This window comes from Carassius auratus, unplaced genomic scaffold (assembly GCF_003368295.1).
Source record: "Carassius auratus strain Wakin unplaced genomic scaffold, ASM336829v1 scaf_tig00215076, whole genome shotgun sequence".
Classification (NCBI taxonomy): domain Eukaryota; kingdom Metazoa; phylum Chordata; class Actinopteri; order Cypriniformes; family Cyprinidae; genus Carassius; species Carassius auratus.
In genome coordinates, this window is record NW_020527925.1 from 129,879 (window position 1) to 259,663 (window position 129,785).

The window sequence follows — 129,785 nt, forward strand, 5'->3', positions numbered from 1 at the left end:
AAACTGATTTCATCTCACTTTCTGTGCCAAGCCACAAGCCAAGACGGTGTCACAAAGATTATATAATGTGAATTCGTAAAATTACTGACCAGTAACCCCTTTCCCATGTAACAAGACCTGTGATTCAGTGTTGAATATTCAGCATAAATTCATTTCAAAGCATTTTGGTCCAGGAGCATTCTGAGCTGCCTTTGTTTTGATCCACATTCGCCCTCTAGTGGAGAAACCATGGAGAAACACATGTGAGGAGAGCTTCAACCAATCAGCGCGCAGATCAACAGACCCTTCCACCCAATCAGCGCTCACACCAACAGGAGCTGCCACAATGAAGGCGAGCATGAATCCCGTGGGTGTATGAAAGCATGCCAACGGCAAATCATCAAGCGCAAAATTGCCCAAAATCATGATGCACGCTTTCTGAACGGACAATTAACCGTTACACGTGTGAAATCGACAGAATGGCTTCGTGGTCGGAGAAAATGCTACAACTCCTGCGTCGAATGAATAACTTTCATCTACCAGGTGGGGAAATATTAAGAGAATCATATGACACAGAACAATCCATATGCATGTGATCCAGCAGGAATTCTCATGTCATATATAGGTCAATGAAATCCTACTGGATCTGTTAAAATACATTCAAATTAAATTCATGCTGATAAAGGATCTTCTACCATGAAAACATTTTCAGTTTGTGAAACAAAATATTTGTAACGATTAAAGACGACTACTTGATGTCCATAACTCAAAAATGTAATTTGTAAAAAAAAAAATTAAATAATAAGTTATGTACACTATTCTGCATTCAAGGAGCAAGGAAAACATTTTCTTACTTTATTTTTGTCGTTTACAATTGAATAATATCATTATATAATATACAATGTACCATTCAAATACAAGTGCATTCATTCATTTGCATTGATTTATTCCAGGTTCTAGTTTAGAGAGCTGTCTACGTTTTGAGGTGGCTGGAGAACAGGTTGGATGGATTTCCCCAAAAGTAGCATCAGTTCTTGGTCGTTTTCCTGCTGTCTTCAGACCATATGGGAGCGCTATAACCTTCTGCTCCGGGCTGGACACTTTTGAGAGCAGATCGGTGGCTGTGGATGAGGTCCTGCAGGAGCTGAGGAGAGAGGCATCATTCACCTGTCTCATAGGCTGGAGAGATGAGGTGAGACATCTCTGGTACATGCTAGATAAGTACGCATCTTCCTTCTTATTCTTGGGCAGTTGTTTAGAATTTTTATTTTTCCTTTTAATTTTAGTTAAAGTTTAGTCATTGTGTGGTTTTGTCATTTTTAGTAGTTTTTATTTTATAAATGTCTATACAGTTTTTATTAATTTTTATTTCAGTTAAATTAAAAAAAGTTAATTGAATCATCAAGTTAAATTATTATAATAATTTTTTTACATTTTATTTGATTTCAGTTAACAGATATTATATGTCAGGTAACAATTTAGTTTTAGTTTCAGATTTAGTTCATCTTAAATTCAAGCTCAATGTCAACAAGTGCCTCAATTCAAATTATTGTTTTATTTGATTTTTTCGAATTCATTTCATTGACAGAATTAGCAAAGCAGTTGCTCATTTGTGCGTAAAATAATATTAATGCATATTGTGATTGTCTGTTTATCCTTGCATTATAATAAACATTTAATTGGATTTAAGTTGCTGTATACAGATATGCAGTTCTTGCCTTTATAAATCCTGATTTGTTCTTCACTTTTGATGTAGGATGAATTTTATTTTCAGCAATATGCTGTGATGCCCAGGTATTGCGACCCTCCGTTGATGTATATGGAGAGAGCAGCTACAAGTATGTTAATAAAATATTAATTTCATGCTTCTACTGTCACAGCCAGTGACACTTACAGCTGTTTATAAATAATGGTCAAACGCAGGTCTGTTTGGAGTGAAACGGTACGGCGTCCATGTCAATGGCTACACACGGGATTCAAGTGGCAACCTTAATATGTGGCTAGCACGACGATCTCTGACCAAACAGACGTATCCAGGAAGACTGGACAACATGGTAATTTATTAATAAACAAATTAATCAGCTCATTACAAGACGAGCCGGACCAAGCTTACACCACAGGTTGAGTCAACAGTATGATGAATCACTCTGTTACTTCTAACACATAGATCTATGACTCCTTCACACTACACACTCATTTGACTTAACCAGTCATATCTCATCAACACTTCAGTGCTGGACCTCAAGGATCCCTCCAATTAAGGTAGTGCTACATTGGTTGCACTTTATTTTACAGTACGTGTACTAACATGTACTTATACTGTACTTACAGTGTATTTATCTAAGAAAGTTCTGGTAATACATGGTAACTACATGGGGTAGGGTTAGGTTTAGGGGTAGGTTCAGGGTTGGTAACTAGTTATTACATAGTTATTGTAATTACCATAATAAGTACATAGTATTTACATGAGGAACAGGACTGTAAAATAAAGTGCTACCGCTACATCTGTACTTTTGTTGCCGTTAAATAACACATATTTTATACATACTTAAATAGTACATTCTTGTACACACTTTTTGTACCGTATATTGCCTTTGTGGGGGGGGGGGTTGTAAGTCTGTTGCCTATGGAATTTATGTTTGCACTGTTTTTAATTTTTGCACTATTGTTCACAAGTTTAGGGTACAGGGTAACTAAGTGTGCAAAAATTAAAAACAGTGCATTAACATAAATTGTAAGTACACTAGCAAAAAGATAACCACAAAGCTATTTTGATGTAATGGGGTGTTTAATGGATTGGATTTATCACTCAGGCAGCTGGAGGACTGGCAGCAGGCTGTAGTGTAAGGCATACCATGGTTAAAGAGTGTGAAGAGGAGGCCTGTATCCCTCCAGGCCTGGCAGAGCAAGCGCGTCCTGTGGGAACTGTGAGGTGCTTAAATCCTTTATTTTATTTTTTATTTCTATTCCACTATTTAGGTTAGGTCGCTACAGATCATTTAGAACTATTACAAAGAACAAAAGCAATTGGTAACTGCCGATTTTTTTTATTAAAAAATGCATGGCAGAGTTTTCCCTTTTTAAAAACCTTTCCAAGATACCAGGGTAGATATAAACTCTCTCAACTCCCCTGCACAAGAGACTGATTTGTACAGCAGAAATGCCAGAAATAGCTTCCAGCTGGCAGGTTTCCAGAGAAATATTCTGTGCGCACAAATGAAGATGACCAGAATTCAGGTTTCACGCAGGCTTAGAACACGTCAGTGTTGATCAAAGACATGAAATCCTGTCACATGCACCATTTCTGCCTGGAAACTGTTCACTATGTTTAGCTGAATTAAAAGGCATTCTGCAATCTTGAATCTCCAGTTCATGCCTCCCTCTGTTTCTTTTCTCTGTAGCTACACCTACGAGGATGACGAAGGAATATTTCCTGAGTGTCAGTTTGTTTTTGATTTAGAGCTGCCTCTCAATTTTCAGCCTCACATTGGAGACGGAGAAGTGCAAGCGTTTTACTACTATCCAATAGAGAAGGTGAAGGCATCCCATTGATTTTAGGTTGGAATGCCACGTGATGTATTTTATTTAAAAACATTTTTGACATAAAATTTATTTTGAACATGAAAACGTACTTTGACATGCAAAAAAGCTATAGCATGAAGTGGTTACTTTTATGTCAGGCAGCTTTCTAAAATATAGGTGCAGTTTCCTAGACTAAGGGGTGGCACATCTTAACCCCATTCTCCTATGCGTCACATGTTGATTTCAGGTGAAAGATCTCCTGGTCAGTGAGGAGTTCAAGCCGAACTGTGCCATGGTGGTTCTGGACTTCCTCATCAGACATGCCATCATTGAGCCCGACTCAGGTTTGTTACACACCAGATCACCTGGTAGAATTTGAGATAAGAATTTGACAGCATGTAATTTTAAATGAAAAGTTTAACATGAGAAAGGCTGTGACTTTTGTCGTTCTCTCATTTCAGAACCCTACTATCATGAATTTGTGGCTGGATTGCACAGATCACTGTAAAAACTGACTGATGGTGTTAAAGCCTGTGTCAACCTGCAACAGTTTGGTATTTTTGTTATCTACCTCTGCTTTTAACTCCTAACATTGTCAGCATGTGTACTTGTTTACTGAAGACCACATTTATACGGTGGCCAAGAAAGCTCAACACGCTGCAACTTAAGAAAACACATGCAAACTGAAAAAACACCAGCAAATGAAGAAAACCTCTTCATTAGTTTGACAACACGTGTTGCAAATCATCACAACACATGCATATAACAAAATGCGCCGCAAATCATCACAACACATGCATATAACGAAACGCTGCAAATCATCACAACACATGCATATAACGAAACGCGCTGCAAATCCTCACAACACATGCATATAACGAAACGCGCTGCAAATCCTCACCGCACATGCACATTAAGAAACAATTAATGAAGCATTGCAAATTTATTTTCATTAACCTTGAAATTATATTTAGCTGAGGAAATTAAAGTAAGCCATCTTAAGTAACGTTTTACATTTAATCATGTAATTATTCAACTTATTTAGGCTAATAATATCCAAAAGATAAAGGAATCATGCAATCAGGGTGTTTATAAAAAACAACAACTCCACTGACCAGTAGCCACTGCACAATAAACAAATCCCAGCTGGGTCCGACAATTTTTTGGTGTCTCCTTGAAACATTTCCAATGTGGTCAGTGGTATTTGAAGCATTTCTTAATTTGCATGAGTTGTGAAGAAATTGTAGCTTGTTTCTTTATATGCATGCGTTGTGATGGATTTGTAGCGTGTTTCTTTATATGCATGTGTTGTGATGGATTTGCAGCGCGTTTCGTTATATGCATGTGTTGTGATGATTTGCAACACTTTTGTTGTCAAATTGATGATGTTTTTTTTTTTGCTGTTTTTTTTTTTTTCAATTTGCATGTTTTCTTAAATTGCAGCGCTTTGAGCTATCTCGGCCACCGTACATTTAGCCGGTGAAGACATTTTACGCAAACATAACCCGGAGAAGAGACAAAATAAAGACCCAAGCAAAGTTACCCTATAAGAATTTATTTTTTCAATACATTTCAAATGAGTGTGGAAATCCAAAGATGCACTGGTATACAAAAGATAATTGATGCATCAAAGGCTCTTTTTTCTTTTCTTACAATGAAATGCAGAACCTCTTCGAAGAAATTACTTGCATTTAATAATATGGCATTAAACAGCTCTCTCAAAATCACATTTTGGCTACTTTTTTCCTTCTTTATTTCTTTTAAAACTTTAAATTCTAAGATGCTAGAATTGGTAAAATATGCAAAAACGATAATAGTATAAGCCAGTAGAATTTCACACAAAAAAAGAAGAACGTACAGTACAGGAGAAAAAGAAAATGGAGTTTCTCATTTATACAGTGAGATAAACAACAACTATGTTACTGTCACCTTTTATAAAACGTATATATATATTGCCAAAATGAAAGTGTCTGACAGTCAACATACAAAGTTGTGTGGTTCTGCTTCGAGCTCCACAAAGACCGATTAACCCAAAGTCTTTCTTTTATTTTTAATTACAATACATGAGCAAGCACATAAAATACTCACAAAAAAGCTGAATTAGTATGATCATTGCTTAATGCATCTTACTTTGAATTTTATAGGCAAATGGCAAAAAAAGTATAAGATATATTTAAATCTTATTGGAATAAAGATTTATAAGGCTACCGCTATTTCAGCTATTTTAAACCAGTGACTAAACTGCCAATTTTACAACAGGACAGGAGGAAACAAAGGAACCGCTTGTGTTAACCGACAGTATTAGCATGTTAATGTAGCAAAAAAACATCATTAAACAGAAAATCGTAGAATGAAGGACATGCATGAATCTTTTACATAAGACGGCACTGGGTTCCTGGGAGGTTTATAAAGGGGATCATTGGAGTATTATGTTGTGTGGCCAATGTCGCGATCCAAAAAAAACAACTCCCTGCGTGACATATCGCATACATGATGTAGGGTACGAACTAATGCCTTTTACACCCTGAATAATGCACTTAGTGCTAAAAAAGGAATCTTTTTAGACCAAGTCGTTTGTTTCTGTTCTTGCTAACAGTGCTGATCTTCTAAGCAGAAGATGTGGTAAAGAATACATTGCATATAATCCCACCCCAAAAGCAATCAGTGATTTTGAGCAACTGTAAAACCACATTGGTCTCTACCCTACATATAGACTATCCTTACGCTGTGATCAGTCTGAAGGCTTAAGGTCAACAAATCTTGATTTGAAAGAGGACTGATGGCTATTCAAATGTTTAAGTCCCTTTTTGCCGGTGCAGTTGTCCCTACTATCTTCTGTAGTTTCCTTTGGCCTGGATTGAAAATGACCCTCCCTGACCCCAGAGTACTTAATTAACACTAGGGGCGTTTCTTTCCTCTATTTCTGAACTTTTTTATAGCTCTTTCATTTTCCTTGGCCTAGTTTGGGTACCCCCTTTCCCTCCCTCGTTCTTTTCTTTTTCTCTCTCATTCTCTATAGCAAAGTGCAGGGATTCTTCTTGCCACGTTTTTTGGCTTGGAGCGCCGCCCTTGTGGCCATTTCGAACACTTCTCTCACGCCCTCCTTAGTTTTAGCTGAACACTCAAGGTAGCCGAAGGCATTGATGCGATTAGCCATGTCTCGCCCTTCTTCTGGTTTAACTGGTTCCTGTTCAAGGAAGAAAGCATAGACAGGGCATTAGTAAACTACAACATAACATGGCAATAACAGCAATTTTTATGTTTTTTCTATAGAACTTGTTTTTATGTTATGTTCATAAAAATAGTGACTCTTTTATAAAAAAATAAAGTGTTCGCTCACACACCTGTTTCATCTTCTGCAGCTCCCGTCGAGTGTGATCATCATTCCGTAAATCTTTTTTATTACCCACCAGAATTATTGGAACATTTGGACAGAAATGCTTTACCTCCGGCGTCCATTTTTCTGGGATATTCTCTGTGTGAATAGAGTATGGTTTTCAGTACAGTGACTACAGGAATGTATAAAACATTGAAATATATATTATTTATATTAAAGACTGGCCACTGCGGAAACCGATTATCTCACCCAAACTGTCAGGACTGTCTATGGAAAAGCACATGAGGATGACATCCGTGTCTGGGTAGGACAGGGGCCTCAGCCTGTCGTAGTCCTCTTGTCCAGCTGTATCCCATAGAGCCAGTTCCACCTGCCAACAAAATTATTACAAATTGTAAAAAGTGTTTAAACAAATTAACATGCATTTCTAAGCATTTAACAATACTTGAGCTGCATGAACACAAAGTTAGAGAATATTTGAGAATGATCCAATGTTCACTTGTTCAGTGTCACAATTGAAATAATGAAGAATTCATACAAATATTAGGGGTGCAACGGATCGTAGATGATCCATTATCCGCACAGTTCAGGCAGCACAGTTTGGCAGGCATGTGATTCGCAGATTAACTGTTAAAATTAATAAAGTGAAAGTTTATCATATGCACAATTTGTCTTGCCAGTTTACACATTCAAGCAATTTTAACTCATGCACTGTTTTCTGTGCACTCAACCGCTGCACAACCCCTAACCCTTCACATACACACAAAGTTGTTAAAATACCTGTTTCTGCAAGTATTCTAGCAAACACAGTCACTTATGTTAAGTGAACGTAAACAGCTGAGGTCCGTGCATTAGTTCTTAAAGTGACAGTAGCCAATAAATACCAGTTTCTTTCTGCTAATCAAATAACACCACAGCTCTAACAAAGATGAATCTGTATATAACTTGTGCAGTGAGCACTATTGTGTTATTTTACACTTAATTATTACATTTCTGCACCTGAATTCTACTGCTACTGACTTTATTTGTAACTATGTTTTCATCTATGCTTGTAATTTGTCCAAACATAATGAGCAGCACAACTGTTTTTAATATCACTGATAATAAATGTTGAAGCAGTAAATCAGCATATTAGAATGATTTCTGAAGGATCATGTGACTCTGAAGACTGGAGTAATGATGCTGTAACTTAAGCTTTGCCACCACAGGAATAAATTATAATTATATATTAAAATACAAATACAAAATAGCAAATGTTATTTTTAAATTTCAATACTATTTTACATTACCGTTTTTACAGATTATTTTTTAATCAAATAAATGCAGTCTTTTCCCGACATTTAAAAATCTCACAGACCCCAGGCTTTTGAAAACCAGTACATATTTGTGTATTTTAAAAATACTTCTATAATGTATTTATTTAAATAAGTTTATTTTGATGTATTTATATAAATAAATGTATTTCAATAAATTTATATAAATATACAGTGGGCGAAATATTTATTTGATCCCCTGCTGATTTTGTGAGTTTGCCCCATTACAAAGAAATTAAGTGTCTGTAATTTTTAGGTAGGTTTATTTGAATGGAATACAGAATATCAACCAGACAATCCAGAAAAAACACATTATATAAAGGTTAGAAACTGATTTGCATTTCAGTGAGTGAAATAAGTATTTGGTCCCCAAGCAAAAATTTAGATTTAGTACTTGGTGCAGAAACCAAGATGGCAAGCACAGAGGTAAGATGTTTTTTTTTTGTAGTTGGTCACCTGGTGCACACATGCCTTAGCAGAAAAACAGCCCCAAAGCAGAATGTTTCCACCTCTGTGCTTAACTGTAGGGGTGGTGTTCTTGGGGTCATAGGCTATGTTCCCAATTGCAGGGCTTAATACTCAATCAATACCGATTTTTTGAAAAAATTAGATTTTTTTGCAAGGCCGTTCACATTTCCAATTAATTGCGACCTTTTGTGATCTCCTGTGTGAACGTGAAATGACCAAGAAGTGACCTGCATGCGCAGAAGAGTACTCAACGGTGAACGACGTCACTCGTTGTTTGTGGAAGTAACTAACGTTAGCTAACGTTAAACATGGATCTCAACAACAGTGTAGTCAACAGCGGAGCTCTTTTTGCAATATTAAAGTTTTTTTCCCAGCGAAGCCAGCACAATTACAATCTTCTCGTTTTAAGAAGAAAATTTAAAAGGAGGAGGAGAGCAAGGTTTTTGTGGCCATGGCGTTTTGTGGAGCAGTGTTAGCAACGTCGGTACAGAGAAACGTGTGAGAGCTGACGGAGTCGCAGACAGGAGTGGTGGGATACTGATGTGAGTGGCTCTTCTCGTTCCTGCCTACTTCAACGCAGATTTATGACGTTTTTAGCGTATCAATGACGTGCGCGTCGGATACATGTGGCCTGGCCGTTCAGATGGAGGTCGCATTTATTGGATTCAGGACCACATACCCAAGTGGCCTGGGCCACATTTGAAAAGATCGGATCGGTGTCGTTCAGACTGTCATGAAAAGATCAGATACAGGTCGCATAGGGGCAAAAAAATCTGAATTGGGTCGTTTCAGCCTGCAGTGTGAACGTAGCCTTAGTCAGCATTTCTCTCCCTCCAAACACAAGATGTTGGAATGGAAGCTACAGACTGTGTGGACAGGTGTCTTATACACCTAACGAGCTGACATTAGGAGTAAACTTTAAAAAGTAACAGGACTAATCTGGGTTTCACATGGGCACATAACCAATCTGTGGGATCAAATACTTATTTCACTGAAATGCAAATCAATTTCTAACCGTTATAGAATGTTTTTTTCTGGATTTTTGGTTGATATTCTTTCTCTATCTAAATTACAGACCCTTCATTTCTTTGTAAGTGGGCAAACTTTCAAAATCAGCATGGGATCAAATAAATATTTCCCCCACTGTACATATATTATTAACTGTAGTTAATCATCTCACAGTTGGACATGTCTTCCAACAACAGCAAAAATACAATCAATCACTTAGCGTTGACCCAAAATATTACATTACAAATGAACTCTGCATAAAAATATACAATTATAATAGAGGAAGAACACTATTAAGAAGTTTGTGAACAATCTGAGGAAGTTACTCGTTTCAAAAGTTCAACATGCTACAGAAGAGACACATGTAAGCTGTAACAGATGAGTGATGGTGGTTTGATGTTAAGAGACATTCTTACCTGTTTGCCATCCACCTCAATATCAGCAACATAGTTCTCGAACACTGTGGGTACGTAGACCTCAGGAAACTGGTCTTTACTGAAAACGATGAGTAAACATGTCTTTCCACATGCTCCATCCCCAACAATTACAAGCTTCTTACGAATTGCAGCCATCTGTCACACAAAATGCAAAGATCAGCCCACAATTATAGGAGGCAGGTGGAAATTGTTCCCCAAACCATTTTTATTACAAAATAAAACCTTTCTTTCTATCTTTTTTTTTAAATAGATAAATTGTTAATGTATGTCTGCCCTCTTCTACTGTTTTGTATGGAAAACAATAACTAGCTATAACTTTATTGTCATGAGTCTGAAGTATCATTGTTTGAACAGACTTCTAAAGTAAGTGTGGAAAAAAAAGGATTCCAATTATATGATTCCTTGTAACTGACTTGATCTCAACTTCTCAAAAACAGTATTAAATCAAAGATAATAAGAATGTCTTATCTAAGAATGTATGTCTTTTTTTGTCATAAACCAAGCAAGTGTGAGTTTGAACTGGGTTTACAAGGAACATGTGCACCATTTAAAGCACCCTGTGTTGCATACAAACCCACTATATAAATATTTCACATTTTTTGTTTTCTTAATATGATTACAAACATTTTAATCCTTGACTGTTATATTACTACAATATTTTTATTACTTTAATGGCACTTATGAAATATCCATGTTTTTAAATACCAATTACATTTAAAAAATGAATAAATAATATAAAGTTGCATTTATTTATTAATTAATAAATCACTTAAAAAAACAGCTTCTTGATTGCTTTGATTTAGAAACAAATAATTAATCTCAGACTTTTTCTGTCTTATATTTCAAAATAAAACAAGTGAGCTTGTTAGGGATATTTTCACGTTTACATTCATATTTCAGCCATTTTAATGATCTTGTGGATTCTTGTGTCATTATAGCACTGCAGCATCCACCCCTCCTCACACAGACACACCTCCCAGCTGCTGTCACAACACACCGCACCCTACTCGATTCACCGATCAGCCCCGACAAAACACATGCATTTAGACTCACTGTGAAACGGATAACTGCAGTCAGGTCAAAATAATCTCGCACAATTAACCTTTTATGCTTTGACACAGAGTCAACCATTGATTCAACTACACTGGAGGCGTATTGAGGGATAAAATAACAGTTTAAAGGGCTGAGAGTTATATTACAGAATAAACTAGAGATATCAAGTCTGCGCCAGCCCCTCAACCCCTCGCCAATCTCTGGTTTACTCCCTGTATGCTAACTGGGACGCCTCATCTCTCGCCATCACAAGTGTAAAAGTAGCACCGTTTGGCTTAGATTCTACTGGATCCACAAGTCATTTCTAGTATTAAACCTTCCAGACGTGTTATAGTCTCGATCATCGGACATTAATGCGTTTATGAACTCACGCTCGGCATCTTGTTGTTCGTCCGTTTCCGTCATCATCATCATCATCACACTTAGCCTTTTAGCACTAAGCTAGCCGCATATAAAAAGCATCTTTTATCTCATTGGAGTGTTTTTAAAAACGGCTAATCTGCGGTATTTGCTCTAGAACGTATAGTAACTCAATGAACATATCGATTGTAAATACCAGAGTGTTTTTGTGTGAGTATTTACCGTTTTTGTTACAGATGTCCTCGCTTTCTTTATCTTTTCCTGTACGACCCCAAGGCCCCGCCCCTCAGTGCCACGCCGCTAAGACACGCCCATTCCCGACCGTTTTCACCAATCAAAGACAGAGACGCCGGGATGACGCCCGAAAGCAGAAGAAAGGCAACATATTTTTTGAATGACTGCTTAGCTGAATCAGACTTTCTTATCAAATCTTTTTATTTCACGAATAATATTATATACACCAGAGTCCTAAAACTGTGTAAGACGGGGTTCAATTTACATCCTCTATTTGCCAATATTTCCCCGTTTGATATATACAGTATGATATATATATATATATATATATATATATATATATATATATATATATATATATATATATATACTGTATTCACACACACACACACACACACACACACACACACACACATATATATATATATATATAATATTACTTGTTTTATTTTACTTTTATTTGTAATTAATAGATTTTACTTTTGGATGAGTGTGTTTTTTTTTGTTTCTGTATGTTACCCCCCCCCCACCCCCCGTTTTTATAACTGAAGTTTTGTGTAGATGCACTTTAATGTTCCACTGACAGTGTACAGTATTTCTGTTTCTTCAATAAAAATATTGAATGACTGATATGTGGCTTCTTCATAAAAACACAATGCATTAAATGTTGTCCAGTTTCTGTTTTTTAAGAAATAATTTGCCATATTAGTTTCTTGTGAAAATAGTCTAAAGACACTGATGTATATATATATATATATATATATATATATATATATATATATATACACACCCATAAACCAGACGATTTGTGATCATTTATCTTCTGCACTAGTCCACATCCAGTTTCCTTGTTTTGAGGTTTTTCATATTAAAATGCAGAACTAAAGTGTCCATGACATTTTGAAAAAACTAATTCCCTTTCAATTTTGCATTGTCACAATCCTGTTTAAAACATTATTTTCTTAAAATTATAGCCAAGGTAAGGTATATAACATTTTAAAAAATATTTTAGTTTCTATGCCCACTATTATATCACAAAACAAACCAACAATTTTCAGTTGTTATACAACATATACATACTTTGGCCCTGTCTGTAATACTTATCCTTACATGCTGTTAATAGCACTATCATTAAAATAAAAAAAGGTTACATAAATTGATATGTATAAACACTAAACTTTATTTTTACACCCATTTGTTTGCCAACAAAAAGCTAATTCTACAGGTTCATGCTTTTTCAATTATTAGTTAAAAATACCACGAACCACTATATTATAACTTTTTTTTATTATAATATAGTTGAATGGAGACAAATGTACTATTAAACAAAAATGAACAGCATAATTATTGACAAAATGTTGTCTACTCCTCTCCAGAGGAGGGGAGAACAATTGTGCTGGGATCGTAATAATTTTCAGTCATGAGGGGAAGACCCTCGGATTCCCTCTGTTTGATCAACCTTTCAGCTTCCCGACGAGCCCACTGCCTCATACTAGAGGAGAAAAACAAGAGAGAGACAATGGACATTATGATAAAAAAAAAAAAGACAAACCGTTATACCTTTAGATTAAATAAAACAACGGAAAATGCACACTTGAAGACCAATGCATCTAATCAAACCATTAATTAGCCAATTAATGTAGATCAAGATAGAAATAGCATGAAATTGCAATGCTATATAAGCCTCCACATTGCACTATTTAATAGCTATATGCTTTTTCCAAGTTTAACAAAAGGAGACTCTTATCTTAAAATTAAGATAAACCTTTACACATTTTTTTTGGGACTTCATGTTGTGCCTAGTTCCACGGTTCATGGTTCACTCATGACATATAAAAACATATGTACTATGGGTATTAGACTCTTGATTGGTCAATCACTGCACTCTGTGCAAAATTTACTATCAGTTTGTTCATGCACTTACCCATGATCTGGTAAATAGTGGATGAATGTCCCTCCAATAACGATGGCCACTGAAATGCCAAAGAAAAATGCCAACCTCATGTTCCATTCATCCACAAAAGAGTCGTGATGATGGAAGCCATGGAAGTCTGGATTCTGAAAAGAAAAAAGATAAACATTTGCCATTTATAAACCTAATGTTACATGTAAAGCCAAGTTAACAGCGATATTACAGCGCTATCATAGCAGCAACACTTTAACAACTTAAATTAATAGAACAGAATACACTAGAATAGAACAGAAATTTATAGCAGGCACAGCTTGTGCATTATGCAATTCAACGCATATAACAAGAAAAACACAATATAGGATTAGGATCATACAGTGCACAATGTAAACATGATTGTTTACACTGTGCCCTGTATTATCCTAATCCTATATTGTAGAGCACGTCAGATTTGATACAGTTTAGACTAAGAAATTAAGAAGCCTTGCAGTATTCAGTCCACGTTTGCCAATTACCCACTAATAATTACTGCAACTTACATGAATCACTCACATGTTTTTATGGTTCTCTTACCTTCTCAAACGGGCTGACCTCTGCGTGTCCATGACTGTCCTGAGCAGCGGGAGACACGGGCTGCAGATCAGACGCCACCGCCGCGCTAGACGCGCTAGATTTCGGCGTCTGTGACACACAGCGGCTCCCGAGCGCCGCGCTCACACGAACCCGGGACAGGGTGGGCCAGACTCGGCTCAGGCGTGAAGCCATTTTCCCCGATTTCTCCGTACCAGTAGCTGCTTCGAGACAGCCACTGTTCCAGGTTATTTTTTTCCGGGTTAAAATGAGGTTCTAGACGTTTTTCAGTGAACCTTACCGCCACTCAGTGCCCCGGATGTCTCATAACGCAGAAAATGTTGGTTGTAGGAACCATTGCTAAACAGCAGGTGTCTCTGTTTCAATTACTTGTTTACAATTCTAATCTGGACCTGTAGAATCAGTCTGAAAAACAACAGTGCTTTGTTTGGCAGTGAACTATTGTTGCTATATTCCACATCTTATATTAATATAATTTCTGTGTATAATTATTTATACCATTAAACCCATGTGTGCAGTATTAATTTAAGTCATTTTTTAAATCTCACTTGACATTTATGTCTTATATTATCTGTATAACAACACTGCACATGTACTTTACACTTTTTCTATATAAGCTTTTCTTATTTAATTCGGTTTGATTTTTGTAGATTGATATTATGAGTACCAGAAGTTTATATGTCAAATTTCCTGTATATGTAAGCACCCCAATATGTGCATAAAACTCTAACAGGCTGTGCACTTTATGGAATATGTACTTTGGGAATAGCTAATACACTATGGTTTTGTTAGCATTGGTTTGGTAAATTTATCTGTGAGGTACACTTGTGTGCCATTTGGTTGTCTTCATTGGGTTTTTTATCTGACTGCAGAAGCAGGAAGTTCAAAAACCACAGATGCTTCAGCTCTTAAACATGTTCCTCCCTCATGAGATATCCAATTCACATGCATGAACATTTGCGAATCTCTTTTTCTAACATTTCAAAATATGCACAAACTCATTCTGTTAGAAAAGATTAGTCAATCAGATCTTTTTTTAAATCACCACAAAAAAGATCAACATCTTCAACATCTTGAAAAATGCTTAATATTTATTCAGTGTACATTTTAGTCTACGTAAGGCTTTGAGTAACTTAGGAGTCAATCAGATATTTAACAACTACAGTACAATACTTTTCAAACAATGTGATGAAGTGTACAAAAACATTACTATTTAACAAGCTATTAACAAACAATGACAACATTAGAAATTATCATTTTTTAACGGCATGAGGTCTTTGCAACTTGTAAAAACGACTTTCCTTCATTCAAATCAGTCTTAACATTGAGAAAGAGAGAATTTCTTTTTCTTCTGAGGTCGTTAAGGTATTTCCATGTCTCCATTTGTAGACAAACGCTTGTCAGATGCACACCCTCCTCTGCTTTCCATGTTTTCTTTGCTTTCCTCATCCTGCTCATCTGATTTCTGCTTCAAACGCAGTCCTGGATCCTTCTGCGAAGGGATGCGAAAGCTGGAAAAAGATCCACCTCCTGAGGCCCGTTTTTCTAGAAAATGACAAATGCAAAGCGAGAAAATACAGGGAAGTTAGAGGGGCTTTTTTGATCGTAAAATCAACAAAGTAAGGGTGAATTATCTTAAAGCAGCTGTCTTAAGAGTAGATAATGCAGATAACCTCATTTCCTTAACACTCGGAAATAGGTTCAAAAGATGTCACTGGGGCTGTACCTTTTCAAAAGGTACACTTTTGTACATTTTAGGTACTAATATGTACACTTTAGGTACTAATATGTACTTTTAAGATGCCAATGTGAACTCGTTAGGTACAAAGGTGTACCTTTTGAAAGGGTACTGCCCCAGTGACAGCTTTTGTACCTTTTATTTTGAGTGAAACCACAGTGAGAACGAGTGGTGCAGACCTAGATTTCATGCCATTTAACCTCCTACTCAACATATGCTGAAATGCCAAGTTAAACCAAAGACCTTGGTTCTATATATAACATTTTAAATGAATCTTCTCATTATCAGACAAATGCAAACCATGACGCATATAAAAGCTGATGAGGTTATAGTCATGTTAAAGATAAACAGTGTGAACTGGATTGTGTTAACCGAGTTAATATGCATACCTCCTGGTCCAATAGGATGCATTAATCTGTTCATCTGAACGTTCCAGTGTTTAACATTTGTGCTGGCCTGACGCAGCTTCCTCTGAGCAGCCTGTCATAAAACAACAATACAGATTTAATCAGTTCTCAATCAATCAATCATAGTAAACTAGATAAGCTGATGATTTGATTGTCATTTAAAAAAAAATTCTAACAAATCTCTTATGCTTACTAAAATTAGCTAAAAAAAGAAATATTGTGAAATATCATTACAATTTACTCATGAAATTATTCCTTTTATGGCAAAGCTGAATTTTAATAATCTAATATTTAGTGCACAAGAAACATTTCTTGTTATTAGTGGCAAAAACAATCATGCTGCTCTATATTCTGTGAATTTTGTTCATGATTTTTTGATGAACATAAATTATTTATTTGTAATAGATTACAAAAAAAAGTCTTTACTGTCACATTTGATCAATTAAATGCATCCTTGCTGAATAGAAGTATTTCAAAAGTATTTTCTTAAAAAAAAAAAAAAAAAACTTGATATGTTCATGTAGGTTTTGCATTATAAATGACAACTAAATAAAAAAAAAATGTTTAGATCAAAACACCATATAAAAACTCACCACCACATCCTGGTCCACTCGGTGCCGATTGGCCCGGACCTCCTCCAGCTGCTTCTGTGCTTCATCCAGAGCTCGAGACTTGCTTTCCATTTCCTGTTTGAGCTCTTGTTTCTCACGCTGGGCACGCTGGATATATTCCTCCTGCTCCTCACGGAGAGACATGAGGGCCTTCATCTTCTCCTCTTCCTCAGCCAGTAGCCTGTAACAATGAGGCAGCAAGCGATCAAGCACAACAGGTTAAAATAGCACTGTACCTTCAAATAATGCACGTTTTATTAGCATAGTAATTGGAGTAAAATGTTTATTTGAAAAAGAACATGAATTTCCATGATTTATGTAATCCAGCAATATTTAAGAATGATCCAGAGCACACATTTGTAAAATCCGAACTCTGCATGTTCAGTGTGGTTTCCGATTCAATGTGCACTCAACTGTATATTCATATTTAAACAGTTTTATTGTTTACAATGGCATTTTTCATGCGTATATTGTATGGTAAATAAATTTTATTTTAAGAAGTAGAGTTGCATTGTATTTACTGAACTAAAAACAGAATTTATTTGTATATACTCATTATTCATTATTATGTATATATTCATTTCTCTGGACAAACTTTTATGTTAAAAGAGCCTCTTCTGTCTGTTACTTCCTCTGGTAACTTCCTCTTGATTAATTCCTGAATAACCCCATGCAATTTTACAGGGGAGAGCTTTTAAAACATTATATTTCCTCAATGAATAGTACTAATGAGTATTAGCACCTTGTATTGGGAGACAAAACGCAGCACATTTAATAGAAAATGCAAAGAGGGAACCAAACAGTCTGTAGATGTGTTTGTGTGCTGCTGCTCACCGAGCCTGTGCGTAGCGGAAGGCCTCTTCATCCTGCCTGGCTTTGATTTCCTGTTGTAACGCCTCCTCTAGTCGCTGCTGCATGGCCTCCAGTTCTTTAATTCGTGTTCTCTGTCTCTCCGCCTCGGCCTCTTTCAGCGCCATCTCAGCCTGCATGCTCGCCCGCGCCTGCACACAACCAAACAGTGCTCAAATAATCCTCTCATTGACTTCATGATGATGATCCATCTATTAGAAATGAGTTCAGAATCATTTTAAATTCCAATTTAGTTTCTGAATTTTAACTGAATTTAAATTAAATGCAAGAAAGCAGAAATATGCTGAACCAATATTCAAATAAAAAGAATTCAAAACAAATGACATGAAAAAGCCTTTGTAGATAGTTAAAAAAAAAGTTAACATTTTTAAAAAGACGGTTAGATAGATAGATAGATAGATAGATAGATAGATAGATAGATAGATAAATAGATAGACAGACAGACAGATAGACAGATAGATAACCTCTTCCGCCTCTTTGAGCTGAATCTCCAGGGCCTGTTGGAGCTGTTCATGCTGCTGTCGTCTGCGCTGTTCGTCCTGCTCCAGCAGTGTCTGCGCCTGCCTCTGCGCCTCCTTCAGCAGCTCCAGTTCTGCCATCTTCCGCTCCCTCTCCTCCTGCAGGGCCCGGAAGCGCTGAAGCTCCTGCTCCTTCGCCTCCCTCCTCTTCTCTCTCTGTTCCCGCTGCTCACGCCGTTTCAGCTTTAGGTCCTTATGAAGAGAAGTTTTACCCTCCACATACAGCCGGATGGCTGTCTGGATAGCTGGTGGGGAAAAAAAGGAATACTATAAATGCAAATGCATTGTGTACTTTTGTAAAATAAAATTTAATACGGGAGTTAAGAGTCTTCTAAGATGTGTTAGCATTTTGCTACGAAGCTGCGAAGCTTAGTTTTGTGGGTGGTTTCTAGGTGATTGCTTACTGGCTCAAAAAAAAACAAAAAAAAAACGGGGGCCTCTCTGATAATTTTAGTCGAAAATTTATGGGATTTTTTTCACCGGTTTTATCATCCCCCAGGTGTAAGTGACCTAGGTAAGTTCAAGAGTTCCCCTGTGCAGTTTCATTTTAGAAAGTCTCACGAAACACCCAGTGGGTAAAAAGTCAACCTTCGAAATGTCACAGGTTTCCACTAACAAAGCTGCTTCCAAACCACAGTGACAGTGACGCATTATTTAAAAAAAAACAATACATTGAAAAGGTTACACAATAACAATGGCCAACTGTAAAATGTAAAGTGGCCTGATGAACAAGGTGTCTCTTGAAGAAAGGGAAACTAGACAGGGAAATAGGTTTCTTCAAACCCTCCTCACAATTTACACAGCCACATCTGAGGTGAAAAACAGAATACCTGAGGATTTATCAAAAAGCCAAATCATTTTGCATGCAGACCTGTAGTCCACTCCTGCCTCTGTTTGGTGTCAGACGCACTGAGTTCGTAGGTCTTGGAGAGCGTCTTCAGACAGAACATACACCTCTTTCCATCTCTGTCAGGAAGTACCTTATACAGCAGATAAACCTTTCAAACATTGCTCTGTTCATCATGATGTGAGGAAACATAAATCTACTGACGACTCACTAACCAAATAATAATGCTGACATGTTCCTGTGTCTCATATGTATTCATGAGGTGGCACTCATACTAAGCCACTACTGAATTATACCAGCTTTACTTCTACTAACAACACATGCAAACCACAGACACTTGTACCCTACCTCTACACAGCAGTTTCCATCAAGCTGAATGTTGCCTTTGCGGTCTTTGCGGTCCTCGCTAGTGAAGTAAATTAAAGTGCTGGGTCTCAGGGTGAACCACCGCTCTGTCCAGTTTCTCCTCAACTGACCTTTCTTCCACAGATATCCCTGGTGTCAAGAAGCAAGGAGTTTTATTATTATTTTTATTATTATTTAATATAGCATACATACAAAGAGCATTTACTGAAAAAAGTTTCTGGTATCTCAATGTATACGCATACGTCACATTAAAACTTTATCATGTTTATAAAGGTTTTTCCCAAGAAATGGTGGCATTTATGTGTCTCACTGAAATAATACTGATATTTTTAAAAGGATAAGGAACTTAATTACATTATTTCATAGATTTACTTTTGTTTAGCGCGTAATGCCAAAGCACTTTAAAAATGCAACCTTTATTTTTTTTTTTATTATTATTTTTATTTTAAATGTTTTTCACTGGAATTGTCCAAATTTACCGTTTATCATAATAATAATCATCATAACATTGTTACAAAACAAACAAATTTCAAATAAATGCTGTTATTTAGAACTTTTGACAATAATTATAAAAAGAAACGTTTCTTAAGCAGCAAATCAGCATGATTTCTGAAGGATCACGTGACACGGAAGACAAAAAAAAAAAAAAATCACCTCTGTAACTACAAATATATTCAAATAAAATAAACTGTTATTTTAAATTTCAATAATATTTCAAAATATTATTTTAAATGCATATTTTGTGAGTAAAAAGACTTTCAAAAACAAAATAAATCTGATTGACCCCAATTATTATTTATTTTTAATATAAATATAATACAGTACTTAAAATAAATAGGTTTGGAATGATACATAATTTTTTGGTATTTTGTAAAGCTGTTATGACACCTTTAGGCTTGGAGTAATTGTTTAAGAATCAATCGTAAAGAAAATCTTATGATTTAAAGGACAAATGGGCCAATGTCCTGAGAATGACACTACACAATAACAGACATGATTATTAAATAAATACTGATATAAATAGACAGCCAATACCTCTTTCAACACATCACCCACTATTTCTCGGTACACCTCCTCTATTGCCATACTGATGGTTTCTTTGGCAATGCCCCTCGTTAGTTTCCCAGAATTCATCATCTCCAGAAATGCCCACACAGTGAAGCCATTCTGCTGAACAGAATCTTGGGAAATGAAGTCTTCTAGTTCCACACAATTCATTTCAACACTCATGGCCATGCATAACTTCTTCATTAAATATTCAACCTGTGAAAAAAAAAGCAATAATATTCTCATGTGAGATTGTGTGAAGACAACCATTTGACAACATTTACATGTTTATTTTAGTACTACAACTAATATAATTGTTTTTTAGCTATAAAGATTTCATAGCACCAAGATTAAGGTTTCTAACCCATTTTTTTCTTTTTCTTCTGTGAAACTGTCACAGATTACATTTTACCAATAGTTGCAAAGTGGGGCACAGGAAAGCAACAAGGTGCAAGACAAGAAACAGCACAGGGGCATTGGGGAAACACACACATCCAGCAAAGACACATAAAAGAGAGAATTTTTTTAAACCATGTAAATACAGTTGCCAAAAATTATATCTAAAAGTTTATAAATCTATAAACTGTTTGTAAAGGCTCAACTGCACTATTTTTTTCAGTCAAATCAGCTCTGACATCTTCCCAGTGACTGCTACATCACACTTGTTTTCTGACTAGAGCTATTTAAAGATAGCAAACAACTGCTAGTATGAAGAACTGCTGCATGCATGCAAGTATATGCACGGATGCTAGTGTTGTTCCATTTACAATTAAAAGCAGACAGGGTGCTGACGAAAAAGACATAGGTCACTAGCAGATTTGGCCCTATGATTATGTCAGAAACTGAAAAACCTGCAGGGCTTTTGATGATAAACAGTTTCGGTTGAAGATGCAAAACAGAAAAATGCAAAGAGCATATAGCCAATGATGGGCCTGTGGTTAGCAGCAGGTTTACGGTGTGTGACGTGATTTACACTCAAGTTATCAGCATTGAAAGATTTAGGAGGCGGATAAAGGTACAAAACATATTCTAGTTTTAATATGAGTAGTATAAAAACCCTAAAATTGATTTTAGGGGTATTTGAGAATCCCACTTAAAATGTGTGAATGTCAATACATTAAACAAAATTTGAATCTAACTTTTAACCAAATGTATGAAGCTACTTCTCCTCAGAATAACCACGTGTGAAGTCGATCACATTATAAACGAGAACCAATAGCATCTGCAAGATGACAGCCAGAAAGTGCTCAAATATTTTTGTCTTTACTTCTAACCATATATCTACCGTTTATCATTTGAAACCTAGCTAACCTTTAGGACAAATGGGACTTGGTTCGCAGTTTAATTAAATAAAATGTATTTATACAAGAGTGGCTTAAGTGTCAAAGAATATTTGGAGACACTTTTTAAAAGTGTGGATGCTAATATCGTTATCGTTCTAGGTGTGAACGGTCCTTAAGGCTTCTAAAAAAATGCATCTAAATAACAAATAATGCATGAATCTCACCTCATCAGGGATCATCACCAGAGGATATCTGTCCTCTGAGAGAAATATGAACAGGCACCAGAGCCGGAAGGCGTCTTTTCCAGGTAAAACGCTCTTTCCCTCTGGTCGGTAGTTTTTCTTGGCAGTAAGAGTCCAGCAGAGCTCATCCACATTTTCTTTGACAAACGTGCCTTCCACCACCTTACAGAGAGGAGACAAACACTCGGTCAGAAGCTGACTGCAAGAAATGCTAGAATGACATTAATGATAAATGTTAATGTTGAAAAACAACAATGCTTTTTTCCATTACTAAATCAGTTTTACAGAAGGAAACGAATAGGTTTAAAATGATATACACTCAGTTTTGTCAGAATATACTGATGTGCTGACCAGCAGATTTACATGCACAAAAAACAAATTGTCTTACACAGGATGATATAAAAAGCATTTTTCTCAAAGCATACTAAGGTGTATTCGAATGTAGAAAGGCTGTGTACCTTGTCCAGGATGTATTTGTTGAGGTAGGGCATGTATCCCTGGCTGGACACTGGACCGTCGTCGTCATCTCTGAAGTGTTCCTCTAGAGCCGCTGGGTCGTGTGGGATACCCAGAACTGTGTAAAGATTATGAGACAAGACCTGCAGAGCAATAGCACAGATCCTAATCATCATATGCTAATACTCAGATATACACACAAATTGTTACACTGGAATTTATTGGTTCCGTTAGTATTCCATTAAGGAAATGTTCACCCCAAAATAAAAAATAAAAATTGCTGAAATATTACTCACCCTCGGGGCCACCCAAGATTTAGAGGAGTTTGTTTCTTCATCTGAATAGATTCAGAGAAATTTAGCATTACATCACTTGCTCATCAATGGATCCTCTGCAGTGAATGGGTGCCGTCAGAATGAGAATCCAAACAGCTGATCATCACAATAATCCACAAGCAATTCCACACAACTCCAGGCCATCAATGAATGTCTTGTGAAGTGAAAAGTTGTTTGTTAGAAACAAACGTATCATTTGAGACGTTTTAACTTAAACAGTCGTTTCTGGCCAAAATAGGAGTCCATAATCCATAATAACGCTTCCTCCAGTGAAGAAGTCCATCTCCTGTTGTACTCTGACATCGAAATACACTGACATATTTCTTTAGAACTGCTTTGGTCTATCTTTGCTTGTAAACAGAGCTTGGTCTGTGCATATTTAACCTTTCACTAGAGTAAACAATATTTTGGATAAAGGACTATTTTTGCTTTTTTTTTTAGTTGGTAGCAATGGTTTGAAGTTAAAAGCTTCTTAATAATGCGTGTTTCTTACAAAGACTCATCTTTTTTTTTTACTATGAAAAATATAAGTGGATTATTTATGGATTAAGATGTTTTATCAGCTCTTGGGTGACTGACGGCACCCATTCCCTGCAGACGATCCATTGGTGAGCAAGCGATGCCATGCTACATTCCTCCGAATCTGTTCTGATGAAGAACAGGATGTCATCTCTGATTTCCTGAGGGTGAGTGAATTTCCAGCAAATTTTAATTTCAGGATGAACCATTCCTTTAAGTTTTCCAGAATTTTGCTGTTCAGAGCAGGCTTGAAATGAGATTTTCAAAAGCATAAATATTTCATGCATCATTACAACCTTGAAATGAGGCAGACCACGTTTGCTCTATTTATAGACATTCATTTCAGCATTCTCTGCTCACACAGAGATTTGATTTAACCCACAAGAATGGAATCAAAATTAATATTTACTATAATATATTTAAAAGCATTAATAAGAACTACTAGAGCCAACAACACCAGACAACATTTTGAAACAAAGAATTTGCTGATAGACTCCCACAACAGTTACAGCAGGGCTACATTGCATTACTTCTCTAACGTTGCTTAGGTACTTCTCTAAACGTTTCCTTGAAAATGACAGAGCTGACAATGTGGCCTGGAGATGAGTGTATCGAACCATGATGTTACAAAGAGTGTGTTCCCACCACACACATCTGGTGACCACCGTTCCCAAAGCTGAAGAATTAAAGTTGAACAGTTTGAGACCATTTACAGCTTGGGACTCCAAATGCCCCAGAGACAGAGATGCCCTGTTACAGCTGGTCAGCTTGAGATATGGACTGAACTTAATTCAGCAACAATCTGTACATTCATACAAATGAGCCTTAACAAAAAGAAAAGTCTTTTGTAATATAATGTGCTTTATGAATAAACAATTTAGCAAAACTACCAAAAAAAAAAAAAAAAAGAACACAACTCAGTAAGTTCAGACAAAACTTAACCTTTATATATTCAGGAAAAAAAGGGGGAAAAAAAGAAGAAAATTTGAATTCCCATTAAATAATGTGAGTCTATGAGTGAACAGGTATCTTGAATTTTATAAATGGGCAATGGTAAAAGAAAACCCCTGACCCAGAAATTCAGTGAGTTCACTACAGACCATGTGGCATAATTTGCTCACACAGGAAACATCACGCAAGCAGTTAAAGCAAGTGCACTGCATCTTTTAAGCATAACATAAGGGGGGAAAAAATAAAATAACTCATGTAATGAGCTGAAAATGATCCTTCATTCTGTACTTCAGATCAAGGAATATGTTAAGAGCATTTTAAGAGACTTGAGATCTGAGAACCATAAGGGACCCCAATTTTCAGCCTCCAACATCCGAAAGTTTTATCATAGTGCATTAATGGATTTGCAGCTCACCTTGAGTTGAGACTTGGATACCTTTCCACTCTTCTCCACATCTAGAGCGGTGAAAGCATACCAAATGCACTTGAGCAGTTCTGAGCGCAAGTCCATGACTGCAGCAATTTTACTCTCCGTTTTTCCTTTTTTCACTGCCTTCTCTTTCTCTCGCGCAGTCGTTCAAGGCCACCCACACCCACAGCAAATGTGTGCATCCTCCAACAGCCAAATAACACCCCCTACTGGGCCAACTTAATCAAAAAGAAATAAAGTACATCAAATATTTTGATTTGAAGTCAAAATAGAAGGCATCAAAGCAAAGAACGGGTATATAAAAAAGTGTTTTCTCATTCTCTTGCTTGGGCCAAGTCATGTTGGACTTATTTGAGATGTTGGAACAAACAAAAGTGGTTCGTAAGAGCCAAATCAGCCCTTGTCTGGGTCTATTTATAACGCTATGATAAAGGAAGTACCCATTTGGCCCTGTGAAGACAAGTGACTATCTCTTAAAAAAATAAAAAATTATGGTTAACATAGCCATTTTTAACTTCTGAGCTCTCAGTCTGATCATTGGCGTAAGCAAGCAAGGAAGGAAGCAAGCAATATAAAAATAAATAAAAAAATAATAAAAAAATATAATAACTTTCTGGGTGACTTTCATGAAGATATTTCCGCCCCAAAGCAACAGAAAAAAAAAAAAACATCAGCCATTGTAAACCATAGATAAATTAATGCTTATTGAGGACCATTCAAGTTTATAGCATTTTGACATTTTCTTAAGTTTAATACATTACCACACATTTACCAAAAAAAACAAAAAAAAACTAACAAAATAAAAACTACCATTTGTTGTACTGGATTTCATTTATGGTATCAGTAAAAAAAAAAAAAAGTGTATTTAAAGTAAGTGTAAAAAGACTCTTAAGGAAAAGTGCTTGAATGTCATCAAGAGTAGATGGCTCAGTGGGGTGAAATATGACCCAGATCTTTCTTTGAATGATATTTCACAGAAAATCATCTGCCTGTCCAAACATGTATTAAAAAAAAGCTGGTTTTCCCACCATGGTATCCACAGATAGATAGTAACATCAAATATCAAAAGATTGGATGAGTTGATTTTCCAAATATACAGTCTTCTGTTGAAAAAGTGAGAATTCAGCAAAAACCATGACCCCTTCATTAAGAACTGCACAACTAGGTTGTTTATTTTGTGATAACTGATACAGGATAAATGTTATACATTCTTTTTTCAAAACACTGATATTTTGTCATTTTTTTCTGTTTTAATATGTAAAAATTACACCAAACAAAAGCACAGATTTGGCGAGATCGATAGGATACATGATCTGGGTGGTTAACAAAATCATGAGCAGTGATTGACGGACAACACTGGCGATCCTCTGTTCAGTTATAAGAGACGATGAAAACGAAGAACACAAAACAGAACTAAAACAAGGACGTTACGGATAAGATGCCAGTGCGCCAGAGAAACATCATTTTTCCAAGTCATCATTCATAGCATTCATATGCACACAGAATAATCTTCCTGCTGTATATATGCAATCGCTCGAGCTCTTGAATTGAATTTACTGTACAAAAAGACATACAGATGTTATAGACATACTTTAAACCTGGTCTCTCAATACTTCAGTATAAACAAAACAAAAAAACTCTGGTTCCAGGAGCTAAAACTACAATGGACTTTCTTCTTCTTAAAAAAAAAAGAACATTCACATTTCTGAAACGTCTGGTAACTGCATCGATCATGATGGACACTAGTGTCGAGATGTGATGCTTTTCAGTGAAGCACTCCCTCTTTTGAGCAGCTGTCTGTCCTCAAACCACTCCTGTCTGTTCGCCGTGTTTCAGCCAAGCATGTTTATGCTTGGACATTTGAAAGAGTGAGCGAGAAAGAGACAAAGAGAGAAAACAGAGAGAGAGAGAGAGAGATCACAGAAATCCATCCCAAGGCTTGAGGTTGTTACGGTGAAGCGGGGGCCTTGCTGTTGTAGTGAACCTTGTACCTGTTGACATGCAAGCCTTTGACCTGCATGGATACACGGGTGGTCTTGCAGGGGATCATGTCCTCATCCTCTTCTCCCATGAGCCAGTCCTGCACGCTGCGCTCTGCGGCGGGTGACACGTGCTCGCTCAACCAGCCGCGGTGCCACTGCTCAAAGTGCTCGTGCTGGGCCTGTGCTACTCTGTGCTGGGACTACAGGGGAAGAGACGTGACCAAAATAATAAATACACTTAGTGAGTGTTTTATTAATAATAGGATGGACCTGTTAATATGATCAAAAGTGACAATAAAGACATGTAACGCTGCCAAAGATTTCTATTTCAAATAAATGCATTTCTTTTTATTTATACAAAAAAACCAAAAAAATGCAGCCTTGGTGAGCATTTGCGACTTCTTTCAACAACATTATAAAAGTGCACGAGTATATGCTTAGCATCATTTATTATTTGAATTTAGCAGTCATAGTCAAGTATTTAAAAAAATGTTTTTAGAGACTGCACTCAGAAAATGCAATGTTTTCAGATGAAATACTATAATTAAAAATGTATAGAGACAACAGAAATGTGGTTGTATTTGATCAACATACCCTCCGAGCCTTCACCAGGGCCCCTCGGCGGTACATGTAGTCTTCGGAGTTCATCACAAACACCATCTTGTGTGTGTTGAGTTTGAAACGGCAGTCCAGGTTCCCGGCTGTCTCCACACCCATCTTCCGATGCCACTCTCTCCGGCAGCGCATGGCTTCCACCTGCTTGAGCTGCCAGCCACGGAAATGCCTCAAATTCCTAAAAGGTGAGATGCACAGAGGTGCAGGACAAATGTTAATCTAGATGCAGCTGGACAGACTTAACTGACCAGTAATTAAATTTGTTAGTCTATGACCTTATATTGAGAATTATATATATATATACATATATATATATATATATATATATATATAATATATATATATATATATATATATATATATATATATATATATATATATATATATATATATATATATATATATATATATATATACACATATATATATATATACACACACACACACACACACATACATACATACACACATACATACACACACACACAACCCCTCATATTCTCAAACATTGTTTCTGGAACAATTAAGTGTGTATCTGTATGTGTGTGTATAATATATATATATATAAAAATAAAAGAGCAGGTTAAACCAGTGTAAAGAAGGTTTTTACCTAGGTAGAAACACAGGCTTGAAGAAGTATCCTTCTGTCTGAGAACACACAGACTCAGTTCCTATATACTGCTCCATATAATTAGACAGGTTCTGAAACAAGACAGAGCAAATATTATTGCATTTGAAAACAAGATGACTTTCCTGCCTCAACAAACCAGATCACCCTTTTACATTTGACAGTTTAAGATTTTCTAGGAAAAAAACTACCCATGTTTTAGAATATACATATTTTTTTTTTGTGTGGAGGCACCTGAACATCCAGTGGGTCATCGCCTTGGGCCTCCTCTGTGTCCAGCAAATCAATGGTTAAGGTCACCTGACCTTTGTTTTGAATGAACATGACCTGACAAGAGAAATATCCAAGAGGTTACAAACTAAATAAGGTTAATACAAAACAAGCATAATTCATAGGATTGATGCAACTGAGGAGGTGACTATCACATTAATTTTAGCCATATATAGAGACAGCATTAGGTCAAGCACCTTGAAGCAGTTTTCTTCAGCCATGACTCTCTCAGCCTTCCATTGGTAGCTGGCTTCCCAAGCAGCACGGACACACTGGGATGAGAGATTTCCACCAGCGGCACCCCTCTTCCTCTCGGCCAGGTACAGCTCAGTGACTTGCAGACACACTTCATCACTGACTAAGTACTGAAGCTGTTGGAGTCAATCAGAGAGAAGAGAATTTTAACAACTAGACAACAGTCTTATTTTTTGGTTGTGTTTGTGGAATAAAGGGATTCAGACTAAAGTTAAAGAAGCAAAAAAACAAAAACAGGATTCTACTTGTTCTTATGAAATATGAATGTACTATAACATTCCCTTCCCAGTCAGCTCACTCTGGCCATTTAAGAAACATGTTAACTACATTATCCATCAGATTCTAAAGGCGAAGGCTGTTCTTGATAATCCTGTTCTAACTAAATTATTTTACATTCTTGATAATCCACCACCTGTTTCCTGACAAAGGAAGGGATGCATCGCGCACATTACATACTTCAACATGATTGCAGTGTTTCAAGCCAGTAGTTTTTAGTATACCATACGAAATCTACAATGAATATTAAACCCTTTTTATTGGAATGCACTGTTTTTTTTAACATAAATAGACAAGGATTTTATTCAGAGATTGTTTTACTGATGTATTTTTTTTAAAAAAGAAAAGAAACACACTGCAAAATTGAGTATTTTGGGAGCTTTCATGCTTATGATGGGGCTGAATGATAAACTGAAATAAAACCAAAATCGTACTTTGGCTTAGTGCGATTATGAAATCACAATGACTGTGATTTAATTAAATAAATATGCAAGCCTGTTTACATATAAATGGCCATTCAATATTTGTTAACTATTCAATTAAGATAAATCAGTGAATCAGAACTGGGGCCCGTTCTTCGTACGTTGCTTATTACATCCGAGATCAAATGACACATCCAAGATGATATCATCGTGCTAATCCTGATCCGGCTAATTGGGTTCTTCGAACACACCTGTTGTGTATGATTAGTATCGCTGGATTGAGTTGTCTGAGATAATTTCGCATTCATGTGTTGGTTTAAAAGGGGATATTCCCAATTATTTAGATTCGCAATTTATAACAGTTGTGCAGTCTTTACATTTTTATTTTCAATGTAGAAATTATCTATTCATTTCGTTTTATATTTGGACAGATTTGTTACGTGACAGCATTAATGAAAGTTTCTTAAGGGTCAATATGATGTTATCTGCATCTCCTGCGCTCCATCAAGCCACTCTTATAATAGCAGCCATCACTCAAAATAATGCACTACGACTCTATTATTTGTATAGCATGTGTGTAAGACTCTAATACAATTATGAAGTAATACTTTTATGACAAATAAATATTTCAGTGAGTAAAACTGGCTGTGTCTATAGTAGGCTGTTATGGACTACACAGCATTTTTATATTATTTTTAAAAACATTTTTTTAATGATTATTATTTAAAATTATTGTCCCTGGATCAGTACGATACTCTTGTAATAAGGTAGCGGTCCTTATTAATCCTGTTTACATTAAATAAGCCTGCTCCCGAGCAGGTTTAAGCTCACGGACCTTTGCTATGACAGCAGCTTTGGAATGAGCTTAGAAGAACCAGATGATCCAAGATCACGCCAAATCGTCAACATTGAAATCCAGCTAACGGAGTTACCAACGTACGAAGAACAGGCCCTTGGTCTGCATTCAGCCCCAACAAAACGATGCAAAACGTTTTTTAAATGGAAACAGTTTTGCATTGAACACCCTGTTCTGATCACTCAAGAGTTGCAACTATGGCAGATGAGAAGGCCATTATTTGTGTTCTTTTTAAAGAATTTTCAGAGCCTGATGAAATACATAATAATAATATATATATATAATATGTGTTTAATACTGCAAAATATGCTCGATGTTAGTCATTGCCCTTTCCATCCAGAATAAAAGAGAACATCACCATCGAGTGAAGGGATTTGTGGAAACGGAGGTTCCTAATTACTGAGGTCCAACATTTGCCTCGCATTTCTGGATGAAAAGACAAACATTTCAGGTGGAGGATAATCCACTTCTTGCCTCAGAGACTGTGTTATGATGATATACTTATGACCTCACTATTTTTATTGCGAGTATTAGGCTTATCTTAACTTATCTTAGACTGCTAATCACTGCTGTGGTGCTATGATATTGTAATATTTACCATTATATAAACAGAGGAGTATAGAAAAGTTTATGAAAGTGTCGCTCCACAATACAATAGCAAACTATATAAATATGTATGGTATTTTTACGTTACATTAATCAGTGTCTAGCACACCTTCCCAAGACATTGCAATTACTAAATTATATTTAGACAGACTTAAAGAAGTTCCAGTTCTATACTTGTTTTCCTGTATTATTTCTGTTATTTTGCATTTCATGTAAATAAACATGTGCAAACAATATACTTGCTCTTGTGAACTTGTTGTGTTAATTACATTGTGCAAGCGGTCTCTTAAATACCGTGTGGTTTATATACATGTTGCTGCTGATTGTGCTGACATTTTTGACGCACCCACCAAACAAGAGAAAACTCTCTCAAACCTCGTTGCACATTGTTTCCAGGAAACACGTCATTCAAATCAGAAACTGGAGCAAACCGTTGCACACCGTTTTGAGCTTGAACTTGCCCCTGATGTTATTTACATGAAGTCTTCCAAGACTCTACGAGTAAAACCAGCTAGTCAGTAAGTGGAGAAATTGTGTAAAATTTATGGAAAGTATATAAATGCCCCAAGAATCTTAGATCTGTGTCTAGGGCAGCACAATTAATCAAATTTCTAATTGTGATTACGAATATGGATGCCACTATTACATTATCTTTTAAAGATGCGATAAAAATTTTTTTTTAAAACAATAAAAAATGCATACTTGCATTATTCTGTACCCTTAAGAGGTGTTTGCAAACTCAAACACACTGGATAAAAGACATTTGTCTAACTGATAGTTGTCACACTGTTGTGCATTATAGATATGTTAAACGCCAAACTGTCAAAAGCCGAACGAAATAGCGGTACTGGTTTGAACTGCGAGTCACACAGACTTTTTATCCGTTTGCCTAAAAAAAGAAAAACACAGTGTTTGTGTTTATTAAAGTGACCTATTCAGTTGATGTGGATTTGTAATTTAATGTCTTTAGGCTACTGTATACGTTAATACAAACACCATAGAAACTATATAGTTAGGCTCATTGTTTACCATGGTAATAGGGTACTGTACTTTTGGTTATGACTTACAAATGTATGAAAGATGAGGCTGTTACAGATTTCACAACGGCACTGTGTTTGTTAATGGAAATAAATGTACATCTGCATCCCAACTCAAGTAGTATAATAATAATAATAATAATAATTATATATATATAGCAGCTGCTACTCTGAATTCAAGCTCCTATATTAATGTGCATTTCAATGAGACAAAACTTGTAATATTATTACATGTTCAGTGCTACCAGATCAGGTGCTGGTGCCACTGCTCTCCAATGTTAGTCTGAAGCCCTGATAATATAAACTGTTCTGTAAAATGTTACTATAATTTAACATTTTATCCATTTAATTGTAAATGAAACAAGTAGCTTTGGTAAACCATTTTTTTTTTGTTGTTGTATTAGTACCAGTGTTAATTTTGACAGCAAATTCGGATTTAGTCTTAGTCTTTTGAATAACACACCATTTAGTTTTAGTCACATTTTAGTCATCTGAAATGTTTTAGTCTTAGTCTAGTTTTAGTCGACTAAATATCATAAGATAAGCATTTAAATGCTATAAATGCTTATAGCGTTACACATAAGTAGGTACAAAAATAATCAGTGATACATTTACGACCCCATAAAAATTTGGGTCGCAATGGCATTTCAAAAGGTTGCAGTGTAGTTCCCTGTGTAAACAACTTAACTGTTATGAAAACGTCCTCGAAACTGTGCGAATTTCTGCAAACTCATCTTTGTTCTCTTTTATGTGTAACTGCTGCTGCGTTTGTTTAGCTGTTGCGCTTGCATTTGCCGCGGCTTTTTAAAATGGCTCGGCTGCTTCTGCATAGATCAACCTACCCTGAAAGATTCGCTCTGATTGGATCTCTTCTCCATTCGTCCCTCCCATATATTTTCGTCTCATTTTTATTCGTTGACTAAAGTGTCAGTTATATTTCGTCACGTTTTTCGTCATCATATCTGACTTTTTATTTAGTTTTTATTTAGTTTTCGTCCGTGAAAAAGGTTAGTTGACGAATATTTTTCGTCATAGTCTTCGTCAACGAAATTAACACTGATTAGTACAAAATTATTATACCATGCATAATTTTACCTTTTTTCTTGTTTAAAGAAGAAACCAAACAAATGTATAATTGACATTTGAGCCTCAATGCTATAGAAAAGCAATAAAAGTTCAGGAAGTGTTTTCAGCCTTATATAAATATGGCATGCATCTTCAAACAATGGCATAAATATGTTCAAAATAGTCATTATTAATGATCGCAATTACAATTTCAAGGGAAAAATCGACCATTATGATTTTTGTCATAGTCGTGTAGCCCTACTCTATGTAATACAACTCATCGACCCACCTGTCTTACGATGTTCTGAACAAGCTTGTCGATGGTAAATCCGATGTAAGCATGGATGGTGAACATCTCTCTCAGGGTGTCCTCGTACTGCGTGGCATCCAGGTTTCCATCTAGTAGACTGCGTACCATGTCTAAGAATGCTGGGTAATATTCCTCTAACTCCACCTCACCTGATACAACAGACATTACTAGTACAAAAAAATTGTGCAAGCTTGCTAATTTAGTTCTAAAACTAGACTAACAAATCTGAGTGGAAAATCCAATGCAAAACTTCTGTAAGTGGAAGTGTACTTGTGCATCGTTATACTCACTGGGTTGTTTTAGACGCAGCTCCATGGCCAGGTCGTTTGCCTTTTCTCTGCGCCCCTCTCCTATGAGCAGCCGTTCCCGATTCTGCTCGGCCCTGTGTTCCAGTAACTGTCTCTCAGCCTGCCTGTAAACCCTCAGCAGCCGTGAGCACAGAGTCTGGTGCAGCCGTAGGAAGAAGTACCAGTTATTATTGACGAAGTACAGGTTGTAGACTCCATCCAGCTCCTTCTGGTGCTCAGCCTCTGGGTCCCGCAGGTCCACCGCCTCCCCTTCTGGATTCATGCCATGGGCGGCCATAGAGGTATCCATGCTCTGAGGGTAAGTGCATCGTCTTCGTCTGAAATCGCCATTCAGTTGTTGCTGGCCACCTGTTGTTGAGACTCCGCCTCCTGTGACGGCACTGTCCTCACCTTCGGCCTCCTCATCCGTGAACTCTTCTGTCTCACTAAGCTCTCCACGACGGGCGAAAAAGAGGTCGGGGACAAAGTGCTGGATGATACGCTTGATGTGGTCCTTGTCATCCTTGTGGATGGTGGGCTGCCGCTTGACATGGTAGATAATGAGGGAGGCAGCGTCCTCCAGGATCTGTTTGTCTTCGTAAGTGAAGATCATGTGGGGTTCGCTGGTCGAACCTGTGCCCGAGCCGTCACGACCTTGCTGGCCCATGCCACCCTCTTCTGTGCTCTGCTCCTGTCGCTGTAGCAGAGAAAAAACAAAAGCACTAGTTATCTGCAAGACAAATCAGACTCTGCGACCTGAGATAAGCTTTTGCACACTGTACTCCGTTTTTATTGAGTAGTAATGCAGAAAACAATGCAAGTTCTTAGTGTTCATGCTTAAGTTTATTCATACAATAAAGAAACAGATCTATGTGCTGTTCCTAACTTAACCTGTTGTTACATGGGACAGTACTCGTCCCAGTTCAACCCATCCAGAAGTAAAAACAAACAAATATTTCCAAGTGCTACTTTGGCTAAAAATAAATAAATAATTACCTGGTCTACTGCATTCTCTAAGAAACATTTCTCAAAGCAAAGTGCAAATAGGGACTTTTCAAAAATATAACGTTGTACAAATCACCCTGTGAAGATAAAGGACAAAGAATTGAGAGAAGATTTGGGGAGGAATTAAAAAAGAGATTTTATACGTAGTAGATTGGAATAATTCATGAGATGTTGTTCATTAAATTGTGTGACTGAAATAATAAATACATATACTCTTGAATTAGATATAAATAGATATAAATAAATACCTCTCTTTTTGGGAGAAAAATAAAAATGTGCAAAACAGGGCTTAATAAAACTATTCTACTGAATGATAAATGGCAACTCAAATGCTGTTATGAAGGCAATTATTAAACTTTTTGATTTTTTCAAATAAAATGCCACTGTGACCTAAATTAATGTTCACTGAACTCACTTGTCACCAGTGCTGAATTTGTAAATTGCGTAGTCCCGGAACAAAATGGGGTTACCAATCTGGCATGTGATTACGGAAATGGAAGGTAGTGGAGCATTCACGCAAACACATTGGTGGACTAGTTTAGTTAAGAGTGTGCATTAGATGCTTTTAGGGTCTGTAACACCACAAATAACCTGGAAATGCCATTCAAATTTAAAACAGCAAATTCCAGGCCTAAAAAAAAGTTTTGTAAAAGTAGTGCAATTTTATTTTACAAATCTCTGTATAATAGTTATATTTAGTCAGGTCCTAAATTTAAGTGGGTGACTGTAACTATATCGCATGGTTTAATAACTATCGCAGCTTTCAAGTAAATGAGGGAAATCCTGCATTTTTTCAACATATAATTTAGTTTTGAATAATAAAATAAATCCACACAAACTATAAATGATTAAATCAGCCAGTCAAAACCAGCTTCTATGGTTTCAGCTATTAAAATAGTCCAGTTTTATATGTAATATCAAGTGATTATACTTCGTTTCGTTTTTATAAAGCAGTGGTTCCCAACCTTTTTCAACTCGCGGCCCACACAACCAAACACATATGTTTGCGCGGCCCACTTCAAAAAAATTAACTGACCCCGCTATTGTTGGGTTAATAACTTAGTACTCAGAAGCTAGATTTTAAACTATATTTATTGAATAAACTAGACCTGTGCGATATGAAAAAAAAAAAAAAAAAAAACTATCGCGATTTTTTTGATCAATTTTGCAATTGTGCTTTTACAGTCATAAATGCATTCAGGATTAATTTGAAACATATTTCCAAAAGAAAACCAATCAGTAGGGATGCACGATATTGGATTTTGGCCGATATTCGATATGCCGATATTTTCTAAATAATTTTGGCCGATGCCGATACCGATAGATATATATATACAAATATATACTGATATATTTACAAATATATACTGATATATTTAAACTTTAATTTTACTGAAGAGAAATCCATGTATCTCTTCTGTACTGATTCTACCATAAATTTATTAATTTACAAATGTAGACAGACATTCACATCTGAAAAACAGGTCAATTATTTCACTTGGAGAATATCGGTTTGGCTCATCGGCAGAAATAGTCATATCGGCCGATACCGATAATGGTCATTTTAAGCTTTTATCGGCCGATACCGATGTTGTGCCGATATTATCGTGCATCCCTACCAATCAGAGCTTTATCAAAAAGTTGTAACATCTCTAGAACAGACATAAGTCAAAATTATCACTATAGTGAAGATGTAAAAAAAATGTATAGACTTGTGGCAAAAAAAAAAAAAAAAAAATCCTGTATACAGGGACTTTTTTTTCTTTTTGCCATGCATTGTTCATAGAGCTCATTAATTGTAGCGGTGGCTCAGGTGTTTGCAGTGTGTATACAGTATGTGTATGCGGTCAGCAGTGAGAGCGCATAAATATAACGCGAAAGCACATTAAAATAATGCACGAGTGCGAATCTATCTGTTCGCAGCAGATTTCCTTTGCTCTGTCACAAAACCGGTCGTGCTTGCTCAGATACACGCTGCTTTGCGAGGAGAGTGTGCACACTTAAAACATGTCTCCTCTCACTTAAACTGCATCCTGTTCACTAACAAATTCACTCTATGCTCATGTGTTAGACATGAATTATTTTCGCACGTTTTTATTTCTAGCCTTTTACCGCAGTGAGAACGCTCTGATCCGTCAACATTGGCTCAGAAAAAAGGCGCATCACAGACAGTGTGTGAACCTGGAGTTAGGCATATGCGCACGCTCAAATCGTGATTTTAGGACGTTTTCTTTTAATCGCACAGCCCTAGAATGGACTGGAAATGAACAGACCACAGGTTGAAAACCACTGTTATAAAGGTTCGTGGCTATGAAGCATCTGCTTTTATTTGTGTGCCGTCACAATATCAACAAATGTTGTGCTTTTGTAGAATGGGGAAAAACAACACGATGTGCTATCTGCCGTGTCGTCTTTAACAGGAGAACAAAAATGAACCAACACTCAGCGAAAACATGCCTTACAGAAATGATAAATACATCTATAGAAAGCTTTAAAGGCCCGTCTAATGGAGATGACGAGCCAGGATCGGCAATTCCCCCTGTACCCCCCCCCCGCCCGCCGTACTATTTCCCCCAGTCACATTTATGGTAGTTACTTTTGCCGGTGCTTTGTGGCAAGCTTAAGCTTACTGCGTGTATTTTACAGCAAAACTGTTCAGCTGCTGATGGCACGCACTGCTGTGGGACACGAAACACCGAAACACTCAAAATAAAAGGCAGATTAATAATTATGGAAAAAGCTCTTTCCTGGATCCTGAGTCGTCGTCGTTAGGCCATCAGAAACAGAAGAACAGCTAAACTCACCTCATCATAGATGCTCTCTATTTCATTAAGAAGACTCTTGGATCGGAGAGCCTTCATGTCGTTCTGTTTGAAGTTGACACCCTGGTGGTCCAGTGATTTCAGATATGCCTTCTCATATTGCTCTCTCCAGATTTTGTTGAAGCTCTGCTGGGCCTCCCTCCACTCCTCCTCTTTGGCTTTTAATCTAAGGCAAAAACATCAATCCATTTATTCTTCAATCAAAATGTCATTTCTGCTAGACTGAAGGACTCTTAAAACTTTAGAAACAATTGCCTGCAAAATTAGGGATGGTGTAAAAAACACATCTATTGTTTTCATTCTTGATTAACTATGCTGGTTTGATTAGCTTGTAAATACCAATGATATTCCCGCCAGAAGCAAAGAGCAGCAAATGCAGAATAAATAGGTGGTTGACACATTGTTTTTGCTGTCAAATCAAACTGTAGAGATACCCGGTTTGTCATTTAGGTGAGAGGAAAGTAACCTTTTGAGTACGACAGGAACTGCAGAGGCTGGACTCCTCTTCAACCCCTCTATGATCTCCGGAGCCTTGTCGCCATAGATACGATAGATCGCACGCCGCTGGATGACCTCAGAAGTTCCACCCAGACAGTCATCCAATCGGAAGCGCTCTTGATCCTCCGGCGAAAGGCGGGATAATTTCTTTTGCACACTTTCCAAGACTCTTATCGTTGCCAAATTCGTCTCAAGCACAACATCCAGCTACAAAGCAAAAAAATAAACAAAGAATCTACATCAACAGAGTTTCAGTTGAAACCTAAATCTCCCAATATTTCCCAAAGAGATCATCTTACCTCAAACCTCTCATCCTCACAGCGATGAAGCTGCTCTTCATATGGTGTTTTCTTGGAACTCACAAAAGTGGAATCTTCTGACCAGGAAGGAAATGAGACCCAGGTATCATTCAGCACCTAAAACAAAACAGCGAGCTTAAACCTTGCACTACCATCAGGAAGCCGTGGCAATATCAGGCTGCATTTTGTGAAGATGTCTTGTACACCAGCCACTTCTAATTTGACACAGATTAATCTTTTTTTTTTTTTACATAAAATTACTGTTTACATACAAGCGTTTCGTGACGATACCTCTGGGTTTTCTAGGCACCCTGGAAAAAGGGCTATTTGAGATAAGTGCTTCCATTCAAATTGAGCTGGGAAAAAAGAAGCAGTGTGGGGGCTCAAACACCCCGTTTTCCAAATGATTCATGGAGATTTGGGCTTCTGCTGATTTGTACCATTATCTGTGAATTGGGACCAACCCAGGATTTGTGTCATCATTAACGCTTCTCCTGACGACAACATGGCTGGCATTTGTTAAGTGGCAGATTTGCATAATTTCTCTTATATTTTTAGCATCCTTCTGAGGTGAAATATGTATTAAAGCATTAAAGAAAAGAAAAGGGGGAAAAAAAATGTCTGATGAAAAGGCAGTACCTCTTTGCATATAGCAGTTCGGCCACTGCATTTGGGCTGCTGGTAGGTCTTGGGCAGGGCTCTGTAGCTGGAACCCAGGCGTTTACAGGAGGCGTAATCCACTTCTCTGCCTCCACCCTCCATGTAGCGGTCAGAGAGGCCAGTGATGGCATGAGACAGCTCTTTATCACCCAAAAATGACTTAAACTGGGTGTACAGTTCTGGAAACTTCCTACAGATTGAGGCACCAGTGGCATATGACTCATGAGCGACATGTAAGGGCTGCGAAATACACCATATGAAAACAAACAGGATTAAATAAACATGCCCTATTTAAATCTTTCTCACCCCAAGAATGGAGTCACAAGTTGCAGGAGTTCGGCCCCTGAAACCACTTCCTGATTGAACAGAGCTATGCAGCGTAAGAAATTCTCGTACACCTCCTGACTCTTAAGCAGACGGCGAACCTAAAAAAAATAAATTAAACTGTTCAATGGCTCAGACTACGTAATAAATCCTATGGCAATGTCTGACTTGCTAGCGCTTACATTTCAAAGCAATTTTGTCAATGAAATGTACCTTGTCAAAGAATGTGAATTCCCGTAAAACTCCATGCTTTCCGACAGAGGCAAAAGATGGGTCCTTGGAACAGGAATATTTCATTTTTTTCTATGTGGATTAAAAAAAAGATAAACTGTTTAAGCAGAAGTAATCTGCATATACTAGGAGAGATTTCAATTTTCCAGGTCTTTAGGATACAGAGGCAATGGAGCATATGGGACTTGCTTTGGCAAAATGAACTCTGACCTTCAGAAGTGGGGTCATGTGGGGCAATAACATGGGTCTAGGCCTCTTCTTGCTCGGTTTATTCATTTCCTCATCCTCTACTTTCTTCAGATTGTCTTTGCCAGGCAAAGAACCTCCAGTAAACTGGAATCAAATACAAAGTTCATATATTTATTCATACATACACACACACACACACACATATAATATGCTTTTTTTACTAGTGGTTGCAGGAGACTTAAGTTCATATGTGCAAGTGAGGATAGTAAAATAAAGAAAATTGTGACATATTCTAGTTCAAAGATTTTCATTTTGTCTTCTCAATGATTAAAATCCAGGCAGTTTTCTTCTAAAAAGACAAAAACGTTTAGGTGGAGAAAAAAAAAATTCATGTGACATATTCTATCCAAAAATTCTTCATACAGTGGACTACCAGTAAAATTGATCAAATTTTGGGACCAAAAATTATTCAAACGACTTGACCTGACCGACCATGTTTTGCTTAAGTGTTATCTGACATTATCAAGATGAATTTGTACTGACACAGTTACACTCTAAGATCGTCATATTCTATTACCAAGTCCTAAACTATAGCAAATAAACTGTTATAATGTGTGAAATGTTGCAGGTGTCTGGATACATTTTTGTTCGACTGTGAGTCACTCTACTTTTCAAAGGTTTGGGGTCAGCAAGTTTTTTAATGATTTTGAAAGAAGTCTCTTAGGCACACTAAAGCTGCATTCGTTTGATTCAAATAATAAGAACAGAAGTGTAAACCCAGTTTAAGAGAAAATCCTTTCATTGCAAAAACACAATTTTTTTTTTTTTTAAGTACACAAAGATCCTTTTCTAACCAGAGATCTCTTTGCATCAGGCAAAAACTGGCCAAACTCCGCAAGCAGATCCTCTTGACCTTTGAAAAGGCTAGCCACTTTAGAGAAAACCTCATCTTCGGTCATTCCTCCAGTGCTTCGCCCTCTGCTCTCCTTCACCTCCAGCTGCTCCTTCTGCAGATGAACACAGGATGCACAAATCAATGAACATCGATAAGTTTACATGATGGGTAGGAAAACAGTCCAAGAGTCTATTTCCTTTAGTGCCAGTTGTTAGTAGCCTAGTCTCAGCCTCAGGCAGAACAACCTGCTATAATTCACAAGCTCCAATAAGATTGGCTTGCTGAAACGCAAAATATCTGCAAGCAGAAATGTATATTCCTACATAGCTTTGATTCCACATTAAACGTCTAGGTAGGGTTGCAGGTAGAGGCTAGAGGAAAAACGAAATAAAAATATGGTTTCACTATTGCTCTCACCTGGTATGTATGCAGAATTTCCAAAAAGGCCCGGTAGGTTTCTGGGTTGTCCAAAAATCGGTTTTTGATCTTATTGACGTAACTGATGGCGCTGTCAAACTCTACAGGGCTGGGCTCTGATGTCGGAGGGGATACCGAAGTGGGGGCCGGCTGTGATTGGCTCTCTCGGCTGGGCAAAGGAAGTGACAACCTGCTTGATTGTTCAGGAGGTCCAGATGATGAAGCGACGCTCTCCGGAGAGGTCACGGCTTCATTCGGAGCTGGCCCTGCTTCAGCCACTGCTGACGAAGAGGCGCTAACCACAGAGCTGCCCGTGCTCCTTCCTGGCCCTGGAGAGACCTGAGGGAAAAGAGATACCAAAGCCTTACTTTAATACACCAAGAAAGCCAACATCCCCACATAGATTCAGCACAACAGGAGAACAGGAATGCATAACTTTTACTACAGCAAAAAATAATATTAATATACTACCATTCAAAGGTAAGTTCTTTAAACCAAATGTCTTTTTTTTTTAATGGAGATGCAACATTTTATAACAATATTACATTTATTCTTGTGGATTTGATTACATTTACAATATTGCTTAAAACTTTAACTTCTGCAACAAAAAAATATATATATTTTAATGATTTTTAATGGTTAAGAAGGCTTCATTTATTTGATCAAAAATATGGCAATACTCTGAAATATTACAATTTTTATTACAAGTTTTCTATTTGAATAGATATCGAAGTGAAATTTATTCCTGTGATGCAAAACTGAATTTTCCACAACCATTATGCTTCCGAAACTCACTGTAAAACTCTGTGTAAAGTTCCTTAGAATTAAAATATCCAGAATAGTACATATGTATATATGTATTATTATTATTGTTTTATTACACCTATAAATGTTGCCTGTGACAATCAAAATGAGATGCAATCATTTTCATGAAATAATGGTGCATTTATTCTAAAACACCAAGCTAATGTCTTTGGACTGCTCCCTGACAGTATATGTGGCATGATGACGTCACCGAAGTGTGAACCTGAAGGAAGCCAGCAAGGGGGCCCATCTAGGACAGGGCCAAAGTCAACATGAAATCAATATTAACCCTATGTGCTCTCTTATTACACATTCCTGTCTTATTGTGCACGATTCATCAGTGCACATTATTCCAAATTTTAAAAAAAAAAAGGTATTTGCACTCATTAAATCACTCATTAAAATGAAATTACTTGCTCCGCCTCTTCTTTTGTCTTCTGCCAGAAAGTCCACGTGGGCTAATGGAAATGCAAAAAATAAAAAAATAAATTGCAAACAACTATTTAGGCATTGTTTTATCAAACTTGAATTCTAGTATGCAACACTTGCTTCACAGTCTATTCAATTGCCGTTAGCTAAAAATAAAGATCTACCCTAAATTGTTTCTCTCTAAATACCTTGCTTCATTCAGAAAGGTCACGCAAGTAATATTAGCTGTGAATGTGGTTCAATGATGACCTTTTCATGGTTGACGAACTGAAACAGTGAAAATGAAGAACAAAACACAGACACCAGCGCAAACAAGTAGTAAACTGATCTATTAAAAGTCCTACCTGTGAAGACGGTGGGGACTGTAGAAATGCCATTCCGTTCTTGGGAATTTCGATCCGATAACCAGGCGGTAAAAAGGCATTAAACCCCAGGACAAGGTCAGGATGCCCATGGAAGAGCTGAGAAACTCTGTTAATAACTCCTGGTGTGTCAATGCTGTGGATGGAGGTATCGGAAATACAATCACACAATGCTTTTTTGCATCAGTATTCATCACACATTTAAAGTGCACAGATACCTACATACCTTTGAGACTTAAACTCTTTCATGATATCCAGAAACTTATTGTATATTCCCGGATCATTTCCGAATCGTATTTTGACTTGGTCCAAATAAGATAAGGCATCCTCCACCTGCAATAGGAATAAATATTATTTACCTGAATTATGTTTACAAACAATATAAAGCATAATAAGCATGTATACAGTGACAGAATGCTTACCGAAAAGTACTGTGGTGGTACCATGGTACAAGGTATGGGACGGAAATAACATGTATTTACATCAGTTAAAAAAAAGGTACATTTTGACAAGTACAATGGTAAAACCATGGTATTCATGGAAGCACTATGGGGCATAACGCAAAGATACGAGGGTACTATTAAAATATGATACAAAAAAAACTATACCATAGTACTTCCACAGTACTCTTTTTAAGGTATTTTGAAGAATGCCATGGTACACATCCAAAATACCATGGTGGTATTGTGTTGTTGTTGTTTTTTGGCTCGTGAAAGAACAGAGGTGTGGGACATCAGGTCCATTTCATTGAATGACTTGGCATTTGCTTCTACTATTAAAGTAATACGTTGTCTAAGTTTTTTGAATTATGCAAGAAAAACAAAAAAAGCACTGTGCAATCTAAACCACTAACGCTACACACCTACAAAACGCAAGTAATTCGAATTTTCCTCTCTGTTCACAAGAACAAAAACCCAACGAGAAAAGAACGGACGCCTAAATAAACCTTCAAGATCAAAAGAACAGCTGCAATATCATATCCAACCACTGCGATGCAGAAAACTGAGCCCAAATCTAGCGGCTCAGGAGAAAAACAGCCGGTTTATATTCTCTTTGTGGTTTTATTAATATCCAGAGAGGGAGATAAATGCGCTCACTGACTCATTTAGCTTCGCTGCGTTAGCACTAGTGCTAGTAACAACACACAACAACCCCGTTACGATTTCACAAACAAAACGCGATTCAAATAGCTTTTTAACAGAGAAACGCTTCGGCTAAGCTTAACATACACTTTTCATTTCTTTCAAAGGTCGGGCTAAAACTAAAAGCGACACGTTTATGACAAAAGCAGCTGTTTTCTGAGCAAATCCCCCTGTCTTTCTCTTATCTATGTCGGTTATATCAAATAAAACCGTTTAATCGTTAACTAAAGGAGTGTAAAGCGTGATTTTTGGCGGAGGCACAAAAAATATCCACCGGTTTTGGTTTTAACAAAGAGCAGCGGAGAAACCCCGACCGCGTAAAGGGAAAACATTAGACTTTAATTCAGCAGATACACTTTCATCATGTTGACTGGTGATCTAGCATTGCTTTGAACACGAATCGGCGAGTTAAGCGACAAAATTAAAATCGACTTTTGCAGCTTGAAGTGATGTAAATAAGTGCGTACGATTTTCAAATCCATTTACACATACTCAAGTGTGAAAGCTTTGATATGCCCCATATGCATATGAACAGCACAGCACTTCCTAATACACAATGCGTTGTAAGAGAGAAGGAAACACATGCACTTGCTGCAATGCTTCTTACCTTTAGTTTCTGAAAGTGCTGCTGCTGGACTTGCTTTTGAACCACATAGGCCTTGTCTTGGATCTGGTTGATTTGCTTCGCAGTGCTGCTGCGAGCCTGAATTTTCGCCATGGTGCGTTTCCTTCCTTCCCCACCAACAGCCACCGTCGCCCCGTGTTTGCAGTTTGTTCTGGCGTACTAAAACCAGTTCGTATCGGGGGGCCACCCAGCTCTCTTCCCCCCACAAGTCCGGTCTACTTTACGGACGGCCACCCAGTTACTCCAGCATAGACTTCCAGCTCAAGCCAAGTGTGTTCAGACTTCTCAGTCCCTTCTAAAACTACACCATAAAGCGTACGGATCAACAGCGAGACCCCATCGATATCCACGAAGAGAACCAGGAGCAATTTAAATATATTTTTTCCAATGGCCGTATTATTTAAACAAATGATGTATGTCTCTTTAAATTCGGCGGCAGCTGTGCGCTCTTGCGCTCGATCCTAGCGTCCGGAAACGGAGGGAGTTGTGGAGAATTGAAAAGCGCATGCGCACAAACCGAAAGAGGGCGGAGCGTACGGAATCTCAGCGGCCGCAGGCAAGTATCCCAGAGTGCAGTCTGGACGATGGGGCGGGGCGACACGTTGGGGCGGAGCGACACGTGTCGCCCCGCCCACCTCAGCGGTTATTGGTTTATGATTAAGATGAGCTTATTGGTGTACAGATGAGTGACGATTTTACAGCTTATTGGTATAGAGAATTATGACGCTATTAGCAGGATTGGAATGCGGAAGTAGACACTAAGATGAATAAACTTTTAATATAAATTAAAAAGTGAATATACATGTTGTGTTTTTGCATTTATTGTTGCATTTCCACAACATCCCGTATAAATACAAAGAGTTTTGGATTACGACGAACAGAATAAAAATAAATGGCCTACTCCCTCAATGGCTGTAGTGTAGACGCTACCCTCGGCATTACTCGCTGGTTTGAAAATGACACGGCAATATTATGCGAAGTATGGTTATGTAGATAGTCATGGAGTACCTTGATTTATATATTCAAATAATATATACATACATATATATGTTTGTGTGTGTGTGTGTGTGTGTGTATATATATATATATATATATATATGTGTGTGTGTGTGTGTGTGTGTGTGTGTGTGTATGTCGTGTGTGTAACAAATTGTCACCAGTCTCTGAACGTCACCAATAATATTCTGAACATTCCCTTGGCCCCTACGAAAATTTACTATGGTTCTGCTACAGTAACTATAGTAAAACTATGGTGTTTTTATAATTACAGCTCACAGTAATTAATGTGCCAACAAGTATTTTTACTACAATAAATCCATGGTTACTTTTTGCAAGGAAGGAACTATACAGGTTCTAAAGAACTTGCCCAAAAACACTTGTTACTTTCTGTTATTTGTTTTCTGAACTGCACTACTGAAAACCTCATTAATCCTCACAATCCTGTCACAACTAAACTAAGAATCCATTATGAGCAATGCATAGCAAATCATGTTATCATCAAATATGAGAAACCTTAAAGAATGATAGACTGATGTAAATGACTGAAACCTGTTGTCATGCACGTGTTTTCCATAGCTTTTTTATTAAAACATTATACAGTGCAAAGTTTAACTTTAAATTACATCAATTAATAATCAAAACCAGTTGATCTCAGCCCATTCTCTATTTCCCTTCAATGAACTTAACACACAAATGTGTTTCATGCCGCAAAAAAAAAAAAAAAAAAAAACAGTCCTTGGAACAAAATCCTGTGTAAACAAAAGTCCAGAAGATCACCACGCCGGTCTCTTCCCTGTTCCCCTGGGGTGTTAAACTTGAAAAGGGCTCTGCACTGCAAGCATTCCCTGATGCTGTTCATCTGTCTGAACTCGTTCCGGTCAGGAGACAGGAGGACAATTCTTCCAGTTGGCCACAACTTATAGTGTAAAGACAAAATACATGAAAGATAATAATAATAATACAAAAAAGTTTAACAGCCTTCTACTACAAAATTCAATTGGAGAATGAGCATTAAACGGGGAAATCTTACTGTCTAGCCAGGCAAACTGTGCCGCTTACCGAAAAACTTCGGAGCACAACCCTAAACCATCTGCAAACCAGAGAAAGTGTCAAATATGCAGAGTCACCCGCCGACAAAATAACTTCCCTGAGGATTTCCAGTGGAAGCTGTTGAATCAAAAACATACATAGGTTTATTTATATATGTATATAAAAGTTATTAAACATTATATAAACACTGAATACAGACAACCTTGCTTTAAAACTCTCATTAAAAACTCTATAGATTGTTGTCACAACTGCATACTCATTCTTTTATAATAACACTAATAAAATGTTAATATATACAGTACTGTGCAGAAGTATTAGTGTTAGTATTTTCACATTGAAAAAAAAAACTGTTTTAAGCCAATTATTTATATCTTTTGCTGTTGTGTGTCAGTAGGATATATTAGTTTACATTTCCACACATTCATTTTGCCATTAATTGTAATAATCCAGTGAGATATTTGTATATATTTGTATGCATGATCCACATGAAGATCTTTTACATTGAATATAAATATTTCTATCTTATATGGTGAACAAAATCCACATTAGATCGCAAACAGAAGTTATTTAAAAAACTTGCTGCTGTCTGAAAATGAATTAAGCTGAAATGTTTTTAAATGTCTTTGATGCTGATGTTAACTGATAGTTACATATTAAATAATCCACAGTATTGACCAATATAGTACTTGTACATAATACCAATTTCACATCTGAACAACTATGTAGCTGTAATAACTAAAACACCTCTGCATGTACACACACATGTAATTATTAGTTCTTAATGAATGTATGTGCACAAAGAACCTGCTTTGCTGGACTCTGCCTGAAGACATGGTGAATGGTGAAGTTCCTCCCCTCAGTGGTTGAGCTCTAAAAGAACAAATGTCAAGAGGTAGGTATATTGCTAGATATAGTACAGAGTAATGTTTCATGTAGCAACATTCAAACAGCTACATACATTTGCGGAGTAAAGCTGTCCAGGAGAACATAACACCACCACCTCCTGATCATGTCATCCTGAAAAATAATAATAATAATAATATACACACAAAAATCATGCATGTCTGTTCAAATAACTTGACAAATGTGATGCCATACCTCTGTAAAATAGAACCTATGAACTAAAGCCATGTACACAGTGTACTGTTAAAATCCACAAAGAACAATAAAATGAGCAATTTATAACAATTATTAACAATAATTATTCAAATTGAACGTACCATGGATAAATAAATGATCGAACATCGCATTTCATATTATAATATATTTACACAACCACTTTTACTCACCTCAAGCAATCAACGGAATAGCGTTATTACTCTGCTGCTGTAGTTGCCACCGTTCTGTTTGTTTCAACGCAAACTGCCCCCTGCTGGCTCGGAGGAAAATGTCAAAGGCGGGGAAAACAAATATGGGCGGGGCGACACGTGTCGCTCCGCCTCGAAGTGTCGCCCCGCCCCATCGTCCAGACTGCACTCTGGGGTTACTCGCCGCAGGCATGAATGGGATTCTGCACACGTTTTTGTTGACTAGAAGAATGTTATAAAAAGTTGTTTCGCATTGATTTCAAATGTTTTATGTCTCATTGATTGTTTTGACCAGTAATTCTGATAAAACTATATGTAATGAGATAAATATTTGACAACTGTAAAGCTAGTAATGAGAAAACCATATGTTTAAAAATAAAAATAAACCTTTTAGTTAGCTATGTATCATTATAGTTTCTTGTATAAAGTATACATCTACCATATTATTCACTTGGATCTGAGGTTTGTTTATGTGGTATTGGTTTATTACAGAAGGTCAAAGTTTACCACAGTACAAAAGAGAAATTAGGCTACATGACAAATGTCATTTTGAAAAAAAGTATGGTCACAACTGAATAGTCAGCGAGTGAATGCATTAGTTACTTAAGTCAGTCTCTTGTTTTTCAATAAATAAAAATGCTGACACAAAATGAAGGTTTTAAAAATAAGCGTGGTTTATAAAACCCAGATATGACAGGATCACCAGAGTGTATACAGAAACACAAATGAGATCATCAGTGGAACCATCATAGGAATACACTCAACATTTACAAACTACTGTCAAAGAGGAAACACTGAGACATTTTCTCTCTTTTTATATCTCTAGTTAATCACAGAACCACACGTTTTTTCTATTTTTCTTTACTAACTCAAAAGTACAACCATCTATCAACTACAAACAATGTCACAGTCAAGGATTTAAAAAGGGATACAACATCAAGATAACAGATAGAAAAGATGCAGAGATATCAAGCACTTAACATCATGGGTTTAGCAAGCAATCAAGTCGACATAGTTTTCCCTCCCCATGAAGAAATTATGTTAGGGCTTGTGTATTATTCCAGTTCTGTATTTTTAAAAGTAAATAAATTAATAATAATAAAACATTTACAAACTAAAAACCCTACATTTTGAGGGTTCATCTCATAACACAACCCCTATTTAGGGTGTTAATGAGAATGTTAACATGTTCCAATCGTCTCCAAATCCTCCCCAGCCAGATCAGTTCACGATATCGACCCAAAATCACTGTCACCCAACAAGTCCTGTCAAATGGGCACAAACCCTGGGGGTGAAAGTGTTATGAGCAGAAATATATATCTACTGTAAATAAAACCGATCACGTTCCATATTCACAACTGCATCTTAAGTTACACTATTTCGACAGAATTCACATATGTAAAACTGGATTGTAACTAATCAAAATGCCCTTCATCTACCATAATACTGCTCATTTAAAAGCAAACGTTTCCAACTTGTACATAAATAATTAGTACAATAAATAAATCAACATTCTTAAACATTTTTTAAAATGTACAAAATTAAACTATTTACAGTGCAAAACAAAAGCAGCATGCAGGCAAGACAATTGGCCATGCATTACAAAAAACAAAACAAAAAGCAATGGATGGGGCAATTTTATGCTCAGCATCCACATACGGTGATATTGGTTCGGGAAGTGTATAATTTCTAAAATTTTTGTGTGAACCTTGATAGTCTTCTCAATAAAGGACTCAGTCAGTTCTGAGAGTTAAGAACTAAAAACAGCAAAGTAAGACACTTGTGTGCCAAAACAATCATCATTTTGAGAACAACAAGACTGACATTTCATTAATATTAAAGGACTATACGTTAACACAGTTACACCACATTTTCAATGAGGATAGCACGCTATATTCTTTTGCAACCACAATTCACATGTAGTTTTCCCCTTTCTTCTGTTAGATTTGTAATCCAAACTACATTTTAGCATTCTACATTCTACATATTTTTGCATCAAATGTGTTTAGGCAATAAATAAATGAATAAATAAACCTAGTCACAAACAATGCCTGCTATCTGTACATCTTTTTTTTTCATTAGCATTATCACTTTTCTTTTAAAGACTTAATAAGAAGAGAGATTGTGAAGACAGACTCATCTTTTCATTTGATTTTAGTTAGAGCTGAAAGATTGTGCTTGCAAAAATACAAGGATGCATGCTGCCGAAAGAGTCTCAAAAACTAAGAGCTGAATAAATAAGCAAAACAAACATCAGCTAAAACAGCCCTGGTGTTTTCTTTTTTGATGACAACAGTGGATATTATTTATAATAAAAGTCAATGTAAGTTAAAATGACAGTCTTCACTCTCTGCTGTCAAAACATTTTGATAAAGAGGTGAAAAACAGATGCTTTCCTGCTAAAAATGCTTTGGGATTTATATACTATGTATGAAAATGTATGAAAGACAAGTAGTTATAGCTGTCTTGCAAAAATGTACATTATAAATGTACATTATAAATCATGTACACTTTTTTTTCATTAACTTACAACTGATTAGAAATGTATTGCCACACTCATCAAGCTTACAAATAATCAAACTGCGACCATGTTGGTAAGAAAAAAGCTTACATTAAAAGATGTCTCCTCACCACACTGAAACTACTTTTTGATGCACAACATCTCATATGGTTTACCACAATAAAAAACTGATGTCACAACCATAAGAATTACAATCGACAGGCAGTGTTCGCATTTCCTCTTTGGCTAAGAGTGGTTATGGCAATGCTTAATAAGTGATACAAAAAGCCATGTAGGAAACACATTAGCTCAATTAAAATGTGTCCACTTCCATTCAGTTTGCGGTTGGGTGACAATTATTCCTGAATCTTTTCAATTTAGTGCATCATTTCAATTAAAATAGTTCACAGAATCACCTCTTTTCAGAGGACAGATTATTTTTTATTTTTTTTACCCAAATGGTATTTCAAATATTAACCAGCAATTTCAGATTTACTTATAGTAGTTTCACTGGTCAAATTATCAATGAAAGTAATAATTCTTAACATCCTCAGAGGACAGCAGGGCATAAACATTTTGCGTCAAAGCATTTAGCGTCACACACACACACACACACACACACATCTCTCTAACACAAATCATGCATGGCAAAAATATGACAGCTTTGATATCAAAGCAATGCATGTAAAACAACAACAACAACATATTTGCATAAAATATGATGAAACAATACAACTCTAAAGATGTTTTTTTGTGGATTACAAAAATTAAGCATTTCCAAAAAGTGCCACCAGGGCCGTACTCTGACGTCATGACAACTCAAAAAAAAAAAAAAATAACACCCCCGCCCCAAACAATTAAAAAAATATAACAAACATCAACTACCTAGCTGTTGTTATTTCTAAATGCGCTGCAGTTATAACAGTTATAGTGTGCAACTTGAGTCAGTGCGTTGTACGATATTATATATTTCTTTCCTATGATCTCTCCTCCCTGTAGTTCCTAGTTATTATTTTAAATTTGTAAACAGTCATATGCAGTAATAAAGATTCAAAAACCTAAACAAATGTACAAAAAAGTATCAATATAGAGGAACATAATGAAAAAGTCTAATAAAAAAGTACCTTGAGGAAAATTCCAGACTTGGCTTTTCCGTGCGTGTGTGTATATTTTGTTGTATGTGTGTGTTAGTGTTTGTACGATGTCACTGTTGTGTCCTGATATGTCTCTCGGCTGTTTTTGTGCTAACTCTGTTAACTACTCTGTCTTTGGATGCTTTTGTGAGTGTTGAAAAGAGAGAGTGTGTGAATATGTGTGTATCTGTGTGTGTTTGGGATCAGGTGTGCTGAGGCAGCTCTGGGGGGAACCAGTAGAAAGCGGAGACAGGTGGCGTGACAGCGACATCTGGGTTCAGCTGAAGGCCTCATCGTCCGTATCCTCAATGAGCACCTTAGTATCCTTCTTAGACCTGTCAGAGAAACAAAAAGTGCCACTTACTGACCTCAGATGTTTGGAGTCAGTAAGAATTTTGTTTTGCAAAAATCAAAAAACGCTGTTCTTTTAAAAATTTTGAATCTGAACTTTCAAAAAACAAAACGGATAATGGTCATTGGTTTTCACATAAATATGAAGCAGCACAATTGTTTTCAACATTAGTAATAATAAAATAATGCTTTTTTCATCACCAAAGCAGCATATTAGAATTATATACAGTAGTAGCTGTTATATAGTAGATGTTATTTACACCATAAAAGTGTTGCATTTGAAAAAATATTAAAATATAAAAAATTCTTACCCTAATCTAACCCTTAAATGTAGTTTTTTTGTGTAACCGAATGCATTTAAATTGGTTTGTTGATGTTAAAGGGATAGTTAAAAAAATAAAATTACCCATGATTTACTCATCCTCCAGCCTTCCCAGGTGTATATGACTTTCTTCTTTGAGATGAATACAATCAGAGTTTTATATAAAAAAATATCCTGGTTCTTTATAATGGCAGTGAATAGGGGTTGAGAGTTTGAAGTCCAAAAAAGTACATCCATGTGGCATTCCAGCGGATGATGTAGGACAAAGTGTAAACTCTATATGATTGATGGATGTGCTTTTTTGGGCTTCAAAATCTCGACCCCCATTCACTGCCATTACAAAACAGGGAAAAGCCAGGATATTTTTTATTATAACTCTGATTGTATTTGTCTGAAATAAGAAAGTCATATACACCCAGGATGGCATGAGGGTAAGTAAATCATGGGGTAATATTCATTTTTGGATGAATTATCCCTTTAAATAATATTTTTGAGTTAGCTTTTTTATTTATAACATTTGAAATGTTGTAATTACCATTAAGTCTTACTAGTAATTTTAATGCATTAAAATTTTTTATAGGTGTACCAAACGAAGTTGCCTACTTATAACTCTATGAAATGTGTATGATTAATACAATATAAAATAAAAAAATACAAAATAAAAACTATAAAATCTCATACTGTGAGGATAGCAGTGGTCGTCGTAAGGACAGGCTGTAGCTCCGTTTCCAGCTCCTTTTGCCCTGCCTGTTCCGGACTCCATCGTCCTGGTCCATCATCTGCTCCAGCAGCGTCTGGTCATCAGCGTTTAGAGGAGCCACTGAGATGTCCCGCACCGCTCGGAACTCACCGCAGTTATTCAAGTGCTCATTCTCAAGACGGAAGAAGTTCCACACAAAACGTCTAGAGGGAGAAAACAATTCAAAGAAAGAGAAAGGATTAGGAGAGAAATGGGCTTCGTGAGGGAACCGGAGGGGGTTTGGGAGTTCAAGAAAAGATCATCATTACTTAAATCATAAAAATGTAAAAACACAACAACAATAAAATGTAATATGTTCTTTTATTAATCTGCATGTCATGTGAGAATTAACCAACATTAGAGAACTGACAATGTGAATGTGTTGTTAAATTATTGAAATAGAAACTTAAAATCTCAGGGGTTACTTCGAGTGAATATTTTAGCTGAAAGGGATTGAGCTAATGAAAAAGCATCTCACCTAAACACTTCCAGAGGAGCTAAAATGGTAACCACGATGTCCTCGATGGAAGGAATGGCAGTCATGGAAGTCAGAGAGATCTGCAGTGTCCAGGCGAAGCGCAGGATCACATCTTCTATAATGGCACAGTAGTAGTAGGCCTAAAAGAAACAAGAAATGTCATTATGAGAACTGGAGGCAACAGATAAATATCCCTGCTGACTGTTACATTATCCATGCTAGAAAATGAGAACATCTTAAAACAACCCAAGCTGGTTTGCTGGTCTCCAAATGGTTTTGTGCACCAACTAAACCATCGTAAGAGAAGCAAACCAACTGATTAGCAGGATTATTTGGCTTGGCTCCTTGGAAGGTTTGAACCTACAACACTGTGCTATATATTATAGGTTTGACAGTCAATATGGTGCTTTAAGATTGTATGTTATTTTCTGCCATATCTTACTTTATGTGGGTAAACAATCTCCTCTCTCAAGAAGATATTCTCGCCTGCATTGCGATCAAAAAGACCCCAGTCCATCTTTAGGTCCCAGATCAGGGTGTAGAGTGAACTGACGACTGAAGACAGGATCAGCATGTAGAAAAACACCTCAGCATCGGCATGTTTCTGGTCTGGAACAGAGAAAGTGAACTTGATATTACCATTACATCCACTAGAGGGAGACTATTTACCATCCATCCAGCTACACTACACTAATACAAGACTGCTGTTTGCAGCACAACCAGTGCCATTGTATATTTGGTTATTCACTGAAAAGTCATTCAATGTCAAAATACCATGTCATATATTCATGTTTTTATATTATTAAAAACAATGGTACTATGACTAAAATGCTTTTAGTTATTTAAAGTTACAAGAACAATACAAAATGTATATTAATTGAAATCTAGTGAAGAGTTCACTTTTGGAGAAAATTTTTGGAAAGAAATAAACACTTTTATTCAGCAAGGATGCATTTAACTAATCAAAAATCTTTTGAGAATTATAAAAATTAAAAAAAAAATAATTTTTATGAACTTTCTATTTTTCAAAGGGTTCCTGCAAAAAAAATGATCACAGTTTCCACAAAAAATATTAAGCAAAAGCAACACAACAATTTTCTTTGTTGATAATACAAGATTTTTCATGCAAACTGAAATCAGCATATTAGAATGATTTCTGAAAGATCACGTGAAACTGAAGACTGGAATTATGATGCTGAAAATTCAGCTTTGCCATCACAGGAATAAAATAGTTCTTAATAGAAAACAGTTCTTTTAAACTGCAGTTTTGATCACATACATGCAGCTTGGTCTGGACCGTATGATGATATATATTGTGGTTATGGTACATTTTTGATGACATAAATTGAACCTTAAGACTATGAGTATAAGACTACCTTTCGAAAACATCAAATAGTCTTACACACCTTTTGAACAACAGTGTATATTCAGCTATTTTTACATTACTGCTCCCCAAAATTAATAGACTGCATACAGTTCTTTATATTCTTACTCCTAATTTGTTTATGTGTGTGTGTATGTGTGTGTGTGTATATATATATATATATGTATGTGTGTGTTAAGCAGAGGTGGGTAGTAACGAGTTACATTTACTTCGTTACATTTACTTGAGTAATTTTTCGGGGTAACTAATACTTTTCGGAGTATATTTAAAAATGGGTACTTTATACTCTTACTTGAGTACATTTTTTGGGAAAAATCTGTACTTTTACTTCGTTACTGTGGGCGACGCTCCTCTCGTTACTTTATCTTAATGCAATAAATGTTGTAAATGGTTCAGTTTATTCCAAACGCGCCGTCTACTTTTCTCTGGACAATGAGCGATGCCCATTCGCTAATGATTCATTCTTTTGAGTCAATTCTGTTCAAAGGCTTGATCAAACCAATTGGCAAAGAGTGAATTTGTTCATGAATCAGTTTGAAGGAGTCGTTCAGTTCCCTGAAGCAACGCGCTGAGCGTCTGAAGCGGTTCACTCAGAGTTGTAACGTTTAAGAATATCAGCAGCGTTGAAAACGTGGATATGGAACTGCACTGAATTGAAAGCAAATCTGCAAAGGCCATTATTTGCTTGCGATGGAGCTCCTTATTAGATGAACGAAACAGCTTCCAAAAGACAAAAAATAGCCGATTAAGATTTTATTAATTTTAATACAATCACACCGGTGCGAGTCAGCAAGTCATATCATCAGCTGTTAAATTCAGATCTGTGATCGCTTGCTGGCGCTGAGCCAGAGACAGACGCGTTTTTACAGCGTTGCGCATTATAACCAATCACTCACGGTTCTTTTGAATGCAATCAGGCCAATCGGAGGTGTTCCGATGAGTCATCGCTGAAATGCCGGTGCTTCCTTCACTCGCTCACTGACACCTCTTTCTGGCGAATTCTCTCGTCACAAACAACAAAGTGCAGATGTATGTACGAATCTATAATTAGATATTGATTTCACAGTGTTAACAGTTTCAGTGATTTTAATGGGAGTTTCTGAGAGTGATTGAAATCTAGACTGTCAGTGAAAATGATCTTTAATAATGTAAATGTTATTTGCTCTCTTTCTGAACAATGAAAGATTAGTAGCAATATTTATATCACATTAACTTTCAATGTTAAATTCACATTTAATATAAAGTCAGTCGTATTAAAAATATGTTATGGCATGAAACCTATATATGTTACTTAAGTAAACAGACAGGGTTTTATAATAAATTGGAGTAAAGGCTGATGAAATATATACATTTACACACGCACACATACATTATGTACATTTATCTATATATCTAAATAAAAATAGGCTCTGTATATATGACCCAAAGTAACTAACTACTTGAGTAGATTTTTTATCCGATACTCTTTTACTCTTACTCAAGTAACTATTCGAGACTAGTACTTTTACTTTTACTTGAGTAAATATTTCTAGAATTACTTTTACTTTTACTTGAGTAAAGTTTTTGGGTACTCTACCCACCTCTGGTGTTAAGCGTATATATCATTATAAACAAGTATAAAAAGAACTACATCTAATTTGATCAGCAACTATTTTTGCTGCAACTCAGACCAATATTACCAATATTACAAACCTTAAACATAAATAACCCTAAAGTAGCTGTATAATCTGGTAAAAGACAGAGGATGAAAGCTGAATGGGAAAGCAATTAGCAGCTAATATTGATGACTAGGCATGGGAGAACATTTATGGAACCATGGCAAAATATACCCATTTTGCACAAGGGCAATAAAGTACAAAAAAAAAATAACTATGAAGAACTGAAACATAAGAGAAAGAGTCATCCTGAAGTACAATATTAGAGCATCAGTGTAAGTTAATAGGGGGTGAGACATTTATCAGATAGTGGAACAGTGCAGATCTCAGGTCAGTGAATGGTTAAATTTCTTAGGCCTCAGACAGCAGACGGGGCTGAATCTGGAACAGGCCCATCAGTCTTAATAAAGCCTTTCACACATTGCCATTCAGGCGCCAGGAAACCAGAGGAGGACATGTTTTTGCCAGAACACATAATAGCCCTGTCCATCCTATTTCAGCCCTGAGCTACGAATGCCCATGTTGAATATGGTTTCCCTAGACTAGCCGAAAATCCAGATGTATACCCCATAAGAGAGCAATACAAGTCTAATCTATTCACACAGGCCAGACGGAGGTTGGAAAATGACCATGAAACTCTAAAAACATTTTTGGGTGCATTAAACCTTGATTAATATGAGTAGAATATATAAAATACTATGAAAAATACATTTCTATTTTAAATAAATGTTAATAAATAAAAGTTATTTTTAAATGCAATATTTCAATTATTATGGTTTTGTGATGTAGCCATTGTGAGCATAAGACTTCTTTTAAAAACAACTATCTTACAGACACCACAATTTTGAAAATTAATATACATTAAAGTACATTGGCCCATTATATTTTTGCTTGCAATAAGATATATCTGATGGATATTCAGATTTTGGTCAATTTGAGCATAACAGCATTCACCATTAACCAATAACATCCTTGTCAACTGGTAATAAACATTTCTATATTCAATGAATCAGTGAATTTTAAGTAAATATTGTTCCAGATATCCTCTCTCATTTGTCAGATATCATCATTATATTGAACTGAATGTAAATACAGCACTTGTATCAGCACCATCATCGGCCATTAAAAAAACCACATCGGTTTCCCGCCACTGGTCTGGTCACACTGAACTTTGATTTAATCTCATTAACACAGTGGCAGATTTATGTAAACATCAACCATGATGACCCAAACCCATTTCCCACAGGACCACAAATCTATCTCAACATCCCTCCGAGTCCTTGGACACAGGAGACATTTCTTTCTTTCAAAGTTGACAGCATTTTGTTGTCTTTGGTAATAGAGTACAGAATGGGAAATAGAATGGTCACTCTCTGCACCTGACCACATGATGGCTACATGACAAAAGAAAAATTTTATAAACAAATGAATTGAATAGAAATGAGCATCACTGAAATTAAATCCCAGGTATGGAAAAATAGAATTCCAAACCAATACTGACCACGTATGTTAACTGATTAATCTGTACTAAGATGTGTATTTATGCACATGGTGGGGGTTAAGACATTACAGTAGTGATGTTTAAAATCAAGCTGTGATATTTGACTACATAGTCAATCATTGCTGCATACTCCATCTGGCGCATATTCCTGGGTACATGTGGTCCACATGTAACCACCATCAGAGCAGGTAAATACTTGATCAAAGATCCAGGTCTTACACAGAGAGAGTAAAAAATAAATCCAACCATACTTCAGTAGTTCAAAGCTTCATCATTATTTTAGAAATACACTCCCACTGTTCTGTCTCGCCACAGGCAGGCAATTACAGCTCAAGCTCCTCTGGATAGTTCATTTCCGCTTTTCTTTTCTGCTCTCTCACTTCATATTTTCTCTCTCCTTTAACCATTTTTTTTAGTGTTCACATAGCATCTTCTGTTTGCATTTTGCTCCGTTTTGTTGGATGTCATTGAGTTCTTCAGCTGTGCTTAAGCTCAGATCGACATTTCTCATTAAAGTTTAAATGAAATCTTTGAGGATATCGACCCACAACCATTTCTGCAATCACTTCTACAATGAAATACAGCGCTAAAAACATGAAAGCAGGTGTAATGGGGTTATTGACAAAAGAACGGACAAAAAGAGAAAAAAGCACAATGCAAATCTTGCAGACATGATGCTAGGGAAAATCCAGAAAGACTTATAAATCATTGGGACTGTATCCACAATCTTTGAGTAGCAAATCCGGATTTTCACCATTAAAGGGTTAGTTCATCCACATAGCAAAATTATGTAATTAATAACTTACTCTCATGTTGTTTCAAACCCGTAAGACCTCCGTTTATCTTTGGAAAACAGTTTAAGATATTTTAAATTTAGTCCGAGAGCTCTCAGTCCCTCCATTGAAGCTGTGTGTATGGTATACTGTCCATGTCCAGAAAGGAAAGAAAAACATCATCAAAGTAGTCCATGTGACATCAGAGGGTCCGTTGGAATTTTTTGAAGCATCGAAAAAACATTTTGGTCCAAAAAGAGTAAAAACGACAACTTTATTCATTATTGTCTTCTCTTCCGTGTCTGTTGTGTGAGAGAGTTCAAACCAAAGCAGTCTAGATATGCGGTTCACGAACGAATCATTCAGTTCACCAAATCGAACTGAAACGTTTTAAACGGTCCACATCTCTAATACGCATTAATCCACAAATGATTTAAGCTGTTAACTTTTTTAATGTGGCTGACACTCCCTCTGAGTTCAAACAAACCAGTATCCTGGAGTAATTCATTTACTCAAACAGTACACTGACTGAACTGCTGTGAAGAGAGAACTGAAGATGAACACCGAGCCAAGACCACATAAGAAGAATCGAGGAGCTGATGATACTGCGCATGTGTGATTCAGCGTGAAGCAGACCGACACACAGAGCACCTGAACCGAACTGATTCTTTTATTGATTGATTCTGAACTGATTCTGTGCTAGTGTTACGAGCGCGGGTAAACCGAAGGCTTGAATCAAGGGCAATCATCGCAAATGACGCCATTACGTGGAGCGCAAAAGAAGCGGTGAACAGTTTTCTTCAACCGGTTTATTGAATCGAACTGTTCGAAAGAACTACTGGTGATCCGAAAACCGATGCAACCGGTTCTTGACTTGTGAATGTTGCCTTTCTGGACATGGACAGTATACCATACACACCGTTTCAATGGAGGGACTGAGAGCTCTCGGACTAAATCTAAAATATCTTATGAAATGTGTTCCAAAGATAAATGGAGGTCTTACGGGTTTGAAACAACATGAGGGTTAGTTATTAATTACATAAATTTGCTATCTGGGTGAACTAACCCTTTAAGCCACACTACACACAGGGACACATTAATGCTTTTCATGTCTACCACTGATCTCAATCTCACACCGGTTTGGCTCATGACTAATGTTAATTTAAACATTAATTATGCTCAGACATATTGCATTCCTTTGGGATTAGTTTACATGAAAACTAAAATAAATCGAATTAACAGACTCATTTATCTGGGCAGCTTACTAGAGTGAACATCAGTTTCAATCAGGGCACAAATGATGGAGGTGATTTCAGATGCATTCATATATTAAATGGGCTCTCTGCCAGGAACGTCTAGAGTGGATCCTAATGAATGCATCAAATGAGTGGCAAGGATGCCATGTTGGGTTGAATACGGCCTGTTTTAGTCACATGAGGCAGACGCTATGGGCTATGGTCCAGACATCATATATTTCACTGATACAGAGATATATCTAATACACACTGAAAACTTAAGCAAAGTGCACCCATGCTTGATATTTAAACACTGACATTTAAGGGAAATAACCAGAAATGGCCGTGTGTGCACAGTGAATATAAATAATGAAATGGATGAAACGGCTTAGCCGAGTGCTTTGAGATTGATTTGGGCTGAAGTTGTCTTTCTGAAGAGATACGGGAAGGCATGGAGGCCGACTGTTTGATAAGAGAGCGTGAGACAGACAGAGAGACACGTTTGAGCAGCAGTCTTTGCACTTCAGATGGATTTCAGTGGCAGAATAATCAGACGTTAATTGTAGATAGAGACAAGGGATGTGTCTGGAATCTTAATGGCATGCTTTTAAACGCTTTAAGAGCTCATATGAACCGAATGTAGGATAATTAATGTGACTGAATGCTAAATCTGCTGCTTGGAGACAAATTAGTTTTTATAAAGCAGGCCACTATTTTTTAAATGCATAAATGTAATTCCAACCTGTTTCTTACAAAACTCTTAATGCCTTTATGCAATGTATCTCTAACTTAGATGCTTCTTGTTTATGTTGCTATATAAACCATGACTCTAACAGACAAGGACAGGCTCAGGGTCATCTCTGCTTTTCTCAAAACATGCTTCTGTTGCCTATTCATTTGTATCTGTAGGCAAACAATGGCACACAGGTGCTCTTTGTAAAGAACATTTTTCACTTGAATCAATGTAAGATGACAACAGTAAATTCCACAAAACAGCAAAAAATACAATGTATTCATACAACAATGAAAACATAAATAAATAGTATACCACAAGTTTTTACCCAGATGCCATCAAGATGAAACTTCTAGAGCTTTTAAACTACATTCAGCAAACTTGGCACAAGCCTTCATCCTGTTCTGTTTGTCAAGCTAACTATAATGAACGTTCTGGTCACATGATCATGTTTGTAATTAACTGCAGTGTGTTTGTCTGTACCTTTATGAGTTCTGTAAAGGGCTGCAAACGTGACCACGAAGAAGGTGGTGGAGTATTTCCCAGCGTTCACCAGGTGAGGGAAGGCTCTCCTGGTGTCCCGGTAACGTCGCAGACATTGAACAAACCGCATCCAGGCAGGCAGACAGTGGATGATGGCCCGAATTCCATAAGAGTAGCTGTTACACCGTTCATCGCCTTATTTAGGAGGATACAATTATGAATGCACATTTTAATTTCCAAGAGCATACTATAATATTGCAATCCAGTAATGTTCAAACATATCCCAGCAGAAAAACATTTTTTTTATATAGGTATTTCTATCAATTTAATGATGATTATATAATAATTCAGGGATCAACAATAAGGATTTTTGTCTTGAAATTTAGCATTTAGTTTTGATAAACTGGAATATATTTGACATATATACAAAATATGCAATACGCACAAATTACAAATGTAGTAAAAATTGCAAGTTTCTGTCACTTTTTAACAAATAAATCAGTAATGAGTAATATGCTATCATTTTCCAGCAGATGGGTTTGTGAATTTAAAACTGTGACATAGATATTTTATTGATAATTACATTTAAATTAAATAATACTAATACAATTACTACTAATAATTAAAACAAAATATTTTAGAATGAACAGTGTTGAGTCCTGATGCTCACTTTCTCTTACTCCTCTTATTTCTCAGTATTCTCCTATTTTCTTTATTCCTATATTCTATATTAGACAGCCGCAGATGCTCTGAATTTCCTGGTCCATTTCACATGATAAAATCCACTGAACCTACAGAACTCCTATCTGTGTTGACACTGTCTGCAATCGTAATTCATGTGCAAGAGCAACTGGCCATTAATCACAACCAGCCATTCAGCTACCATTACATCTAATGTTGAAATTGGGATGGTTCACCATGAATGGCTCAGTCAGTCAAAACTTGAATGATTACATTTCAGGATGGCATCATTCTGAATCGATTACCATATATGGAGGGCAGTAAGCCGCTGCGATCTCCCCACTGCAGCTCCATGCTGTAGTAACAGACCAGATACTCCAGATCTGAGAGCACAATGACCAGGGAATTGAGTTGATCTGCCAGCCAGAAGTCTGCAAACTCCACTCGGTGGAACGGGGCGGTGAACACACGCAACTACAAACAGAGAAATTATGATAGCTTAAATATTTATACTGTACACAGTGCTTAGGGTAATCATTGAGGACAATAATAAACAGCAGAATTCATTGCAAGTGCTTTTTTTCTCTCAAAATGAGGTGATGTATGTATAACAGCACAATCCTGAGGCAGAGTGAACTCTGAGACAGCGAGTGAAGATCTTTAGGAGAACTCAGCTGGCTAAAGACAGCTCAGTGGGGTTTTTATTATTATTATTATCAGCTCCTAACCAATAAACTAGCTTTCACTGTGTAATGATGGGGTTAGATGTGTTTCAACATGAATCTAGCAAACTGTGAATCATGTTTGTTACATGACTTAATGAACTCATACACAGCTGCCTGTGATTGAGAGATGCACATAAATAAAGTAATAACCATTTTTAATTCTAAAAACCTTTTTAAAATAGGTTTCCTGCCATGTTGAAGTAAGTTATTTGGATAAAGATCATGACTTATTAAATCAAGTTTATTCAGGGTAAACTGCACCAGCAGCCTTGAAATGCAGAAAATATTATTTATAAAATTAATAACTGAAATATTAAAAGGCTGAAAAATTTAAACGTAAGTTAATATCTGTAACAAATAAAAAAAGTTTGATGACAAAGATTTACTTTTTATATGCAAAATACGAGCTGTAAATAGAATACCCAATTAGACAAAAAAATTAACGAGTTAAATAAATGATGTGAAGAAAAATTAAAAATATATATATTTTTATAAATAAATGAAATAAAATAATATATAAGATACAATTACATACTATACACATAGGCTACATGCTCATTTAGGCGAGTTACCTTTGTTGCCCTTGAGTCACATTGTTTTTTCCCCACATATTTTCCCGTGGCTCAACCATTCCACCCTATGTAATGAAATTGTACCTCTCTCAGCCTTCAGGCCACCGCTGACATTTCCCAGCAACATAGTTTTGCACTACACCGATCTATGCCATCATACTCTTGAGGCTCAAATGCCAGTGAATATCGATTCCCCCCCACACAAACTCTGATCAGTTATTATTACCTTATGAAACAGGTGAAAGCGTTCCACAAAAATGGTTTTAGACATAAGGTCTGAATGTGAGGTACATTTCAGTGTTACAGCTACATGTGCGATGCACAGCTTGAGTTTGACAGCATGTTTGAGCTCTGGGAAGAAAGCCACCCACTGTTTGGCCATCAGTAAGTGTTGGTTTTAATCTACAGGAAGTGTGTGTGTGTCTGCGTGTGCTACAAGGACTAAGGCTCCAGTCTAGGTCAATTAGATGTGGGGAGGGCAATGAGACAGAGGCTGGCAGCTGCTGATGGCTCCATCCTAATAATGATTGCACAGGCACAGTCTTCACATCCGCAGAGATAGAGCTACAATCTATTTTCCCTCACCTCACTGCCCTGTGCCTCACACAAAGACACATACATAATCACTCATGTACGCACACAGACCTCACTGAAACACTCTGTACACACAGTTTGTTGTCGGTAATATATTTTTTGAAAGAAATTAATATTTTACTCAGCAAGGATCATTAAACTGATAAAACTACTTGGCAGCAAAAACATTTATGAAGTCACAAAGCATCTATATTTAAAATAAATGCTGTTATATAGAACTTTCTATTTCCTTGATTCAAAACAAAAATTAAGTAGCACACCTGTTTTCAACACTGATAATAATAAGAAATGTTTCTGGAGTGCCAAATCAAAAAATATGCTTTGCCATCTCAGAAATAAATTACACTATTTTATTACATTATTTCAAATCGTAATAATATTCCACAATATCTTATTTTTTTTGGATCGGATAAATGCATCTTTGGTGAGCATAAGAGACTTATTTCACAAACATAATAAAACAAATAGAAATAGGCAGAGAAGACGAAATGGGTGAAGCTGTTTGTGCACTGAAATGAGCTAATTAGCTCTAGGCTAATTTAACTGAATTTGTTATAAATGTGTCTGAACAGGTGGCTTTGCTATAAGAGGGATTCCAGGGAAAACATGATAATTTTATTCTCTTAATCAAAACAGGATATGAGGATTGCAAATGCAGTTTATAACCCACTTTACTTGTAATTTGATACATTTCTAAGTTAAACAGGATATTTAATGAGAAAAAAATGGGACTTTTTAAATCCATCTGGAACTGATTGGATCATTAAAAAAAATAGATGTTTTAATGTATTAATATAATGGGTTGCATATCTGCATGGATCCAATTAACAGCATGTAATAGCCTGTGTCACTCATATAATGTTGGCGTAACAAAAAAAACACTTTTTTTTTTACTATTTTTCATAATTTTTTTGCAGCTATGGAAGCTCTGTGTTTATAAAACTGAATGGTTTTGTCTCTCACCAAAAGTTTGATAAGCCAGAAACGGGATTTGTAGTAGGCAGTTTTGAAGGGGTTGATGAGGAACAGCACCATGAAGCCGTAGAGGATGAGGGGGTTTGCCTGCATAGGGAGCCAAGTGTAGTCCGCAAACAGACAGGATAGGATGCTGAGACACCACAACACCCCCAAAAACCCTGCGATCTACAGCAAGACAAAAGCACAGAACATGCAGAAGCATTATTCTTCTTCCTTTCCCATTATTTTATCTGTCTGAATACAATGACCTTATACCTATAGGCTAACTCTAAAAGGTTTGGGTGAGAAAGATCTTTTAAAAAGAAATTAAAGTTTTTTTTAGCAAGGATGCAATAAAAAGATAAAAAAGAGAGTCAAGGAATTTATAACGTTTCAAATCTTTTCAACTTTCTATTCATCAAAGAATCCTGAAAATAAATATATCAGTTTTATATTAAGCTTTTAACATTGATAATAGATAGAAAGTTTTATTGAGCACCATATCATCATATTATAATGATTTCTGAAGGATTTCTGAAGGATTTTCTGAGTGATGGCTGTTAAATATTCAGTTTTGCATCACAGAAATGATTTAATATATATTAAAATAGAAAACAGTTATTTGAAAAGTGTTTGAAAAGTGTTTTATACTGGATTATGTAAACTAAATGCAGCCTTTTCAAGCACTTCTTTCAAAGACATAAAATCTAACAGGACCCAAACTTTTGAAAGGCAGTGTATATACAAGCTTCCTGTAAAGCTTCCTTCTACGTGACATGTCTCACCTCAAACAGATGTTGATGTGAAAGATTGTTTCGAGGGTTCAGCTCAAAGATCAGCACATGATTGACACCAGCCTGCCTCCAGCCATAAGTATTAATCCCCAAGAGGAAGAGAAACTGAATCAACAGGAAACCGCCTCGGTAGATGCGCACCAGTGGCCAGATGTTCTGATTACGAATGAAAAAAGCACCTGAGAGGGAAGAATCAGTCGCATAGTTGGATTATCAACAAGGTTTATATAAATTACTGCACTGCTCTAACACAAGTGTGTCGTAGATTATCAGAAGTGCTGGAATTTATACACTGGATAAAATCTATGTAACAAGATGCATATGGATGCGTAAAAAGGTAAAAACAGTACCAATAAGAACAAAGGCGACAGCCAGGACAATGAAGACCCCACAATACAGTCCCACACGAAAGGTGGTCCAGGCAGGTGCAGGCTGAGGTTGAGAAAAAGCACATTGAAATCACTGCTGGGCTTATTCTGAAGCAAGGAGTGCACCTCAAAGTAGCTTTTTTATTACAATATACACCTACACTGAAAAACTGGTTTTGCATTAGCATTTGCACTTGGGCAATTTTTATTCCCCAAACACCAATTGTTATTCCCCAAGTCATTGCAACTTAACCTTTTTAAGTTCTGTCACTATATTTACTTAGAACAATTAGCTAGCAGATGGCTTCAACTCAAATAAGTATTTTTTCTACAGCAAACCATATTTACATTTATGTTAGGCAAAGGACAGAGAACACATGCATTCTCTCCATTAAAGGTAAAACTGAGAACTAAAAGTAATGCATGAAAAGACACTGCAGATATTTTTGACATGATTTTCATGCGGGTGTTTGCTATTATGGTATTTTTCGCCTAGTATATTTTTTGCTTTCCATGTGGGATTAGCTTTAGTATTTTGTTTTTATCCCTAAAATAATCAAAGAATTTACTATGTGCACTTCATTGATTTTGGTATATAAAATACCTTTGATTCTATCAATAATACATTTGAATTAAATATTTAATACAGACACTTAACCTTCATGTTCTTTTGAAGCAGATTTTACTCTCCCAGAGTAAATTAAATAAGAAAATTAAACTCTTATTTTTCCTTAAAAAATTTTAATAGGTATAAAAAAAAGAAAGAAAAACGGTCAGAATCAGAATCTTAGCATGTGAAAATGTATTACATGTTCCCGAGACCCATCAAATCCTGAAACCCTAAAGAGAAGAACATCTTTCATGGATGGCTGAAGAATTGATCAAGTTCAATTTTCATTTTTAAAAGTTCAATGTTAAGCTATTAAAATGGGCTCTCAGACACCAGGTGGATGAGCATAACGTTACAACTGCTGCGTGCATGTGTGTGTGCGTGTCTCCGTGTACTATCCGAGTTTCTTTCTCACCTGTGCTGCTCCAAGAGGTGGAACTCTCAGCCTCTTCATGGCCTTCTGACGGTCACCTCCTTCCAACTCTGTGGTCACCAGAGCCTGGGCACACAAGGGTCAAATGTCAAACACCATTCTTTAGTTTAGTCATTTCTGCCCTGAATTCCACTTCATTCTAATGTGCTCGTTATCATTTTCAGCATCAATGGGAGTTTACACTAACACCAATACAATCACATCATGATACATGAGCAGGAATCCAGAAGTCCAGACGTGGAGCCAGGCAGTCTACCTCGGTCTCAGAGATGAGCTGTGTGATCTTCTTGCAGGTGTAGAATGGAGCCACCTCCACGTGAGCCACACGCCAATCAGCGCCACGCTGTGTGTCCAGAATCTTGTCATGTTTCTTCAGAATCTTACGGAATCCAGTGAAGTTCAGATTCTGTATGTGATTAGGGAAAATGGAATATCAAATTAAGATGTTAAATTAAGAATTTTTGTCCTTCTTCTAAAACAGGAAAGAGAAATTCTGTACTTCTTTATGTTGCGACACAGCTGCTCATTCCCTGTTATTGCTATTTAGAGTAATGGGAATAAAATAATAAGATGTTTTAGAAATAAATTCATGCAATAAAATATATTCCCAATCTGTGCACTCTGGACATGTGGTGCATCCTTGTTAAAGCAGTTCACATGTTTAATGGACACTCATCCAATGGTAAATGTAATATACTGACTATGAAACATATCTCATATCACATTAAGATCAGGGTTTCCCAACACTCAGATCAGATTCATGAGCTGATGGCAGGCTAATAATTAATTAAGTAGTAATACAAGTGTATTTTTTATTAAACAATTTAAATACATTTTTAAAGATAATTTCAATCTAACTGTATCCAAACTTTTGACTGCTAGAAAGAGAATAATAAGGGAAAAAATGTAATGTTTGTAAAGTGAAGATAAGATTAATTAGAATCCAGTTAAAAAGATCAGCATTGCGGATGACCAGCATATGTTGAGCTTTGGGTTTGGAAAGGTCAAGAAACCCAAGAGGGAGTCAGGACAACATTCACAACGGGAGACAAACAACAACAACAACAACAAAATATCAGACCTGGTAGTTTTGCAGGAGGATGAGGCTGAGGTAGAACTCGCTGAAGGCCAGCTGCAGGTCTTTGATGTTGCGATGTTTGTTGCGCTCTTTGTTGGACAAAGGAAACACCGTTTTGCGGTGACTGCGCAGCCCTGGAGCATTGCTCTCCCGCTGGGCATCCAGAGACGTCTGCAGCTCATTCTGCAAAGTTGCAAATCGGCGCTGTGCCTCAGCCAGTTTCTCTGTGAAGATCCGAAAAGAGCAGACAATATTAATAATTAAGTTATCGTTTTATTTGATTTATGGCCTTTGAGAGAACATGGAAAACAAAAGGCCTGGTTGTACACCAGGACAGAAAAAGAATATCTTAAATGTATTAAATACTATTTGACTGCATCTACTGAGAGACATAAAGCCTGCTTGGCTTACAACCCTGCAGTAAAATGCAACAGAATCCATTTTGCATGACAAATAAATCCCTCATTCTACCCATCAACTGGAAAGTAAAGCAGACAGATTTCCTGTTAGAGATGAGCCTCTTCCTGTAAGGGGGATATCTCAGACAGCATTATCCACGCTGGCCTGCGTCCCAGCGCAGTTCAGTGAACAGGACCCCGCTCACCCATCTCACTTTCAGAGGAAGGAAACAGGATAATATGTTCAGCAGACAAGTAAATACTGGGAGTCCTGCTAGCTTATAGGTGATAACCCTCAGTAAGGGACTGAGCAGAACTGGAGAACTGCCACAATTTGTTCCCAAGGCACTGATCATCCAATTTTCTCTACTAATGTGTCTTTTTCAGGGCAGTCTAATTGCACTTCCAATATTTTACTGAAGTAAACAAAAAATAAAAAAAAATGCTAAAATTTTTTTTTAATGAATTTACAAAATGTATGAATACAATATAATGAATACAATTATATACATTTTGTAATATTTATATAAATGTTAAATTATTATATATTTATATTCATAATGCTTAGAAATGTATTGCTTTTTATTTTTATTGTATATTAATCCAATATATTTATATATTATATACTATTATTTCATAGGAATAATTTTGATAATAGTATTTATTATACATTTGTTAAATGGTTTCAGGTAACTCCAAAACAGGAATAAATGTATAAATATTAAGAATAAATAAATAAGTGAAAAACATTTAAAAACAAGTGGCATATACAACAAATATGTAAAAAAAAAAAAAAAAAAAAGAAAAAAAGAAAAAGAAAAAGAAAAAGTATCTAGCTGACGAGTTTAAAAAGATGACAAGAAGAATTTGCAAACAAACAGCACAGGGAAAAAAAAGTTTAGACAGCATTAATAATGTAAATACAAAAAAAAAAAATAAAAATAAGATGACAGGACACCAGTTTAATAGAGTCCAGACAAACATTGGCTGTGAACAATGATGTGACCTTAAAAAAACAACAACAACAACAACAACAACATCATCATCATCATATATAATAGACCGCACAAGCTTGTTTTCTTTCATGTAAAGTAAATACAGTGTTAAGTCAACTATAATAGTCCGACTGTACATCTTCAGGCTGAACGTGGCTAAGATGGTGCTAAGAATTGATGAGCTTAACAGATCTCCTCCACTGGGACAAAGAGTGCATGTTGTTAATTCAGGACCACTCTGGGGGGAGGCAGGGGTCTCAGCCATAAAACACAGTCTGGGTCAACTAGACAGAATTAGCTATAGTGCACTAACAGCATCTGCGATCCTAATAAAGATTTCAATTCTAAAGGGCATTATATATGATAACGCATTGTATTTCACTACAAACTGTAGTGATCCTGTAGCTCAATTCGTAGAGCAAGCGCAAGGTTGGGGGTTCGATTCCCCGGGAACACGTGATAGGTAAAAATTGATAGTCTAAATGCAGTTGCTTTGGATAAAAGCGTCTGGTAAATGCATACATTTAATTTTTAATTTAATTTTTAATTTAAAATGGCCTGTGTATACATGGACAAAATTATCTGCAGAGTTGAATAATTGAATTAGTATTTCTAACACTGTTTCTGAGCAAATTAAACTTATTTTGTGTTTGTGGAAAAAAGATCCATGTGTTTTTCCACAAGGGAAAAATTAAAGTATGGGGTCAGAGATTTTTCCAGCTTAATGGACTTGCCAGCTTTTTTTGGCTGGACAACTCGATTAGAGTTTATTTTGGTCTGTCTGTACAACCTGCAGCAATGAGGCAGCGCATGATTTTTTGTGGCAACTGGAGTATAAAAAGACTAAACCTATATTACAAGCAGAATAAATGCTTTAATTTCATGTTAAATTATTAATATACATCAGCTTCTTTGTTTCAGAATGAATGCGGATCAATCTGTCTCAGCTCATTCTGAGATTTTGATTTAGAAGGAGAATTAGCTAATGTTATATTTTCATTCATGATGCATGCTAACAATGAATCAATATGCAAACAAAGCATTAAGCTCATGCTTCAAATACTTATTTATTATGCCATCCCCTAACCAGCCACAAGAGGCAGTAGAGCTCAGACATTCCTGCTGCCCTGAAGTCAACTCAACAACACAGATTATGTTGCAGTGTGCATACATTATCAGTCCAAACATAGTCCATTCACCTTGACGCATGTCAAAATGACTATGGCAGGCATTTCATATTACATCATGTACCCAAATAGTGCAGTACACTTAGACCTCATGCACAGGGAATCCCTTAACGGCATTTAGCTGGCCACTGCAGTTCAGGCTGCTTCCACTTGTGCTGTTTATGAGTTACAAAAAAATGCAATCGTAGCCATACAGTTAGGATTATTAAAAGTTAACTATTAATGATCATTAAAACTATCCTGTAATCCTCCAAAAAGTTATTATAAGACTGATTGAGGATGTATGCACTTTATTTTTGTGGGAAGATGTAAGTTTATATTATATACACAGTTTTGGAGCCAGTAAATGTTTTATTTTATTATTTTTATTTTTTATTAAGACATAACAATACCTGAATAGAATGTGTTGATCTTGGAGAGCTCCTTTTCACATGTCTGAAAGAACTTCTCCTCAAACTTGGCATAGTACCGTTTGACAGTGTCTTCATCTGTGACTGAAAGAGACAAAACACAAAGATGTAAATCTGTGTTCATTTCCATATTCAGCAGTGGGCACTAATGAGCTCAGATTAGAGAGTTATACGTCCTAAAACCCACATCAACATTCACAGCCTCCCCATTTTATACTGATGCTTCAAAGCCAAAAAAGCAATTACAATTGTCACAACATTACGTGTGTGTGTACGTAAAGGCATCACTCCATTTTTGTGTATTTTCTGTATTGTAGGTTTTTTAGTTTTTTCTTTTTTATGTAAGGGGTGGTTCGCCCAGGGTGCCATACAAGCTAGAACCACCCCAGGGAAAAATGCCTGAGGGATTTGGCTGTCAAAGTTCTCTCTCTATAAATAAGCCAGAGTCAGGTAAAAGCTTTTAGCATCTATTACAAGACACTAATCAGATATAACTGCTTGCATCTATTTAAGATTATACAGACTATGCATTAAATATTGCCTTAGCATAAAAAACTAGAAAAGTCACATTCATCAACAAACATGTCTGTGGGTTCTAGGATTACTAGGGATGTCACAATTCTCAATATAATACTGAATCATTCAGATAATTAATTCTCATTTTAACACACTGATGTGCCAAGCAATCAGAAATTTACTGAAAAATCCATGACAACATTTTTTTTCGAGGTATGCATTGAACCATGTGCTGGCTGTATTGTTGAATCCCTAATAGTTACATCAGTTCAGTGGATTAAATCCATCAGTATGGTTTGTTGAAAAAAAGACTATAATTGAAATTGACACCGTGGCCCAACAAAGCATTACATATACAAAAATGAGAAAATATTATATACTGTTAATTTTATTTCCATAAGAACACTGAACTTAAAATATCTCTAGCTTCCAGATTACATTTTGTGATCAAAAACTTCATTTGTAACAACATTAACAAATGGAGCTCAAATAATTGATTATGTGCAATACTTTTTCAAAGGTTTTTTTTTATGAACATACAGGATTACTTTTGAAGAATCTACATATTGACAACAAAGCGAGAGACATAATGACCCAGGATGACCTCTGACCCCTTTCCCTCTCTCTGTGTGATTTATAGCGAACAGAGAAAGAGTAATTCTCTACATCCATGGACACCTGTTCCCCGAAATGAGATTCAGCCCACATACGACTAAATGAACAGATCATTTAAATGCACCATATCTGCAGTGTTCATGATAAATCAGATTTATTTATTGTTTAGCTACATAAATCTATTATATTATTTTTTTTATCTTAATGCATGTTCCTTATCTATTTGTCTTTTTTGCCGATAATACGAAGGCTGTGTAGGCCTTATCATATAACATCCACACACCAATCAAATCCATATGGATAAAGATTCATTTTCCACTGAATTTTCTTTGCCACAAATATGTTACATTACATACATGAAATTACTCGTAAATACAATTTCATGTCACTTTTAACAACATATGACACGAAAATTGAAACAAATAGTACAGCTTGCCACTAGAAAAAACATGTATTCTCATTATGTCTGTATTGTCAAGGTAACAGAGGGTAATGGGTAATGTCTTAAGTGATGTCTTCCTGCTGTTCACCAAGAGAGCCCTAGATTTAGCCTTACAATGGCTTTATGGCTCTGTCATGACCCGGACACAAAGAAACATAACTTCAGCAAGATACTCATTTTAGAGAGAAATGAAAAAAGAAGAGGAAGAGACCAGATCAAAACACAGACTAGTTATGATGTGTATTTCAATTCTCGTGTTTTTGTATGCATACAAACACAATAAAGGTGCAGTGTGTGTTTCAGTGTCAAAGGAAATCAAAACCACTACCTTGGCATCCTAGAGCCACGCTTTATCAAGAACACAAATGTCAACCTTATAAGGCACACTGTTTCATGAAAATGCCATTATGTGCTTTTTGCTGTGAATCTTTACAGATTTTGTTAATTTATTTTTTTTAAATATTATTAACATTTCAAGATAAACACTTATTGGAATGAAGCTACAGTTAGTGCATTATTATTCATACGGCAAAAACATTGAAATACTGATATTTCGAATATGACAAAATGTGGTAGCACTTTATTTTACAGTCCTGTTCCTCATGTACATACTATGTACTTATTATAGTAATTACAATAACTATGTAATAACTAGGTACTAACCCTGAACCTACCGCATGTAGTTACCTTGTGTTACCAGAACTTTCTTAGATAAATACACTGTTAGTACACTATAAGTACATGTTAGTACACGTACTGTAAAATAAAGTGCAACCCAAAATGTTATTTAAATTGGCTAAAGTTTATATATACATATATACTGTATATAAATTAAAATGCCAGTCTTTACAGAGTTAAATCTCAGACTGATACCCAGAAAAAAATACTATGCTGTATCATATTTGTCCAGTTTTAATATTGTTTACTTTTCAATCTGATTGGTCTCAGGCATAAAACTCAGTGACTGTCAGTGTTTTAATTCAGAAAGTGAAGTACAGAGCCCTGACATCAGCACACTTTTCCTGACTAAGGAGCTTGCTATCTGTTAAATCCTGCGCATAAATCCTGCAGAGCGATCTTATAAAGCTGCAACTTACACTCTTTTGCTTATCTGGGGTTATTTCTCTCTCTCTATCTCTTTTCCTCACAAGCTCACATGAATATAACATTTCCCCTCTGGGTGCCTAGATTTTATCAGACCTGACTGTGCCCATGGTTCAGGGGATCAAACTGTGCATTGTTTTACCCAAAAAAAGCCCTGCAGGAAGAGGATCTGTCTAGACTTTCGGAATAAAAAGATAAAAAGATTTGTTATATTCTTTCCCAGTAGGATTACAATGCAAGATTGTAATTTCAATTTAGCATGCACATGACTTTCCAGCATAGACGGAGAGAGCATTGCTTGTATTGCCCAGAGTGAGCGATATCATCTCTCATTAGAGGGTTACTGGTCGCGAGCAGAGATTCCTCAAGCGACAGCTGTATGGCCGCTCATTTTACAATCCATTTAACTGCCTCAGTTTATCACCCTTGTCTTGTTGTTTGCATTGTCGTGCCGCAGCAAACATGGGTCCCATACCCTTATCTTCCCTCTACACGGAGATCTCAATCATCGCAGTTGAATTAAACTGTACGCCTGGCAGCAATAAAGAGGCACGGGAAACGCTCTGTTGTTGGAGGTTTTTACCAGGACCCATCATCCTGAGTAAATTAGAAAGGGTGATTATTCGCTCTCGTTGGCACATTCTATTAAGAGGCTGAAGTGTGTGGGTGGGATTGCAGGAGGATAGCCGAGCGGCAAAACCAGTTAAGCAGGAATGATGCATGCTGGGAAAGAGACACAAAGTGAAAACATGAAACGCAGCACATAAAAGCCTCTTGCAACCATCCGTTCACCCCCCCTGCCCCCTTGGGTTCAACCAGATCCTCTGAGATGAAGGAAAACCCTCGAAGCCGGCCCGGTCTCTCCACCAGCGCTCTCGTCCCTCAAGCCACAATTAGCCCAACCAATCAGGAAACTTCTAGAGTTGGGAGATGATTAGCAATGCACGTTAACGAGTCTGGCACACCCAGAGCAGTGTCTGTGTAAATAATGTGTACTATATAAAAGTCAAGTAAGCATGAGGGAGAAGCTCTTCAGAGGTCTCAGCCTAAATTCATTCAACAGAGAGCTGTTCAGCATAGTGAGAGTGCAAATCTTTGTTTCTGTAGGGGTGGGGGAGGTTGGGAGGGGGTTCCCGGCAGCATCCAGACCGGGGGAATGCATTAGGAAGAGGGGTGGATGACACAGATGGGATGTGAAATGGATGATAGGGTATGAAATCTGAGCAGGTCAGAGACATGACACTGCTACTAAGTCGGTTCACAAAAATGACACAATGAAATATTCAGCTGAACATGTCATTCTGACAAGATACTTTTAGCAAGTTTATGCTTGTTCTTGTTCACTTCTAGATTTAGCCAAAGTAAGAGATTTGGGTGGTTGTTCACTTAATATATACAGAAAATAAACTAAATATACTTAAAAATAAAAAATGAAACATTTGAAATTAAAACTGCATTATAATTGAAATTTTGTTAATCAAAATGTAAATTAATCAATGATAATATGTAAGGCATAAAATGTCTAATCAGTCACCAGTCATTATCTAACTTAAAAGTAAATATATTAAAATTTATGACAACAGTTGTATTTTATTAAATATTACATGCTAATAAATGAATAAAGAATGATGTACTAATGTACTAGTGATATAGCTGATGTACTTAGTTTAACTAAGACAAGGCCTAAAATATTAGCACAATTTTATTATATCAGTCAATATTCATAATTATCACAATAAATATCAAATCTATAATTCTTTCAATTTTAAAGGCAGATTTTTTTTTTTAAACTGGGATGTTTAATTATACAGTTAAGTGAGCGTTATTTACACATAATAGTATTAAAGATTGTTCTGGTTTGAAACTTGAAATAAAAAAATTACTATAGACAAAAATACAATAGATGCATCTTAAAAGGGTTTAAAAAAAAATGAATGGAAGAATCCAAGGCTGAAAATATTTTAACATTTCAAAGGTTAGTTAATTCAGAATTCAACAATTAAAAAAAAAAGAAGAGAAAGAAATAAAAGATAAAAATAAGTGTTAATATTATACCTTGGAAAAATTATTGTATTAATTCTATTTTAGAGTTTGGGAATGTTTAGTAAATCTAACAAACTTATTTTTTAGCTCTTATTTGATAGCAGCTCCAATCAAGTACATGAGCTGTCCGTGGTTCTGAAATTGTGTTCCAACTGCAGAACAATTCCAAAAAAACTTTTAAACTGCTTATTTTATTTAAACTGACTGATACTCTTCTTTAATGAGACATTTCATTTCATTCTCAAAGCACTGAGAGAAAAGTTACAATTAAAAAGACATTTGTGATTCCACAGTTTGACCTAAATCTTTCAAACTGCATCACAGGAACCCTTAAAATAATTACCTTAAATTGCACAGCTATTCCAATGGCAACTTTGTTCTCATCCTCCCGACTGTTATTCTCAGGATAATCAGATGGGAAGATCTGTTCCATGTCTTCATACTGACAGATCAACACAGGGTCATTTCATTTACTTGACAGTAAACGCTTGTAAACAAGCAAACATAATTTGGGTGATTTAGGCGACTCTAACATCTGCAGTCTGTTAGAAAGAAGCACAGGATATTCCCCTGTAATTGTGTTAGAGGTTCCTGGGGTGGAAACATCGCATTAGAATCAATCGGGAGACATCAAAGACTGGAGAGCTTATTCTTATTGACGGAACAGATTTAAAAACACATTAACATAGCATTTGAGAGGGATTAACAGGAAAAGTTTATAGGAGAATAGCACTTAGTTTAACTACGAATGCATCCCTAAAACAGGATTGTCTGCTTATCTCCACATAATAACATAACACGCTCATAAAACACACACACACACACACACACACACACACACACACACACACACACGCACACACACACACACAAAATATTCAGAGACTCAGCCACAGATCTGTTTTATTCTGAGTTCCGTTTTAAAATATCTCTGCCTTTAGCTGATGTGGGAATGAAATCTGATGTTGAGATTGGGAGTGTGCCAGCCCTGCTGAGCATCTCAGCTGTGAAGTGTTATCAGTCCAGTACACAGTCAGACCCAGACGTCTGCAAGCGATGCCTTAAAAACAGCTCCATCACAGCACTGTGAAGATTTCACTCTCTTTGACTCACAGGAAGCTAGAAAGGTCACTGAAAAAACATCCACTGAAGATTTGTCTCCTTTGTTTAACTCCGATACTTATTTTAAATGCCATGAGATTAGGTTCACAATATAAGCGGAAATGTCTGTCTGGCAAATTTATTCAATATACTGGTACAATAATGTAAGAACTGCATATGAATAAAAAACTGCTTTGGAATATTTCTGAAAAACTAAACTAATATAAAATAAAACAGAATAAAAATAACAGAATTAAATAAAAAAAACAGTATACATGCAAAAAGATTAAAATAAAATGTAACTGTATAAAATATAAATAAATATAATATTTGTTTTTATAATATATATCTGATGTTTTTTTAACTCCAAATAATAAAGTATATAGAAAAAGCCCTTTGTATGACACTTTAAATAAATGACCACCAAAGAGCATTTCTAAATCACAGTACAGAATGTTTTATTTTATTTTATCATGTTTAATTCAAATCTAAGCTTGTCCAAAAAGTTCATTTTAAATACACAGTACAATATTTTCTGGCTGTGAAGAACATAGTCATATTAAAAAAGTAAAAGGTTTCTTGAATTATATGCATTCACAGCAGAGATATTTCACTGCACTATACCTGAACCAAAATGTAATAAGCATGATACTTTTAAACTTGTTTCACCTGGTTTTCTTCAAATGCTAAGTTTGTTACATCACGCCACAGAGGTAATGTCACCTCTGAGAATGGCAGAACGGCGCTTTCAATTATCTTCAGGCAGCATGTCTGCAGGCCAAGAGGCTTATGAAACAAAAGACTTATTAATCTAGTCCCCAGCGGAGAGCTCTGTCCTCTGAATTAGCAGGGGTGCATATTTTAACATCCACAAGTGAAGCATCTCATCCCCAGTAAATGTCAGAGAATAGAGCTCTGAAAAAGTACAAGTTTAAATAAAATACCATTTAAAAGTTTGGGGTCAGTAAGTTTTTGAAAGTCTCTTGTGCTCACAAATTATTATTTCAGCATAATTATTTCTTTAGCGTCACATCAGAAATAATTTGAATACGCTGACTTGGTGCTCAAGAAACATGATCATCAATGTCATAAATATCAATGTTAAAAAAAAACAACTGCTTAATATTTTTGTGGAAAATGCATTTTTTTATAATATATATTTGTTTTAATTCTTTGATGACTTTCATGCCATTTACATCTGCTGTTACGTTTAATCAATGAAATGCACTTTAAAACCGAATAAATAGCTAATGTATATATATATTTTTTTTAATTATTATTTAAATTAAATTAATTACTAATATAAAATGTTTACAATGTTAATGCTACTGAATCTTTAAAAGCTTAGAACCTTTGTTTTAAGATACTTAAAACTAAATATCATGTTGACAAATGTTTTATGCTGATACTCAAAAATATGATTTACTATGCAGGCTTCTTTTCACCCTGGTTCTAATAACACTATAAGAGTTCATATGTTTAACAACCTTATACAAGGTACTAACATATGATCTTCATCTTACGTTTTACAACCAATTAAGGCACAGCTATTACTTTAATAAGCTTGCTAATTCAGAAATTACTCTAATGAGTAATGAGCCGATTTAAATGCTTTAAGCAGAATGAACATGAGTGGGTGGTTTAAATCATGTGACACATTACTACACTCTGTTCTGTCTCTATCCTCTTCAAACCTAAAATCACGGCTCATTATCATCTCCTCCCTTAAGCATCTTTGCAAAGACAGTTACCAGTTTATGGATACATTCCACTGCTCTTTCAGGCCCATTACCCCCCCCCCCACCACCACCACCACACACACACACACACACACACAGGTGCCCAGACAGCTCTATTACAGCTGCTGAGGAACAACAGGAGTCGGGTGGAAGCATTTTAACAGGATCACAAGACAGGATCCAGATTTTCAGCAAATATACTTCCTCTTATGCCTCTGAAAAGAATTTAGAGTGAATCAATATATTTGGTATAATGAGTTTATTGTGATGTATACTGGCATAAACATATCAGATCTGGACTAAAAGCTATAAATCACCAGTTTTGATCTTTATGAGAAAGCAAAATATTTAATTATATTTAAAATAATATAAATATTAAAAAATGTATTTATACTAAAGCAAGTTATTAGAAAATGCAGAACCATAAGTAAGGCAATGCATTGTTTCTACCACAGTAAACAAACCCTGATGACCTTCTACTTGCAATTTAGACAGCTTTGATGATTTTAATGGGAGCAATTTCATTCTGATAGGGTGTTAAGTCTGTTTCATTTTTGATCGATGTCACTACACTTCCCCATCTGCCTAATCCATCAACATCATATGCCTTGTTCAACAGTCAACAACAGATGTAATAATATTAATTTGTCTTTTATACTGTAGAATAGACATGTTTAGGTAACCTCTGTAGTCATTTGTAATAAACGAAAATAAAAAAACAAATGAAAGTACACCTTGCTCCATATTTTTGTGATTAGTTACTGAAGACAGTTGTCTCACGTCTATAGGGCACTATCACAGCTGTTAATGAGATGTCTTGCATTTCTGCCTCCACAGGCCCTCCTAAGAACAGCACAAGATACACAGCAGCTGCTCCCTGCTTTCTGAAGACTCTCGAATGTGTGTGGAAGAGAGAGAGAGAGAGAGAGAGAGAGAGAGGGAGATGTGGTTGCGTGTTTTTTAATTTGCTGTATGCCATGAACAATAATATCATCATTAAACTGCAAAGGTGGCAAAGAAGCTGTATTTTTGAAGTGGCAACAATTAACATATTACTACTGTACATATATATTATATAATTTGCATTAAGTATATATATTTACATTTATAAATAAATAAATAAATAAATAAATAATATATATATATATACAGTACAGACCAAAAGTTTGGAAACACCTTCTCATTCAAAGAGTTTTCTTTATTTTGATGACTATGCAAATTGTCGAGTCACACTGAAGGCATCAAGGGCTATTTGACCAAGAAGGAGAGTGATGGGGTGCTGTGCCAGATGATCTGGCCTCCACAGTCACCGGACCTGAACCCAGTCGAGATGGTTTAGGGGTGAGCCGGACCGCAGACAGAAGGCAAAAGGGGCAACAAGTGCTAAGCATCTCTCGGGGAACTCCTTCAAGACTGTTGGAAGACCATTTCAGGTGACTACCTCTTGAAGCTCTTCAAGAGAAGCCAAGAGTGTGCAAAGCAGTAATCAAAGCAAAAGGGGGCTACTTTGAAGAACCTACAATATGACATATTTTCAGTTGTTTCACACTTTTTTGTTATGTATATAATTCCACATGTGTTAATTCATAGTTTTGATGCCTTCAGTGTGACTCTAACATTTTTATAGTCATGAAAATAAAGAAAACTCTTTGAATGAGAAGGTGTGTCCAAACTTTTGGTCTGTACTGTATGTATGTATATATACACTTTAAATAATTATAATTTTTCAGAATTTCTCATGTATTTAAATTATTATATAATATTTATTTATTACATTATATATATTATCTTATACACTACTGTATCTATCTTTCTTTCAGAAAAAAGCAACAAGCACAAAGTTTCAATCACTCTTACTACTGTTTTTCTTAGCTTTTTAAACATTTTTCATCTGCTTCCATCTAAAATAATGACATACCATCCCTACCAAAGAGCAATTTTATGTCATCCGTGTTCGTGGGACTGACATCGCTGTTATCGACCCGTCAATAGGCTCCTGCCATTACCTTGTAGCCATTAGCAACTGCCACAAGGAGAACAGCCTTTCAGCTGCCCAGCCAATTTCTTTCACATGAGTGTGTGTGCATGCATGCGAATGAGCAGGTGTTTGCTGTGTGTGTACATGCATTCCAGCCTGTGTGTGTGGGAGTTGGAGCTGCAGCATTGCGGCTGTGTGGCACTTGTTTCTTTTGTGTGTGCAGTGTTTTTTTTTCAATTTTCCATAGGCGATGAAGCATAACTAACATTTATGTTTATAAAAGGCATATACATTTCAGATTTCTTTAAGCTAGAATATGTTGCAAGCAATCAGCAGGAAAATTAATCAATACAGCTTTGATTGGGAAGGCCACCTGCCTTTGTGCTGCCTGCCATCCACCATCTATTGATGCTGTAATCAATAATACACACAAGTATTACCGTTCACAGCACCATTACACAGCAGCGCATAATGAGATCTGACAATCTCCATCACAAAGTGTTTGATGATACCCCTGACCAGGCAACATAAATTCTTTCTACTATTTACAAATAGAAACAAATAAGAATATTATTTTCTAAACTACCATTCAGAAATTTTGAAGATTTTTAAATGGTCTCGAAAGAAGTGTTTTATGCTTACCAAGACTGCAATTATTTGATCAAACATACAATACAAAACACTACAGTAATATAATAACTGTTTTCTATTTTAACATTTTAAAACGTATGTATTCCTGTCAAAGCTGAATTCTCAGCAACCATTACTCCTGTCTTCAGTGTCGCATGATCCTTATCAATGTTGAAAAAAGATATGCTGCTCAATATTTTTCTGACACATTTTTTCAGTAATCTAAACAATTAAAAAGTTTATAAACAACATTTACTTGAAATAAAAATGATTTGTATCAATGTAAAAGTCTTTACTTGCATTTTTAATTAATGTGTCATTTTTTTATGGTGTTGAAACCCAGAAACCTTTTAGCAGATACATGTGTGTGACTCACTTACTAGCGGTCAGCTGTAAAAAGAAAGGGATTGTGGTTAGAACCTGTTGTCTGGGTTTCATTCATTGTATTGGGCTCATCTGTAATTGGTCGTGTTTTTCACACTGGTAATTACCAGAAGGCCTTTGTCTACTGTTACCATAGATACCAGGTCATGTGACAAGCTGGAAGGGTGTGAACTGCATGTATGAGGACCTGTGGGGGATATATATGTGTGTGTGTGTGTGTGCGTACTGGAGGAAAACAAGATTAATAATAATGATGCTAAAAATAATGAGTGCAGCATAGCATATTATGTGCATGATTTACATATTCATTTTTAGGAAGTACTAATTCATTTGATTTTCTAAAGTTTGAGTTGTAGAGGCACTTGATATTCGTAAGCCAAACTGCATATTTTATTTGGTTTTCCAAACAAAGCATTAGTTTTGGAAAGAGAGAAATTCTTGAAGAAATAATGAAAGTCTATGTACATTTCTTCTATTTTTTTCTGTGTAATATTGTGGTGATATAGTTTTATCTTCCCTTGGGATGTACATATATTGATCTAAGTCGAAAAACTATTTTCATGTTAAAGTCAATGACCAATAAATAGCCATTATTAAAATAATTTTATATAAAATGTAATTTATAGAAACCAATTAAAAGTAAACAAAATAAACTATTATTATTATTTTTTTACGAACATGAACAATTAAATATAATGTTACATATATGATTATGGGTCAGTGTTGGATATATTTTGGCAAATATTTATTCAGCACCCTAATCTGCCCCTGAAAAAAAAACAAAAACTGATTACTCACTTTACATATTGATCAGAAAACCTCTTTCTGCAATGTGGATCAGATATTCCGACAGTAAAAACACACTATTAGGTTGGAGTAGAAGAGGAACAGAGAGCACCTGAAACTCAGTCAACCACAGATCCCAAATCATCAGCTACATCAGTGAAGAGAAATTAACAGAGACACAGTGCCCCTCAATTACTCGTATGCCATTAATGAATAACACAGAGACACATAGAGAGAGACCCCAGTTTGCATCAACAACTTTGCATTTAATTTTGCAGTGAATGGAGAAAATCACAGCCGACTGCTCATTTAACAGCTCCTACGCAAACAAGCTCCTTTAAATATTTATTTCACTGTACTATGAAATTTTTCACAACTTAAAACTTCCTCCCAAACTTAAAAAAAGACAACTAACTGAGGGGAAAAAAGTCAGAAATACTTCCATCAGAACAACTAAAAGTAAAGCATTTTGCTATTCCTGGCTTTGTTGTGTGCATTATTTCAAATTATGCCAACATGAGTAAAAATATTATTTTTAACAAACTTGAAATGAGTGTGAAACGCACTGAAATGAGCTGCTGTTAAGATTATGAATGTAATGCTGACCTTGTGAAGGACAGCACATTTAGAACACTCTAGCAACAATCTAGAACACTCACCTAGCAACAACCCAGAAACCCTAGCAACCATATAACCTGGTGATCGCATGGCAACCATCCTAGTAACACCAATCCCAGCACAGTAAGTTGTAAACAAGCATACAATGCTAAAAAATTCAGACAATCTACAATACTCCTAAAAAGAAATCTAAATTACATTATAGAATTAGTGGCCATGTAATCTTCTCTTTTCTTTTTCTGAAAAAATAAATAAATAATAAAAAATAGAAGGTGTGAAATGGAGAAATTTAAATGATCTACACGACTTAAAACAGGCAGATCGCGGAGCTGTTCAGACTACATGACTTGCTGTTTGTCTTGAAGACATTGTGGTGTTCACATTATGCCACACTGCATGAATGATCGGCAACAGGTGGTCACACACTACATGAGCTGACAACAACTCTGTCACCCAGCGACTCTACACAGACCACGTTTTCTCATGAAAACACACGCGACATGCTAGATATCTGTTTGGCGTCTGTGACGCATCAGCGAGCCTCTTTGATGCGCCGTTGAGTAGTTCACATAAAGACTGTCCAGTCACTGATTACCCGCTGATTTTCCCCCAATCACAGCCCGACCTGTCGGCGAGCTTGTTAATGTGCAAATCTGAATTACAAATTAGTTTTTCAATCCTGTAGTGTGTGCTATGCATTATTCCATCTGTTAGTAAACCTGCATTATTAAGAGCAGTCCAAAAAGAAATTGTGAAAAACTAAATAATTACGGTTTATTTTTTTTACTAACAATATAGACAACAGGGGAAAAATTACTTAAAAAGAATATAAGCTCAACCCATAAACTAAACTCAGTCCATGCTTTTTGTCCCAAAGCAGTGCTCTACAGACATATCCAGCTAAAAACCCAGCAAACAACCCTGTTTGACTGAGAACGACAGTCAAAAACCTGTTTTATGTGATACAATGAAACCCCTTCTGATTTCAGTAATGTGTGATGTGGCCTTAGAGAATGAAAGCATTGACTGGCCCTTGGCCTACAGCTTTGGTATAATACTGATGCCATGACCTTAGGTATTGATTGCTCTACATGTAATGCCGACAAGCACACACACGCACACATTTGTTAAAGGTCTTACTCTCTGGAGTGATTTCAAATGAACAAAGACCGCAATCCTCTCCTCCACCCACTTATTGGCAGGGCATAAATGGAGATTTGGCTCATAAATCAGTAGATTGGGGTGTAGTGGGTATGTATGGGCGCGTACTGAATGGAGGCAGAGAGGCAGTAAAACCACTGTGAGTATGTGTGTGCTTTAGCTTACCCGGTGAACTGTCTATCACAGTGATTCAATTATTTTTGTTATGTCCCCACTGGACTGAGCGTAATCAGGAAGTCCTTGAGTCAATCTGACGTTAATTAGATCAATGCAGAACTAAAGAGAATGACATAGTTATACAGGGAAACAAGAGGGACAGAAATAGAAAAAAACTCTATTTATACCAAGAACAAAAAAATACAAAATTGAATCTTTCATATGCAAAAGTTTTATCACATATACTACTGTCCAGAAGTTTGAGGTTGGTAAGATTTTTTTATGTTTTTGTTTTTGAACAGTTATAACATACTAATATTCACCAATGTTGCATTTGTCTGATCAACAATAAAGTATGAAGTGACGTGACATACAGCCAAGTATGGTGACCCATACTCAGAATTCGTGCTCTGCATTTAACCCATCCAAAGTGCACACACAAACCATGAACACACACCCGGAGCAGTGGGCAGTCATTTATGCTGCGGCTCCCGGGGAGCGGTTGGGGGTTCGGTGCCTTGCTCAAGGACACCTAAGTCATGGCATTGCCGGCCCGAGACTCAAACCCACAACCCTAGGGTTAGGAGTCAAACTCTCCAGCCATTAGGCCATGACTTCCCCACAAACAGTGACATGGAGAAATATTATTACAATTTCAAATGACTGTTAAGAAAAGAAGAAATCTTTTGGAACATTATTAAAGCCTTTACTGTCAATTTGAGTCAAATTAATGCATAATAAAGGTTCACAATTCAAAAAACAAAAAAAATCTTATTTGCCATTTATAATGTAGCTACCCTTAAATGAAAACATTCTGCAAAGTTTTTATTCAAAAAAGTGCATGATAAATCAACATATTGTCTCTTGCAATCATCTAGCAACGACCCAAAACCCTCTAGCAACCACCCAGAATAACCTAGTGATGACAACCACCAACTACCAAGAACACACTAATAACAGCATAGCAATAACCACAACAGATGTTCTACATAGGCAAATACAGCTCACATTTTATTCTAAAAATTTTAAAAAACTAGTTATCAGAAATTTCTAAAAAACACAAATTAATTTGAAATCAATTAGAGATTTTATAAATCTGTAACATTTGTTTAAAAACTTAAGGTGTGAAATGGAGATGATGAATGATCTCCTCTATCTGGTCACTCGGTTCACCTGCATTAATAAGAGCAGTTAGCAGTGAACCATCCTGATGTGGGCGGCACATTTGCCATCAACACATGATATATGCAATCATGAGGTGAACTATGTTGAAAGGTCAGAAGGTCAGTTCGGTGTGCGTGTATGGCTGTAGGAGAAAATGAGCAATAAGGGAAATAAACACATCACTGCGAACAATGAGAGGTTCTGAGAAAAAGAAGCAAAAGAAACTGAGAGAAAAAGGCTAACCAGTCAGGTTCAGTGGACATACAACAAAACAAACACACACGCGAGATGCAAGTCTTCTTGGACTATAAGATGTAGAGTCCAGACACTGAGCTTCAAAACAATCGTTTAATCTACACATCTATTAATGTATCCAGTCTGTTACTTTCACGCCCCCTCCCCAATGTCTTTTAAACACACAATGAATGCACATACATATTTAAACAAAAAAATACAGACACTGTTCATGCATAAAGATTTTAAAGCTGGTTCATTGACTAAACAGAATAATTTACTGCAGGCCTACAACTCTTCCTGCAAGATCCGCAATACATTGCAAACATCTCTCTATGAAGATAACCCATGTAACATCAGAGCCTAACATTGTGACTATGTTGGAATGCACATACTAGCATACTGCATTTTATTTTCTATTTTATTTACATTTTTTACACAGCATGACAAAGTAGTTACAGCCTGAAAATGATAAAAGCAGTTATGTAGTGATATAATACATTGTTGTCCCATGACTGTCCCATGACACACACACAAACACACTACTAGTGGGTATTACAATAACAACAACAGGATTACAACTAATTACAACAACAGAAAAAAAAAAAAAAAGACAAACCCAAATTGGCTCCAATTTGGTGGCAAACCTTTATTAGCATATATTATATTAGTATGGCAAGATGACACTCCAATCATAGCCAAAGACACTTTTTGTTTATATCCCAGTCTCGTCTCCTCAAATTCACTGCAAACGTGTGTGTGAAGTGTGGAGTCAAATATCGGTTTCCACACACACCGGTGGAGTGTTTCTTGAATGTTCCTTCACTATTTAAAGTGAAATCCTTGATTCCTTGTCTGTTTTAAGAGCAGTCTTTGACCATAATGCCTTGACCAGTATTTATTAAGCTCAGTGTATCTTTCTAACCCCTCCTCCCCTTAATAAGAGCATCAATTAATCACCTTTTTGATTGACAACTAACATGATCACATTATAGAATTTATTTATTTAACCATCCATCCACCCTAACCATCCATATCAAACTAAAGCTCCCCTCCCCATGACTAAAATATCTTGCTAACAAAGCAATTTTGGATGATAATAATAAAAGATGATAGATAGTGAAACAATTTCAATGATATTAGGCCATGCGAGAAAAAAATAAATTACACCCACAACCGACAAAAAAGTAGCAAACAGTTTCTCAATTATCAGTAGAAGCGTTAGACATGTCCCAATGGATTTTCCCTTGAAAATGGATTATAATTTAAAAAGATGAAACACATTCCCACTGCCAGGTACTTTAAGAGCCAAAGCGACACTTCCTATTGCTAAACAATTTTCTTAATGTCACACAAGCTGAATACGTGAGTATTTTACTCTCCTCTGGGTCACAGATTTGGTGCTATGTGCTGCGCTGTGGACGGATCATAAGAGTTATCAGTAAGAAGCACTCTCTGCTCCTTCCAGCCGGGCATCTCAATGCTCTCCTCAGCTGGCATCAAGCCCAGCCTTTTGCATTAAATTAACACACCAAATCCCCTGCAAAACAAGAGCCAACATTAAAGTAAACTCTGCTCTGTGTGTTCTCGTTCCAAACAAGCTGGAGATTGCTTGGCAGTGCATTTCATTGCACTGTATTTCAGCATGTGCCGAGAGACTTGTGACTTGCTTTAAGTTCAACAAGAGTACCGTGTACAGATATTAATTATGCTGGAACTGATTGGCCAGGAGGGAGTGTAGAATGCATAAATTTAAATGCATAATCATGCTACAGGTGTCACATTGATTTGAGGTCATTCATGTTATGAGCACAAATGGTGTGTAAAGAGTTGCGCACCAAAGTTTAATATTGATGAATAGGGGTTTGTTAAAATTTGTTCGCATTAGTTACATTTTACAAGAGTGATTTTGAGTCCGATCAGCATTACAACACAGAAAATAGTTTTCACGTTTAGCAATTGAAAGCTAGAGAGTGACAGTGATGGCTATTTTACAAAAGCTCTTTGCTTTGGCTGGAATTTGCATAATTACAGCACTTATCAAGCCATCACGCGGAGAGTGAACGGTTTCGCCCAGAAAGGACTGTCGGCATGGCAACAGAGACAAGAGTTCAGCAGGGACGTGGTCAGTCCTTGGTGAGGGAGGTGGAGAAAGGGGCGGAGATCCCCAGATTGCTTGTTGAGGTACACGCAAAACAAAACTCTGAGGTGTGGTTGTACGACAACAGCGGTGAGTTCAAGGAAATGAAAGTCTACTGACCAACGGATGATGACATATTCAAATCTCATTCCTTTGTTGTTATTACGACAACTGAAAAAATTGGCAAATGAAATGAAGGGGAATGCTAGAGGGTAATTTTCCCTTTTTTTATTATTGGTGAACCATCTCTTTAATGCTAATAATAACTCCTCCAAGTAGTATATCCTCAAGTCCAAAATATCACAGAACAAGATATCTATTCCTGTTGAGCAGTGGCTGTGACCTCTATTTCACCCATAGTTCTTTCTGAGAAAGTATAACCATAGTTTACAGCAGACCCCTAAAGCTCAGTTTACTGTCTAAAGCCTACAGTGAGGTGAGTCATCCATCCAGACTGTGAACCAGAGAGCAGATTCTGGGCCTCTGTATCAACACACACTACCTTCATAAATGATACCCTTAAGAGACCAAAAACACCCATAAAAAAGACCATAAAGCACATAAACACACACGAGCACAAACCATAGTTCACAATGACAAACAGCACAAAGTGACTCACAATATATAATTACAGGCTGATTCAAGATGTGTGCTCCTCGTTCCTGAAAATTCAAAGCCTACGGACAAAATGTTCTGAAGGTTATAAAAGCAACAATAAAAAAATACTACTATAATATAGTGTTTGACATTTTAATCATTTCTGAATAGCTTATAGCTGTTTCTCAATCTTTAACTGGGATAAAAGAAAATAATTTAACGTTGATACTTTTGAACTTTAACAGAAAAAAGTAAATCAGCAGAAAGTCTGATGTCATTTTTGTTCATCCATTAATCTGTACATCCACCCATGAAATCATTCATCTATCAATCTAAATACAAAAGCATGCCTGCAGGTTAGAAAACGCAATGAATCTTTTGCTAGGGTTACCAACTGCCTAACCAAAGCAATTCGTTTTTTATAAATAAAAACAAAAACACACAAAAAAGATGGCATAATAATCTAATAAAATAAATTTGTATTATACTAAATCGCAGTGCAATAATAATAGGAAAGAGCTTTAATGACAATTTGGTGAGTAACTTTATGAAACGTAACAATTCTATCTGAACTTAAAGATAGTTTGTATTAAAGATAGTTTAAAACAACTCTATCTGAAAAAAAAAAAAAATCTAGTTCCTGTGCTAAAGGTCCTTCAAGCCTTGCTATGGGAGTATAAAAGTGTTGGAATCAAGATTACATGAAAAGGCTTAGTGGTCGAATGTAAATAAAAAGTGCTAGAGAGAGAGAAAAAAAAAAGAAAAGAAAGAGTCAGGTGAAGACAGGAGGTGGGTTGACTTTTTTTTTTTTTTTTAGCACTTACGATGTCGATCACTTTCAAGGCCACTTGCACAATATGTGAAACTGCTGTTACCAAGCAACACTCCTGAGTGCCTGGATACTTACAGTAGCTCTCATCCATCAGCCAATCAGCAATCAATGCCGACATCCGCAGTCCCAACAGACCCACTGACCTTTCAAAGTGTCTCTGCTGCATCCACATACGACAGCTCTACCTGTACAGAATGTTTATCTAACTAGCATCCATCTAAAAATCCCATATATATTCTCTCCATCCATCATTCCATCAGTACATCCACCTGTTAAGCCATCCATCCATCAATCAAAACACAAGAACATCTCTACAGACTAAATAAATGAACATTCACAGCTTTGTAAACATTTATTTATTTTTTTATTTTATTTAACATTTTTGTAAAAACCGTGACAAAATATTTTGTAACAATGTAAAAGTAATTTTTCAGTTTAATCAATTGTATGCATAAGATATGTAAAAAAAAAAAAAAAAAAAAAAGATTTTCTTTTTTTTTATTATATATGTAACATCATAAACAAAGGCTCAGGAATATATATTTTTATTTAGGTACATATATTTTATTTAGGTTGTTAGTTAAAATTAATTCAGAATTTTACATTTAATTTAATGCACATTCCTGTTTTAACAGTTTTTTGAGCATTTTATTGGCTTTATCAGAAAAAAAAAAGAAGAAAAAAGTATTTTTAATTAAAATGTAAAAAAAAATGCACGTGAGCCAACCAATTTTAGGCTTTATTTGCGAGTATTAGACTGAGATCATATCGCAATATATACCACAGAAAAATTAAATGTAATTTTTTCCCAATATCGTGCAGCCCTGGATGAACCTTCAAAGCTCTATTAACTCACGTTGCCTCCTAATGTTTCCACTAGCTTGCTTTAAGCAGTTCCTTATTTCCTTCTTCTTGCACGTTTTATGGTGGACTGTGTTACTTATTTATGGAACATAATTACCATTTACCGTCTGCCGCTGGTTTTGTCGACAAGGACAGCTCCCGTAAAACAATTCGGTTAAAATTACAAAAATGGCATTATCTCAGTACTTTTGTCTCAAAAGTAAATATAAATAAATCTGTGCAATCATACTTCTCTGGTGCATACTTCAGATTATTTCTTTTTTTTTAATCTCAACAAATCTTCATCATGCCACGAGGGGTGTTGTTTCAATTAGTAAACATGGGTAGAGTTCTCAGATACTCTCTCACTGACAAAAGAACAGAAACAGGCCTGTCATCCTCATCTTTTTACTTTTCGACGCTGACAGCCCTCTGCTCCGGAACTTTAGCAGAGTAAACGGTTCTTCTATGACAGCCTCTGTGATGTGAGCTTCAATGTGCGTTTGATCCTGCATGTAAAAGAGAAAAATCACAGCTCCTGAAGAAATCTAATTCTATTAATAAGCGTACCAAATCCAGAACATTAATAGAGATGATGGTTTAAACTTCAGACAGCTATTATCACTAAGAAGGCCATCAATAATGCAACACATCAGCCCAGGATAGAAGGTGAAACATAGAGACCTGTCACCTGCTGCTGGGGTTTTATGAGGAGATATGACTACCCTATACAGCTTAGAAGTAATAAACTCTACTCTAAGTGTTGTGCCAATAGCCTGACCAGAGGACATTAATCTCAACCATTGTGTCTTGGCTACAGTTCAGTGAAGAAAAATACACAAACACAACCAATAATAAGAGAGAATGATAATACACTCAGTAAAGCTGATAAACGCTAACATTGTGTAGGAAGAATGAGCATACATAGAGTATCAAGTGTATTTTAATCATGCAGCAAACTGATAAATAAATAAAGGGCTTTTTAAACCATTTAACTGATTATTAATTGGTCAAAATTAGCTGATATGATTTGCTGCATTCATGCACACTCAGAAACCGGTGACTGTGAACAAATCAGCAGAGCTTGTACGAGCTTTTGTCATCATTGAATCTTTCTCAGACGTTTCCAAATGTCGAAATTGGGTTGCGCATCTATCTATGCATGATGGTGTCCAATGCCTCCGGCGAGCGGAGCTTCTCAAAGTTGGGAATAGTCAAAAGAGAGCTGCGGTCCTCAGTGGGGAAGGAAAGGCTAAGCATGCTGGTGCTTAAGTGTCGAATGCAAATGAAAAAAAATAGGCCCTTTTTGCTCTGCAGCATCAGGCCCAATTTGGTCTTAATCGGGCCCTGAAGGCGATGTATTGCCATTGAGACTTGTCCATGATGAGTTCACAGCTGAGCGTACATTTCACTTGTTGGCTTCAGCGTCACGTTTGCATATGCCGTACTACTGGAAGTCGTGATTGGTTGACAGCAAATTTCATATTTTAAGTGGAACGATAAAATACAATTATTAACCGGTTAATGGCCATTTCAAATGTTCGATTCTGTTCGGAACTATAAAATTTGATCCCATTTCTGTTTCTGGTTCTGTTCCTGTTCAAATTTTGTTAGTTTCCGGTATCCTTTTTCTATTGTCATATATTTTAAATTGCATTCGATTATCATGCTCATGCATATTATGATTATCTCGTCGGTAAAGCCAGTCTCTGTGTGCAGCTCTGTGTACTGAAAGCCGCTCAATCTGAAAACAGGTGATGGTGATTTAATACTAATCACGGGACTGGCTTTACTGACGAGATGTGCATGATAATCGAATGCGATTAATTGCACAGCCCTAATATGACCCATTTAAAATGCTATTTAATCCTGAGTTGGCAAAGCCAAATTTGCAGCAACCATTACTCCAATCTTCAATGATACATGATTCTGCATGAATCAGTTTAGTGCTTGTAACACTTTACAAACTCCATAATCACAGGAAGAAGAAGGTGGGAACCGGCGAACATTCAAATCAATACTTTAATAACCCAATAAAAACAAAACAGCATGACAGCCCCTCGCGGATGACTGTCGCGCACAAATAAAAACCAAAAACAAAAAGCCAAGGCCTTGTGCCCTCTCGTCCTTCACTGTCGTCGCTTCTCTTTTTTTTCTTTCCAATCTCCTCTGTTGGATATATATATATATATATATAATAAATTGATACAGGTTCTGTGCTAGACTAACTTAGACTTGCATTGGCACTTGTATACTGTTGTTGTTCAATCATTGGTCTGATTGCTTCTCATTTGTAAGTGGCCTTGGATAGAAGCATCTGCTAAATGATTAAATTTAAATGTATATAGTGCGATATACTGTACAATGCAACATACATTCACATCAAATGTTAACTTAGGAGTACAGTTACACCCACAGGACACTGCACTTATTCACAATCACAAAAGTACATTACTTACATGTGCTTTAAAACATGGTTGGTTAAACATTTCATTTGTGTGCTGTTCTGGCATGCTTTCTGTGCACACACCTGAAGCGTATGCACACCAAAAAGATTGTCATACAACGCCTGATTACCGGACTGTGTTTTCTTTTGTGTTTGACTGTGCTAATACTATAAAAAACACAAAATGTTTAAATATATAAACACAGTTGGTTATGTCTTAAGTGAAATTAAATAGTTTGATGCGTGCCAGTATGTTAGATGCATGCAGCTCTTAAAGGTACAGCAGACTAATTGTACTAAACACACTGAACTCATTTTTTGGGTGAACTATCTTTTTATCCTCCAAACATTGACATATTCATAAAACATGCAAACTTTTCTCTGATGGAACAGTTTGATAATTTCATAAATATATATAAAAATGTTTTTTGGACTTGTCAGATCCAGCTAGATCCAGCATTTTGCCTATTGCCAGCTGCAGGCTGTTGATAAGGAGGGAAACCCATGGCTTTTCTTTGAGGACAGTAATAAAGTGAAGACAGACACGCTCATGCAGGCCTGCCTGAGCTCTTTGTGTGACAAACTGATAGGAGAGAATGCTGCCCACAATAATGGATTAACAGGCATGAAATGCCAACTTTAAAAACATGATTATTTTCTTTTTTGTGTGTGCAATTTTTCACCTGAATTAAGGGAACTTTTCAAAAATAGGGTGAAAATACAACCAGATACTATTTTATTAATTAAAAAAAAAAGAAGAAAGAAATTTTTTTTTTTTTTTTCAACAAATGGTTAGTAGAAACCTTCAGAACATTTTTATGGGTAACCTCAGCAGGTCAAACTAAATATTATATTACCTATTCTTATTTTATATGAGGTTATATTCCCCCCCAAAATTGGAACACGTCTCAAGACAGTTTAAAACCCTGCTTAAAATACACATTCAAGTCGGGAAAGGCCAAAACTGCAATTTTACTTGTGCAGGTATACACATTTGATGTATTCAAAACTAGTTAATTTTCATGCCATGCTTATTTAATGTTACATAGTAATAAAACAGGATATTTGTGTTAACTGTGCGAAGAAAATGCCATTATTAATGCATATCAAATCAGGCACAAACATCTCTTTTGGACTTACACTGACAGATTTCAGCTATATACAGTACAGCTGTCTCTTAACTGACTCCAAATTGAAATGCACTGACTTTGAAAGTGAAAGTGAAAGTCCTGACATTTGCCAGGTATGTTTACCCATACTCGGAATTGGTGCTCTGCTTTTAACCCATCCAAGTGCACACACAAAACAGTGAGAAGGGAACACACAGTGAACTCACACCCAAAGCAGTGGGCAGCTATAGATCCAGCACCCGGGGAGCAACTTGGGGTTCAGTGCCTTGCTCAAGGGCACTTCAGCCATGGGTATTGAGGGTGAAAGAGAGCGCTGTTCATTAACTCCCCCCAACTACAACTCCTGCCAGCACCGATAATCGAACCGGTGACCTTCTGGAAACTAGTCCGGCTCTCTAACCATTAGACCATGGCTGCACAGACTTTTGAGATTCTGAGAGCTTATACATTCATCCTGACACAATATCTAAGAATAAATCTCCCTGCTGATTTCCCCATAAATAAAATGAGCTTCCCAGTAATTATCCTCCTGTCATATCACACAGAGATGTGGAGGGTCCAGCAACAGCTTACAGGGGCGAGATATGACAGATCCTCCTTGGCACAAATCCAGCTGTGTCTTGACATCCAATAAAAGCACCATCCAATAAAAAGCACTCATTATCCAAAACAGCATCAACGTGAGGAAGGAATTCAGGGTACCAGTGAGTAGTAAGGGAAAGTTGGGCTGGTAAAATAAACTGAAGAGACGATGTGGCAGACAAATAGTTTAAATTTAAAGTCAAACACAATATTTTCAACTAAGAATAAAATAAAAATAGATTAAGGAAACTATGATGTAGCATCCAATACAGTATGATAAAGTTAACATTAGGTTACTATTATTCTATAGAGGAGAATAACCATGTTAAAAGTGAAGTGGATTGCTGTTCTGGAGCAGGAAGCTAATTTTAGTATTCTTAATCAGCATGGCTGGGTAACACTTTAGAATACTGTTTCTTACTTACTACATAACTAATTAGGAATTACTGAAGAACTAACAGGTAATTATTCATTAACACTTAACTCACTACTGTTAACTACTAAGAAAGATGTGTTAACTAATCAGTATGTAATATAATTTTATGATTGTGTTAAGTAACAGTTAGCTAATCAATAACTAATGTATTCTGTCATACCTCCTGAAGAACTACAATTAATTATCAACTAGTTAGGGTTCAAGAAAAATAACTATGAAATAACTACTTCTGAACAGTTATACGCAAAAAAACACTATAATAATCAGGCTGTGTCCCACAAATCAAGTACTTGAGTAAAAGTACAGATACCCCAATAAAATATTACTCCAGTAAAATTATAAGTAGGCCTGTTAATTTTCAAAATTACTTGAGTAAAAGGACAAGTACAAAGAACTACTACAGTAGCAACTTTGTTACTGCCCAATTATTAGCCTATAATGGAAATGAAATATGGATTTTGTTTGCTTCTAAATGTTTAACTTTTGATTATGAAATGTTTGTTAAATTAGTTAAAATGTGGGCAGTATACATGTTAAAATGGAATAAAATATGCTGTATTAAGAAATGTTCTCATCTGAAATAAACAGATGAACAAAGTTTATGATTACTTTTATAGGTTGTTCTTAGTCAAAATGATGTAGTTTATTAAGTCCTGCAAAATTATCTGATAATTAATTATTAATTACTAATGGGTTCCCTATGTTTTCACTTTAGAATACTGTTTCAGATTCTAAGTAATTCTTCAGGAATTATTTGATAATTAATTATTAATTAATAATGAGTTCCCTATGTTTTCACTTTAGAATACTGTTTCAGATTCTAATTAATTCTTCAGGAATTATTTGATAATTCTTTATTAATTACTAATCGTTTCCCTGTGTTTTCACTTTAGAATACTGTTTCAGATTCTAAGTAATTCTTGAGGAATTATCTAATAATTCAGCCTGATCTCACAATCAAAACGTACATATTTAGACGTAAATTAAAACTGTCCAATATGTATGTGCCTTTAAATATTAACAGTGTTGTTTAAGTATTATCTAGATGTAATTACAGGTTCAATACGTAACTAAATTTACATAAAAACAACCTACAGTAAGTACAGATAGAACGTTTTCTCTCACCAGTCAGTTATCCATAGAAAAATGCGTAACCCCACCCGAACCTAAACCTACCCAATTTATACAGAATGTTAAAAGAATAAAACATAATAAAATACAATTTTAGTAAAAATATAATATTAAAACGTTATTTTGAGCCACTAATGTTAATTCTACACCTACTCCTAAACCTACCAATAACCATTTCTTAAAACTACATAACGTTACTGTTATAAATAAACAAATAACAGACAAACAAACGTAACACTAATCATTTATTTTTTTGCGAAAAGATCAAAAGTGGTACCAAAAGTAGTTCAAATGATAATGAGTTCCAGTCGCAGTCCTCTCTGGAGGTAATAGTTTTTATAAGGTACAGAGCAGAATTTAATTTATTAATCCGTGAAATTATGAATCTGTCTTCTCTCCGTGAAGGCGCATTGGCGCGGTACTGATTTCAAATGTCTATCAACTGAAACACGGCATGTCGCAATCTGTGACGAATTAGGTGAGAACCAATGAGAGTTCGATATCAGTGCCGTAAACCGTGTCGTAACGTTTCTCGAGGGTGGCGCACTGGCGCTATTTTCACATTCAAATCATATAACGAGCGCGGGCTTTGACTGTGACGGTCGCTGTTGCTGAGAATGAAGATGAAGATCGATTGATAAAGGGCTGAATTTGGATATGTTCCTTGCAAACATCTGGATTCTAAAGATATGGAGTACAGCAAACAAATAAAATGGATGTGATTTGTAATTTTATGCTGTGCTTTTGTGTATCTATGGTTGTAATGCCACTCATTGGATAGGAGAAAATCGCACAGCAAAATATTGCAAAATGTTTCAGGTTCAAAATAAGTCATTCAGAATTATTTGATCATTAATAATTAATTACTAATGGGTTCCCCATGTTTTCACTTTAGAATACTGTTCCAGATTCTAAGTAATTATTGAGGAATTATCTAATAATTATTTATTAATTACTAATGGGTTCCCAACATTTCCACTTTAGAATAGGTTTAATGTTTCAGGTTCAAAATATGTCCTGCAGAATTATTTGATAATTAATTATTAATTAATAATGGGTTGCCTATGTTTTCACTTTAGAATACTGTTTCAGATTCTAAGTAATTATTCAGGAATTATCTGATAATTCTTTATTAATTACAAATTGGGTACCTGTATTTTCACTTTTCCTGGTGTGTGTGTGTGTATATATATATATATATATATATATATATATAATGTTGTATATGCTGAGGAGGCACACATACAGTACTGTATATAAAATATAAAAACTAAGGTAAGTTATCACAAGGCACTGGAGTGGGGTTCCTACTGGAAGGTGATTTCTTACAAAACACACTCACAAAACAATTTACTACATAGGCAAAACCTCTATAAAATGTATTGCATTGATTAATATTGCATTTTCATACTACTACTATTATTGCTAATATCATTTATATGAAAGGGTCACAATTCAATGTAATTGTGTAAAACTGTTCATTAGTAGTTACTTCATAGTTATTTTTCTTGAACCCTAACTAGTTGATAATTAATAGTAGTTCTTCAGGAGGTATGACAGAATACATTAGTTATTGATTAGCTAACTGTTACTTAACATAATCATAAAATTATATTACATACTGATAAATTAACACATCTTCCTTAGTAGTTAACAGTAGTGAGTTAAGTGTTAATGAATAATCACCTGTTAGTTCTTCAATAATTCCTTATAAGTTATGTAGTAAGTAAGAAACAGTATTCTAAAGTGTTACCCATGGCTGTTTTGCTTGCTGACTCTCTTTCTGGGAACTAGTGGGAATCTTGTTAACCATCTTCCATGATTCTAGGAAATCATCTCTAAAACACTTGTAGCTAAACAACTCACAGTTTTTAACTAGATGTTAGGCCATCCTTAAAAATATTTTGGTTTGCAGTAACAGTAATACAAATTAAAAAAAAGGTCGGTAGGTCGGTCTATGTTTTTTTCAAGTGTCAATGTAAAAAAAAAAAAAAAAAAAAGTACATTTTGGTGATGGTGAAATTAGCTTAAAATTAGCTTATCGTGACGTCACTTACTGGGTCTTCAACCCGTGCCTTCGGGCACATAATTGCAAACCTCATGTTGATGCTGGCTATATAGACCACACACAAATTGAAATCTTTGTCAAAAACATGTTTATTGCATGAATTTCAGGTGAGATGAAAAAAACGAGTTACTGTTATACTGTTTTACTTGCATCCACCGCTAGGTGTCATGCAACCTACAAATGAGAGACCGTTTACTTTGCTTATTTGGGTTGTGACTGTTGTGAAAAAAATCCTGTTTGATTTGAGTGACAAGTGTTCATTGAATCGATTGGCAAATAACACCAAATATAGGTAAGTCCACGGACAACAGGCAGGACGAATGTAAAGATTCAATATATTGGTAAAGACCAATATTTCTGACGATTTATTGGCGTGAAGTTACGTGCACAATAAGCAGGGTGGACTGCCATAATGCAAAACATTTTGTGCAGGCTTCAACATGGCTGTGTTTACAATTAAAAATGTCAACAACAACAACAGATCGCAACAAATCGAATCGAATATCGAATGATCATAGAATTTAAAATAAAAATCCACATTCGAATGCAAAAACGTTACATTCAAATTTGAGGTGTGCATTAAGGAAGCTGCCTTATGAGCTCTGGTATTTCACAGTCCGTGTTCCATTCCATCTCGCCGCGCGCACAGCTGTGTCTACACAAATATCAAAGGCGGACGAGCTCGACACGCAGTAGCTGTGGTCTCATCTTTCACCTCGTGTACGCGCACCGTCTGCGCGGTCTTAAAAAATGCCTGCACGCGGATGATGAAAAGGACATGCAGACAGTGTGCGGATGGCCTAAGTATATTATATATTTTAGGTTGGGTTTTTGTTCCCCATCCAACTGCATCTCATCTCATGCTATTTTGCTATTTTGACAGCCCTAGGTGATTCTAGCCCGAATCTGTATCTGTATGCATGATACTTAATACCGGCAGAATTCACATTTCTGTTGTAAAAAGAGAAACATTGTGCAGAAGTATTATGTGCGTGTGTCCGAAGCTGCAGTGCTCCAAAAAAAAAACGCTCAGAGGGTAGTTAAATCAGAAGGTAGTTAAAATCAATTTCCTATTTTCATTTTCGAAACTTGTGTTGGTTGGTCCAATCGATTTGTGCAATAGATTTTCGAACATAAAGTGACAGTCGACTCGGTCACGGTTTTAGACCAGATGGGAGAAGGGATGGGAAAAGATCTGGGCACAGTTTTTTCAGAACTTCGTGCCAAGTTAAAGCACTGTCGAGCTGTTTTAATTAATTTTTTTTTATGTATTATGGTGCCTGAACCCATATGACTTTGAACAGTTACCGCGAACATTTTGTTTACTGCAGCCGCAGCCATCATTACCAAGCGCTAACCGTTTACTCTGACAATGAATGAGAAGAGACGAAGTAAACGCACAGGCCATAGTGTGACACCCGGTAACCAATAGTGTAAACATATATGACGTCACGGCGTTTGTATATAGGCCTAGGCAATTTATATATTTACAATACTTACTTAAATATAATTAATATTATTTTATTGTTTTTGTAATAGTTGTTTGAAGAGTAAAAATAAAAATTGGTCGGTCTAAACGCAAATTTGCAATCGGCAAGTCGGTCTGACTAAAACCAAAAAAAATAATAATAATTCAGTCAGCCCTAAATTGAAAGGGTCAGTCGGGTTACGGCAAACAAGAATATTACAGGTGACCTGTAAACGGCACATGAGCAGAGATGGAAAGCTCTTGTCCCGTGTCATTCCTGTGCTTGTTTTGACACAGAACAGAGATATCCTGACGGCCTGGTGGTTTGAATCCCACTGCTAATGCCCTTAAGAGTTCCTCTTCCATCATCCTGACGCAGGGCTTTATATACGGGAATGCTTTGCTCAGTTTGATTTGATTATAAGCAATTTCCATGCTTGATTGAATAATACAACATTGACCATGCTGGTTTCATTTATTTTTTCACAGTGACACATGGTTAATGGAAATATAATTAAAAAATCTAGGATTTCAAATATTAAGCAAACCATTCAGACCTTTGCTAAATAAATTGCTAAATAATCACAACTAAGTTGTTGCTAAATTGTTCAGAGTGGTTTTTAGCACATTGCTTATGCCCACTTAAACTGTTTTTCAAATGCACTTCTATGCACATATTTAACAGGAGGAAAAATATAAAATAAGCAAATTTTATTACTATCCTTTTTCAGGAAAGTAATGAAAATGTCACTTCAGTAATATCTTTGCAAAATCCAATGGGTCTATTAATCATAACAGTTTCCCTGACTAAATTAACATTTCATTTGCATGCATATTCATTATCTTATATTTCTAATTATTTAACACCATTCATTAACATTAACATGATTTACTCTGATGGCAAGAACTTAATTTTCATAAACCGTATGAATGTCACAATAAACCAGACATAAAAAGGTCAGATCACACGATGTCATTACTTGATGACATTTCTGAAATTGTAATTATAATAATGTGTATGAGTGTATATATATATATATATATATATATATATATATATATATATATGTTTTTGAACACTAAGATTTTTTGAAAAAAAAATTGCCTTTTTTTTCTGCTCACGAAGTATGTATTTATTTGATCCAAAATACAGCAAAAGCAGTAATATTGTGAAATATTTCTACTATTTAAAATAACGGCTTTCTATTTGAATATATTTTTTAAAATTAATTTATTCCTGTAATTACAAAGCTGATTTTTTTAGCATCATTAGTCCAGTCTTCAGTACCACACGATCTTTCAGAAATCATTCTAATATTCTGATTTGCTGCTAAAAAAATATTTATTATTATTATTATTATTATTATTATTATTATGAAGAACTTTTTTTATGTTTCTTTAATGAACAGAAAGTTCAGAAGAACAGCTTTTATCTTAAAAAGAAATCTTTTGTAACATTATAAATGCCTTTATCAATCACTTTTGATCAATTTAATTTATATCTTATTACATATTACATACTTATATATATGTAATATGTAATAAGATATAAATTAAATATAAAATTTAATATATAAAATTATATTTTATTGAGTTTCCACCAAAATCAGTATTTTTTCTGGTCGGTATTAAAAAGTACATTTTTATTATATATATGATATTCGCAGAGTTATTTGGTTATGTTTTCTCCCTTTTTTCCAAACCGTGACAAGCGCCAGTTTTTTTGCAGAATGTGATATATCCGCTCAACCAATCACGCCGCACCATTCTGGTGGTGCTTTTACACTCCGCATCTTAGTTATATTCCTCTACTTTGTACTTTGTGATCAACAAACAAGGACTGCATGTGATTGTCATGTGCATTTTGTCAGCAAAGCCAGTTGTGTGATTAATAGTACTAGTAAATCTCCATCATGGGCTATTAGATGGAGCGAAATTTAATACACAGAGCCATAGATCACAGAAAAGCAGTGCTATATTGCATTCGTTAGATGAATCAAATTCGATTATGAACGTGATATTGTGTAGCTTGTCAGTGTTAGTGTTTTTATTAATGCCATTTATGTTTTTGTTAATACAGCACATAGCACTAGTCAACTAAATGTTTGCAACATGGCAAAGATGAATGCACTTTTGGAAGCTGAATGTAAGGGAAATGTCATTTTGGAATTTCTGTGGTCTAATATGATACTGTTGTTCATGTTCTTGTTCATGATGAAATTTTATTTTATTGCTGTAATTTATTTATAGCATTAACAAGATGACCCGTTAAATTCATTTTGGAAGCGATGACTGATGATGTATTTTTAGTCCAGTGCCTGTATATAAGTATTGATTATGATATAACCTGCCACAGGAGCTGCTGAAACAGTTCTACTCCACCATCATTGAATCCATCCTCTGCACTTCAGTAACTGTCTGGTTCAGCTCAGCTTCTAAATCTGATCTCAGAAGACTACAGAGGGTAGTCCGGACTGCTGAGCGAATCATCGGTTCAATCCTCCCATCTATTCAAGAACTGTACTTATCCAGAGTGAGAAAAAGGGCTGTCAAAATCACTCTGGACCCCTCACATCCAGCACACTCCCTCTTTGAACTGTTGCCATCTGGTCGACGCTACAGAGCACTGAGCACTAGAACGACCAGACACAGGACCAGTTTCTTCCCTCAGGCAATCCATCTTATGAACAGCTGATAATAACGCTGAACACACTACACTTTATATTTATATACACATACACTTATTTATCTAACACACATACTTAGTATACACTTAAATTTTGCACATAATATACATGTTCATACATAACTGCTTTTTGTAATATACATGCCTACAATTGTCGATTTGTATATTGTCATTCACTATCTACTTATTTGTATTTTTTATTCTTTTATTATGTGTTTTATGTTCTGTCGCTGTCATTCTGCCGTACTGTGGAGGTTCTGTCACGAAAACAAATTCCTCGTATGTGTAAACATACCTGGCAATAAAGCTCATTCTGATTCTGATTCTGATATAATATAATTAGTACTGACCAAGTTCAGAGGCTGTCATATGTGGATCAATTTACTTTCACATTGATTCAATGGATTTATTGCATTTTGACGGAAAAAAATGGTCATGGATTTATTGCATTTTGACGGAAAAAAATGGTCATGGATTTATTGCATTTTGGGGAAAAAAAAAATGATACAATTTTATAATAAATCTTTGAAAACCAAAACCTGGATTTTAAGATGCTATGTGAAAGTTTGAAACAGAAAATAGTGGTTTTCATCATGCCACTTTCTTGGTAAAGAAGACACATTTTACTCAAATGAATCAATATGGATTTATTGCGTTTTGGAACCAAACTCTTCATATTTTAAAAATATATATAATGTAATAAATAATAAAGGTAATGTTTATATATTAAACTATATTGTACTTGTTCTAATCAATATTATTTGAATTTAATTAGTCAAATAAATGTGTGTATATATACATACTTAAATCGTCATCAAAAAAAAAGTAATTTTGTCTAATAAAGACCTACACAAAGCAGCAGCATATGTTGCTAATGAAAGTATATTACATGAATCTTGAGTCCTCTTTCATTTCACTGACCCCGCCTCCAGTCTCTCCTTTTATCTACTTCCTCTCTCCGTCTCCATCGTTTCTTCCCCAGGGCTTACGTGGGCCATCTGTATGAAGCGTGAGAGACTCTGGTGTTGGATTACAATTAGGTTACAAAGGTAATTGGTGATTTATTAATACTCGTCTCAAATGCATTACCCGCAATTCGAGGATGTGCTAAAATAAGCGTGCATCCTCAGGCGAGAACGTAAATTGTAAATTGCAGATAATCACTGCATTCTCATTCAAAGAGATACACGGTCACTCTCTAAAAGCTTTACCAGCAGATGTTGAGGTGATCTATCTATCAATACGTACATGTATAAAACTTCTGGCTCAATGAAACCAGAGAATATTTCCTTCAAATAAATATAACTAATACCCTAAAAACTAAAAAAATATCAGGTCTGCTGAGCTGTGGGTAGTTTGCATACTGGTGCCCAAAAAACAACTACAGATCAATGCGGATTAACCAGAGCTATTCATCATAATCATAATATAAAACGTAATAAAATAAGACAATAAAAAGCTTCAAAATACACCTCGTTTACTTAATCTGATGGTTGTGTACTTTTTATTCAGTTTCCAATCCAATAAAATCAGGGTGAGAATGCTGAGATGGGCCTGCATCTCACATCTTCTCCTTTGAATGGTGTCCGGTGAATAATTTATCATTTAATATAAATCAAGCTGACCGGGAACAATAACAATCAATAATTCATATAACCATTTCCATCAGAGTGTCTGGCTTTTCAGATAACTCCTATATGACTTATATCTGAAGGCTCTTCTTTGAAGACTTTGAAGACAATACCCTGTTTACGTCACAGAGATTAAATACAATGATGATTCTTTTATGCAAATTAAATGGGAAAGCTGCTTTTATGATCTTCATGTCATGGAGTTAGTTAACAAGAAGTGCATTGTGAGTGTTCATGTGTGATGAAATGAGCTCCAGGACTCTTCCTCCTTCCTCTAATGTCAACCAAGGCCTGTCAATGTCAGCAGAGTTTCTCCAGTCTGTGCTTTGCTCTGGGCTACAGTACGACATAAAAGGATCCTAGTCAGCATGGGAATACACACACACACACACACACACACACACACAGACCCAAAGGGGCCACACTCAAATGAAATACACCTGCTTTGGAAGACAAAGGCACTAGGATAAATTTAGACTCCATAAAAAAAAAAGTACAATATTTCCTAACCTAAATGGGCTCTTGATAAAAAAGGCAAATAGGCCAAGGTGACAAACTTGCATGATGACAAACAAGAAACCAGTTACACTACAAAAGACTTTTTAAATTCTACTTTTACCCACAACAGCACGTGAATTCATAAAAGGACCCTCGTATTTTAGCACTTGCTGGACATCCTGTATAGATCTGCTCAATTTTCTCACATTGCTATGGGGGTGTTGGCACCTGTAAACTCCCTGGAGAGAAAGCCCATTAGAATATAGATTAAAGATGAATGTGTTGAAGACAGCAGATCTCTCAGCAACACAATCTGCTCCGCAGAGACACACTAGAGACCGAACAACCAATCAGACTGCAGCTATCAAAGTGCAAGTGGAGATAGCATAAAAGACTACGGATGTCCCAGGATGACCTTATAGGGATGGAAACAGTATGCATATCAAATTTACTTGCTGAAATATTGCTGAACAAACTACAGTTGCTGATTCAGATCAAATGGAAACTTAATGTATAGGTTCATATATATATATGTGTGTGTAAATATATTTATCTTTTGACAATGGCCCAATGCTCTTTTGTAACTCTACCAACTTAGCTGTGTGAACAGTAATGTTAAACTAATTTTAGTTTCCTTTTGTCTTGTGAAAACACACTACCATTCAAAATAATTAAATAAAAAAATTAACCCTTTTATCCAGTATACCCCCCCCCCCCCCCCGAAGAACACAGGCAGCACAAATGTTATCAACATTAATAACAATAAGAAATCTTTTTTTAAACAGCAAATCAGCATATTATGATTTCTGCAGGATCATGTGACACTAAAGACTGGCGTAAATAATGCTGAAAATTCAGTTTTGCAATCACTTAAATAAATTAGTTTAAAATTTGTTAAGACAGAGAAAAAGATTTAAAATTAATAAATTAATCATAATTAATAAGATTAATAATATTTCACTATTTTACTATTTACGGTATTTGTGATCAAATAAATGCAGCCTTACCAAGGATAAGAGACTTTTAAAAACAATAAAAAAAAAAAAATTCTTACTGCTCTCAAACATTTGAATGGTAGTGTATAAAACCAGAGATCATAGCGAACAAGAGTAAGACAACAAAACAAGAGGAAAACGTGCTTTTGAATGTGTGGCAGAAATTTGAGCATATGGCAGCACAGCCACCTCCTATAGTTTAATTTCAACCTCCTCCCTTAGACACTGCACCCGCATATGTACGTGTGAATATAAATGAAAGGGAATGTGTTTGACAAAACAAACATTACAGAGCCATTTATGTCTCCCATATTCCCATATGACATCAAGAGAAAGTGAATAAACTCAATAGTCTGTTTTAGAGGAAGAACTAAAATGTGTATTCCTTGGCTCATTTACGAAGGGATTTACTAAATGTCAGTGTGTCATATGATAGTGGCTAAATTTAAAATGTTTTATAATCCAAGTGACGATTCTATTCTTTGCTTTTCAAGATACTGCAATGAACCTATAGTTTTTTTTTATGCTACACATCAGGCAATGTCTTTAATCATTTACTGTCTAAACTGCAATAATAAGTATGTGCTAACTCTTTTAATAACATATCTTTCAATTTATCTTTATGGATAACATTCTGTGGCTTCTGGATATTGAAACAGCGAGTCAAATGTGCATCCATCATGTGCTGTCTTAGATGTTTAAAAGCTTAAGCGTACATTCTCAAATAAGACCTTGACTCCTGCTGTCTCCCATAACCTCCTGTCCTTCCCCCTCCTCCTGACAATCCCAACACTGTTCGGCCTAGATGTAATTCACAGATGAATAATGGATGGACTTCATCTCTCCTGGATTTGGGGTTCACTGCTCTAAGCTACTGTAGCTGAGGCAACTGCATTTAACATGAGATGTGGGCTTCTCCTACAGTCTAGGACTTCTCGATTGGCTGTCGGCCTGTGTGCTAGTTCAGGCTGTCGATGTCAGATTTCAAACGGTCCTGTTCTGAAATGTTACACTCAAGTACAGGAGGAAGAGATTTATAGTATCTTACAAAGTCTTTTCACTCACTCTGTGATTTTTCTTCTGTAAATGCCTGTCCCTCAGCAACCACTTTTTTTTTTTTTTTTTGCAAGCTTTCATTTCACTTTCATTTTTTTGCTCCTCTTGAATGTTTTTAGTATAAAAGCTCACAGCATTAGACTTAAAAGACTACATGAAATCAAAATTGACCCTATTTGCTTTCCTACATTTTTTAACTGTCCATGTTTTTATTACATATTCATTACTCAGAAGTAAATACATAGTTGTTTCAGTGGTGGAAGAAATTGCTAGTTTTATATACACAATAAAATTAGCAATAAAATACATAAAGATAAAGATCAAATAATAATACTAACCAGATCAAATAAACATGATAAATAATAAAACAAATTATGAATTTCCAACTGAATATTCCCTGAAAAATTTTACTTTTTCCCCTAAAATTTCTATAAAATAAAGTCTGATTTTCATCTAATCAAATCCTAATCAATAAAATAATGTTCTGCTCAACACCTTATGTTTATCCACCTTACAAATATCCCTAGCATAAAGGTTTTTCATAAACAGAGCAAATTTACTACATTTATAACAAACACAATTAATTTATTCATCACAGAGTTTGAGCGTGTTTGTCTCTCCACCAAGAAGGAAGTAAAAACATTCCAGCTAGTTCACAATTAACAGCGAGCTTCACATCTGAGAGGCAGCTTGTGAAGAAGTCCATCAATAATGCAGAGCACTGGGGGGTTGGCGCTGTGCTGATTCTGCAAAGCTAGTGGGCCACCTTGAACGTGGCCCCTGCCTGGCCTTGTGTCCGTGGACCAGCACAACCGGGCAACAGCGCGCTCCCAAAGCTGCCCAATCGGAATCTGTGCTAATGAGAGATGTGGCACCTTTACACGCGTGCCGAATAACAATAACAACAACAAGACGTCCTACACTTAAAATAACCCACCACATGTCTGTCAAAGCAGCAGGCTAAAACAGGATGAACAGGATGAACAAAACTAAAATACACCTCTGCAGCACAAGAGCTGGGAGAATGAAAATGCCAGTATTATTTATGCCACGGCTTTAATTAATTGGGTTACATAAACCTTGTATTCAAATGTTCTTTTAGGAATTCTATGTAGTCCAGATGGTCAGTAAGATGGCTTATTCAAACTATATTAATCAGCAAACAAAAAGCAGAATTAAAGGTAAATGTAGTCTGATCTTTTTTTAATACATGTGTATTGAAAATCATTTGTGCATCAAGTGTGCCGAATAATATAAATGGATAAAAAAAAAAAGACTATGAACCAGATGATTTGGTCCATCAAAACGTCTGTGTGAGAACTGTGTCCAGACTCCACAGACTCAAATTGAAAGTAAGAGAATGATGGCGTCCGCTGCTCTTTGATCAGAACGAGCCCCAAACACTAATTACACTGGCTGCTCTCTCAGCAGGCAACAAGCTTTTCACAGCTCCGCATTACAAGAGCCCTACTCAGCTTTAAATGAGCTGTGGGAGCATCATATACAACACACATGCATACACTACACTGTCAACAATACCCTGTTAAAGTTACGTTTTTTCACCGTTAAATTATATGGTGATGTATACTATTTCCTTGAAAAAAACATAAATTTGACAAAATTATTTTTATAGTAAAATGACATATATGATTTTTGTTTGATTTTGAGTTTCGCACATTCAAGTTCCAAATGGTCACACTCACCTCACATTAAAAATAAAGTGCTAAGGTAATTTAAAGTCAACCAATTAACAGGTTTTTACTGTAGTATTTTAAGTTTCTGTTCTGTTAAATTTACTAGCATTTTTTTACAGTGTTGAAAGATAAATTTAAATGCAGCTGTTTTGTTTGTAAAGATTTGCATGGGTGTATGCAACCTACAAATAAAAGATTCAAGGTCACCCAGTTCCCTTGTTTCTTGCTCTATACAGAGCAGGACTCTATACTAGATGCTTTCTTATGTCCCTGTGATTATTCAAACCAGGAAGATAATTTCACCTCATCTCTCTCGCTCTATTGGATTACTGGAGGTATGCCCAAGCAGCCAGCCAACCAGAAGCTTAACCTATAAAGTAGCAGAAGATGCACACAATTGCTTTTCTGCCAGTATTGATTCAGCATCATTAAACCTTGAAAGGCTGGAGGATTCAATGTGAATGGGTCCTGAATATGTCAATACAAAGATTGAAACATAAAACAAGATTTCAGATACTAATGCATTAATAGACATCCCAAATGGCTGGATATTTAAAGGATGTTCAACCAGGAAAACTATACACAGACTTCATTTCATCCATATGGAACTGATAGGACTGTGAAATGTGATCTTTATATGAAAAGTTGCTGAAATTATGTCAGTTTAAAAAAGTAATATAAACATTTAGTAATGAAAAAACACTGTGGATGGTCATGTGGTGTCAGTCATACAGCCTCATACAGTTTAAGTACATAGTTCCTAACCAAAATATGAAGCTTAGTGTACTAGACTGACACAAATTTTCAAAATTGTCAATGTGGTCATACACAACAACACTCCATAATAAAATATAATCAAGTATCATTAAATTTAGAAATTTCTACATTTATGGTTTGATATCAGGGTCAGAAACTAACTTTTCCATTAAGGGGCAAATTTTGGTCTTTCTACATTATTTTAGCCAATTTTTTACCACCACCTTAATAATTGTAAACAGGTTGTCTTTAATGTCAGACACTTGAATTTAACCAATTACTTCAATCAATCAAAAAAATTTAAACTGTTAAACTTTAAACTGGCATCTCTGATTGGCCATTGCATTCCGCTCAGCGGAAACGTGTGATTGCTCAATGCTGCAAAAAAACAAAAAAAACAACAACAACAACAACAATGCATAAAAACCAATCGGACGCAGTGTGAGTGAATCAAAATGTAATTCCATGAATAGACACTGTTCACTAATTTTCACATTTCAGTTTAATTGTGACAGCCATAATCAATTGTTTTGTGCAGGGGCAATTTTTGCCCCTTTATCTTGAATTTGTGGGGCATTTCTGTTCATTATGGTGGCGTTGATGCCACAAGCCCTCGCTAATTTCCCACCCTGTTTGCTAAGCCCCTGAATTTCATGAGAACAAATTGCACTCACTTTTGTCTATTACTGTAGTTATTGTTTGTAAATCTGAAGTAATGCTCAAATTATTTACTGTAGCTTGATCTAATATACATTGGCTGTGAAATAAGTTGCACTGTCTTTTATTGGAGCGCTGCTTTTTTATAATGGCAAGAGACGGTCAAACACACATCCATCTACTGTGTTTACATTAAAAAAAAAAAAAAAAAAAAAACAAAAAAAAAAAACAACAAGGCAGCACAGTGGAATGGAAAAATGTGTTCTATGTGAACTAGCCCCTAAGGCAGCATAAAGGTTTAATGCTCTACAATAAAACAGAGAGAGCTTTAGAGCTAAACCAAATACTTAATTACTACAATACAAATTTCTCACTATAAATTATGATAAAGGTACATTACGCACAAACTGACCTTAACTTTCAGATGCCATTTTTATTGTTTTAGCTTGAATGTGACAGAATCGAATGAACTATACAGTATCATAGACATGTCGCCTTCCTTCCTCTGTATGCTGCCTGTGGAGGAAGCCTCAATCTCATATATACATTTTTATATTACAATTTGTTGTTCTTTATAGAATTTATTTTATTTAATGTTTGTTTTTTCTTTTATATCTGTGGTGCTGCTGTGACATGTAAAATTTCTGCTATGGAGATCAATAAAAATGCATCTACATCCACATCTCACCTGGTTTGGCCATACCAAAAGCAAGCAAAAAAGAAAGCTAGCACTCATTTTTCCTTCACTGCGGTCTCGTCTTTAATTAACACTGCTGGGCTGAGACAAAAGGCCCGCAGTGCAGGTTAAAGACCACATGAGACTCCAAAACCATAAAAGTCTTAGAAAGCGCTCACGAAGGCTATTTGAATACACTCATCTCAATTAAAGCTAAACTGATGAGTTTTAAACTGGCAAGCTAAGCTGAGAGACTCGACTACAATGTTATGAATCACGTTGTGGTGGGAGTCAGATGACCTTTAAGTAACCATGGGCAAACCATTCCTGTCCCTTACAAAAAAATATGAAATAATTGTGTCCTGGCAAGCCCCTCTGGCTCAAGCTCATATTTACACATGCTAATGAGCTTTATTTGCCACAAATCTGCTCACACTTGATTATGTTAGCATACTGCTAAGCTAATGAACCATTTCTCAAATAAACCAAAAATTCAAATAAACAACTTTATTCAATCATTTTATAGTCAAACTAAATATTTTTATCAATGCTTTTTGTATAGCACTGAACTTGCATTACTTTCTGAGATTGCTTTCTTTGTGGTTACCTTTTAAGTGCATTGAAATGCTGTTTGAGTAGTTAGCATACTAGGTTTGATACAATAAGTTAGGCACAAAAAATGGGTCTTGCATAAAGGTCTACAGCAAGTTTACAGTGATCTTTCATCCTCTATCTTTCAAGGCATTTATTAAAACACTCACGTACCTCGGTCCCATTAGGGACCTCAATTGCTTATTTCCGTAGCTGAACACGTTAGCATATTGAGCCGATCTGTGTTCCTGACAGTGTATGGGAATGCTGACACTTTGAACTGGCCCTCTCTCAATATTGGGCTTTCAATATGACTATATCAGATCAGACCAGAGAGAGAGAGGGCCGTAATAACCCAATAAATTGCCTCCCTGGGGCACCGGTGTGTTCACAGAATATCAAAACTCCTCTTGTACTCTGCAGACTGTGAAGGAAAAGGGTTCCTCATAAATCTAGCTTTGGTAATTAGGGTTTCATGGGAGGTTTATTTAATAAAATCATCACTTGATCTCAACAGACTCTGACACTGCAAACCTATATCTGAAAAACTACTGTGTTAAGCCTCACAAATCATGTTAAGAGTTTTGATAGACAAGAAACTTAATAGAAAAGCCACATGACAGGTGCTTCAATAAGTCTGCTTATTCCTCTTCTCTATTCTCCATCAATCCACTTTCCCTGCAGAGGGACATCAAAGCGGTTTTGAAGAGAAGAAAAGACCGCACCACAGCTGTAGTGATACTGGAAACTGTGTGGGGCTTCAACTGAATGCTGGGAAAGCGAGAAAGCCATTGATCTTTATGGATTAATTCTTATCTTCTGGATTTAGACACTGGCATTGATTATAATACCATATACTGGCAACATTATCATTAAGATTAAGACTAGCTTAATCCTGTGGTTACATGATATCATAAAACATGAAACTCATACAGGTTTGGAACAAGTGGTCGGTGATTAAATAAATGACAGAATTTTTAATTTTCAAGTACAAGTCTACAGTTTTGTCTAGAGATGCATCATGCACTTACTAAAAAATTACTTGCAGATAAATTACTAATATATATATATATAAAAAAAAAAAAGTCATTTTAAATGCTACAAGTGAATTAAAGCATTAAAAACATCATAATGTACAGTATGAAAATATATATATTCATTTTTAATTATGATAAAGATTACATTTAACAGTAATAATAAATTATTACGATATTGGCCTATAACCAATATGGTTCAGATATATTGCAGTCCTAATTATTTACCCATTTAATAATCTTCCTCCTGGCAATAATAAAAAAAAAAGCTCTGATTGCTTTCAAAAGTAATACACACTTTCTGCAATAAGCTGCATGTTTAAATATGTGGGATGAATTAAAAGCCTAAATATAAGCTTCTGGCCATAGAAAACACAACTAATATATTAACAATTCATGTGTTTGTTACAAGCAACCTGTGGATGAAAGTAATGTTACTACATATCTATATAAAGTGCATTTGTATGCCAGCAAGAAAAACCCAATTAAAATGCAGCTCAGGCTTTTCCTCTTTTCCACCCAAAACGTTAACACAATAAATCTGTTATTCTGACAATCAGACATGCCAACTTTGCTTTCATTTCCCATCTCAACGAAAACCCTGAATTCCAAAAACAAGGTCAAAGTGGCCTGCCAGAAACACACACAATGTCTGACAGAGACATACAGAAGCACTGACTGGAAAGAACATCTCTTCTATAGTTTGGCAGGTCTTTATAAACACACACACATAGACACACACACACACATAATCTCCTGAGGGCTGTTAGTTGTTCGTTCTCTGAGAGATGGGTGCCAAACTGTGTGTGGACCTTCTTCAGGTGTCTGGCACTGTTCTGAATGATGTACTCAGTCTTGTTTCTGGCAAAACATATGCACAACTGCTCTGTCTCATAGGACACTTTAAACTATAATTCATTCTCGCATCATATCATTTCATATCATGGCAAAGCATGTTGTGTCATGCTTTGTCATGAAACTTAATGCCACATGAAACACTGATTAGAGGAATGGATTCATTAAATACTTCATCACTGAAGTCTACAACCAAAATTCACCTTGAAACATCTGCCAAGGAAATCAGCTGCATCACTTTGAGACTCAATGACTTGAAACCCAAGAACTCTGTTTACTTCTTTGCGACAGTCACTCAGATAAACCATTTCCACGTCACACACTGTCACCCTCACACCTCGGCGGACATCTGACGTCCTGTATTAATTATAGCTATGCCGAGCTACCCCACTGTCTTGTGAGAGATGTGGCAGTGCTGAAATTTCCTCTATTTATAGTAGGAGTTCATCCAAGGGTGGAAACGAGTACAGAATGGAAAAAGGTTTTGGTCAGTTGCATGCTCCGACGGGAGTTTCCTTACCTTCTATGGATGGGGCCTGGTCCTGGGCCGCATACAGCATCTCCTTGAAAGCCTGTGTCAGACAAATAGATACGGTAATGATGAGATCACTGTCTTATGTTGCAGGTCAATAGGGCAATGATGACAGAAGTCTTACATAGCCTATTAAGGCAACTTGCCACGGCAAAGAGAGTTGACTTTCAGGATATGTAGGCTAATTGAGATTACTTCAAACGTTGATATAGCATGTTATAAGAGTATTGTTATTTCTTTAAACACAAATATTAAACTCTGTAATGTGTAATCAGTTCCATTATATATGTGCACTATGCCATTAACCTTGCAGATAATAAAAATCACTGGACAATTATGCATGGTTTGTTTCCAGATACTTCAGGCTGTGAAACATATAACTTGATCCCAAAGGTTTTTGATTCTATGTCTGTAGTGCTGCCTCAGTAATTTAACTGCATTTGATCTCTGTAATTGGTTTAGTTTCATTCATTCAAGAGCAAAACGGTTTTCTTTAACTTACGGAGGCTCTGAAGATAATTCATAAATATAAAAAAGCTGATTAGTATGCTTTAAAACATCAGAATATCAGATTTTTAAAAAAGTGCAGTTATTGCAACATAAAGGACAATTAAATCAATTTTTTATATTAATAGTTATATTAAAGCTATAAATTATACATGTAAAAATAATAAAATAACCAATATATTAATATATATCTGTATCATTTGATATGTTGAAATTAATGTAAAATACATATTTACAATAATAAAACCAGTCAATTTAGCCTATCAAGCAAATTTTCATTTACCTGACAAAACACTTCTACAATGAAGGATAAGTTACAGACTCACTTCTTCATATAATAAATAAGATCTGTTGGATGTAGTCAACGTAAACATTTAGTACGCAGGGGATGAAACATTATCTGGAAATTTACTTCACAAGCTGCTGTCAGTGCAGAAAACTGCTTATTCAATATATAGCATAGATTGAAATGCATATCTAGACACAACAAAAGACAAATCACAATCAAGAACATTTATATGCTAAGCAGACATCTGTCTTTCAAGCTGAACACCAACAAATGCCAACTCAAGTGGGGCTGTACAGATGCTGTGAACCCTTCTTTTTACTATAAACGAATCTCACAGTCAAGGTCAAAGCCTGGCCAATGAGTCAACCAATGAAATGAGAGAATCGTCAAGATGGCGGCACTGCTATGACAATGATGCTGATGACACAAGATGTCATGAAGGCAAGATGTGCTCTACAGAGTATTCAAGTTATACAACCAATAACTGTAACCAGGATACATTTGCATTATACATCTGCCCAACCTCCAGAAATAAGTGTGCATGCATCGCTGTGAGATTCGGTAGATCTTTGCGTCCAGCGAGCCTGGCAGCAGATGTCTTCCCAGTGGGAGAGAGAGCGCAAGTCCCTGTGTATATGTGTTTGTGTGTGTACGTGTGTGTACGTGTGTGTCAATGCATGTGTGAACGAACAGCAGGTCTGTGAAGTCAGCCTGCAAGATCCATACGTCCCAGCCAGTAAGCAGACCTGCTGCTTTGAAGAAATATCCTGTATGCATGCTCAATGCAAGCCATATATATATGTGTGTTTATTTTTGATAAGGCAAGTTTATAGAACTATTGCTCATGGTTAGATTTAGTGATTTATTCTAAATCATTTAGGTTTAAAAATTTGGCGCACACGCATGAATTATACATAACATAATATGATAGGACTAACATTTTCCACCAGAGAACGATAAAATAGTTGCAAATTAATCTCACAGATGTACATTAAAGGAAGGATCCAAGTCCTACATAGGGATCACAAATACTTGGTGGGCTCTTCTCATTTTGCAGTTTGCAAAAGCCTAACATTTCCTTGCTATGCCTTACAGCAACTGCCTACAACAGACTAGCAACCACATAGAAAACATAAAGAACCACTCAGAATATTTAGCAACTGCACAGCAGCACCTAATAAAATGACAAGAACAACATAGAAACCATTCAGAAACTCACTAAGATCAACCCAGAACACTTTAGCATCCGCAGAGAATCACCCTATGAAGCAACCTCCCAGAAGCCCCTGGCAACCAACTACTTTTAGAACACTTAGGAAATGAAAAGCAACACCCTAGCAACCACCCACAAAACCTTGCCATTCACATGTGTTAAATATACCGGAACAGAACATCCACCACCACTCATATTTTCTCTGGTGGTGAGCCATACTGATTTTTTATAATTAAGCAGAAATCAGTGAGCTCATTGCATGAATCAGTATTGAAGTTAGTCAGATGAATCTCCTGATGTAGTCATTTCGGCTATAACATGATTCTGCTAAATATACTGTATATTACAATTGTTCTATTGACAATCATGATTATGATCCTCTGAAACCTCCATAAACACAAATAGTTTTCACTTTCTCCCTTCTTATTCAGCCTTAAAGGCAAATAAAAGATACAGCTACTTAAAATGCACAACCATGGAGTGTGAGACCTCATTAATTTATCATCACTCAATCAGTTATTCAGTTTATCAACTGACAGACTAAACATGTCATCAGCCTTCTTTCTTTCACCCTTCTATTATTGCAATCTTCTATCCACCTTTGCATGTAAATCACTCAATATGTCATAATATTTTCAAGGTCATCCTCTTTGAAGGTGTTATATACAGTAACAATACACGTTGCATTGTTAAAATTTTAAGGAAAGGATAAATGAGTTTGTCACTTTCTTAAGAAGTTCATTTTTTATTAGGTTCCTTAAAAACAGTTTGTGGAGTTTTATTGCATAGAGCCTGTGGAGCTGCTTCTTAATGACTTTCTATGGCACTGTCAGCCACAGGCGGCAATGCAATAGATGAGCAGAGACGAGTCCATCCAGTAATCATGGCATAACTGCTCACAGAGGGATTTCAATGACCAAGCATTAATACATTCTGCTTTTCTTTGAGACACACTCTATAAGACAGAACTGCAATGGATCACTTTATATTGAATGTAGCTGAAAATAGATGTTTGTCATCATCTTGCCCAGAGAAAATCAGAGCCTAGACTCCCATTTCTGCACAATCTATCATCACATCTAAAGAATAGAGCCAGATAGTTCATTGATAAGGCAGTACAGTGCTGGAAAGGATATTGCTAATCATATATCTGTGTCATGTCAATGGTGTAAATACAGCTTGAAGATCCATATAACACTCTTTGGTAGTGTCTATGGCAGGTTGGTCATTAGGAATTTTTCCATGCGGCTAGTAACTGAGGTTTGACAATGAAAGTCTAGCCGAAGACAACATTAATCAATCCATCAATCTTTGATGCCACAGTGGCAGCATTCACCTGAGAATATCTGCAACGGATGCATATATTTTTGATTAAATGGTCAAAGACTATTCAATCTGCCAAACTAGAAGAACAAAAAATGACTAGAATGATTCTTAACAGACAATCACTGCAATTTTTATGGACAAATGTGTTTTGTTTCAGACAGTTCATGTCTGTCTGGGTTCTGCGTCTGATTACAGATTCAATGCTCCAGACAAAGGATTTCTCCTCCTTTGCGCCAAGACGGATGCTGAAGCCTTGACCATCCACAATCACACAACAAATATGACTGATTTATTGTCTAAGGGTGCAGTCAATAATTCCACAGCATAGAAACAGTAAATAAACCAACATCAAATTAAAATCTTGCTTGAAATTATTCACTAATAAACAGTTTGAATGACCAAAACAAAAATGTTTCATCCACTTTTCAGATGTCAACAAAAACAGCATAAGATTAAAAAAAATGATTACACGACACTCATTAATAATAATAATAATTTCTTAACAAGTAATTCTTAAATGTAATTAAATGTAGTTTTTTCCTAATTATGTTTTATTTTAACTGGAATTAGATTATACTGAAGCAGAAGCTAGGTATTGGGGCATGATATATTTAGTGATGGGGCATGAATTTCTTTGTTCATAACTCATAAAACTAATGCTGGTTGAAAACATGGACTGCAGCTGTGTTAAACCTTTCATAAATGAAGAAAAGGAGGCAAACCTACCTTATATAGAGGAAATGATGTATAAATACCTTTCATGATTTTTTTAATGCAATATTATATATTTAATAAGAGTTTAACAAGCATAAATCATCATTACTGTTGTATCAAGCTACATTAAATATGTATATGTATATATATATATATATATATATATATATATATATATTTGCAGAAATACATTAAACTCCCACACTCGGCAAATGAATTGCCGCAGACATAAAGTGGGCGAGCAAATTGATTAAATCAAATGACCTTTCTGGCTTAATCCCAAAAAAATTAAAAATAAAAACGTAAAGAATTTAGGTTAGTTCACTTAATATAACTTCACAATTCTGTTTAAAACAGAATATATAACATAGATATTTTTAAGGCAATTTCTCCTCCTTTGTCCCAAATATGCAGGCAGGTGTTTGACAATGCTCCATGCTGCACCGATTTGTGAGTGTCAACAAACCAGAAAAAAAATCGCTATGAACTGAAATTTAAAAAAGGGAAACACCAAAAAGTTGATTGAAATGTAAATAAAAATGCATGGATGCAAAAGCTGCCAATGGTTCTCTTATTAATATCAAAGAACATAAAGAGACAAATTTTGTATGTGATGCATACTACTGTATATTATGCAGTAGGCTATCATATAGTGTACTTCACTGCAACAACAAAGTGTTTATTTTTCAGACATCTTATTGTTTTAACTTAGGTCACGTTTTTATCAATCTATCTATCTATCTATCTATCTATCTATCTATAGAGAGAGAGAACTGAACTTAAGCCTGTAAACAGTCTTTCATAGCTTCTACAATATTCACAATTACAAACTGTTCAAATCAAATAGCCCGCTGAAGATTCATATTGCTACATCCGAGTTGCTTCACAATCTCTGCGAACTATAGGGACTACGTGCAGCATGCAAAATAATTAATTTATTTAAATAAATCTTACCTCGTACTGAATATATTGTTTCCTCCATTCTGGAGTAATATGGGCAGACAGGTGCTCCGCAAACTTCATGCTGGCGGAGCAGATATCCACAGTCGGTGGATGATAATATCCTCTGGTCGGGCAGCGTCTTCTTTCGGTGCTTTTGTTATTTATGTCACTAAGTTACAGAGCGGCGTGCGTCCCGTTGCGTTGCGTTGCGTTCCGTCTAAATCCTGTCCGGTGTATCACAGTTCACTATTCCTCGGTCCCACATATTACCCCGTTCAAAGTGAAACCGCAAGACAAGGGGACTAAAAGTTCCCTCCTTCTACTTCTCGAAACAGGTGCCTAAATGACAGCACTACAGCCCCGGTGCGCGCGTCTCTGGAAGGGACTTTCTCTCTCCGGACTCGAGGCGTTTGTGAAGTAGCTGCTGTCCGCCATCAGCGCGCACTGGGCGAACGACGTGTGTGCGTCACAGAACACCGTGAGGTGCGTTTAGAAATAACTGTGTGATTAATCGTATCATGCTTTTTGTCTTAATAAAAAAACGAAAAAAAAAAAAAACTATAATAAAAGTACATATTACTTTTAATATTCATTTTTGTTATTGATTTACATTTTCTATGGATTTTTCCTTGAATTGAAAGGGTGTAAAACAATAATTGTTCTATAAGTATAATACTGTATATAATTTGTACTGTATTTATATATAAACTAGCCATTTAAAGCAGTCCACCTGAGCCATTTACTCTTGTTTATGTTAAATCTGCTTACTTAATATTGCTTGCTGACTCAAAGCTATTGATACTTGATTTATGCTCCTTAAAAGGCCTGCATTCCCACTTCATGTGTTATTTTAGAACACTATGGTGACACTTGTAACTTGCAATTTAGTCAGAAATGGGGTGGATAAGAAAAGGGCATTGCGCGCATTGAACAGAAATGAGATGGAAATAAATATCAAGATTCGCTCAGGAAAATGTGATTTGTATGCCATCTTGTGCACAATGCGTGCATTGCAATAATCCGCGCATAAATCCCTGTTAAGTGTTCAATTAAATTCAATAGTTGCAAACCATCCATAATGTAAATTCTTTCAAAGTTTTCAATTATTTGAAACTGCAATGTCCAATAATCTATAGAATAGTGTAATATAGCATAGTAAAATAGATTTAAGATATATTTAATAGATAATGGGGCAGCTTCCCAGACTTAAAGGTTTGGAGTAGACTTAATCTAGAATAGTTAATAATGGCTTTAAAATGTCTTTCTGAAACATAGATTAAATTCAGATGACTAACTCCTGGACTATGGAGTCCTGAACTAAAATAAACTAGATTAATTTAAAACCAATCTGAATGAACTTGACAGAGGTTTCCAATAAAACATGGAATGAGGCAAGTAAAGCTTAAAATTAAATGGAAGCATATCTAAGAAAAACAAATGCAGAAGAAAAATTGGTCAGAATTATTGGCACCCAAGTAAATATGATCAAAAAATATTGTTAAAAAATAAACCTGTATTGTTTATACATTTAATATTTCAAAAAAAGAAGAAAAAAGTTAATAAAAACAAAAGTACAAAAGTAAACAAAAATAATACAAAAATAATTCTAATACACATTGGCCACAATTATTTGTACCCCTATATTATGACTAAATTTTCTAAAGACCTATAATTCCATTCATATTTTAAATTTTTAGCACACCAAAGTGACTAACATGAAATTGTCCAGCAATGACCTAATGTTTCACTGAGGTATAAATGAGAAACACAAAGGCCAAATTCCATTTCCAATGTTAGGACAATAATTAAGGAGTTCCAGTCAACAGGAAATTATACAAATCTACCTACAGTATATTGTCTAATGTGTGTATATTCTCTTAATGCAACGTGAAGAGTATACTTTGAGTGTTTAAAGATTCTGCAGTGAGTCTTGGGGTCAGAAAGCCTTAGAAAATAAATAAATAAAAACTACATCACGGATATAGGCATGCTGGATTATGAGCTTCTGTTCTCAATCCTGACTGATGCTGATATATTCTTGCTTTATGACATGCTGCTCCATCATTCTGGATAATGCACGAATCATCACCAGATTGCTCATGGACATTGGAAGAAGTCGCTCTTGCAGGACATTTTGATACCTTTCTTTATTCGTGGCATTGTTTTGGAGCTGAATTATGAGAGAGCCCACTCCCTTGGTTGAAAAGCAACCCTACATGAGTACGGAGCAGGCCATGCAGGAGTATGTGTCCTGTGTACATGCCCTGGATCCAGAAGGCAGCCAGAAGGTAAAAATTCAACCTACTGTAGGGGCCATTGCATGAGATTATGTAAAAAAAGATTCTTATTACTCCTGTGCAATTAAATAGTTTGATGTACTGATGTTTTGATATTCTTAAATCCACAAGTTCTAGTCCATCCAGACAAATTATGGAAAATTTCTGCATTGTGCTTTTTCGAGAGAACTTTTTTTGCTCTTCAATGAGGCATAATAAGTATGTTTTTCATACAATTAAACTTTACTCATTTAAGTGGATCTGCCTTCTGGTAAAACTATAGGCACTGTGCTCTAATGTTACTGAATAACACATCCAGAAGAGGGCAGTCTCTGTTTGTGCATCCTTCCCAAATAGGTAGTAGAAAAAATATCTCATCGTTTTTATTGAGTTGCAACATTTCTGTGTCTTTTCTATTGGAGTTGTAGATAAATAAAATTTAAATTTTAAATACATTTATCAGACGCTTTACTTACAGTGCATTCAGGCTATCAATTTTTACATATCATGTGTTCCCAGGGAATCGAACCCCCAACCTTGCGCTTGCTACCGCAGTTCTCTACCAGTTGAGCTACAGGAACACATTATTCATGTATATTATATAATTCCTTTGAAATTATTATGCAATCATATTTAAGTGAAACTTTGTTGCTACTATCCACTCCTGTTGATTGGTTCATATCTGCACATGCTCTGTTGAGTCATGTTGCTTATGTTGGTGTTGCAGGTTTAAATCCAGTTTGCAATGTGTCCCCAATTTATGAGACTGTCCTCCTCTTAAAAACGACCACATAGGTCGTTTGTGCAAGCAGCATATTACGACCTATTATTACGTTTTAAAATCAAGCGCCCTCTAGCGGCCGTATTACGACAGTCTCGTTTGTCGGGTGTGTCGTCATCAAATGACCTTTGACTGTCGTTACCATCGTTACCACCCAAAAAAAGGAGGCGTGACCCAACATCTTACCATGCGTTGTTGTCCAGGTTTGTAAACAATTTTATTTTATGGTTTATTTTTTAAGGTACTGTTCTGATTGTCTGCAATTAATGTCAAAGTAAGTGCAGTTTGACGTTTTCTTTACAAATATGTTGTGAATGCCAGTGAACGAATGTGTGGCAATCGCAACGAATCTGAAATGACCAGTGACCACAACACTTACCATATATTTTTTTTACCATGATAACTGTTTTACTGTGGTATTTGTAGTTTAAAATCATTAACCACAATGCCATGCCTTTAATACCTTTTTGTAATGTAATTGTGATTCAGTGTTTTTTTCTTTTCAGTTTTGCAGTTTCTTCATATCACATACATCTCCAGCTCCTACAACAACATTCAGTGTCCAGCAGCTCTTTATGATGCTCTCTCTCTCTCTCTCTCTCTCTCTCTCTCTCTCTCTTTCTCTCTCACTCTCTCTCTCTCTCTCTCTCTCTCTCATTTTCGTTTCCTATTTTTCTGAACTGTAATTCATAAATAAGTCACACATATTTTTCTTTCTTTCTCTTGTTCATCATGGCATATTTTCACAGCTCAGAATCAGATTTTGATCAGTTCTTGTATTAACAGGGAACTTGTACTCGAAGCTCAACTTGAAGAAGTTTCCAGTGAAGATGAAGTCCTTCAAAGGTTCGACACAGGTAATGTTGAAGATATGTAGTTATAACTGATTTACTTTAATTAATTTATCCTTACTTTATGGTAATAACCTTCCTTATAGTCCTTCCTTTCAAATATTTTGTTCACAGATCATTTCTAACACACTGTCTAAACATGTATGTATTAAAACAACAACAACAACTTGTTACTTTTTCTTTATTCCAGCTGAAAAGGAAGACCATGGGCCTGTCAAACCTTGTTTGTGGAGAGGGATGAATTTGACCATCTTGTGTGTTTACGGAGAAGACCAAAAGCTGCTAAGGCAGATATTTCCAGAGGTACGTCTGTGTTGATCTGAGCACCTCGACAGAACTTTACTGCAGTTACATTTTGCACCGAATTTTATGTTTTTTACTTTTTTAAATACCTCACGACCCCATCAGTACAAACCCTGTGCTATGTCAAAGTATTAATAATTCAAACAATTTCAGCAAATTCATATGATATTGTACAAGCGTACTCTCCAGCTTTTCCTCCTGCTGTCATTGACCATCGCCTCAGCTCTCATGCAGACTGTGTCAGGAAATGCTGTGTAACTTGTCATGTGACACAAAAGGGGCCGGTTGCGTAAACATAGCTATTATGTTAAGACTGTGACCAACTAGCAGTTAACCAAGAGATAATCATATTTCTTAGTAAAATTGGACCAATCTATGTTTTTGTAACTGACTTTAAACAATTATGACAAGTCTAGAGTAAATCAAATTATATGGCTAACTTTTTTAAAGATTAGTTTAAGCAGTTTATGCAACCGGCCCCAGGTCTTTCATTTATTTGACCAAATTAGATCATTTAAAGGTGTTTACAACAAGAACAATAACTATAATGACTATTTTAGCATCGCTACCAACAAATTATAAAGTTCTGTTTATTATTATACACGCTGCAGTTATGTTGTCTTTAACCACTAGCCCGTTGCTAGGGGGAAGTCGTGGCTTAGTGCTTAGAAAGTTTGACTCTTAACCATAAAGTTGTGGGTTTGAGTCTCGGCCCGGCAATACGACTTTTTTTGCGCTGCCCCCAACTGCTCACCGGGCACCGTAACATAAATGATCCCCACTGCTCCGTGTGTGTGTGTTCACTGCTGTGTGTGTGCACTTTGGATGGGTTAAATGCAGAACAAGAATTCTAAGTATGGGTCACCATACTTGGCTGTATGTCACGTCACTTTCATTTGTTGTCAATGTTTTAATTATTCATCATGTTATAAATTCAATTTTTTCCTGTCTTGCAGGATTTCTGACAGATTACTGAGTCCTTCTCCATCAGCTCTCCACAATAGCAGCCCTTCCAAAAGCATCCACATCACTCTCTCTTGTGTGGCACATCTGCTCTCAGTCGTTAGCATGTCTACTTGTATTATTTCTCCTCTAGTCAACACTCCCATCTCTACTGTGAACACTCCTGTCACTATCACCATCCCACCTACTGTATTCTATATGCCATATATATATATATATATATATATATATATATGTGTGTGTGTGTGTGTGTGTGTGTGACCTTTAAGGTCATTTAATGATAGAAATGCATTTTCCAGCTGAAAATGATTTATAAAATATAATTATTAATAACCGTTTTAGTTTGTCTTGCATATGTTCACAACAGAAGCGATCAGTGATTACAGGAGATTAAGAGGTAATCATGTGAAATATTAGTCTTAACAATATTTTTCTAATTAGTTAATCACTTTTAAATGAAAGAAAAGAATATGATTTCAGCTGGTGCCTTGCAACTCCTGGTTTGTAAAAATATTATTTGGCATTTTATAAACTTCTCTGCAAACAAATTGACAATTTTTATTTATTTATTCATTTTTTTTATTTTATATATATATTTTTATATTAGCCAATTTAGTTTTAAAGGGATTTTCTATTACATAATTCTGTCTGTACCTATTAGTTACTTTATCAATCAGTAATTTTTAAAAGTTGTTATATTTCACAATAATATATTATTTTTTGTTTTTATTTCTTCATAGTGACAAACTAGAGAGAAAGAATGGTGTTATTTGCATTGTTTGTCTGAAAAGTTTGACATATCAATAAACACTGATATGGAAATTACTAAAAAAAAATTATCCCTGTGTTTTTTAAATTGTATTTATTTATTTATTTTTATTATTATTTTCCTTTTTTTCTGTAGTTTAACTGGTAGAGCTAAAAAATTGCAAGATTGTAAATACATCTCCAAAAAACACACAAGTGATTAAATGTATACATTTAATACACTATAAATATATAAATATAATATTATTTTTTCATACAGTATATGCAAAAATGTTGAGCTTAAATATTGTACATTAATATTAGGGTAAAGAATGTGTATAATCGCAAATATGAGGCCCTTGTTTGAAAATAAATAACTGTAATCAACAAATCTATTGCTGAATCAGGTTTACCCCACAATGCAAATCCGTCATTTTAGTTTTATATTTAGTGGGTGAAAATAAATTCACCACAAGAACCCGGAAAAGCCTGTCATGAATGGCCGTATATGGACAAGTAAGGGTGTCGCTTCTGCTCAACTGGATTTTCATTGGCTTTGAAATCCACTTGGCACTCGAGGACTCGCTGTGACTGGACTTTCTTTTAGCCCAAATTAAAAAACGTTTAATGTTGCAAAGTAAATTTTGCTGTAATTATTACGTCAATAGTACCTTCAGTTAACAATGGTGCATTGCTATATTTTGTGAAATTACCTCTTTACCGAGATCCTAACCTTAAACCTGAACATAACTTAATTGAACTACAAAAAACAGCGCCATGACTTTCACTTTCCATCGATAGAATGGCTAAGGCTTATGGGCAATGTAGTTTAAAATGTTTAATAATGAAATTGTGAAAAATATTTCTTTTTTTTAAACAAAGGGATATCTAAGCATGTTTATTGTGCAAAGTTATATGACATATGTGAGAGGCAGGCTGACATTTTTTATTTTACTAAGAGTACTTTTATAAACACATGTATAGCACTTTTCTATGAATGTTTGAAACCTGTGCCAAACATTATTTAGTAAACATAGCATAATGAGTTGTCCTACCAATTTTCTTTTTGAAACTATAATCAGATTTTGATTTACAGCCATTTGGAATGTTAATTGTTTTGCTCTTCAAGGGGACTCTACTGGGCCCCTGGGATGGAAGGGCAGGAAAAAAATGCACAGCTCTATTCTCATCATTGGCAACAAACTGTTGAGACACATTTTGTAGGTTGTCTTTTCAAAAGCATACCATTATGTAAGTTGGAAGTCATAGTTATCTTAGAATTAAGACACCAGAAAATCAACATAAGTGCCCATTTGGAAAGAGCTCAATTTATTTCATAAGATCAAGAGCAATAATACAGTGCTAATAGTAAACAAAGACAACAAATACATATTCTGACATTTCATCAGACAAGGCCAATGTGTCATTCAGTAAGACAATGTGTGACAGTGTGCAGTTTATGGTTCCATACAATTCATGCAATTTAAAGAATCATAATATAAAATACCTAATTCATAAATCTCTGTAAAGAATGTCTCATCTTTGTCCTGCTCAGGAGCTAGACATCAGTAATGTGCATAAACATCTTCATTATAATACAGAACAGGATTCATGTTGATCTTTCCTTGATTCATCACCTTCAGTTGTGCATGAAGTCCATGCAGTCTCTTCTAATGCAGCTCTTCATCTAACTGAATTTCATTAATATTACTAAATGTTCATGTCTTCATCAAAACAACCATGGTGATTATATGTGTTGTTTACAAAATTAAATGGTGTATCTACCAAAAAACCATCTCTAGTACAGAATATTCACCATACTTGATTATCCAACACCATACGCAATATTTTACTAGGATGCAGCATAAAGACAGATAAAGAAGCATATTAAGACAAATTATATTCAAGTGAAATAAAAATGGGTTACATTAAAACCATTTTATTTTAATCAGATGAAGAAACCCAGATGAAGGCATGGTGAAATGTCTTGAGCACCAAAGAATCACATCCAGTTTCCTTCTCATCATCAGAGCTCTCCTGGTTTTCTTCAAATCCATGTCTCTATCATGATCTTCTTCAATGTCATAAACAATTTGCAATTGCTATCCAGCACAAACAATACAACTGATGAACAAGTCATGTGACCAATTCAAATCAAATCATTTTATTATCACAATACCATGAATGCAAGTATACAGGTGGTAAAATGCTTTTCTGCAAACTGCAGCATGACAAGTACTGAATATATTTGCAACACATATACAGTATCAAAATATAAACCGTATACATAAGAGCTCAATACAGGTAGAAAATATAGTGCAATACTATACTATACAGAGAGAACAAAATGAAAACAATTAACAACAATCACTGTATACTGTAGATATACCTCTGCCCACTGCTCCGGGTGTGTGTTCACAGTGTGTGTGTGTTCACTGCTCTGTGTGTGTGCACTTCGGATGGGTTAAATGCAGAGCACAAATTCTGAGTATGGGTCACCATACTTGACTGTATGTCACGTCACTTTCACTTTCAGTACAGTATGAATTAGTGCAAACAGAATATCAGGTTGCAGAATAATAGTGAGTCAGAGTCCAGTCAGTGTAGCTGATAGAGTGCAGTGCACACAGTATGAGGCTGCTGGTGTGTGTATGTGTGTGTGTGTGTGTGTGTGTGTGTGTGTGTGTGTGTGTGTGTGTGGTGTTACTGGTACGAGTTCAGTTCAGTCTGATTGCCTGTTGAAGGAACTTGTTTTGCAGTCTGCTGGTGCTGGTTCTGTGATAATGTCTGTCTGATGGTGATGTTGAGAGCAATCCATGGCTCGTGTGGCTGGAGTCTCTGACGGTCCTCAACAAAAGAAAAACCTTGCGTAGATGTCCTGGAGAGACAAAATCATTTTGTCAATTATATATTATTATTATTTAGAATTGTTGTAATGGACATACCATTGATTCCTGTTGAAGGTTGTTGGAGGTATGGGCTCTCAGTTGTGAAGTTTATTTTATGGCCGTAACATCTGTGCAGTCACACAGCTGTTTGGGAATTCAGTCTTCACAGTTTCAGGCTGCAGCGCTGCATTTGGTGACCATTGACTCCTCCATCTCTGGCCTCAGACCCGCTTCTCTTTAGTCTGGAGTGAAGACAAATGTTCTCAGTACCAGCTTTCCTTCTACTGCAGTCTTTCTGTACAAGTAGAAAATAATAAAAACAGTCATAACAAATCAGTTATGTATTGAAAACTCATAGTACATATGAAGACTTCAGATGCAAAGGCATCTAAGTTCCACCTGAAGTTTTCTTCTAAAATTCTTCTTAGAAGAACATTTCATACAGAACTTAAAGGCTTTTGCATCTGAAGTCTTCATATACAACACATCTCGTTCTTCATTTCTCCATCAACTGACTTCATCCTCCAAAAACTGTAAGTCCATAAGAAAAATAGTTTTGGTGAATACAGGTGCAGGTGTCAGTACTCACCATATTCAGTCATTTTCTGCCCAAATTCCAGAAATGATGCCCTGATGATTTGTTCATTCTAGGACTTATAAAAAGATGTATATGTGAAAAATGATAATTGCTGACTTGAATAGAGATCAACATCATATGCTGTACTAATGCATTGCTTGAATACAGACACATCAATGGGGATGAGCACCTTTTCACTCTTTTCTGTTTGGGCACAATAGAGCCATGTTCATTCCTCATCCCCAACAGGACTGATGTTCTTTGTGTTTTTGCTCTTCAGCTGTAAAACAAAAATATGTCTATTAACCCCATGTTTAATTACTATTGCTTATTACATATGAATTAAGACAGATATAATTAAGTAAATTCACCAAAAGATTCAGGTTAGAGGATTAAATGAATATTGATTACAATTTTCTACAAACCTTTCTTGGAGAGGGCTGATCATGACAGGAACTTACTGAGCCACACTAGTAGACATTCAGTTGACAAACCTGAAAGAGGCCATCATGCAACCATCCGCTCTGTTTGTACCTTACAACAGAGCAAGAGAGAATGTGTGAGTGAGTGGAGAGAGTAAAGGACTAAGATGAAGAACAAACAAGCAAAGAAAGGCAAAATCTTGCGTTTGAGTTTAACAAAATGAGAGGGAAGAAAGCTGTATCTTCAAGCTATATTATTCTCAATTATTTTCTACACTATAACATGCAGCAGGATTGTTGTAAGCAGTTTAAAGACCTCTTCATACCAAGGATGAGTCCATACTTAATGACACAGAGGAACAACATCAGTGGAATATATTTTCCAGCTGATGAACATTAAACAGCCAATCAAAATGCACATTTCAAAAGCTTGATCATTTAAAGTGGCAGACATCAACGTCGCTGCAGTGTGTATATTAATAAACATAACTTTATCATTGGTTGATGTTGGTGTGGATGCTAAAATAGTTATTGTAGTTACTATTCTTGGTGTGAACAGCCTTAAATGATCTAATTTGGCCAAATTAACTGAAGATCTGATGTGTCACATGACAAGTTACACAGCATTTCCTGACTTGCTTTTAAACAGACGTGTTCAATTAAAATCAACATGGAAATAAAGGCAGACTGTGAGGTGCGGACAGATATCATGTACTGTTAGAACGGGTTAAGACGGTGCTAATAAAGAATACAGTGGACTCAATATAAACTTTAGGATATAACGCTCTGACTACTTAAAATGGACACAGTCTGCATGAGAGCTGAGGCGATGGTCAATGACAGCAGGAGGAAAAGCTGGAGAGTACGCTTGTACAATATCATATGAATTTGCTGAAATTGTTTGAATTATTAATACTTTGACATAGCACAGGGTTTGTACTGATGGGGTCGTGAGGTATTTAAAAAAGTAAAAAACATAAAATTCGGTGCAAAATGTAACTGCAGTAAAGTTCTGTCGAGGTGCTCAGATCAACACAGACGTACCTCTGGAAATATCTGCCTTAGCAGCTTTTGGTCTTCTCCGTAAACACACAAGATGGTCAAATTCATCCCTCTCCACAAACAAGGTTTGACAGGCCCATGGTCTTCCTTTTCAGCTGGAATAAAGAAAAAGTAACAAGTTGTTGTTGTTGTTTTAATACATACATGTTTAGACAGTGTGTTAGAAATGATCTGTGAACAAAATATTTGAAAGGAAGGACTATAAGGAAGGTTATTACCATAAAGTAAGGATAAATTAATTAAAGTAAATCAGTTATAACTACATATCTTCAACATTACCTGTGTCGAACCTTTGAAGGACTTCATCTTCACTGGAAACTTCTTCAAGTTGAGCTTCGAGTACAAGTTCCCTGTTAATACAAGAACTGATCAAAATCTGATTCTGAGCTGTGAAAATATGCCATGATGAACAAGAGAAAGAAAGAAAAATATGTGTGACTTATTTATGAATTACAGTTCAGAAAAATAGGAAACGAAAATGAGAGAGAGAGAGAGAGAGAGAGAGTGAGAGAGAAGAGAGAGAGAGAGAGAGAGAGAGAGAGAGCATCATAAAGAGCTGCTGGACACTGAATGTTGTTGTAGGAGCTGGAGATGTATGTGATATGAAGAAACTGCAAACTGAAAAGAAAAAAAACACTGAATCACAATTACATTACAAAAAGGTATTAAAGGCATGGCAAATGTGTTAACTAAGAGTACACAATAAGCACAGTTACTGTGGTGAAAAGCATGGTAACGTGTTTATACTACAAATACCAAAGTAAAACTACAGTTATGACGGGAGATACATTGAGTTGTGGTTACTGAGGTTTTATAACACGTGACATGGTTCAGCGAACATGTTACTATGGTAAAAACATGGTAAATGCGCGACTTTTACATGACCTCTTTCCACCACAGGCGAATTTCAAACGAATATCACAATGAAACTAACTTTATAAAGCTGCAGATTTCGAATTAAATGATTTGAACGTCAAACTGGTTTAATAGGACATTACAGTGTCCAGTATCGATTTGAAAATAAAAACTCATATTATTCATAAACGATCGACTACTTTATGAGACGGGAGAAAACCTTACCTGTACATGTCTCGAAGTCATCTAAAATCCATATCATCAAAAATCCACGAACATCTGGGAGAGTTTAAATCAACAATTCAAAACGCAAATAGCAAACATGTTAAAATAAACCCACAATGCATTTAGGCGAAAGTTCATTTATCATACCTCCTGTTGCCAATAGGGGCGCTAATTTAGAGAACGCTCGTGTGGGTCGTATTTATGGATAGTGACAAACGACCCATACGGTCGTATGAGTTGGAGGACTTGTTA

General features: G+C 35.9%; 6 protein-coding genes and 1 long non-coding RNA gene across 13 annotated transcripts; 1 reads left to right on the plus strand and 6 right to left on the minus strand.

The window, feature by feature from the left end:
• The first annotated feature begins 303 nt into the window (after window positions 1-303).
• Window positions 304-4,294, plus strand: LOC113093567 (nudix hydrolase 24, chloroplastic-like). Of its 2 annotated transcripts, none has more exons than XM_026259255.1 (8): window positions 304-522; window positions 933-1,171; window positions 1,736-1,817; window positions 1,903-2,033; window positions 2,793-2,911; window positions 3,381-3,513; window positions 3,749-3,845; window positions 3,963-4,294. In XM_026259255.1, the coding sequence occupies exons 1-8, from the start codon at window positions 459-461 to the stop codon at window positions 4,007-4,009; spliced, it is 912 nt and encodes a 303-aa protein (XP_026115040.1). In that variant the 5' UTR covers window positions 304-458; the 3' UTR covers window positions 4,010-4,294. The 2 variants fall into 2 exon arrangements, with proteins under 2 accessions (XP_026115040.1, XP_026115041.1); XM_026259256.1 differs by having other exon boundaries at window positions 1,754-1,817.
• A 746-nt stretch (window positions 4,295-5,040) lies between these two features.
• Window positions 5,041-11,846, minus strand: LOC113093569 (rho-related GTP-binding protein RhoA-A). Of its 2 annotated transcripts, none has more exons than XM_026259260.1 (5): window positions 11,700-11,846; window positions 10,044-10,199; window positions 7,088-7,208; window positions 6,846-6,976; window positions 5,041-6,688 (listed from the first exon to the last, which is right to left on the minus strand). In XM_026259260.1, exons 2-5 carry the CDS (start codon window positions 10,197-10,199, stop codon window positions 6,515-6,517), a joined length of 582 nt encoding a protein of 193 aa, XP_026115045.1. In that variant the 5' UTR covers window positions 11,700-11,846; the 3' UTR covers window positions 5,041-6,514. The 2 variants fall into 2 exon arrangements, with proteins under 2 accessions (XP_026115045.1, XP_026115044.1); XM_026259259.1 differs by lacking the exon at window positions 11,700-11,846 and adding an exon at window positions 11,489-11,633.
• Window positions 11,847-12,871: 1,025 nt separating this feature from the next.
• On the minus strand, window positions 12,872-14,480 carry LOC113093570 (NADH dehydrogenase [ubiquinone] 1 beta subcomplex subunit 11, mitochondrial). The gene is made up of 3 exons (XM_026259261.1): window positions 14,194-14,480; window positions 13,636-13,769; window positions 12,872-13,203 (listed from the first exon to the last, which is right to left on the minus strand). Exons 1-3 carry the CDS (start codon window positions 14,383-14,385, stop codon window positions 13,074-13,076), a joined length of 456 nt encoding a protein of 151 aa, XP_026115046.1. The 5' UTR covers window positions 14,386-14,480; the 3' UTR covers window positions 12,872-13,073.
• Window positions 14,481-15,282: 802 nt separating this feature from the next.
• Window positions 15,283-25,055, minus strand: LOC113093568 (differentially expressed in FDCP 6 homolog). Its single transcript, XM_026259257.1, has 11 exons — window positions 24,817-25,055; window positions 22,599-22,739; window positions 22,123-22,302; window positions 20,604-20,831; window positions 19,551-19,697; window positions 19,227-19,335; window positions 18,302-18,600; window positions 17,802-17,968; window positions 16,950-17,148; window positions 16,339-16,429; window positions 15,283-15,756 (listed from the first exon to the last, which is right to left on the minus strand). The coding sequence occupies exons 1-11, from the start codon at window positions 24,910-24,912 to the stop codon at window positions 15,572-15,574; spliced, it is 1,842 nt and encodes a 613-aa protein (XP_026115042.1). The 5' UTR covers window positions 24,913-25,055; the 3' UTR covers window positions 15,283-15,571.
• Window positions 25,056-26,517: 1,462 nt separating this feature from the next.
• Window positions 26,518-44,582, minus strand: LOC113093563 (paired amphipathic helix protein Sin3b-like). 5 transcript variants are annotated; one of them, XM_026259249.1, is made up of 21 exons: window positions 44,125-44,582; window positions 42,798-42,806; window positions 42,602-42,708; window positions 42,358-42,511; window positions 41,998-42,042; window positions 40,781-41,119; window positions 40,323-40,475; window positions 39,490-39,612; window positions 39,262-39,351; window positions 39,031-39,149; window positions 38,704-38,914; window positions 38,065-38,181; window positions 37,734-37,972; window positions 37,250-37,433; window positions 33,444-34,137; window positions 33,133-33,302; window positions 28,524-28,697; window positions 28,291-28,383; window positions 28,039-28,130; window positions 27,408-27,606; window positions 26,518-27,013 (listed from the first exon to the last, which is right to left on the minus strand). In XM_026259249.1, exons 1-21 carry the CDS (start codon window positions 44,233-44,235, stop codon window positions 26,780-26,782), a joined length of 3,657 nt encoding a protein of 1,218 aa, XP_026115034.1. In that variant the 5' UTR covers window positions 44,236-44,582; the 3' UTR covers window positions 26,518-26,779. The 5 variants fall into 5 exon arrangements, with proteins under 5 accessions (XP_026115034.1, XP_026115035.1, XP_026115033.1 ...); XM_026259250.1 differs by lacking the exon at window positions 42,798-42,806 and having other exon boundaries at window positions 44,125-44,581; XM_026259248.1 differs by lacking the exon at window positions 44,125-44,582 and having other exon boundaries at window positions 42,798-43,313.
• A 6,671-nt stretch (window positions 44,583-51,253) lies between these two features.
• LOC113093566 (xenotropic and polytropic retrovirus receptor 1 homolog) lies at window positions 51,254-118,052 on the minus strand. The gene is made up of 15 exons (XM_026259254.1): window positions 117,596-118,052; window positions 112,581-112,632; window positions 70,570-70,671; window positions 67,601-67,821; window positions 66,776-66,925; window positions 66,502-66,585; window positions 65,459-65,540; window positions 65,100-65,287; window positions 64,321-64,500; window positions 61,772-61,940; window positions 60,786-60,980; window positions 53,464-53,630; window positions 53,022-53,161; window positions 52,486-52,707; window positions 51,254-51,466 (listed from the first exon to the last, which is right to left on the minus strand). Exons 1-15 carry the CDS (start codon window positions 117,662-117,664, stop codon window positions 51,409-51,411), a joined length of 2,079 nt encoding a protein of 692 aa, XP_026115039.1. The 5' UTR covers window positions 117,665-118,052; the 3' UTR covers window positions 51,254-51,408.
• An 8,209-nt stretch (window positions 118,053-126,261) lies between these two features.
• LOC113093571 (uncharacterized) lies at window positions 126,262-127,153 on the minus strand. The gene is made up of 3 exons (XR_003287743.1): window positions 126,982-127,153; window positions 126,450-126,687; window positions 126,262-126,382 (listed from the first exon to the last, which is right to left on the minus strand). It is a non-coding gene; the product is annotated as an uncharacterized LOC113093571 (long non-coding RNA).
• Window positions 127,154-129,785: the final 2,632 nt, after the last annotated feature.

Coding starts and splice junctions, on each gene's coding strand:
- LOC113093566 (XM_026259254.1), bottom strand. CDS start 117,664: ATGAAGTTTGCGGAGCACCTGTCTGCCCATATTACTCCAGAATGGAGG. Junction 66,586..66,775: donor AGCTCATCTCTGAGACCGAG/GTAGACTGCCTG, acceptor TTGTGTGCCCAG/GCTCTGGTGACCACAGAGTT. Junction 53,162..53,463: donor AGATTGTTTACCCACATAAA/GTAAGATATGGC, acceptor TGTTTCTTTTAG/GCCTACTACTACTGTGCCAT.
- LOC113093568 (XM_026259257.1), bottom strand. CDS start 24,912: ATGGACTTGCGCTCAGAACTGCTCAAGTGCATTTGGTATGCTTTCACC. Junction 22,303..22,598: donor ACAAATACATCCTGGACAAG/GTACACAGCCTT, acceptor CCTCTCTGTAAG/GTGGTGGAAGGCACGTTTGT. Junction 19,336..19,550: donor ATGGAAACTGCTGTGTAGAG/GTAGGGTACAAG, acceptor CTGCTGTATAAG/GTACTTCCTGACAGAGATGG.
- LOC113093563 (XM_026259248.1), bottom strand. CDS start 42,932: ATGCCCCATAGTGCTTCCATGAATACCATGGTTTTACCATTGTACTTG. Junction 38,915..39,030: donor CTTGTGACTCCATTCTTGGG/GTGAGAAAGATT, acceptor CTCAATCTGTAG/GAAGTTTCCAGAACTGTACA. Junction 38,182..38,703: donor GAACTGCTATATGCAAAGAG/GTACTGCCTTTT, acceptor GTTTTGTTTTAG/GTGCTGAATGATACCTGGGT.
- LOC113093570 (XM_026259261.1), bottom strand. CDS start 14,385: ATGGCTTCACGCCTGAGCCGAGTCTGGCCCACCCTGTCCCGGGTTCGT. Junction 13,770..14,193: donor AGGTCAGCCCGTTTGAGAAG/GTAAGAGAACCA, acceptor TTTTCTTTTCAG/AATCCAGACTTCCATGGCTT. Junction 13,204..13,635: donor CACTATTTACCAGATCATGG/GTAAGTGCATGA, acceptor TTTCTCCTCTAG/TATGAGGCAGTGGGCTCGTC.
- LOC113093569 (XM_026259259.1), bottom strand. Junction 6,977..7,087: donor AGACAGTCCTGACAGTTTGG/GTGAGATAATCG, acceptor CTATTCACACAG/AGAATATCCCAGAAAAATGG. Junction 6,689..6,845: donor AGCTGCAGAAGATGAAACAG/GTGTGTGAGCGA, acceptor TTCCTTGAACAG/GAACCAGTTAAACCAGAAGA.
- LOC113093567 (XM_026259255.1), top strand. CDS start 459: ATGGCTTCGTGGTCGGAGAAAATGCTACAACTCCTGCGTCGAATGAAT. Junction 2,912..3,380: donor CGTCCTGTGGGAACTGTGAG/GTGCTTAAATCC, acceptor TTTTCTCTGTAG/CTACACCTACGAGGATGACG. Junction 3,514..3,748: donor ACTACTATCCAATAGAGAAG/GTGAAGGCATCC, acceptor TGTTGATTTCAG/GTGAAAGATCTCCTGGTCAG.